Raw genomic sequence first — 144,179 nt, 5'->3', positions numbered from 1 at the left:
ATAAATTTAAACTATATCAGACATTTCTATTCTTCCTAGTAAGATGGCAACACAATCAGAGGAAGTACAACCTTATTTTACATGGTACCAGATTAATATTTATATCCTTCACATATTCCCTAATGGGATCGAGCAAAATGTAACTGTATGTTACATTGTGAACACATTGCATCACTGACATTACAGGGGGTGACGGGAGTGGAGAGACAGTGGAGAGAAAGAGACAGAGACAGAGAAGCGAGCCAAACAAACTAAAGTATTGATATATCTGTCAGGGTCCAAACAGACAAACAGCAATGATTCTGTGTGTTTATAGCAGGAAAAATAAATAGAACCAACTCCCCACAGCGGACAACCTACAAATCAGCAAGAGCGTGTTGGAGAAACAAAGAAAGGGGCCCATGTTGTTGGAGTCCAGGGCTTTGGGTCACCTGGAAGGAGCTGGAGCCATGAAAGTGTTGCCAATGCTCCTGGAAAACCTTGAAGGAAAGGAAGGAAATACCAGATTTCCCCCTTTCTCCTATATTCCAACCTTCACCAGGACCTGTCAAATCCAGACTTAAACAAGCTGACACAGGAGCACAGTGGGAGCAGAATTTAATTTTTCTATAAGACAAAGCAGCATAAGGAGAGGCAGAGAAATGGATCCAGCACAAATGGGCTGAAAAGCAGCTGACCAAGGACCTCTTACAGCAAGATCCTGCCTCTCGTTTTATATGTCCACATACAAGAAAATCCATTTGCTTTATAGTTTAAATGCAACAGAGCTAGGATTAACTTGAAAATTAGTTTTTTTCTTTATCTCCTTGGGAAGGGTAAACTATAATCTAGCAACTCTTAACGATAACATATTGCTAGTATTCAGCCAAGATTTGATCAACAATAACCTGATTCATCAAAGTACACTTTGAATTCTCATGAAAAGAAATAGGTAGTAATAACTGTCAGGAAAACTGATAATTATTGCACTAGATTAGACACTATTACGAATATCTAGAATGGATTTTATGAATAAAAAGATTAATTTTGATATTTACAATATATTTAGTGTATATCCTTAGCTGAGTAAGAGAAGGTTCTGTAGCATTAGGAATAAACTAAAGAGGACAATAAAGTGAGAATATAATCCCTATATTCAATCTCAGATAATACTACTCTAGAACAGGTTCCCTCTCTTAATGCTTATCTGCATTATTTAGTATGAAATGTATAAATTTTTGTTTCAGAATATTTACTTTTTAGAAAAGACTTTATTTATTTAGAGCAGTTGTAGGTTCAGAGCAAAATTGAGAGGAAGTCACAGAGATTCCCAATTTATCCCCTGCCCCCATACATACATAGCCTCCCCCATTATCAACATCCCCTACCAGAGTAGCACATTTGTCACAATTGATGAAACTGCATTGAAACATCATAACCACCCAAAATCCATAGTTTACATTATGATTCACTCTTCGTGTTGTAAGTTGTATGGCTTTGGACAAATGTATAATGACATGAATCTATCATTACGGTATCATAGAATATTTTCACTGCCCTAAAAATTCTCTGTACTCTGCCTATTCATCAATTAATCACCCATTATGCCTGGAAACCACTGATCTTTTTACTATCTCTGTATTTTTGTCTTTTCAAAAATGTCACATAGTTGGAATCATATATTATGTAGCCTTTTCCGATTGGGTTTTTTATTGAGTAATATGCATTTAATGTTCTTTCATGTCTTTTCATTGCTTGATAACTCATTTCCTTTTAGTGCTGAATAATATTCCATTGCCTAGATGTACCACTGTTTATTCACTCACCTACTGAAGGACTTGTTAATTGCCTCTAGGTTTTGACAATTATGAGCTGCTATAAACATCCATGTGCAGGTTTTTGTATGAATATAAGTTTTCAACTCCTTTGGTTAAATATCAAAAAGCACAACTGCTGTGTCATATGGTAAGAGTGTGTTACATTTTTTAAGAAGCCACTGAACTATCTTCCAAAGTGGGCTCTACAATTTTGCATTCTTACCAGCAACGAATGAGAGTTCCTGTTGCTCTGCATCCTTGCTAGTATTTGGTGTTGTCAACAGTGTTCTGGATTTTGGTCATTCTAATAAGTGTGTAGTAGTATCTTCTCGTCATTTTTTTTTTTTTTTTTTTTTTTTTTTTTTTTTTGCGGTACGTGGGCCTCTCACTGTTGTGGCCTCTCCCGTTGCGGAGCACAGGCTCCGGGCGCGCAGGCTCAGCGGCCATGGCTCACGGGCCTAGCCGCTCCGCAGCATGTGGGAACTTCCCGGACCGGGGCACGAACCCGTGTTCCCTGCATTGGCAGGCGGACTCTCAACCACTGCGCCACCAGGGAAGCCCTCTTGTCGTCATTTTAATTTGCATTTCCCCGACATATTATGCGGAGCATCTTTTCATATGTTTATTTGTCATTTGTGTATCTCCTTGATGAAGTGTCTGTTAAGGTCTTTGGCACAATTTATAATCAGGTTGTTTGTTTCCTTACTGTTGAGCTTTAAGAGTTCTTTGTATAGTTGTATAACAGTTCTTCATCAGATGTGACTTTTGTAAATATGTTTTACTAGTCTTCGGCTTTTCTTCTCATTCTCTTGAAATTGTCTTTTGCAGAATAGACATTTAAAAATTTAATCAAGTCCAGCCTATCAGTTCTGTTTTTCATGGATTGTGCCTTTGGTGTTGTATCTAAAAAGTTATCATCAAACTCAAGGTCATCTAGATTTTCTCCTATATTATCTTCTAGGAGTTTTTATAGTTTTACATTTTACACTTAGATCTGTGATCCATTTTGACTTAATAATTGTGAAGAATATAAGATCTGTGTACAGATTTATTTATTTGCATGTTGTTGTCTGTTGTTCTAACACCATTTGTTGAAAAGACTATCTTACACCATTGTGCTGCCTTTGCTCCTTTGTCAAATAATTGTTCACTCTATTTTTAGTCTATTTTTTTGGCTCTCCATTCTTTTACATTAAACTTTTCATCTATTTTTTTAACCAATAAAACACTGCCTTCATTACTGTAGCTTTAGAGTAAATCTTGAGGTCAGGTATTATAAGTCTCCAACTATGTTCTTCTCTTTAATCTATTAGTCAGGTTGGGAAGAACTGATATCTTGACATTACACAGTGTTCCTATAAATGAACAGGAATATCTCTCCATTGATTTGGTTCTTCTTTGATTTTGTTCATTAGAGTTTTGTAGTTTTTCTCATACAGATCTTGTTTGATTTTTACCTAGATATTTCATTTTGTGGGTAATAATGTAAATGACATTGTTTTCAAGTTCCAATACCACATAGTCATTGCTGTAATATACAAAATCTATTGACTTTCATGTATTAACCTTGTACCTCACAAACTTGCTATAATCAATTATTAGTTCCAGGAGTTTTTTGTTGATTCTGTCAGACTTTCTACATAGTCAATCATGTCATCTATGAACAAAGACAGTTGTACGTCTTCCTTCTCAATCTGCATACATTTTATTTCCTTTTCTGGTCTTATTGCATTAACTAGAACTCCCAGAATGGTGTTAAAAAGCAGTGGTGAGAGGAGACATCTTGCCTTGTTCCTGATCTTAGTGGGAAAGCTTCTAGTTTCTCACCATTAAGAATGATGTTGACTGTAGACGTTTTGTAGCTATTCTTTATCAACTTGAGGAAGTTCCCCTCTAGTCCTAGTTTTCTGAGAGATTTTGTCATGAATGGGTGTTGGTTTTTGTCAAGTAATTTTTCTGCATCTATTAATATGATATTTAGACTGTTGATGCAATGGATTACATCAATTGCTTTTCAAATGTTGAACCAGCTTTGCCTACTTAGGATAAATACTACTTGGTTGTGGTGGATAATTCTTTTTATATATTGTTGGAGGATTTGGTTTGCTAATGTTTTGTTGAGAATTTTTACACCTATCTTCATGAGAGAGATTGGTCCAGAATTTTCTTTTCTTGTAATGTCTTTCTCCACTGTTGGTATAAAGGTGATGTTGGCTTCACAGAATGAGCTGGGAAGGATTACTTCTGATGCTATCTTTGGAAGGAGGTTGTACAGAGTTGGTATAATTTTTCCTTATATGTTTGATAGAGTTCACCAATCTGGGATTGGTGCTTTCTTTTTCTTTTTTGTAAGGCTATTAATTATTGATTAACTTTCTTTAATATATATAAGCCTCTTCAGATTGTCTATTTCCTATGTGTGAGTTTGGCAGATTATGTCTTTCAAAGAATTGGTCAGTTACATCAAGGTTATCAAATTTGTAGGCATAGAGTTGTTCACAGTTCTTCTTTGTTATCCTTTTATTTTAAACATCTTTATTGGAGTATAATTGCTTTACAATGTTGTGTAAGTTTCTGCTGTATAACAAAGTGGATCAGCTATATGTATACATATATCCCCATATCCCTTCCCTTTTGCATCTCTCTCCCACACTCCTTATCCCACCTCTCTAGATGGTCACAAAGCACCGAGCTGATCTCCTTGTGCCATGCAGCTGCTTCGCACTAGCTATCTATTTTATAATTGCTAGCGTATATGTGTCAGTGCTACTCTCTCACTTCGTCCCAGCTTACCCTTCCCCCTCCTCGTGTCCTCAAGTCCATTCTCTGTGTATGTGTCTTTATTCCTGTCCTGCCCCTAGGTTCATTAGAACCATTTTTTTTTTTTTTTTAGATTCCATATATATGTATTAGCATACAGTATTTGTTTTTCTCTTTCTGACTAACTTCACTCTGTATGACAGACTCTAGGTCCAACCACCTCACTATAAATAATGCAATTTCGTTTCTTTTTATGGCTGAGTAATATTCCACTGTATATATGTGCCACATCTTCTTTATCCATTCATCTGTCGATGGAAACTTAGGTTGCTTCCATGTCCTGGCTATTGTAGAGAGTGCTGCAATGAACATTGTGGTACATGACTCTTTTTGAATTATGGTTTTCTCTGGGTATGTGCACAGTAGTGGGATTGCTGGGTCGTATGGTAGTCCTATTTTTCATTTTTTAAGGAACCTCCATACTGTTCTCCATAGTGGCTGTATCAATTTACATTCCCACCAACAGCGCAAGAGGGTTCCCTTTTCTCCACACCCTCTCCAGCATTTATTGTTTGTAGATTTTTTGATGGTGGCCATTCTGACTGGTGAGAGTTAATACCTCATTGTATTTTTGATTTGCATTTCTCTAATGATTGGTGATGTTGAGCATCCTTTCATGTGTTTGTTGGCAATCTGTATAGTCTTCTTTGGAGAAATGTCTATTTAGCTCTTCTGCCCATTTTGGGATTGGGTTCTTTGTTTTTTTTTTTTTTTATATATATTTAGGTGCATGAGCTGCTTGTATATTTTGGAGATTAATCCTTTGTCAGTTGCCTTGTTTGTAAATATTTTCTCCCATTCTGAGGGCTGTCTTTGTGTCTTGTTTATGGTTTCCTTTGCTGTGTAAAAGCTTTTAAGTTTCATTAGGTGCCACTTGCTTATTTTTGTTTTAATTCCCATTCCTCTAGGAGGTGGGTCAAAAAGGATCTTGCTGTGATTTATGTCATAGAGTGTTCTGCCTATGTTTTCCTCTAAGAGTTTCATAGTGTTTGGCCTTACATTTAGTTCATTGATCCATTTTGAGTTTATTTTTGTGTATGGTGTTAGGGAGTGTTCTAATTTCATTCTTTTACATGTAGCTGTTCAGTTTTCTCAGCACCACTTATTGAAGAGGCTGTCTTTTCTCCATTGTATATTCTTTCCTCCTTTATCAAAGATAAGGTGACCATATGTGTGTGGGTTTATCTCTGGGCTTTCTATCCTGTTCCATTGATCTATATTTCTGTTTTTGAGCCAGTACCACACTATCTTGATTACTGTAGATTTGTAGTATAGTCTGAAGTCAGGAAGCCTGATTCCTCCAGCTCAACTTTTCTTTCTCAAGATTGTTTTGGCTATTCAGGGGTCTTTTGTGTTTCCATACAAATTGTGTAATTTTTAGTTCTAGTTCTGTGAAAAATGCCATTGGTAGTTTAAGGATTGTATTGAATCTCTAGATTTCTTTGGGTAGTATAGTCATTTTCACAATGTTGATTCTTCCAGTCCAAGAGTATAGTGTATCTCTCCATCTGTTTGTATCATCTTTAATTTCTTTCATCAGTGTCTTATAGCTTTCTGCATACAGGACTTTTGTCTCCTTAGGTAGGTTTATTCCTAGGTATTTTATTCTTTTTGTTGCAATGGTAAATGGGAGTGTTTCCTTAATTTCTCTTTCAGATATTTCATCATTAGTGTATAAGAATGCAAGAGACTTCTGTGCATTAATTTTGCATCCTTCTACTCTACCAAATTCATTGATTAGTGCTAGTAGTTTTCTGGTAGCATCTTTAGGATTCTCTATGTGTAGTATCATGTCATCTGCAGACAGTGACAGTTTTACTCCTTCTTTTTTGATTTGGATTCCTTTTATTTCTTTTTCTTCTCTGATTGCTGTGGCTAGAACTTCCAAAACTATGTTGAATAATAATGGTGAGAATGAGCAGCCTTGTCTCTTTACTGATCCAAGAGGAAATGGTTTCACTTTTTCACCATTGAGAATGATGTTGGCTATTTGTATGTCATATATGGCCTTTATTATGTTGAGGTAGGTTCCCTCTATGCTTACTTTCTGGAGAGATTTTATCATAAATAGGTATTGAATATTGTTGAAAGCTTTTTCTGCATCTATTGAGATTATCATATGATTTTTATCCTTCAGCCTGTTAATATGGTGTATCACATAGATTGATTTGCATATTTTGAAGAATCCTTGAATTCCTGGGATAAACCCCACCTGATCATGGTGTTTGATCCTTTTAATGTGCTGCTAGATTCTGTTTGCTAGTATTTTGTTTGGGGGTTTTTGCATCTATGTTCATCAGAGATATTGGCCTGTAGTTTTCTTTCTTTGTGACGTCCTTGTCTGGTTTTGGTATCAAGGTGATGGTGGCCTGGTAGAATGAGTTTGGGGGTGTTCCTCCCCCTGCTATATTTTGGAGGAGTTTAAGAAGGATAGGTGTTAGCTCTTCTCTAAATGTTTGATAGAATTTTCCTGTGAAGCCATCTGGTCCTGGGCTTTTGTTTGTTGGAAGATTTTAAATCACAGTTTCAATTTCTGGTCTTGTGACTGGTCTGTTTGTATTTTCTATTTCTTCTTGTTTCAGTCACAGAAGGCTGTGCTTTCTTGAGAATTTGCCCATTTTTTCTAGGTTGTCCATTTTATTGGCATAGAGTTGCTTTTAGTAGTCTCTCATGATCCTTTGTATTTCTGCAGTGCCAGTTGTTTGTTACTTCTTTTTCATTTCTAATTCTGTTGACTTGAGTCTTCTCCATTTTTTTCTTAGTGAGTCTGGCTAATGGTTTATCAATTTTGTTTATCTTCTCAAACAGCCAGCTTTTAGTTTTATTGATCTTTGCTATTGTCTCCTTCATTTCTTTTTCATTTATTTCTGATCTGATCTTTATGATTTATTTCCTTCTGCTAACTTTGAGGGGTTTTTTGTTCTTTCTCTAATTGCTTTAGGTGTAAGGTTAGCTTGTATATTTGAGATTTTTCTTGTTTCTTGTGGTTAGATTATATTGCTATAAACTTCCTTCTGAGAACTGCTTTTGCAGCATCCCATAGGTTTTGGGGTCTTGGTGTTTTCACTTCCATTCTTTTCTAGGTATTATTTGATTTCCTCTTTGATTTCTTCAGTGATCTCTTGGTTATTTAGTATTGTATTGGCTAGCCTCCATGCATTTGTACTTTTTATACATTTTTTTCCTGCAACTGATATCTAGTCTCATAGCGTTGTGGTCAGAAAAGATACTTGATACAATTTCAATTTTCTTAAATTTACCAAGGCTTGATTCGTGACTCAAGATATGATCTATTCTGGAGAATGCCCTATGAGTACTTGAGAAGAAAGTGTATTCTGCTGTTTTTGGATGGAATGTCCTATAAATATAAATTAACTTCATCTTGTCTAATGTGTCATTTAAAGCTTGTATTTCCTTATTTATTTTATTTTGGATGATCTGTCTATTGGTGAAAGTGGGGTGTTAAAGTTCCCTACTATTATTGTGTTACTGTTGATTTCCCCTTTTATGGCTGTTAACATTTGCCTTATGTATTGAGGTCCTACTATGTTGAGTGCATAAATATTTACAGTTGTTATATCTTCTTGGTACGATCCCTTGATCATTATGTAGTGTTCTTCTTTGTCTCTTGTAAAAGTCTTTATTTTAAAATCTATTTTGTCTGACATGAGAATTGCTACTCCAGCTTTCTTTTGATTTCCATTTGCATGGACTAACAATTTTCATCCCCTCAGTTTCAGCCTGTATGTGTCCCTAGGTCTGGAGTGGGTCTCTTGTAGACAGCATATATATGGGTCTTGTTTTTGTATCAATTCAGCCAGTCTATGTCTTTTGGTTGGAGCATTTAATCCATTTATGTGTAAGGTAATTATGGATATGTATGTTCCTATTAACATTTTCTCAGTTGTTTTAGGTTTGTTATTGTAGGTCTTTTCCTTCTCTTGTGTTTCCTGCCTAGAGAAGTTCCTTTAGCATTTGTTGTAAAGCTGGTTTTGTGGTGCTGGATTCTCTTAGCTTTCACTTCTCTGTAAAGGTTTTAATTTCTCCATCGAATCTGAATGAGTTCCTTGCTGGGTAGAGTAATCTTGGTTGTAGATTTTTCCCTTTCATCACTTTAAAATGTCCTGCCACTCCCTTCTGGCTTGCAGAGTTTCTGCTGAAAAATCAGCTGTTAACCATGTGGGGATTCCATTGTATGTTATTTGTTGCTTTTCCCTTACTGCTTTTAATATTTTTTCTTTGTATTTAATTTTTGATAGTTTGAGTAATATGTGTCTCGGTGTGTTTCTCTTTGGATTTTTCCTGTATGGAACTCTCTGTTCTTCCTGGACTTGATTGACTAATCCCTTTCCCATATTAGGGAAGTTTATGACTATAATCTCTTCAAATATTTTCTCAGACTCTTTCTTTTTGTCTTCTCTGGGACCCCTATAATTCAAATGTTGGTATGTTTAATGTTGTCCCAGAGGTCTCTAAGATTATCCTCAATTATTTCCATTCTTTTTTCTTTATTCTGCTCCCTGGCAGTTATTTCCAACATTTTATCTTCCAGCTCACTTATCCGTTCTTCTGCCTCAGTTATTCTGTTATTGATTCCTTCTAAAGTATTTTTAATTTCAGTAATTGTGTTGTTCATCACTGTTTTTTTGCTCTTTAGTTCTTCTAGAGCCTTGTTAAATGTTTCTTATATTTTCTCCATTCTGTTTCCCAGATTTTGGATCATCTTTACTATCATTACTCTGAATTATTTTTCAGGTATGTTGCCTATTTCATCTTCATTTATTTGGTCTTGTAGGTTTTAACCTTGCTCCTTCTTCTGTAACATATATTTTGTCGTTTACTTTTGTTTTTTTTCTTATGGGTGGTGCTGTATTCCTGTCTTACTGGTTGTTTGGTCTGAGACGTCCAGCACAGGAGTTTGCAGGCAGTTATATAGAGCTGGGTCTTGGTGCTGAGAAGAGGACCTCTGGGAGGCCTCAGTCCAATTGATAGACCCTGGGTTCTGAGGTTCTCTTTTAGTCCAGTGGTTTGGATTTGGAGCTCCCACCACAGGAATTTGGGCCCAACCTCCAGCCTGGGAACCAAGATCCTGCAAGCTTCATGGCATGGTAGAAAGTAAAAAAAACAACAGTACAATATCAAAAAATAAAAAACAAAATAAAATTAGAACGATAAAAAATATATTAGGAAAAATAAAATTATAATTGAAACAACTGCAAGAGGTAAAATAAAACCACAGCTGAAAAAAGAAACCAAAGAAACGGGGAGGGGAGGCAACAAGCTAAAAGGAGCGATCACTAACAAAGTATAAAGAATAAAATAAAATTAGAAAAAGAAAAGATTTATTAGGAAAAATAAAAATATAAAAGAAATAACAATGAATCAACAAGTTAAAACAGAACCCCAATCTGAAAGAGGAAAAAAGAAAAGAAAACAAAACAAAACTTTGGCTATGGGGGCAGGGTTTAGGTCTTGGGTGGAACTTAAGCAGGGGTGAGTTTTAGGGTGGGGTGGGACCTATGCCAGTAGGGGGGTGACGTTTCAGTGTGGGGTGGGGCCTAGGTGGGGTGATGTAGGTATTTTATTCTTTTTGATGAAATTTTAAACAGGGTTGCTTACTTTTACTGTCTCTTTCTGATAGTTCATTATTAGTGTATAGAAAAGCAACAGATTTCTGTATGTTAATCGAGTATCTGCAACTTTACTGAATTCATTTATCAGTTCTAATAGTTATTTTGGTGGAGACTACGTTCTGTGGTTTTAATTGAGCATTGTGTATGATTACATTTCCTTTCCTTTCTTATCATAGCGATACTTTTTTTTTTAAAGTTTTTTAGTTGCTGCACTGAACTCTAGGGAAATAAACATTTCTAGCTGATCCAAGTTCATTTTCAAATAACATTATTCTGTTTCACAGGTAGTGTGAATAATTTATAATAACAAAATAATCCTATTTTTTCCCTCTTACCCCTTATATCATTGCTATAGTCCATTTCACTTACATATATATAAATAATCACATACATTATTGTTATTATTATTTTGAACAAACCATTATCTCTTAGATCTATTAAGAATAAGTAAAAAAAAAATTACCCTTATTAATTCCTTCCTCTATGCTTTTCTTTTCTTTATATAGACCTGAATTTCTGACCATATCATTTCCTTCTCTCTATGAACTTCTTTTAACATTTCTGGAAAGCGAAGTCTACTGGTTGGCTGACAACCAGTATGTTGTCTACTGACACATTTCCTCAATTTTTCTTTGTTTGTGGAAATCTTTATTTCTTCTTACCCTTTGCAAGCTAGTCTCATAGGGTACATAATACAGTTGGTGGATTTTTTGTCTCAGCACTCTAAATATTTCACTCTACTCTCTTCTTCCTTGTATGGTTTCTGAGGAGAAGTCAGATGTAATTCTTATCTTTTCCCAGCTATAGGTAAGGTTTTTCTTTTCCTTTGGCTTCTTTCAAGATTTTTTCTTTCTCTTTAATTTTCTGTAGTTTGAAAATAATATGCCTAACCATAGTGTTTTTGACATTAATTCTGCTTGGTGTTCTCTGAGTTTCCTGGGTTATGGTTAAGTCTGTTGATAGTTTGGGGACATTCTTAGTCATTATTATTTCAAATATTTCTTCTGTTTCTTTTTCTTCTCCTGCTGGTATTCCTATTATGTGTAAGCTACACCTTTTGTAATTGTCCCACAGTTCTTGGATAGTCTTTCTTTTTTTTTTTCTTTCAGTCTTTGTTCTCTTTGCTTTTCAGTTTTGAAAGTTTCTATTGACATACTCTCAAGCTCAGAGATTCTTTCCTCAGCTATGTCCAGTCTACTAATAAGCCCATCAAAGGCATACTTTATTTCCGTTACAGTATTTATCTCTAGTTCTTCTATCTTTCTGCTTACATTATCCATCTGTTCTTGCATACTATCTACTTTAGCCATTAAAGCCCTTAGCATATTAATCATAATTGCTTTAAACCCCCAGTCTGATCATTCCAACAGCACTGCCAAGTCTGGTTCTGATTCTTGCTCTGTCTCTTCAAAGTGTGTTTTTTGCATTTGGGTATGTCTTTTAATTTTTACTTGATATCTAGACATGATGTACCAGATTCAAGAAAGTGCTGTAAATAGGATTTTAATAATGTGGTGGTGAGAAGGGAAGGGAGTCATCATATAGTCCTATAGTAAGGAGTCAGTCTTTTTAGTGAATCTGTACCTCTGGGCTGTGAACTTCACAAGTGTTTTTAGGTTTTTTTCTCCCCACTTAGGTGGGACAGGGTGGTTAGAGTGGGCTGAAGTTGGGTAATTCCCTCCCCCCCAGTTCTGTTAGCTCTGATAAAATCCCTACAGTTTAGGCTCTATTTACGTAGTTTCTCCCGAGGTCAGACTTGTTAAGGACAAAGTTCTTCTGTGTACAGTCAGCCTTCCATATCTGAGGTTTCCACATGGGCATATTCAACCAACTGCAGATCAAAAATAGATTTTTTTTAATTCCAGAAACTTCCAAAATGCAAAACTTTAATTTGCTGTGGATTGGAAACTATTTATATAGCATTTACAATGTATTAGATTTTATAAGTAAACTAGAGATGATTTAAAGTACATGGGAGGATGTGTGTAAGTTATATGCAAATACTACACCATAAGGAACTTGAGCATCCTAAGACTTTTGGGCATCCGTGGGGGTCCCAGCACCAATCCCTAGTGGATACTGAGGGATGACTGTGTTTCAAAATGATTCCTTAAACTCCCACTGCCAGAATCCCCAGGGATTTTTCTTCTTTATTTACTGTGAGAACTTGGTTAACCTCCTAGAAGTAAAAATTATGAAAGCATGGCAGTCCCCCTATGATAGAATTCCCTTAGAGTTTTTAACTCTCAAACTGTCCACAGTGAGTCTCTAGCGATTCCTTAGTTATATTTCAGATTTTCCTAACCAGACACTGATTCCTGCAGAGTTTTCTTATCACTTAGGAAATTATATATTTTGTATGCCTCAACCAATGAGAGTAGGGGCTTTATATGCTTTGTTTAATTCCTTATGTCAGCTCCCAAAACAGTGTCTGGCATGTAACAGGCTTTCAATACATGTCTGACAAATGAATAAACCTATTAAAAATTCTAGTACTCAACTTCAGATATCCCATCAAGAGGAGAATTTGCTAAAAAGTTAATCTGTAAATCTGAGTATATTATCTGTCCTTTTTACTACTCCCTGATGAATTTTACATTGAGAGAGAAGGAAAACAATTCATCATTATTGTTTAATTTTGGAAAGCCACTAGAATTTACACCAGACTGCTTTGTTGGGGTATAGCTATGATTCAGGGTCACTCTTATTATTTCTATTTGGGTTGGCCAAAAAGTTTGTTCGGGTTTTCCCATGCGATCTTATGGGAAAACCTGAACAAACTTTTTGGCCAATCCAATACTTACTAGGGACAGTATAACAGTAGTCTCTTCTTAATAATATAGTAGGTTCAAACTGGCTCCTCAGCCCTGGAAAGCCAAACCATCTCTGGGAGGGTTGAATAGAGAATCAAGCAACCTATCTCTTTCTCCTCCCATCTCCACAAAATCTAAGGGAACTCTGGATGACACATTCAGGAGTATGTGAAAGAATATATTGCATTACATTAAGATAAAAATACATATTTGTCTAGTTCTCCATGAAGATTCACATGTATGTCACTGTCTCACTCTAATATTTGCCTGTAAAAATTGTTGGAAGCTGATATATATATTTGGTTTCCCAGTTTCCTATATCTTAAAGTACTCAATAATTTATTTCACTCACACAGGAGAATTTGTTTCAAAAGGCTTGCCTACCTCCAAGAGGACTTTAAAGAGCTTGTAATTTAAAGTACTATTCAGAACAAGACAATTAGGAATAAAATAGAGCTCCTCTATTAAAAAAAAAAAAAAAGCAGATTTAGGAACTCCCAGTTTTCTGAGATGAGATTATACTACTGTACTTGGATTCTGAATGTACATTCAGTTTTCTGGCCATGAAGAAAAGCTTTTTGTCTTAACCAAGGAAATATGTTGGCTCACAATGTTTCTCTTTTCTAGAAGAGATAGTCTAAAAATCCACATGCTCAGCAGAACCAATATTTTCTTTTAGCAGCACAATGTAAGAAGGAAATGAGCTCTGCAGTAGATTAAATTATTGGTCTCAATTTTTCATTCCCTATTATAGAATGATACATCTATACAATTTCCATGGCGTCATGGTAGACAAATTATTCTTCTCTTTATCCTTCATTCTGTGTATGTTCTATATACTCGATTTTGGCTGTAGCCTCATAACATGCTTTGTTCAATGGGATGTTAGGACATGAGGGGAAGTAGTTGGATTGCCCTCTTGTGCTTCTGTGCCTATTATGAGAAGAACATAACCCACATAGGAACTACAGCACAAGTCTGGGTCCAAAGACCCATAAAGCAGAGCCACATACCAACCTGCAACCCTGCAGCTTGGAGCAAAGCAGATGCAGCCAATGCACAATGGATATGTGCACGATGATTATGGCAATAGCTAACTAATACAAGTTTCTTCCTCAAGGCACAAATGGAATTTTTTTTTTTTTTTTTGCAGTACGTGGGCCTCTCACTGTTGTGTCCTCTCCCGTTGCGGAGCACAGGCTCCAGACGTGCAGGCTCAGCGGCCATGGCTCACGGACCCAGCCGCTCTGTGGCATGTGGGATCTTCCCAGACTGGGGCATGAACCCATGTCCCCTGCATTGGCAGGCGGACTCTCAACCATTGCGCCACCAGGGGAAGCCCCCACAAATGGAATTTATACAAAGGAAATTGAGTAATAAAAAGAAATCTGTTTCTACATATTTTAAAACTTTAAGCCAGTATCTTTAGATGAGCAAGGAAAAGGTAAATATGAAATAATTATGTGACCACTATGTGACCACTGACTTTAGAGCATATTGATATTATACAACATTTCCACCATTGAAACACTTACGAACAATCAGGGTCAAGTTTGGGTTTAGTGCAGGTTGACTCAGAGAGTGAGGAAGAGATTTGTCCACAGTCCACAAGTTTCTAGGCATAAATATTTTGTATATCAGTAGTAAACATAAGGGCCTAGAAGCTGGAAATTGGGATTATGTGGTGCCCTTTTTTTTGGAGTGTAAGACAAATCTTATTTCTGGAGGAGGACCCTGAATTTTATTTTAACAGGTGAAGTGAGAATACTATAAGAAGAAAACATAGCAAGAATATTTTATACTTTAGTCTGATTTGAGCAAAGGCTTAAAGGTAAGCAAGCATGAAATAATTATTTACAGAAAGAAAAAAGCAAACACAAGCATTTTTCAGCCTCAAAGGTCAAGGCCTAATATGACCAAGAGAAGTAATTTGTTAAGACCTCACACCAAGAGAGGAACGTTGTCCCCTAATCTAAAACAACCAAGGGAGCCATACACAGTGCCACATTTTACATATGTATTGAGTTTTTGTTTTTCTCATCACAAAAAAATACTATCAACCTTATGTTTTCAGGGATTCTTCATGTTGATTCATATAGATCTAGTCATTCAGTAACACTGTAGAGTAGTCCATTCAGTGTTTTCTTCTTTCTATGTCAATGTATGTTAAGGTAGTTTCTAAATTGTTTTTTTGATTACAGATAGTGATGCCATAAAGCTCCTCATATAATTTCCTAGTGCAGAATTATACATGCAATATAAATGATTTTAGGTGAATTTTAAAACATAACATAAAATACAATATTTTACATTGTTTATGGATAATTAAATATTTAGTAGAAATAAAACAATAGGAAAGAAGCACATAAAATTTATTATAGTGTTTGTCGTTTCTGGGGAGAGGGAAGGGGAATAAAACTGCACAAGGGAACAAGATAGATTTCAGAAGTGTCTGTAGTGGTCTAACTATACATGATGAAATGTACAATGAAATGGCTCACTATGAACAATAGCTAATTCAGGGTTAATAAATACATGTGTACTTGTCACATTATGTTATAAAGTTTTTTTGAGTTTTTAAACTTTTGAATTATATTAAAAACAAAAGTGTGTGTATCTTGTTGCTTAAACATTCATTTTTAGTGTGTAGACTGTAAGAAACTCTGGCTCATGGATACAAAAATCTGTACAAGGAATGTCCATCATTTGTAATGCTTATTAAAGGAAAAAAAAATCCAACAGTGAATAAGTAAATAAATTATAGTATGTGAAAGAAATATAAATAAGAAAAAACATAAAAATTGAATCCATACTCATTGAACAAAATTTGGAAAATTCAGAAATCTGAGGAAAAAGAATTGTCTATATTACTATACCCCAGGGGCTATCAGTGTCAACATTCTATTTCCTTTCTGAATTGTGTGTTGGGGAGGGGATGGAGGGCCATTTGGACAGTTAAAGTAAAACAATAAATATAATTTAGCAACTTGATTTTTTACTAAATATTTAAATTTTATCCCATAATTTTTAAATACTATTTTTAGTTGGCAGGGAATGCTAGCATGTTTCTGAGATCACCTTGATCTCTTACTCTTTATAATGATTATTTCAATTTTTTTCGATTTTTTTCAAATGTTAGGGCCTCCCATATTTTCTCTCACTTTCCTGTTTTCTGAAGATCACCTTACCTCAGATAGGAATCTTTCTCTACCTTTGTTCCAAATATACATGGGTGCTCTTATCATTCTTACCTTTTGTTATGGCAAAGGTGCTATTGGTAAGTGTATCCCTCCTAGCTTCAGTAGCATCCAGTAGTAACTATGGTTATCCCTTATGCATTCAACTTTAACTTGGTAGCATCTTTCCAATGGCTGTTTAAAATGCTCAAGTTTCTCACATTAAAAAAAGACACACATACACACACACACACACAAAAACCTTATTATAAACTCCCCATCAATTCTACTGCTGCTTCCTCTCTACTCTCTATACCCTTCATAGCCAAACCTCTCAGATCAATCTATCCATGTTGTTTCCTTTTCCATCACCAACCACTCACTCTTCAAACCACTGCAATCTAACTGGTATCCCTATCACTTCACTGAAATGTCTGACCAACTAGTCTGATTAGCTGAATCAAATATGTTGCATAAGCAACTAAATTGGAAAATATTCATATAGCATCAATTGTTCAAAAATACCCTATGATTAGAAAACTCTTTGGAGCTATTCAGCCAATTAAAGCAATACAGTAAATTGACACTACTAAATTTGCTCTTCTTTCATATAGTTCTGAAATTTTCTTACAGTTATAAAAGGAAACTGTATAGTTCCTTTTATATACAGGGGATTTACACCCTTCAGTCTCTCAACACTAGTTCATTCCATTCTCAGCAGAGAACATCTCTCTGTCCCCTAAGATAGAAAAACAAACAAACAAAAAAACAAAAAACCTCCAAAAAACAAAAAAAAAAGATTCTTTACTGTCAAATAAGACCTTGTATGTCCCAATCATTTTAGGCTTATCTCTCCCTGAAACTGACTACCCTTTAAAAAATTGTTTTGTAACTACTTGTGGTTAGCCACACAGACCATGTTACCATGAAAATAGTCAAATTTATCAAGTCCTATTTTGAGTTTTCATGTGTCTATTTTCTCATGTTTAATATTAGAACTTGGGGACATTGCTTACTCTATATGGATGCTTAATAAATATTTACTATATAAATAAGAAAATAAATAAATATTTCACTAAACTCTGGATAAAAGCAGTTGTATAATTTGCTTAGATTAGTACAATATGAGCAAACACATCTATGAATTAAAAAGGTGATATGAGGATAATCATTAGAGTCTATGGTTACATGGATATTCCCACAATCCTTTCTTATCACTATTTCCTGCCACCTGCCCTTTCCCTTCCCTGCCATATTTTACAGTGTTCATGGCATTTGTTACCCATTTGGGGAATTCTTGGGAGCTGATTTATTAACATTTTATATGATAGTCTTAACCTTCCTCTTTTATGAAACATGAAGACAAGAAACAAGAAGAAATGGAAATATTTTGTAGTCATGAGATATGAATTCCTTAATGGGAAAAGTATAGGTTACTGATTAAGCATAAAATCTGGAATGAAATTGCATGGATTTAAATGCCAACCTAACAAGTGTCTAGCTATGTGATTTTCTGAAATTGATGATCCCATCTCCTCCCTAGTTTCTTCACCTGTAAAATGGGAGACATTTTAGAGTACTTACCCCTCATATAATTAAACAGTGTAAAAACCAACAACAGCAAAGGCAAAAAAAAAAAAATCAGCTAGTGTTATCTGCGTTCCCATTTTTTTGTGAACAATTAATTAAACTGTAATTAATTCTATGCAATTAAAAAAGGGTTTTGGTTGGAGATCTCATTTAATTTTCAGATTACAGTAATTTACAAGTGCTACTTAAATGTGAACTTTATGGAGTAACCTGTAATTCTATTGGGTGTCCAAAATCTGTTTAAGTTGAAAAATTAATATTATAGAAATTATAAATTAAAAAAATGGAAAAATTAATTAAAATAGAAAAACATAGTTTACCCTGAGGGAAAGGGAGACAAGTGAAGCCCCCTTAGGGACAAGATTTCTTTCCAAAGCATCCTTGCTGATACATTCCACAAAGTGCCTTTGGTTTAGCAATATCTTATCTCAAATGAGAGTAACTCACTGAATTTAAGAGTGACCATGTTTCTTGTTAATTTCATGCTACAGGTTGGCCTGCTTTTGCTTTAAATCATCCAGCTGTAGCTTTTGTGAAAAGATACAATCTTTCAATGTATCATAAGAATTTCTTCAATGCAGACAAAACCCAAAAGTGAAGAAATAGCCTTGGCTTTTATGCTGGAGGAAACAATTAATTTGGAGTACCATTGTCCTTAATAAGCAGATTCTTCTTTGTTTTAAATTTTTTTATTAGAATATAGTTGATTTACAATGTTGTGCTAGTTTCAGGTGTACAGTGAAGTATATATTTTTTAGCATCTTTATTGGAGTATAATTTCTTTACAGTGTTGTGTTAGTTTCTGCTGTATAACAAAGTGAATCAGTTATATGTATACATATATCCCCATATCCCCTCCCTCTGCACCTCCCTCTGCACCTCCCTCCCACCCTTCATATCCCACTCCTCTAGGTGTCACAAAGCAACGAGCTGATCTCCCTGTTCTATGCAGCTTCTTCCCACTACCTATCTATCTTATATTTGGTAGTGTATATATGCCAGTGCTACTCTCTAAATTCGTCCTAGCTTACCCTTCCTTCTCCCAGTCCTCAAGTCATTCTCTACGTCTGTGTCTTTATTCCTGTCCTGCCCCTAGGTGCGTCAGAAGCATTTTTTTTTCTTTTTTTTTTAGATTCCATATATATGTGTTAGCATACAGTATTTGTTTTTCTCCTACTGACTTACCTCACTCTGTACTACAGACTCTAGGTCCATCCCCCTCACTACAAATAACTCAATTTCATTTCTTTTTATGGCTGAGTAACATTCCATTGTATGTATGTGCCACATTTTCTTTATCCATTCATCTGTCGATGGACACTTTGCTTCCACATCCTGGCTATTGTAAATAGTGCTGTGATGAACATTGTGGTACATATCTCTTTATGAATTATGATGTTCTCAGGGTATATTTACAGTAATGGGATTGCTGGTTGTATGGTAGTTCTATTTTTAGTTTTTTAAAGAACCCCCATACTGTTTTCCATAGTGGCTGTATCAATTTACATTCCCATCAACAGTGCAAGAGGGTCCCCTTTTCTCCACACCCTCTCCAGCATTTATTGTTTGTAGATTTTTTGATGATACCCATTCTGACAGGTGTGAGGTGATACCACATTGTAGTTTTGATTTTCATTTCTCTAATGATTAGTGATGTTGAGCATCCTTTCATGTGTTTGTTGGCAATCTGTATATCTTCTTTGGAGAAATGTTTATTTAGGTCTTCTGCCATTTTTGGATTGGTTTGTTTGTTTTTTTGACATTTGGCTGCATGAGCTGCTTGCATAGTTTGGAGGTTAATCCTTTGTCAGTTGCTTTGTTTGCATATATTTTCTCCCATTCTAACGGGATCTTGTTTATGGTTTTCTTTGCTGTGCAAAAGCTTTCAAGTTTCATTAGGTCCCATTTGTTTACTTTTGTTTTTATTTCCATTCTCTCAGAGGTGGTTCGAAAAGGATCTTGCTGTGATTTATGTCATAGAGTGTTCTGCCTATGCTTTCCTCTAAGACTTTTATAGTGTCTGGCCTTACATTTAGGTCTTTAATCCATTTTGAGTTTATTTTTGTGTATGGTGCTAAGACGTGTTCTAATTTCATTCTTGTACATGTAGCTGCCCAGTTTTTCCCACACCACCTATTGAAGAGGCTGTCTTTTCTCCATTGTATATTCTTGCCTCCTTTATCAAAGATAAGGTGACCATATGTGCATGGGTTTATCTCTGGGCTTTCTATCCTGTTCCATTGATCTACGTTTCTGTTTTTGTGCCAGTACCATACTGTCTTGATTACTGTAGCTTCGTAGTGTAGTCTGAAGTCAGGGAGCCTTATTCCTCCAGCTCCATTATTCTTCCTCAAGATCGCTTTGCTGTTCGGTGTCTTTTGTGTTTCCATACAAATTGTGAAAAATTTTTGATCTAATTCTGTAAAAAATGCCCTTGGTATTTTGACAGGGACTGCACTGAACCTGTAGATTTCTCTGTGTAGTATAGTCACTTTCACAATGTTGATTCTTCAAATCCAAGAACATAGTATATCCCTCAATCTTTTTTTTTTTTTTTTTTTTTTTTTCTGTACACGGGCCTCTCACTGTTGTGGCCTCTCCCATTGTGGAGCACAGGCTCCAGACACGCAGGCTGGAGACATGCAGCCAAGTGGCCATGGCTCACGGGCCTAGCTACTCTGTGACATATGGAATCTTCCCAGACTGGGGCACAAACCCGTGTCCCCTGCATCAGCAGGCGGACTCTCAACCACTGTGCCACCAGGGAAGCCCCATATCCCTCAATATTTGTATCACGTTTAATTTATTTCATCAGTGTCTTATAGTGTTCTACATACAGGTCTTTTGTCTCCTTACATAGATTTATTCCTAGGTATTTTATTCATTTTGTTGAAATGGTAAATTGGGGGGTTTCCTTAATTTCTCTTTGAGAATTTTTGTCATTAGTGTGTAGGAATGCAAGAGATTTCTGTGCATTAATTTTTTATCCTGTTACTTTACCAAATTCATTGATTAACTCTAGTAGTTTTCTGGTAGCATCTTTAGGAGGCTCTATGTATAGTATCATGTCATCTGCAAACAGTGATGGTCTTACTTCTTCTTTTCTGATTTGGATACATTTTATTTCTTTTCTATTCTGATTGGCATGGCTAAAACTTCCAAAATTATGTTGAATAATAGTGGTGAGAGTGGATAACCTTGTCTTGCTCCTGATCTTAGAGAAAATGGTTTCAGGTTATTATGTTGAGCTAGTTTCCCACTATGTCTACTTTCTGGAGAGTTTTTTTTTTTTTTTTTTTATCATAAATGGGTTTTGAGTTTGTCGAAAGCTTTTTCTGCATCTATTGAAATTATCATATGGTTTTTATTCTTCAACTTGTTAATATGGTGTACACATTGATTGATTTGCATATATTGAAAAATTCTTCCATTCCTGGGATAAACCCCACTTGATCATGGTGTACGATCCTTTTAATGTGTTGTGGTATTCTCTTTGCAAGTATTTTGTTGAGGATTTTTGCATCTATATTCATCAGTGATATTGGCCTGCAGTTTTCTTTTGTTGTGACGTCTTTGTCTGGTTTTGGTATCAGGGTGATGGTGGCCTCGTAGGATGTGTTTGGAAGTGTACCTCCCTCTGGTATATTTTGGAAGAGTTTGAGAAGGATAGGTATTAGCTTTTCTCTAAATGTTTGATAGAATTCGCCTGTGAAGCCATCTGGTCCTGGGGGTTTCTTTCTTGGAAGAGTTTTAATCACAGTTTCAATTACAGTGCTGGTGATTGGTCTGCTTATATTTTCCGTTTTTTTCTGGTTCAGTCTTGGAAGGTTGTGCTTTTCTAAGAATTTGCCCCATTCTTCCAGGTTGTCTATTTGATTGGCATATAGTTGTTTGTAGTAATCTCTCATGATCCTTTGTATTTCTGCGATGTCAGTTGTTACTTCTCCTTTTTCATTTCTAATTCTGTTGATTTGAGTCTTCTCCCTTTTTTATCTTGATGAGTCTGGCTAATCAATTTTGTTTATCTTCTAAAAGAACCAGCCTTTAGTTTTGTTGATTTTTGCTATTGTTTCCTTCATTTCTTTTTCATTTATTTCTGATCTGATCTTTATGATTTCTTTCCTTCTGCTAACTTTTTTTTTTTTCTGTTCTTCTTTCTCTAACTGCTTTAGGTGTAAGGTTAGGTTGTTTATTTGAGATGTTTCTTGTTTCTTGAGGTAGGATTATATTGCTATAAACTTCCCTCATAGTACTGCTTTTGCTGCAGCCCATAGGTTTTGGGTCTTCGTGTTTTCATTGTCACTTTTTTGTAGGTATTTTTTGATTTCTTCAGTGATCTCTTGGTTATTTAGTAGCATATTGTTTAGACTCCATATGTTTGTATTTTTACAGTTTTTTTTTTCCTGTAATTGATACCTAGACTCATAGTGTTGTGGTCAGAAAATATACTTGATACTATTTCAATTTTCTTAAATTTACCAAGGCTTGATTTGTGACCCAAGATATGATATATCATGGAGGGTGTTCCATGAGCACTTGTGAAGAAACTGTATTCTGTTGTTTTTGGATGGAATGTCCTAAATATCAATTAAGTCATTCTTGTCTAATGTGTCATTTAAAGCTTTTGTTTCCTTTCTTATTTTATTTTTGATGATCTGTCCATTGGTGAAAGTGGGGTGTTAAAGTCCCCTACTATGATTGTGTTACTGTCAATTTCCCCTTTTGTGACTGTTAGCTTTTGCCTTATGTATTGAGGTGCTCCTATGTTGGGTGCATAAATATTTACAATTGTTATATCTTCTTCTTGAATTTATCACTTGATCATTATGTAGTGTCCTTCTTTGTCTCTTGTAATAGTCTTTATTTTAAAGTCTATTTTGCTGATATGAGAATTGTTACTCCAGCTTTCTTTTGATTTCCATTTGCATGGAATATCTTTTTCCATCCTCCTACTTTCAGTCTGTGTGTACCTAGGTCTGAACTGGGTCTCTTATAGACAGCACATATACAGGTCTTGTTTTTGTATCCATTCAAGCAGTCTGTGTCTTTTGGTTGGAGTATTTAATCCATTTACCTTTGAGGTAATTATCAATATGTATGTTCCTATTACCATTTTCTTAATTGTTTTGGGTTTGTTTTTGTAGGTCTTTTCCTTCTCTTGAGAATTTCCTTTAGAGAATTTCCTTTAGCATTTGTTGTAAAGCTAGTTTTGTGTTGCTGATTTCTCTTAACTTTTGCTTGTCTGTAAAAATTTTTATTTCTCTGTCAAATCTGAATGATATTCTTGCTGGCTAGAGTAATCTTGGTTGTAGGTTTCTCCCTTTCATCACTTTAAATATGTCTTCCCACTTCCTTCTGGCTTGCAGAGTTTCTGCTGAAACTTCACCTGTTAACCTTGTGGGGATTCCCTTGTATGTTATTTGTTGCTTTCCCCTTACTACTTTTAATATTTTTTCATTGTATTTAATTTTTGATAGTTTGATAAATATGTGTCTTGGCATGCTTCTCCTTGGATTTACCCTTTATGGGACTCTCTGCACTTCCTGGACTTGATTGACTATTTCCTTTCCCATGTGAGGGAAGTTTTCAACAGTAATCTCTTCAATATTTTCTCAGACCCTTTCTTTTTTGCTTCCTCTTCTGGAACCCCTATAGTTCGAATGTTGGTGCATTTAATGGTGTCCCAGAGGTCTCTGAGACTGTCCTCAATTCTTTTCTTTCTTTTCTCTTTATTCCGCTCTGTTGTAATTATTTCCACTATTTTATCTTCCATGTCAATTCTCCATTCTTCTGCCTCAGTATGCTGCTATTGATTCCTTCCAGAGAATTTTAAATTTCATTTATTGTGTTGTTCATCATTGTTTGTTTGCTTTTTAGTTCTTCTAGGTCTGTGTTAAACGTTTCTCATATTTTCTCCATTCTATTTCCAAGATTTTGGACCACCTTTACTATCATTATTCTGAATTATTTTTCAGGTAGACTGCCTATTTTCTCCTTATTTGTTTGCTCTGGTGGGTTTTTACCTTGCTCCTTCATCTGCTGCATATTTCTTTGTCTTCTCATTTTGTTTAACTTACTTTGTTTGGGGCCTCCTTTTCGCCGGTTGCAGGTTCGTAGTTCCCATTGTTCTTGGTGTCTACCCCCAGTGGTGACATTTGTTCAGTGGGTTGTGTAGGTTTCCTGGTGGAGGGGACTGGTGTCTCTGTTCTGGTGGATGGGGCTGGATATTGTCTTTCTGGTGGGCAGGGCTGCATCCCACAGTGTGATTTGGGGTGTCTGTGAATTTAGTGTGTGATTTTAACCAGCCTCTCTGCTAATGGTTGGGGTTGTGTCCCTGTCTTGGTAGTTGTTTGGCATGAGGTGTCCAGCACTGCAGCTTGTTGGCTGTTGGGTGGTGATGGGTCTTAGAGTTGAGATGGAGAGCTCTGGGAGAGCTCTCACCAATAGATATTATGTTGGCTGGGAGGTCTCTGGTGGTCCAATCTCCTGAACTCAGGTCTCCCACTGCATAGGCTCAGGCCTGACATCAGGCTGGAATACCAAGACCCTGTCAGCCACACAGCTCAGAAAAAAAGGTAGGAAAAAGAAAGAAAAATAAAAATAAATGAATAAAATAAAACAAATTATTAAAATTAAAAAGTAATTTAAAAAAAGAAGAAAGGAACCAAACCAATAAATAAATCCACCAATGATAATAGGTGCTAAAGACTAAACTCTGGGGCTTCCCTGGTGGTGCAGTGGTTGAGAGTCCGCCTGCCGATGCAGGGGACACGGGTTCATGCCCTGGTCTGGGAAGATCCCACATGCCGTGGAGCAGCTGGGCCCATGAGCCATGGCCGCTGGGCCTGCGCGTCTGGAGCCTGTGCTCCGCAACGGGAGAGGCCACGACAGTAAGAGGCCTGCATACCGCAAAAAAAAAGACTAAACTCAGATAAACATAAAAATCAGAATCTAATCAGTCGCAGAGAGCAAACCCCAAATCTGCAGTTGCTCCTAAATCCACCACCTCAATTTTGTGACGTATCGTTGTCTATTCATGTACTCCACAGATGCAGGGTACACCAAGTTGATTGTGGGGATTTAATCTGCTGCCTCTGATGCTGCACAGAAAAATTTCCCTTTCTTATCTTTGTTCACACAGCTCCTGGGGTTCAGCTTTGGTTTTGGCCCTGCCTCTGCTTGTAGGTCACCCTCAGGTGTCTGTTCCCCACCCAGACAGGAGGGGTTTAAAGCAGCAGCTGCTTAGGGCTGTCTTGCTCACTGAGGCCAGGGAAGAGGGGTATGGTAGTCATAATTGGAATGTGAGGTGATCCTACGGTGGCAGAGGTTGGCATGATGTTGCAACCACCTGAGGCTCGTTGTGTGTTCTTCTGGGAAAGTTTTCCCTAGATCACGGGACCCTGGCAGTGGCAGGCTACACAGGCTCCAGAGGGGAGTATGGATAGTGACCTGCAATTGGACACAGGATTCTTGGTGGCAGCAGCAGCAGTTTTAACGTTTCATGCTCATCTCTGGTGTCTGAGCTGATGGCCACAGCTCACACCCATCCCTGGAGCTTGCTTAAGCGGTGCTCTGCCTTCTGTAGGCACACAGACAAGGAATCCCCTCTCCTTGTGCACCCTGAAACAATGGTCTCTTGCCTTTTCTGCAGGTCCAGACTTTTTCTCGGACTTCCTCCTGGCTAGCTGTGGTGCTCTAGCCCCCTCAGGTTGTCTTCATGTAGCCAACCCCAGTCCTCTCTGTGGGATCTGACCTCCGAAGCCCAAGCCTCAGCTCCTAACCCCCACCTTCCCTGGCAGGTGAGCAGACAAGCCTCTCAGGCTGATGAGTGCTGGTCCGCACTGATCCTCTGTGCAGGAATCTCTCCACCTTGCCCTCTGCATCCCTGTTGCTGTGCTCTCCTCCGTGGCTCCGAAGCTTCACCCCCACCCACCCCCTATGCCTGCCAGTGAAGGGGCTCCCTAGTGTGTGGAAACATTTCCTCTTTCACAGCTCCCTGCCAGAGGTGCAGGTCCCATCCCTATTCTTTTGTCTCTGTTTTTTCTTTTTTCTTTTGCCCTACCCAGGTACATGGGAAGTGTCTTGCCTTTTGGGAAGTCTGAGGTCTTCTGCCAGTGTTCAGTAGGTGTTCTGTAGGAGTCGTTCCACACGTAGATGTATTTTTGATGTATTTGTGGGGAGGAAGTTAATCTCAACATCTTACTCCTCTGCCATCTTGAAGGTCCCCCCCACCCTGATTCTTCTTTTATGACATTAAAACAAAACAAACAGGCAACAAACAAATGAGGTGGAAATTGTAACAGTTGTACCATTATGAGACTCAAAGTTACACATGTTGCAAAATTTAAATTAACATGTTATCTAAACTATGATGGGAAGCAGCTTTGTTACATTAAATTGTTTTAATGCTGCCAAGGTGGCTTACCATACATTAACGATAGAGGTATTTCTGTCAAATAAATAAGGGTACCTCTGTAGCTCAGACACCTGCCTTTATTTTGTTGAAAATGCTATAGCTTCTTACTCAGCTTAGATCTACTTCCATAGATATTACCATCGAGTAGATGATAAAAAGGAATATATACATTTTCAGGAAGATGGTTGATATGTTACATTCAATCAGTATATTGCTCTCAATTATTTTTTTATTTATTATTATAACATATGTAATTTTACAAAATTAATTTTTTATCAGCTGAGGAAGTAGGGGAGGGAATGTTTGTTTTACTTGTATATCTACTGCTCACATATGATTCCTCAAATAGTGTTAAAAAAAAACAAAAAAAAGAAAACAAAATGTTGCCAACTAATAGGAGTGGAGACATAACACAGTGGTCAAGAGCATGGGCATAAAACCCACTAGATTAGTTTGAAAGCCCAAACTAGCTGTATGATTTTGGGCAAATAATTCAGTTTCTTCATGGGTAAAATGAGAAAGATAATAATAGGCCTCATTTCATAGATTATCCATTATGAACTTAAAACATACATTTATAATATTTGGAATTATTCCTGAAATACATTTTTGCTCCTACAAAACTCAGTAGAGAAAGGACACCCCAGAGACTGTTCTCTCTCTGGCACAACTGCCAACCGCTGTCTATTAATGATAACAGCAATGAAAACAACAAACTCAATATTAGTTGAAATCTCACAATTTACTGGGCACTTTTTTTAGTGCTATATAAATATTCATTCATTAATTAACATAAAACATGTCTTTATATTTCTATCCCCATTTTGTCAAGGATAAACACTTAGAATATTTAGATAAATTGACAACTGCCCTCTACTAAATTAATGGTAGAAATAGAACTAGTATCCTTTTCCAAATGCTCTAACCCACTCTGGATATTTGTAATAAATTCATTCATATAAGTCCTGAATACAGCTGATAGTTGACCTTAACTAGGTTGTCCATTTGTTATGTTCTTGCATCTGGGACCTCTTGTAGGAGAAGCAGAGAAGGCCAAGGCAATTATTTTGATATTATGGGGTAGAGGATAAACTTGCCATCCTTCTAGACAACCCACATTTGCTTTGTTCACTGAGCAGGAGAGTACAGTGAAAAGTGAAACCGTAAGCAGATGCATCTCTACCTTGGATGTTAATATCACATCATTGACTTTATTATTGTAATAAACATTTTCTAAGCATATTCTTTGTGTTTTAAACTGTGCTTGGCAGGAATGTGAATTATAACAATCTGACTCATGGGTCTTATAATTAACATGAATTGTGATAAGGCAATGATAAGACCTGAACTCTATGTTATGGAAGCACAGAAAAAAAATCTGTCAATATAATGATTAAAGGAGAATGACATTTGAGGTCAATCTTGTTAAATAAAGAGTTTCTTAATATAAGGTGAGAGAAACAGCAAGGAGAGTAGTACACTCAAGACCATGAGACACAATGAAATGTAAGTAATTTAGCATAGCTAAAGGATCATTGACATTATGGGGAAGAAAGTAAAACAAGACATACCTATGGTAGAGAGATGGACTATAGACATAGGCAAAGAAAAGTGATGCATAGCCATGATAGCACACAAATGATTTTCTTGTTTGTTCCTTTTGGTTATGGGAAGTGAATGAAGAATGTGAGGTAGGGAATAAAGTGATCAGTTTGAATTTTAGAAATATAGTTCTGGTGGGAGGGTTTAATGATGAATACCTGGAGATAGTAAAGTGTTGGGAGCCTTTTAAACTAGCTTTTAAAAATAGTCTATTTAAAATGTAGTAAAACATAAGGTGGCCAAAAACTTTGGCTGGAAACAGAATATGTCTGCAGATTATTGTGGTTCATCTATGTGACCAGTCAGGGTACCTCTGATGTGGAATGTCTTTGGTTAATCATGAACTACAGCAAAGCAGGAAATTTTTCAATTTTGTCTACAGGTACGTGGGAAGAGAATTAATTATGAATTATTTTGAACATATAAATGATATAATAAATAATTATTGGACACCTTTAAGCTTAGAAAGCAAATTTGTACAAATACATGTAACATCCCACGTATCAGTTGCTGATATGTGTAACCCTTCCTAACTGGCGTGAACACTGTAGTGATTTTCATTCCCATGCATGCCATTATACTTTCAGAGCATATGTATGAATCCACAGAAAATAACGTTTTTTTATTTATCATTATACATTTATGATATATATACATGTTGTTAAATGTAGCTCTGACATTCATTTGAACTTCTGTATATTATTTTCCATTTCATAAATATATAATATATATTTATTATTCTCCTGTTTTTAGGCATTCAAGTTATTTACAAGTTTTCACTTTTACAAATAGTTTTGCTATGAACAATCATGTACATGTTAATTGGTGCAATATTCCAGAATGCTTTAAATTTATATGCCAGTGAGTAATATTTCTAAACCATAGGGCATGCTTATTTTGCAATTTACTAGGTATGACCAAACTGCTTTCTAAAATAGTTATGCAAATTTACTCCTCTTTGGGTAATGTATAAATTTATGATGTTCTGTATTTTTGTCAGAATTGGTGTCATCACACTTTTATGTGCTCATCAACTTATGTGTAAAAGAGAGAGTATGCCTTTTCATTATTGATCTTATAAAAACTTTAATTTTACTCAGCTCCCATAAAAATGAACAGTTCCCATTGGAATGAACATATCCACTAAAATCTGATGGAGATTTACCAATTCATCAATGAATCCAGCAAAACACCTTTCACATTCCTTTTTCATTTTTTGTGAAAGGAAAAGTCCAGAGACTGCTGAATGTAGAATTTATTCAGGCTGTTACTCTACGATTCATATAATAGAAATTTAGATTCATTTTTTATTAAGAAAAAATAAGAGTAAGGTAGTGGCCTGTGAACTCTGGGATGTATTTAATGGAAATGTTTATTTTTCAAATATCCACTTTAATCCATTAGACAAAAGTCAATCTATCCTACTGTAAAAAGTGATATATGTTTTTATTGTGGGCTTCAGATTAATATTTTATGACAGAAACATCAATGTTAAACAATATGATTAAACTCTAAATGAAAAAGTGATGGTGCAAAAGCAGCAAATTTCTGCATACAGATCATGCATTAGCTTGAAACTAGGATAATAATGGTGATGATTGTGTTTATTGTTATATAAGATTTGCTGCTACCCTTATGAATGTCAACATTTGTCTACTCTGTGTTATACTCTCAAGGTTTTGTTTTTGTTTTTAATGATTCAATGACTACTTGGACCATATTGTTCTACTGTTATCCTAGCATGTTGTTACTGACAGTGCAGTTAATTTGGGGGCTGTGTGTGTATATGCTGTCTTATTTTAGGTAATGTATTGTGATGATTTTAGGATCTGTAACATCCCATGTTTATGCAGAAGATATAAAAATATGCCAGTCAGCATTGGTTGAAAATCAGCACTCATTTTTTTTGTTTGTTTTTTGGGGAAGTTTTGTGGGAGGTTTTTCCTAGTAAGAAGAATTTCCCGAGAAACAAGGCATAGAGAAAGAGGAGAAAGAGACTGCATAGGAAAGTCAATGACTTACCATCCGAGTTACCTATGGCAAATAATTCAATATCTCAACTATTACTGCTTTTCTGAAAATGAGGATGATGCTCACTTCACAAAGTTTTTCGATGAATCTCTTCAGTGCCATGTTGATGAGTGCTCTATTCAAACTATTAATCCAATGTGAACTAAAATTGTTAATAACAAACAACAAGAAAGAACAAAATTGCAACACGTCACATTATGCCACATAATGCTTTTGAATGGGAAGTGTTTCTGTACAACAGAAGTTTATAAATTACTACTTCTTAAACAGTTTTCTCGACCCCAAGGATCTGGCAATGTTTTATACCTTCATTTCCATACAGTTTAGACTAAAATTTAATAATAATAGAAGTGAATTCTGGATCATCTGAATAAGCTGCACACATGCTCATATACTTATGCTGGTTACATGTATATTTTTTATTTTGCTTGTGTTAGATATAAGTAGTACGAATTTTATTGGCAGAGGTTAATAATAGAACAGAAGAGTAAATTCATGCTGAGGGTTAGCTAAGTGATTTCACAAAGTTTGATTTGAATAAAGGTACTTTTTTCAGGAGCTTCAAAAAAGTATACATGGTAGAAAAACAGTTTCATATAGTATAAGCCAAAATAGACATACTTAATTCAAACAACCATGAATTATCTAAGCCATTGTCATAATCACATAGATGTATCAACTTAGATTCAACAGCTGAACTGTCTCATTAAACATGTTGTCTTGCAGGAGCCAGTTTGAAGGGATCTCTATGTTCAAATTTGGAAAAGTTTGAGCATCAAAATAATTTAGGACCATAGTGAATTATGTCTATAGAAAAATTATGAAGTTATAAATCTATACAAATAATAAGTTAATAAACAGAAAAGAAGGAAAAGCTCTTACTACAGTAGAATGCTGAGTACTGGAGTTGGCGCCTCATCAGTTTGTATGTTTATCAAATTTAACATTTGTATTCCAGTTTTTTTTCAATTGAACTATTACAATCATCATAGTAAAGATTGGATAGCAAAAAAGAAAAAGAAAATCAAAACCGGGTGCTTCATCTAAGGGAAATTTTTGGTAAGGAGCAGACTATTTTTGCATTGCTCAAATCCCTTTGAATTTGGACTTGAATAGCTTGGTGGGATTTGAGCATAGTTTAGACAGTATAAAACAGACTGTGTTAGTTAAACCTCGCTTAATTAAGTCACTTTCATTCACTCATCTATAAATATTTACTGAGTACTTAGATGTACCATGAGCTATTCTTGCCACCGGATACCAGGATTTTGTGCTCTTAACACTTTTTATTTTGTAGCAAAGTCCTGGCTCATGATCAAGAAGGACCTTCTCTTCACCTCTTTCACCAAATGCTTGAGAATATATTCTTTGGAAGAGGCATTGCGTTGTTAAGGGTGCCTGTTTGTTTTAAGTGTGTATTCCATAATTCATTAATTGGAGGGACAAGACATAAACTTGATATGTGCCAATAAATTGTAAAGACAAAACAAAACAAAAATCTGACAACATTCATAAAATAAGGTGATCCTTGTTGACTCTAGTAGTGCCAGCCTTGAATACTTGCATGAAAACTGAGCATGAATATGTCTGGATGGAATTTGACTTGAAAGCATCTGCATTGTACGCAGCGATGAACAGAGTGGATGGATTCAGCTTATACAAAGTGGCCACTATCAAAGGCATCCACAAATGTTTGCAGTTCTAATTATCGTCCCCGTACAACACATTTATTTTTGAGGAGACAGAAATCATTAGTCATTCTGATTGCAAACTAATGTATTGGATTTAGGTGGAAATTACCATAATGCAAAGTTCTAAAAAGCAATATTCTTCCAATCAGTCTTTATGTAAATATGAGTGATGCTGGTTAAACACTGAGTGTAAAAGCTGCTGCTGCCTGAGTGTAAAATTCGTAGAGAGGTTGGTGAGACTGTCATCAACCATCTAATATAATTAAGCAGTATAAAAAATGCAAAAGAAGACACACCATGAAAACCATAATTACATTTTGCTTTTAATTTAGTTAATAAGATGAAGCATATAGTTTCCTGATTTTCTAGGAAGGAAAGAAGTTGAGTTTTCGACTATGTTTGTGTTCTGCTGACGACCTTTTAATTTACACACTTAGTTCACCACCTCCATGCTCTCCTCCCTTCGTTTCTCTTCACTGATAATCCACTAGAATACATTTGTTGTCTTACAGAGTACACAAAATCATAGCATGATGTCTTTAACATTTTTGTAGTGGTATTAAATGTTAATGCATCATATTATTTTCTGGACTACGTGTAATGAGTAATGAAATATTCTAATATTTTTTGTACGTACAGGTTTAGTGGACAAAATTTACAGACTTTTTTTTTTTTTTTTTGTGGTACGCGGGCCTCTCACTGCTGTGGCCTCTGCCGTTGCGGAGCACAGGCTCCGGACGCGCAGGCTCAGCGGCCATGGCTCATGGGCCCAGCTGCTCCGTGGCATGTGGGATCCTCCCGGACCGGGGCACAAACCCGTGTCCCCTGCATCGGCAGGCGGACTTTTCACCACTACGCCACCAGGGAAGCCTCCAGACTTTTTTTTAATAGGACTAATAAATTATTAACATTACTTATAGCTATATCATAACCCAAATAATGCAATCGTATATAGATGTGTGTGTTTTGTGTGCACGCACACACACACACACACACACATATATATGTATCTCCATATCTATTTTATATAAATATAATTTAAATTACTTCAAATATTTAAAGAGTTATTCAATTATGCAGCATTCTTTCTTGTCGTCCTCTATCCTCTAATCTACTCCAGGCCTCTGCCTTACCCTAAAACCAAGAGAAAATCTTTCCAGTGTTCTGCTGAATATTTATTTTTCAATCCAGTATTACATATAATTCACAGAGAATATGATTCTCCTGTAAAAATATTTTTCTATTCCATATTCATACTCCATAGCAAATCCCATCCTGTTTCAGTTATATCTTCAAATGGAAAAAAAATAAACAAAAAACTGAGTTAAATAATAATAAAGCAAAAATGTTCTTTCTCATTCAATAGAAATTGGATTCTAGATCATAGCTTCTGGAATGGGAAGAAGTTCAATGACAGATTTTGGTGAATATGACCCTATATATTTATTATAAAGTAAGATTCAAGTGGTTTTATATAACTCCACATGGATGACAAATCTGAATCCCCGGAAATATCAGCTAAATACATAATATTAGCAGGATTATCATTTTTTTAGCTGTAAATATTTTTTAAAAAGACATAAACAGAAATATTAAAGCAAATTCATTAGCTTCAGTGAATCCTTGATCAAGTGCCTCAGCACTACTGAAATCCTGCTTTGATTCTGCCGAATGTGCATCCTTATGGCTATTCCAGGTGCCTTTTATTAAATACAGCGGTACATACTTCCTTGTTCATGTCCAGAGAGACAGAGCAAGAATATTTGTCTTCCTGTTGCCTTCAACAATCCTTTGACTAGATGGTCCAGAGTAGGCTTGTTCTGTGTATTAGCAAAGTAACCATTAACTAGTGCAATGGAGTGTGTTGATTTATTTTGTCCTAAATTCCTACTGGGATGCGCGGGTGAGAATTGTCTTCTCTAGAACCTCATGAGGCCTGAAATGGAAATCGGAGTTGTTAGGAAGGGCAAGGGGAGCGTGAATGCAAAATATTTCTACAGGAGGCACTATTTCACAAGACATGCTATATGGGCATGCTCACCTGTAGAAACAAAAGCACCTTTTATTCATGAAAATGACACTCAATTCACAAATTCTTTGTGTGTTCTATAGTACAATGTAGTCCAGGTTACGGGGATAGATAAGACCTCAGAGATCTTCTAAACATGTCTTATTATGGATGAGAAAAGGAATCAGGAGTCCAGAGAGATAAAATGAATTGTCTAAAGCCCAAATATCTAGATGGTGGCAGATTGAAACCTAGGTAAGTTCATTCCCAGTCTGATATTCCTTATATTAACTAGTAAGTGTCTCTTGAGAATTATGTGGAAGGAATGAATCCAAGACAGAAAATTTCTCCTGCTGTAATTGATGAGAATAAAAACACCTATATCTTCCCTTTGTCACTGGGAACTGGAATTTCAAAGGTTGAGCCTCATGCATAATGGTTTCCTAGTTTGGAAATAGCTCTAAGTATAGCTTTCCAAGTTAAGAGCACCCCATTTAAAATAATGAAACGATATGCACTTTTTAAAGAAATATAAGCAATCATTATGAAAATACATTGCTCTGTACTTAGGAATTAACTTCTGTTAGTAAGAGATCCATTATAAAAGCACATAATTCTTTACTGGAGGATTAACTAGTGTAAGGATGAAAATATTTTTCCATTACATTTCTTTCTTTGGTAACTGAGTATAAGTACATCACTTTGGGAAAGACATGTACTGTTTCAAAGCACAAAAGAACAGTTAGTTAATAAATGATTCTCTTGAGCAGTGATCCCCAACCTTTATGGAGTTGCCTAGAGATAATTTATCATAATTTGTTTGATTTTGTGATTTCCTCCAGTCTTTCTCTTGGGTCCAGCTGAAATTCTACTTCCCCATGAAGAGTTTAAAAAAAAATTTATTTAAACTGACAATTCCCAAATTCTCTTTTCTCCCCCATATCTAAACTTTACTACACTTGAAAATTCAGTACCACACAGCTTGACATTTAATTGTTCTTTACTGACCTCATGTGACAAAATCTCGGTTCCAAAACATGATCATAATCTACTCCATTTTCTAGAAACTGAAAGTATTTCTTTCCAACCTGACAGCTCTTAGATTTGCACAATATTTAGAACTTAATATATAATGAATAAATGGTGGATGACTAATTGAATCCAGAGAAAGATAAGGGGTTTATTTATAAAAAGATAATCATTATTTTGTGATATTTGTTAAGATCTTTGTGACCTGAGAGAAATGAATAAATCCAATAAGTGTCACAAAAATGCATGAGGCTCTCTTAACTAAAAAAACTTAAAATTATATTTATGCATGCAAATATTTAAAGTATTTTTCAAAATTGGGAAATATAACGCACATGTAGAAATGTGCATAAAATATAAATATAGATTTTAATGAATCATTTAAAGCTGAACACTTGAATAACAGCCTCCCTTGAAAAGAAACAGAATACTATTAGCATCACCGAAGCCTTATGTGTCCCTTCACATCACAACCCCTCTCTCCCTAATGACTTTTAAAGTCTACTTCTTCCCATCCTTATTTTTCTCATTATTTTTGCCACATAAATATGCATGACTGAACACTACCAGCATGCATTGTTCTCCGCCTCTTTTCTTTTGATCAACCTTATGCTTGTGAAATAAAAGCATGAGTTGTATGTAGCTAAAGTTTGTTCGTTTTTGTGGTTGTATAGAGTACCATAAGTATGAATGTACCACAATTTATTTACCTCTTCTACAGTCATTAGACATTACACTGTTTCCAAATTTAGACTATCATAAGCATTCAACATTCTTCTACATGTCTCCTGGAGCATGGATATGTCCAGTGTTGTAGGTTTTCTACTTAGGACAAGTTTTCTCAACAGAGGCATATTTGGATATTTGGGGCCCGATCATTCTTTTTTCTAATGAGCTATCCTATGAATTATAGAATGTTTAGCTACATTCCCTGGCCCCTACCCATTGGATCCCAGTGTCACTACCACAGCCACCATCACCCCCAGATGTGAACTATCAAAAATGTCTCCAGATATTGGCAGTTGTCTTGGGGGGTGGAGTAGGGAGGGACAATTGCCTCAGTTGAGAAACACTGACCTAGGAGAAAATCCAATTTCTGTAAATAATAGCAAATATTTTTTTCTAAGAGGAATTTCCAATTTTCACTTCAACCTGAGATTTCCCATTACTCACCATTCTCACCAATACTTGGTGTGTTTGTTTCTAAGGCTGGCATAACACAGCTATAAACTGTGTGGCTTACATGACAGAAATTTATTTTCTCAGGTTCTGGGGACCGAAAGTCTAAGACCAAAGTGTTGAGAGGATTGGTTCTCCTGAGGCCTCTGTCTTTGGCATTCAGATGTTCACTGCCTCACTGTGTTCTCACATGTGCTTTTATCTATGCATGAGAACCCCTGGTGTCTCTTCCTCTGATGTCCAAAAGAACACCAGGCTTATTGGATTAGAGCCCCACACTTAAGACCTCATATAATCTTCATTACCTCTTTAAAGACCCTGTCTCCAAATACAGACACATTGGGGGTCAGGGCTTAAACACAGGAATTTTAAGGAGAGACAATATACAGTCCATAACACTTTATATTATCAGTTTTTCAATCTTTGCAATTCTGGAGATGTGTCTTCTATCCTTCATAGTTTTGATTTTCATTTTCTTGAAAATTAATGAGCTTGACAGTTTTTCAAATGCCAATTGGTTACACAGATCCTTAAGTTGGTGAAGTTTCTGTCTGAATCTTTTAGCCACTTTTTCTTTTAAATAGTTTTTTCTTGTTGATTTGTTAAAGTTCTTTAAACCTTCCCTTTGTCAGTTATTATCATAACAGGTATCTCCTCTCACTTTGAGGCTTTGCTTTTTATTCTTTTAATGGTGTTGCTGATGAAGTAAAAGTTTAATTTTACTGTAGTTTAGTTCATCAACATTTTTCATTCTGAACTGTGATTTATGGTTTATACTAACCACATAGTATGAGGTTACGGTCAAGTTTTAATTTTTCTTTATGGATGTCAAATTGACCAATATTATTTAATGAAAGATCATCCCAACATATTTTTCTGTTGTGCTAACTTTGTCATACATCAAATTGAAATAACTGAAATTACTCTGTGTCCTATTTTAAAAACATTCATAAAATTATAATCCCTTAGAGTGTGAAACCTCTCTTTAACCTCTTTAACTTGGCAACACAGTTAGGTGGAAAAATTTGATAAATTAACAAGAGATTGTCCCTCCTTCTTTTACATGCTTAGTCTCTGAGCTCAGTGTTCTGTTTAATTTCAACAGCGTTGGACAGAAGTTAAATTCCTAATAATTGGAAACTGTATGGAAATTTCATCCCCAGAGGTTGGACCAAATTATTAGAGGTCAACTTACTTACATGTCACAAAAGGGCTTATTTGAGAGGATTCATATCATGTCAGATATTAACAAAGTTAAGAAGATTTTTGAAAATTTTAAGATTTAATAGGCACCTACTATGTCTCATTTTTTTGTAATCCTCAAAGCAGCCCAGTAAATTAGGTCATGTTATTAGCCCTACTATCTGGTAGGAAATTCTGTGCCACACGTTTCTCAGCCAGTAGTGTAAAGTCCAGATTTGAATTCTTTCCACCTTAATCCAGAGCCTGCACTCTTGAACAGTTAGTTACAATGTATCTGGGCTGATAGAAAAAAGACTAGAGGAAGCCTCATTAAGTATTTTGAAATATTTGACGTTTCACCTCTTAGAAATATTGTGGTGCTCCAAGAGTTGAGGACCAACTATTAAGAGTTAAGTGCTAGATTTTGTCTCTACGTTAGAGAAAAAAAAATCACACATAATTGAATCATCATTCTTCTGAAAAATAAAACAGCTCCCTTAGGACTCGGGGGGTTTTCTAAGTACCGGTGGCATTTTAGTTAAAAAGTTAGAAGATTAAAAAAAAAAAAAGCTAGATAGAAGAGATTTCTGCGTTGGATGGGATGTCTTACTAGAAGATTTCTAAATGCTCCTCTAGATAAAAGATGTTGCAATTTTATATTATTAAATACTATATATGTATAATACTTTACTTGGTTGATTTTTGTGCATGGGATGAAGATTGTGAAAGAGAAAGATAGAAGATTCTACCTTCTGTTGGTTTATGATAAAGAATTCACAAATATAATCAGTAGGTGATAGATTTAAACTGAGATAATTAAAAAAAATACCTGCTACACTTGACTTATCAAAGATAACTTTTAAACCTGTATCTCTTTATGTGAATGAGAGATAGTGGAGTCTCATTTCTTCCGTTTGTGCAGCTTACAAAAAGTTTACTTTGTTTAAAATATAAACCAAAACCCCATGCCATACCATGCTTATAAAGCTAGAAAGTTTATTTCAATTAAGGCACTGATCATCTGGAAATATTACATAAAATAGAATTAGTTAAACTGAGATAATTTTAAAAAAATACCTGCTACACTTGACTTATCAAAGATAACTTTTAAAACTGTATCTCTTTATGTGAATGAGAGATAATGGAGTCTCGTTTCTTCCATTTGTGCAGCTTTACAAAAAGTTTAAAATAGAAACCAAAACCCCATGGCATACCATGCTTATAAAGCTGGAAAGTTTGTTTCAATTAAGGCACTGATCATCTGGAAATATTACATAAAATAGAATTCGAATTCAAAAAGAGTACAACAGTAGCAACAAAGACAGCCCCAAACAAACAGGTTTTCTTTAATCCCTAAGTCCATAAAGATGACCAATGTGACACTAATAAACATTTCTGAAAATTGACAATACTGTATCACATTAAAATAATTACTATCTATACATTTATCCCATATTGGTTAATCCATTAGCTGTTGAAACTGTACAGAAGGACATGATAGGATTAGGATAAACTATACTGTTATAAAAAAAAACCTCTTGAATCTAAGTATCTTTATAAAAATGTATCACAAAGTGCCTACTATAGATTGGGACTTCTCTATGGGACAGCTCTCCTCTTTTCAGGAACTAGACAATTGATTCAGCGTCACATTTTTGGTTCCATTATATGAACACATAGCTATAGCAGGTAAAATAATAGATTTCCATCAATTACAATTACATAAGCAATTCAATAATTAATTCCAGATCACTATAATAAAAAAAGTTTATAAAGGAAGATGCATCTATTCTATATTAAATTGCTAAAAATGTGGTCAAAATCAAGGACTTTGATTGCTTTAAATAAGACAATAAAATTTCATCTGTATTTTGTTTATTGTGCTTGAATATTAAAGGAAAATAGAATTAAGAATTAAGCATTCTTAATTCATTAAGAATTAAGAATGCTTAATTCTTTAAGAATTAAGTTCTGTGCATTAAGAAGAAAATGATCAAATTAGTACCTATAAGCACCATGCATGGAATATATTCATAAATTCTTGACAGCCATACTGTTTAGGGTTATGGTCATGGAAATGTATTTATCCTAAATAATAATGACATCCATTAAGGTCAGAATTGTTAGACTAAATCTCTGTATGCTGGTTACACAACGAATTTAATTGTTTCATCTGGCAAAGTTCAGTTAAACTGTCATTCAGTATTTTTTTTCTCAAATATTCTCACATAGTACTACTTAGGTAATAAAATATAAATGCAATTTAGGTACACTTTATTTTTATTCCATAAGACACAACTTATTAGATTTAAGGAAGACATAAAAGTGGAATGTGCCACCATATGAGGTAGTGATTTGAGACATTATTTTGATAAAGTATCACTTCAGTAAAGTCTAACAGAAGAGAGAATCAATAAAATACCAGTCCACATTCCCACTCTAGAAATCAGACCTGATGTGTTTCAGAATTCAGAGTTTCTTAACTTGAGAAAGATGATATAGAATTCCACAACCAAACACTGAAATTTCTCCAGCAAAAATAAGAAGATTCAATACAAATGTCATGACATTTGAATGACAAATGTCATTCAGTACAAATAAAAAATACACATTTCCATATCTGTGTGGGACAGTTTTTTTTTACCATGAGTTCAGGTCTGGTCAGGATTGCCAACAAATGAATGTCAAAAAAACCTGAATTTTCTGAGATTTTTGGATTTTAGAGTGGTACATAAAAACTGTAGATGTGTATTAATTTGTAATTGCTATTATTTACACAAGTAAATGCATGTGTATTCTTGTTGCCTTCATAGACAGTAGTGATCGATTCATGCATTTGGTCAGTGAGCTGGATTCTCCTTGGTGACAGTCAGCATCATTTTCACTTCTACCTTGTAAAGCTCAGGTTTACTAGCTTCTTCCAGAGGAGAACTTGGGACTACATTTCCCAGAACCCCTTTCTTCTGCCACTGAGAAGCAGTCATACAACATTTAAAAGTTGGAATAGAGAGGTATTATTCTTTTTACAACTGCAGGTAACTGAGTGGGTGAATGAATGGCAGAGGTAATGTTCAGAGTGGTTTGTTGATGAGCACCTGAGAATCATGCATCCAGGTACTGCATGCCAAGACAGGATAAGACTCTTCCTAGAGGTTCTAGGCATTCTGAGGAGTTTCTGTGTGAGCTCTGGAGAACAACTCCCCCCATCCCTCTGGGGCTGCAGGTTGAGACCCTTGCAATAGCATCCCTATAAATCTAATTGAAATACATAAAACCAAATTACGTAGAGTGACTTCTGTTTTTCTGAGCGAATCCTAAGTCAAGTACACTCAATGAATAACCAGTTTCAAATGGTCTAAAGTGCTACAGTTTGTTAGAATTGCTTTTGAAATTTATTTAAAAGCAAAGAGAATGTTAATGTAATGAAATACACCAATAACAAATTTCTAATTTTCTATATTTACCTTATCTAGCCTATTTAAACAAGGCTATTTTCATTGAGCATCCTTTCATAAATACAATGATCTTCACTGTAGGCCAATGCCTCCTGTTTTCTAAAAATAAATTTAGTATATTGTGGTATCTCAAACAAATAAACAAGAAATTGTTAGAATTATAAATATTCTGCTCTCCCAAGACATCTATTATTATTACTATTATTTAGTAACAAATCTACCCTCTTGTCATTGATCTTTACCAATAAACCTTCTGATGAATCCCAAATCAAAGTCCTCAATATTATTTTTAGGTTCTTTAGGGTTAACTTAGTCATTCAAAAGAGTGTTGCTGAATGTCATGATTTTATTAGATATCTGAAAGAGCTAACACATACATTCTCTGAATTTCTCTGTAATTTTTTTAGTTTAGGCATTTATATTCATCTGAACCTGTATTTACTATGTACTTTTGTCATTTGGGAGGACATTTATGAAAGTGTATTTCTTTATTTCCAAAATGAGGGTCTGTAAAATGGAGTCTTAATCATTCCGAGTTAAATGCTTCCAAAGGCCTCCATGATTTTGCTGCTAATTTCAAGATTTATGTTACTAAATATATGCTGACTAATAAATCCATTCTGGAATGATAACTCGACAGACTATTTGGTATAGGGACAATTATTCACAGCTGCATGCAAGATGCCACTAAATGCAAAATGGCATAACTACTTATGTTTGGCATACTGCTAACCATCTCCCCTCAAAAAAAAAAAATAATAAAACAAATTTACTGTAACATCTTTTGTCAATGAATTGAGGAGAGGACAAGAATAGGAGAATGAACCACAGCCGAAGAAAAAAATAAAATGAAAAAGATAAACTACAGACATATTGAGGAGAATGATACAACTGGGTGTCCACAGAGCTCACGGACACCATCTCATTTTTGTTTCATAATATATACTGGATTCATACCACAGGAGTGAAGTTGTAACCTGAGATTAGAGACTAGCAGAGGCAGGTGAACAAGTCTACTCTGGTGTAAGGGTCACCTTGTTTCAAGTAAATGAACTCATTGATTATTTCATGCAATCTTCAAACCCTGTTGAGCTGTACTCAATGTATATAATCTTAATGTATTTCTAGAGATTATCTGTTATTTTCATTTGTTGCCAGATTTATTCTCTCACATCATTTTTGCATTCCTTTACTCATCTGCAAATTTCACTGTGATCTTTTAAAAAACATGGAGGGGGGCTTCCCTGGTGGCACAGTGGTTGAGAGTCCGCCTGCCGATGCAGAGGACACGGGTTCGTGCCCCGGGAAGATCCCACATGCCGCGTAGCGGCTGGGCCCATGAGCCATGGCTGCTGAGCCTGCGCGTCCAGAGCCTGTGCTCCACAACGGGAGAGGCCACAACAGTGAGAGGCCCGCATACCGCAAAAAAATATGGAGGGGTTTCCCTGAGGAAATATCTGGGCTGTGGTTTTGTTTTGTTTTGTTTTTATTTGAGGTTAGGAAATAAATTACAAATTATATTGCAATAATGTTTTAGTAGTGATTTAAACTAGCAAACACCTTTTGAAATAAACACTGAACAAGCAACTAGATGCCAAATGCCTAGCTGTCAACTTCAAACGATGACCTTATTCCAAGCACTAAGATGACCTTTGGAACTTAAGTCTTTTAAACATCTCACACCTATTGCATGACTATTAAGTCTTCTAAGACAAATCAGTAGCTTTTCAAACATCTTATCACCCTGAAAACTTTAAATAAATGATATAGTTTCCAATTTAAAAAGTACTTAACAATTATGACTTTAAATTATGTTCTATATTCCAAGCACCTGCTTTTTCTTATTCTGATGAGCTGATCTCCTGTTTGAAGAAAAGGAAAGGAAGAAAGGAAGGAAGGAAGGAAGGAAGGAAGGAAGGAAGGAAGGAAGGAAGGAAGAGAAAGCGAGAAAGAGAGAGAAAGGAAGAGAGAAAGGAAGAGAGAAAGGAAGAATGAAAGAAAAACATTTATCTGAATATTTTGGGGCTAAAGAGTGAAAACAAAATAAGGCCTATTAAAATGAACTTCTTTCAAATGCATTGAATTTCCAGAACAGGATAAAGGAAATTTGGCAGTCAACAAGCTGTTAAGAGTTTATTGCATGCTGAATTTCACATTATCACTTTCCTGAGATGACCTTAATGGAAACTACAGCTTGAAAAACTTAGAGTAGTTAAACAGAAATAATAACATCTCCAAATTAGTTTCTATATTTTTATATGGTGGTATCAAATACCAAAAAAAATAAAACAATAATAATAAAGAGTGATTTATTTTTGCCAATAGCAAATGGTTTTCATGAGAAGTTTTGCAAAGGAGCTGCCTTGTGCAGAAAGTATCATTTCTGAGGATTTGGCTTATGCACTGGAGAGCAGCAGGAAGGGAAAGACAGGATATTAGTAAAATATAGATTTTGTCAAGTGTTTCTAGCTGAAAATCACATTTTTCTCAAGATTCAAGATAATACATTTAGTGTTGAGTATAGGATGAGAATAATGCATGAATATAAATTTCTGTTGCAGGCTGGGCATTGTGGCTACTGTGAATTGACCTTTGATGATGGCATTTCACTTTCAAGAAAATGAGCTTTCTCTCAGTTGACTCGAACTTAGTATATATCTTTTTATTCCTCTGCGAAAGAAAGTTCTTAGCTCTCTGCTTTACACACACTGAGTTGACATCCTCCCCGTGACTCTTTTAAGGAAACATTTTTAAAAATTGTGGCAGTGTCAGTAGTAAAAACAGAGACAGATTGCACTGACCTGGTCTACTTTTATAAAAGTTACTGATTTTTCTCTTAAATTTTTATAATAAAGTTGAATACACAAAGCAGTAGACAATTATTTAAACTGCTCTTTTGAAAACAAATCATGACTAGCTCTAATGCCAAATATAATGTGTTTTGATATCACCATGTATGATAAAACTGAACTTTATGCTCATGACCTCCTACCAGTAGGATAGGTATTATTTTTTCCAGTTTTTGTAACATCGCTGGAAGGATCAATATTTGATCCTTGAGTCTTGAGTGAAGACTAAATTCATGGAAAATTTCCCTGGACTTTCTAGATGTTAAGTTGCCCCATTTCCAATATATTCTAATCAACTGAACTATTCAGGCATAATTTAAAGTTTAAAATGAACATGGATTTATATATTTCCTTCTGATAAATATTTATTGAGTCCCTGACTCTGTGCTTAGCACTAAAAGATGAAAGCCATAATGTCTTAGTTAAAGGGACCTTAGAACATATCTAGCTAGATGGGCTTCTGTCACCGGAAGTTCTTTCTACACTATCCCTGATGGATAGTTTCTTTTAAAAATATATAGTTCCAAGATACTGGCTACCCCTCAAAGCAGTATGTTCTCCTTTTATTGCAATTATAATGTTGATATTTTATTTTTGAATGTTGTGGTGATATATGCCTATTGGTAACCTTTGACCATTGACTTCAGTCCTCTCAACTGAGTGTAAATTATAATTCTATCACAGGCAATGGTCTCTCACATATTTGATAAATTGGTATATCTCTGTGTATCAAAGTTAACTGTGTAACAAATTTGGGCAAAAAAAAAAAAAAAGGAAGACAAAAGAAAAAAATAGAGAGAGAGAAAGAAAATGAGGATAGACTGGCTTACACAGCCAAACGCAGGCAAGGCAGGAATGCCACTGTTAGGGAACTATGGGAATAAGAATTGGGTACCACCAGGGTTCTTTCTCTGACCTCTGCTTCTCCATGTGGATGACTGAAAACCTAGTCTTCTTCACTTACATTGTTATGGATTTTAACCTATGTGATTATTTAACCTAGAAGTAGGAATTTGCATTCATCCATTATCACAATTTAGCTGTCTTTATAGGAAAAAAAATCAAACTAAATTAAAAATGGCTGAAATGAGAAAAATTTATTTATTTCCCTAGTAAAAGAAATTCAGAAGTCTCTGATATGGGGATGGTGTGATCAATCCACATTCATTAGAACCATAGGCTTCTACTCCAAGAAGGCTGCTGGGTCCCCAGCTATTTTTGCCAGCAGAATGGAAGCGCCAGGAGAATAACATGGTCCTTTTTGACAGAGAATTCAGAGAAGCTCCATAGATCATATCTACCAGCTCTTTTAGCTACAAGGGAGCCTGGAGAATGTCACCTTTTAGGTGGAGAGCAATGTACTGGTTATAAATTTGTGTTCTGTTGCTAAGGAAGAAAAGGAGAGTAGATGTGATAGCAATGAGTGGTCTCTGTACTGAGAAAATATGAATGTGTGTGCTTATGTGCCCGTAATTTTTTTGATGCAGTTATTTAAAAGTTGTAGTGAAAATGTATAATTGAATTGTCAGTGGCACTTAACTGAGAAATTTTAAGTAGAGGAACTCTAAGGAGTTTTTGAGAAAGCAAAGCCCTGAGTTTTTTTACCAGTTTTGCTTAGATAGAAAAATAGTCTAGAAAATATTTACACTTCACTTACCATAAAATTTAAGTCTATACTGATTTTGTATTCTTTATCATGACTTTGATTTTCTGGATGTTTTCTTTAATGTGCAATTAATTTTCTGTAAAAATAAAAAAGTATATAAATAATTCCAAGGATTATTAATTTGTTAACTTGATACTATAATATTTTAGGGTATTAAATTTATTAGAATACACCCATAGAAAACTGTATATTCATTTAAAGTTAGGACCATATTTGTAATAGGATGTTTATTTTACTTGCCCATTTTGTGATAATTAACAAGCTGACTACAAACACATTAATCCTGTTATAAGTGGCAACTGTTATATAGTATCAGAAAATTTTTGCAGAATTACTTTTATATATGTATATTTACAATGCATATGTATGCATAATATATAGATATACATTTTTCAAGTAAAATAAACATAATTTTTAATATATTAATTTTAAAACACAGCACAGAATCTTGATTTCCCACAAAATTAATTGTTAGTTTGGCAAGCAAAGATTTTCATTCTGTTGTCAAATATACTAAGTATCTCTTGTCATGAGAAAGGTAGAGAATCCAGGTTTCTGGGATTCATTTGTTAACATGTGTTGAGTATAATCAGTCAACTAGCTCTGACTCTTTGCAGCTGTACTATCATTCATGTTAGATCACTCCTCTTATTCAAAAGCTTATCATGATTTGGTTTATAAAATGCCTTGCTGAAATGAAGATGAGCTGTAGATTCCATTTTTTTAGAAATATATTACATTTTTCTAAAATAAACAAGGTTAATTTGAATTATTCTTAATGAATCAATCACAACTCCTAGAAATTGAACGTTAAATTCAAACCCTCATAAAATATCAGTTCAGGGTCCATTTCATAATCTTGTCACGATTTATGTCCACTGAATTACAATGGTTTGCATTTTTTTTTGATCCTTATTGGAGTAAAATTGCTTTACAATGTTGTGTTAGCTTCTGCTGTATAACAAAGTGAATCAGCTATATGAATACTTATATACCCATACACCCTCCCTCTTGACTCTCCCTCCCACCCTCCTTATCCTTCCTCTCTAGGTAGTCACAAGGCACTGAGCCGATGTGCCTATGCTATGCAGCTGCTTCCCACTAGCAATCTATTTTACATTTGGTAGTGTATATATGTCAGTGACACTCTCTCACTTCATCCCAGCTTCCCCTTCCCCTTCCCCATGTCCTCAAGTACATTCTCTATGTCTGCATATTTATTCCTGTACTTCCCCTAGGTTCTTCGGAACCATTATTTTTTTTAGCTCCCATATATATGTGTTAGCATATGGTATTTGTTTTTCTCTTTCTGACGTACCTCACTCTGTATGACAGACTCTAGGGCCATCCACCTCACTACAAATAATTCAATTTCATTTTGTTTTATGGCTGAGTAATATTCCATTGTATATATGTGCCACCTCTTCTTTATCCATTCATCTGTTGATGGACCCTTAGGTTGCTTCCATGTCCTGGCTATTGTAAATAGAGTTGCAATGAACATTGTGGCACATGACTCTTTTTAAATTATGGTTTTCTCAGGGTATATGCCCAGGAGTGGGATTGCTGGGTCGTATGGTAGGTATACTTTTACTTTTTTAAGGAACCTCCATACTGTTCTCCATAGTGGCTGTATCAATTTACATTCCCACCAACAGTGCAAGAGGGTTCCCTTTTCTCCACACCCACTACAGCATTTATTGTTTGTAGATATTTTGATGATGGCCATTCTGACAGATGTGAGATTATGTCTCATTGTAGTTTTGATTTGCATTTCTCTAATGATTAGTGATGTTGAGCATTCTTTCATGTGTTTGTTAGCAATCTGTATATCTTCTTTGGAGAAATGTCTATGTAGGTCTTCTGCCCATTCTTGGATTGGGTTGTTTTTTATTTTGATATTGAGCTACATGAGCTGCTTGTAAATTTTGGAGATGAATCCTTTGTCAGTTGCTTCACTGGCAAATATTTTATCCCATTCTGAGGGTTGTCTTTTCGTCTTGTTTATGGTTTCCTTTACTGTGCAAAAGCTTTTAAGTTTCATTAGGTCTCATTCGTTTATTTTTGTTTTTATTTCTATTTCTCTAGGAGGTGGGTCAAAAAGGATCTTGCTGTGATTTATGTCATAGAGTGTTCTCCCTGTGTTTTACTCTAAGACTTTTATAGTGTCTGGCCTTACCTTTAGGTCTTTAATCCATTTTGAGTTTATTTTTGTGTATGGTGTTAGGGAGTGTTCTAATTTCATTCTTTTACATGTAGCTGTCCAGTTTTCCCAGCACCACTTATTGAAGAGGTGGTCTTTTCTCCATTGTATATCCTTGTCTTCTTTATCAAAGATAAGGTGACCATATGTGTGTGGGTTTATCTCTGGGCTTTCTATCCTGTTCCATTGATCTATCTTTCTGTTTTTGTGCCAGTACCATATTCTCTCGATTAGGGTAGCTTTGTGATATAGTCTGAAGTCAGGGAGCCTGATTCCTCCAGCTCTCTTGTAGTTTCTCAATTTTGTTTTGGCTATTTGGGGTCTTTTGTATTTCCATATAAATTTTACAATATTTTGTTCTAGTTCTGTGAAAATGTCATTGGTATTTTGAAAGGAATTGCATTGAACCTGTAGATTGCTTTGGGTAGTATAGTAATTTTCACAATGTTGATTCTTCCATTCCAAGAACATAGTATATCTCTCCATCTGTTTGTAGCATCTTTAATTTCTTTCATCAGTGTCTTATAGTTTTTTACATACAGGTCTTTTGTGTCCTTAGGTAGGTTTATGCTTAGGTATTTTATTCTTTTTGTTGCAATGGTAAATGGGAGTGTTTCCTTAATTTCTCTTTCAGACTTTTCATCATTAGAGTATAGGAATGAAAGTGATTTCTGTGCATTAATTTTGTATCCTGCTACTTTACCAAATTCATTGATTAGCTCTAGCAGTTTTCTGGTAGCATCTTTAGGATTCTCTATGCATAGTATCATGTCATCTGCAAACAGTGACAGTTTTACTTCTTCTTTCCCAAGTTGGATTCTTTTTATTTCTTTTTCTTCTCTGATTGCTGTGGCTAAAACTTCCAAAACTATGTTGAATAAGAGTGGTGAGAGTGGGCAAACTTGTCTTGTTCTTGATCTTAGTGGGAATGGTTTCAGTTTTTTTACCATTGAGAATGATGTTGGCTGTGGGTTTGTCATATATGGTCTTTATTATGTTGAGGTAAATTCCCTTCTATGCCCACTTTCTGCAGGGTTTTTATCTTAAATATGTGTTGAATTTTGTCAAAAGCTTTTTCTGCATCTATTGAGATGATCATATGTTTTTTCTCCTTCAATTTGTTAATATGGTGTATCACACTGATTTGTGTATATTGAAGAATCCTGCATTCTTGGGATACACCCAACTTGATCATGGTGTATGATCCTTTTAATGTGCTGTTGGATTCTGTTTGCTAGTATTTTGTTGAGGATTTTTGCATCTATGTTCATCAGTGATATTGGCCTGTAGTTTTCTTTTTTGGTGACATCTTTGTCTGGTCTTGGGATCAGATACTCCTTCTGCCCAATTATGCTTCCTCCTCTTCCTCAACAGGTAGTAATCTTAAGAGCACCCCTTATTATATCCCTGCATGTTAATCTCAGTTTCAGTGTCTGCTTCCAAGATCAACCTCTGATTTTCTATGATTGCAACTTAAGTGCCCTTTATTACTCAGGATTTAATTTTCTTGGAATGGCAAACTAAAATTCAGTTAATATAGTAACAACTAGACATTATTTTCTCATAATTATGTCTGTTCTTAAATATATAATCCAGTTAATTTTGCTTTATCTTGAATACAAAAGAAAAAAGTTGGTTAAACTATTCTGCTTTATTCTAATAAGAAATATCTATCTTCTTTCCTCTATGCTTTATATAAGGAGTTCTCCAAAATGTGAAAAGTTGGCTTGATATTTGAAAATCAAGCAATTCAGTTTAGCATATCAACAGAAAAAAAAAAAGAATAAAAAAGCATTTATTAAGAGCCCTCCCTCTCCCCACCACACACACAAAGAAAAAGAAGAGAAAAATAAATTCTCAGTAAATAAAGAATAAAAGGGAACTTTGCAAATGTGAAGTTTACCTACAAAAAAACTACATCTACACAAACTTTGTAGCTAATATGATATTTAACAGTAAAAGGCTGAAAGCTTTCCCCTTAAGGTCGGGAACAGGGTTAGGGTGTCTATTCTCACTATAGCTACTTATGGTGGTTCTAGGCATCACAAAAAGGCATGAAAAAGAAATAAAGAGCGTCCTGTTTGTAAACGAAGAAAGAGCACTTTCCTTAATTGTTTATTTAGAAAATTTCATGAAATCAGTAGAAAAGCAACTAGAGCTAATAATAGAGTTTGTCACAATATAAGATCAATGTACAAAAAACCAATTATATAGCTATAGATTTGCAACAGACCAAATTAAAAAAAAATAAATTGAATTTTAAAAATTCCATGTAAAACAGAACCAGACTCTGAAATTCTAAGACATTAATCTGACAATGGATGTGCAAGGGCAGTGCATTGAAAACTAAAATTTGCTGAGAGAGTTTAAGAAGACTTAAATAAGTGGAAAGAAGTACTGTGTTCTTGGGTCAAAAGAATCAATGTTGTTAAGATGAAAATTCTCAAATTGATCAGCAGATTCAATAGAATTTCAGTAAAAATCCTAGCAGGATATTTTGCTAAAGATGACAAGCTGGTTCTAAAATTCAGATAGAAATTCACACTGAAAAAGAAAGACAACTTTTCAGAACTTATACTACCTGAATGCAAGTCTTTTTGCAAGCCTACAGTATTCAAGAGGGTGTGTATCAGTGTCAATTTAGATAAATAGATAAATGAAATGCAACACCAAAATAAAATCCAGAAATAGACCTACACACATATGGTTAATTGATCAACTCAGCTGGAACAACTGACTATCAATATGTAAAAATATAAACATTAATCCATGCTTCACACCATTTTAAAAAATGAATTCAGGGCTTCCCTAGTGGTGCAGTGGTTGAGAGTCCGCCTGCCGATGCAGGGGACGCGGGTTCGTGTCCCGGTCCAGGAGGATCCCATGTGCCGCGGAGCGGCTGGGCCCATGAGCCATGGCCGCTGAGCCTGCGCATCCGGAGGCTGTGCTCTGCAACGGGAGAGACCACAGCAGTGAGAGGCCTGCGTACCACAAAAAAAAAAAAAAAAAAAAAAAAAGAGAGAATTCAAATAGATCATAGATCTTTACATAAAATATATAATTATAAAACTTCTACAAGATACTGGTAACCATATAAAATGACCATCCTCATACTTGGGGAAAATATGTGTAAATCACATATTTGATAAAGGATATGTGATTCAGAATACATAAAGTCAAAATTCAAAAATAAGAAAACAAAGCACTTAATAATAAATTTCCAGTAGATCTGAACGATTAACTAAGGAAGATATAGGAAAGGCAAATAAGCACTCTAGAAATTGACATCATTAGACAGTAGAGAAATGCCAAAGAAAATTACAAAGAAATATTACTATATACTTATTAAAATATCTACATTTGAGGGCTTCCCTGGTGGTGCAGTGGTTGAGAGTCCGCCTGCTGATGCAGGGGACACAGGTTCGTGCCCCGGTCCGGGAAGATCCCACATGCCGCGGAGCGGCTGGGCCCGTGAGCCATGGCCGCTGAGCCTGCACGTCTGGAGCCTGTGCTCCGCAACGGGAGAGGCCACAGCGGTGAGAGGCCCACATACTGCAAAAATAAAAAAATGTCTACATTTGAAAAGACTAAACATAACAAGTGTTGGCAAGGAGATGGAAGAACACAGCATCCATGCTGCTACTGGGAGCATAAAAGAGTAAAGCCACTTTGGAAAACAGTTTGGCAGTGTAAAAAAGGCAGACTCCATTTTTGATGTTTGATCCTTGACAGCTTTCAAGTACTCCTTCTCTTCACCTTTTGTCCCACCTTTTGGGCAAATCAGTGAGAAAGCCTACTTGCTCCCTTTTTTGGAGCACTAAAAGAGTTCAAACTATGCCACTGGAGACCCTCACTCCAGCCCCACCTCCTAGATGCAATAAAAGCCAAGGTCACCTACCTGGTTTCACTACAGATTGAACTGGAGCCCTTCTTCTTGGGGGAACATTTTGTTCACTATTTAAGTAATAAATTGTTTTTCATATCAGTTGGTACCTATGTGTCATTTACCCCAACAGCTGAATAAATTCCTGAGGTGGGGAAGCGGTGTCCAGTAAGGGTACAATAGTTGACAAATTAAAAAATGAAGAGACATTTTCTTTCAAAGGTAAACACATACTTACCATCTCATTCATTCCACTCCTAGGTGTTTACCCAAGAAAATGACAGCTTATATTCATACGAAAACTTGTGAATAAATGTTTATAGCAGCTTAATTTGTAATAGCCTCAAACTGGAAATAACCATCAAAAGATGAATGGATAAACAAATGTTAGAACTACATTATGATAATTATGCTGAGTGAAAGAAGTTGTACAAGAGAAGGGTACATACTGTATAATGCCATGCAAACTAATCTGTGGTGTCAAAAAGAGATCAGCGGTTGCCTGGATATGAGGAATGTGTGGTGCCAGCAGTAGAAAGGGAGGAATTAAACAGGGACACATGAAAACTTTGGTGATAGTTATATTCATTATCTTGATTTTGGTGATGGTTTCATGAATGATACATATGTCAAAACTTATCAAACTGCAGAATTTAAACATGCAAAATTTATTATATTCAATTGTGTCTCAAAAGTGTTTTTTTTGTAATTGATTTCTATTTTCATACCATTTTAGTTGGAAAGGATACTTGATATGACTTCAGTCTTCTTAAATTTTTTTTCTACATCTTTATTGGAGTATAATTGCTTTACAATGGTGTGTTATTTTCTGCTTTATAACAAAGTGAATCAGTTATACATATACATATGTTCCCATATCTCTTCCCTCTTGCGTCTCCCTCCCTCCCACCCTCCCTATCCCACCCCTCCAGGCGGTCACAAAGCACCGAGCTGATCTCCCTGTGCTATGATGTGGCTGCTTCCCACTAGGTATCTACCTTACGTTTGGTAGTGTATATATGTCCATGCCTCTCTCTCACTTTGTCACAGCTTACCCTTCCCCCTCCCCATATCCTCAAATCCATTCTCTAGTAAGTCTGTGTCTTTATTCCGTACTCAGTTTCTGCCTGCGTCAACCATTTTGTTTTTCATTTCTTCTCCCTGAAGTTATTTATATTTCATATTACATAAATGGTAAAAAATACTCATCACTCCATACTCATAGTCTTCTACTTCCTTTTCCTCTCTTTATGGTATATGAACACCAAACTGCTTTGATTTCGTATATCATAAACTCTTGGGGGTTTTATCTTAGCTCTGGTGTTTCTTCTGTTAGTAATGCTCATCCATCCCTATTCTTCCTTTAGCTAGTATACATTTTCTCTTCAAGTGCCTATCCATTTATCTCTGACTCCTTCACCCAAGCTTTTGTTTTAGGTAATCCTCTTCTGTGCTCTAATAATATTCTCTGCATATTTCTAGCAAAATTCTTAAAGGCTATGTGTGCCTCCTTCACTGCACTCTTGGCTTCTCCAAGTAGCGACCCTGAATTCCATAGCCCCAGCAGAGGGAAAAATGCAAAGGGGGCATCATCTGCGTGTTTGTTCAGCTGAACTGAATTCCACTTCCTCCATGCATTTCTCTGTTCCTCAGGAGAGCCACTAAAATTGATGTGAATTATTTCCAATGTATTGCATCACTAAATATTCAAGTATTATGTACATCTGCAGGGTCTTGTTTTCAAAAAAACCAAGAATTGGGATAAAAGTAAAAATCATAGAAGATACGTAGAGCAAAACCAGACCATGTGAAAGAAGCAGAAAAAGAAGCATTTTGATCACTTGGGTTAAGTCACACACAAGTCAGGAAATACATTTTATTCTCAAATGGAGTGAGGAAAGAAACAAGTTAGATTTAATTGTATTTTGATGATGGCAAGTATCAAATATTCATGTGCAAATATTTTAATAAGTAATACATTATAAGCAATATAAGCATAAGTAATATAAGTAATACAATAATTAATATTTAATTAAAATTATAAATATTTTACAATTTACTGAAAATAATTCAACCTATATTCATTACTTTTGCTTTTGAAATATGTCACATAGTAAAAAATGTAGTGAACCAAAACATCCTTTTAATTGGATCATTTTTATATTAACTACACTAATAGAAAATTAGATATTGGGTCATAATTCTGGGAAGGCATTTCTTGCAGCTCCTGTAATCACAGCTACAGCTCTTGTATTTCTGATAATAAAGTACAAAGGAGAAAGGGAATTGCTGGAGACTGCCAAAGTCACATGCTTGTATTTTTAAATACCTCAAATCTTAGAAATGTGTTTGTGTTGTTTTTGAATTCCCTTGTTTTGTACTAGACAATCCCAGTTTCATACGATAAAAACAAAATTTAAAGGTCTCTTGAAATGTGATTTATTTGACAGAAAAAAAATGGTAAAGAAAACTGGTATCCTGGTATTTCTGGGAGCTTCCATTGGAGATGCCTCTGTGGTCCCATTGGGAAGTTCGCACAAGTTTCAGGAACATCCTTGAAAGTCTCTTCTATGTCTTAGTAACTGGTAAATACAAACACATTAACACAAATAATGTATTGTTATGGTCATTTATTTAAAAACCATTCCTCTTGGGCAAATGTTCTGGAGTCTTTATTATGTTTTTGCTGCTGTGATATGCTCACCTGCATGTCCTCTGATGGTCAATTTGAACACCCTTCTCATGAAGACTCCCTTTTCTTACTACACTACCACTGAAGCACAGGTGTAGCTGAATTTCCATCAGGTAGGATGAAAAGTTAATATTGGCATGATATTGTTAGGGAAACACTGACCAAAACAGCCTGCCTTGACCAGCCATGATAGTAACCACTTGAAGAAGTTATCTTACAACAGGAGGTCCTGGTAAGGAACACGGAACTAACAAGCTACCACCAACTCAAGAATTTGGGAAAGGTCAAAAGGAGAGAGGAGATGTCAATCCATATGTCCTACCAACCTCCCAGAATCCTTCCTGCTGGAGTCCATCTTGGCTGAGCTATGTGCGTGCCACCAGGAAACACCCTGAGTCAGAATGATTGGCCAGAGACAATCTGGAAACTAACCCCATTACCATAAAACATGAGACTGCAAGCCACGTGGCAGAGCAGTTCTCCTAGGTTCCCTTACCCTGGTGCTCTCCACCCGGTTGCCCTTTCCAATAAAATCTCTTGCTTTGTCAGCAGGTGTGTCTCCTCAGACAATTCATTTCTGAGTGTTAGACAAGAGCCCACTCCTGCGCCCTGGAAGGTGTCCCCCTTCCTGCAACAATATGCTATTCTAATGAGGAAGCGGCTTTTTAACAATTGTGCTTAAAGTGTGGGGATATGAAAGGATGACCTATAGAGTTTAATATTGTCTACTGACACACCTTCCTCACTTTAAATATGAAATATAAATTCAGTATAGATGGTAATGATGAATGTATACCTACTTCAGGTTTATAGTTTGTACAACATTGTTTCTCAGTTCTATGGAATACTCTTTGAGGAAAAGCCAGTTCAATAATATTGCATTATTTTAAATCTATCTCCAATTCCCTTGAGGAATAATCACATTACATTTTAGAAGCAAATTCTCTAAGAGACACAGATGAAAATGTCTTTAATTTTGAAAAATTGAATAAATGTAGCAGAGAGTGCCTTATCATTTTCCTTGTATTTGGCCTTAACTGCAAATCAGTGTGGTACAAGTCAAATTGAATACCAAACAAGTGTTTTATTTGTGTTTGTCTATAATAAAAAGCAATTACATTTCTGCCAAAGACATTGCAGGAACCAGCTGCTTATCTCAAATGACTAAGGAAGAAAAAATTTTGAGGTTTTGAGTTTCTTAATTTTATATTACAAGGGGAAAAAGTCTAAGTGGAAAACTCTTTGTGAATCATGTGCAAAGGCCACATCTAAAAAAGACAAATACATCCAATTGAGAATATTAATTCCTCCAATTGTTTGTCTGTTTATCAGGAAATAAAGTAGCACAGATATAATTCAGATCTAAATAATTCAATGTGATGTTAGTGTACATGACATTGTCAGGTTAATATGGACAATATGAGAGATACTTCCATAAAACTCAAAAATGGGCAGGGAAAAAAAGTAGGTCTAGCCTTCTCTCTTGCCATCCATTAGTAAATGAACTACAGCTAACTTTGGAAACATAGCAGCAATATTCAGTTTACTTTTAAAAGAGATGGTATAACAAAAAGTAACCATAGAACCCAGGTTCGTATACTTGATTATAAAAGGCAATTGCAGGAAAACTCTAAGGTCTCTTTCTCATAAGTTCTATAGCTAGTGACAAATAGTAAAAAGCGTTCAGCCAAACAAAACTCCTTAGTCACACAATCCAAAGGGTAGGACCTTTGTATTGAAACCGAGAGCAGGACCCTGTGGGGTTCCTGGGCACAAAAGCCTTTCTGTGTCCCTTTTCCTGAGTTCCAAAAGGCAGGTTCAAACTCTTGCTAATCAGGGAAGGGGATGCAGAGATAAGGGAGGAGCAGTCAAGAAACAGTGGTGCAGCCTTGGAGGCAGGGTCCTGGTTCCGCCTCAAGGGATGCACATTACAGTATCTTTGAGCTCCTCTGCAGAACTAAAACCCCACCAAATAGAAGATGCTAACTACTTGAAGCACTCTTAATTCCAGAGAAAGTCACAGTTCACCCATCATCACCTGATGCCAGATGATCACTGAATTAAAGGAATATGAACCCTGCATGGCACCCTGATCTTTATCAGCAACCCCACCCCCAATGGGGACACACAGTTTTGAGGGTGTTAGCCCACTGTGGTCCCCCTTGCCTGACAAAACAAGAAAGCTATTCTTTACTACTTCACCCTCAACTCTGTCTCCGAGATTGAATCCGGTGTTGGGGCTGTCGATGTCAGCTTCAGTATCATAGTTAGATCTCAGTGCAGATCTTTGGGTTGGAAATAAAAACATTGCTATTCCTTGATGATGTATCATGTAGACTCTTACTCAACTGAGATGAGCAGAAAAATATGTCTCTTACTTTTGTACAATTTTCACTCATATAATATATGGATTTTTAGATCCTAAACTGAGATACCTTCCTAGTAAAAACAACAACAACAAAGAAACATTAAAAATGGAGAATAATAAAAGATGTTTTTCTTGACAGTTTCACATCCTGTGCAAAGATCATCTGCTTATTTTGTAGACTATAGTTTTTCAAAACCTCTTTTAAAATAATTTTTCTACCTAATAGAAGATCAAAAGTAAATTCCTTCGTCTATACTGGGTAGTTACTAAGGTTAAATATGCCTATTTGGTAGCAAGGTCATTCAAATCAATTGGCAAACTTCTTTGAAAGAAGATTAGCTATAATGCAGGTGTCATTTACTCTAGTTCAAGCCAAACTGCTCTTAGGCAAGTACACATTAGGATGTGCCTACTGAAGATTAGAATTTGATAACTTTGTCTGGTAAGACTAAGTATTGGTTAAATTTATTTTCAACTGGGTGGAATCCTGTCACTTTATATTTACTTTAGTCATAACTAAACTCTTATTACTTTAAGTTGCATTAAAAGGTGAGCTGGACAGGGATGAACTAGACAGAGCCAACTAGAAATAAGTAAGTGAGTAAAAGTACAGTTGTTTTTCCTCCAAAAGTAATTACTCTTTTAACTTTAAGCAAAAAACAAAATTTGTTTTCATAATCTATCCATATGAAATACTAGTTTCAGTTCTTCCAAACTTGTTTTTTTTAAAAAGCATAATACTATAGAAATAATACTATCCTATAATACTATAGAAATACTATAGAAAATTTCAATACTATAATACTATAGAAAATTACAACAGTTTTATAAAGATAATAAATGGAATCTTTATTAGAGTCAATAAATGTAATTTTATTAGAGTAGCCAAATAGTTTCTTATTATTTAAAGTATGCCACCTTAATCTGCCATGCTTATTATCCAAGGTCATCAGTGATTTGCTGAAAGAGCACTGTGTACAGAGAACAGTAACAGGGAAGGACAGCCTGAACAGCAGCTGTTTCACTTTGTCTTGGCCTTTTAGTACTTAAATCTCTAACTCCCTCCAGAAAAAAAAAAAAAAAGCCAAAATCATGGTCATATTTGGTTACCGATCCAATCCTATTTCCCACAAAGTGAATAGTTTATCATAAATGTGAATGGAATACATCTCTTTTAGATAAGCATATTTCCTTATTGTTGATTCATATTAATATTCCTGCCTATGGGTCCACCTGAGAGTTCAAAGTCATTGTGAAAAGCTTATTTGTCTGGGAAGAAACAAGCAAAATTTAACAAACATCTGGACAAGAAATCAGTTAGAAATTAATGGGATGTTAGATGATGTTAGATTAATTACTCTGTATAAATACTAAAGAAATAATATGCATATTTTCCCAAGGGCATGAGTCATTTTTTACCTGGGACTGAAGAGAGGGTGGAAAAAAAAAAATGAAACACCTATCAGAAGGCTGGACTGAGACTAAAATATAAGATTTACTTCTTTTTTATTTTGTAGAAATAATTATATCTTTCTTAATATCTTCATGTATTTTATCTTTCTAAATAAGAAGTTAGGAGTAATAAGAATAAATGTAATTAACATTGAAACTCATGTGTCACTCATGTGTCACTTTCATATAAGTTCCCTAAAAATATACATTTATGATTGATCAATTTATCCCACTGAAGAAGAATATTAACTGCTATATGTGTTATTTCTTTTTGATTCCACAATCAGTCATTTTCAATGGATTATTTCAACCAAAGAAATTTGGACCACCCTGGAGGTCAGAGGAAATTGCAGTTGCTTCTACTTCCCCAGAGTAATTTTAGAAGCTAAGTTGCCACCCACGGAATGACATTTTTATGTTCCATTAGTGATAAGTGTTATTTCTATACAGCTCATGACCATTTCTCACTCTACTTATATATGTGCATTTATCTACCCTCCCCTCCCCTCATACCAATTGTTTCCAATTGCAAAAACTATGTAGTACATCTCAGAAGTTCAAAGGTGGTAGAGAAATTAACAGGACAATGTTAAAGTTATGAATTCACAAGTGAACTAATGTATAATTATTGGCATTTACTATCATCCAGTACCTTTTGTGTGCAGAGCTTTAGTAGAGAAGACAGTTTCTATCTTCAACACATCTTAGACTCTCATTATTTTCCTGAAAATCAGTTGCAAATATAGGATTATCCAAGCATGTAAATAATGGCTTTTTTTGATTCAAGTGTATTTTAAAATATGGATGCATATAGACAGAATAAGATCAATGATGTTAGATTAAATACTCTGTATAAATACTAAAGAAATAATATGCATATTTTCCCAAGGGCATGAGTCATTTTTTACCTGGGACTGAAGAGAGGGTGGGAAAAAAAAAAAAATGAAACACATATCAGAAGGCTGGATTGAGACTAAAATATAAGAGTTACTTCTTTTTTATTTTGTAGAAATAATTATATCTTTCTTAATATCTGCCTTAGGTGGAATTTAAGTAAAATTAAAGTAACTGCAATTTTTAAGCACCTACAGTCGTCCAGGCTTTCTGCAGTGGGAATGATCCTTCTTGAGTTTATGCAACAGGATAGCCTTGCATACATGTAACAGTTTATGGGACGTCTACACCTACATATATCAGATGCAACTCAGCTCAGCATGCTCCATATTATCCTCAAATTTATCCTTCTTCTCATGATGCTTAACTTGCTAAATAGTTACCACCAATCATCCACTTGCCTAAGGCAGAGACTTGCCAAAGGCAGAAGTGTCTGTGAACACATTTTCCCTCATCCCCATTGTCATTCTCTAATCAATTCCTATTGACTCTGCCTTACTTTAAAAAATTGTGGCTTAATGATCAGAAGTTCTGCTAAACACAAGTATTATTCCATTCAATTCTTATAACAATTATATGAGGTAGACATTACTGTTAATTTCATTTTAGATGGAGAAAGTGATATATAGAAAAGTCAATTACCTGACCAAATGTCATGTAACTAACACTGGTGAAGTCTAATTTTGAACTGAGTCAACCTGACTGAAGACTGCATGTATTTTCTTACTAAATACAAAACTTTCAGGACTGGCTGATGGGTTATAAGTGGAGGCTATGGTTCAGACGGGACTCAAAGGTATCCTTTTGATTTTTGCTTGAATAACTGGATAGACTTACTGAGATGGAGACAACTGTAAGAGTAAGTTTGGGGGCATCAAGAGAAATTAAGTGTAAAATTTGACATCTTTATTGGAAAACCATATGACAATTGGATGTGAGTCTGATGTCAGTGAAAAAGTCAGGGCTGGAGGTAGACATCTGGGAGCAATTGATATATAAACTGTATTTAAAACTATGGAACTAGATGAAAACTTTTAGAGTTAGTGTAGAAGGAAATAAATTTTTTCCTCTTCGTATTTATTCAATTCCTAAACCATAAGAGGTGCTTCATAATATTTGTTGAATAAATGTATATATAAATAAAATCTCATTATGTGCCAGGTACTAGGCCCACAATGAGACATGAGGAGCTCATATCTTTAGCTATTTCCATTTCTGTTTATGACCTAAATGGGTGAAATAAAATGTCATAAAGTAAAAAAAAAAGAGCCAAGCCACAGCATTATAAAATTCCAATTTAGGAATCAGATACAATAGTTTGATTTTAGACAAGTCACTTACTTACCAACATCCTGGTTTTGGACCAATAAGCTGATCTGGATGGCTTTTCTAACTTTAAAATTTTAGGAAACAAGGATTAAAAAATATAAATAATCTAAGGTGAAATAATAAAAATACATTTAAGTAATCAATGACACAATAAAGGAGGTGAACGGGGCTCAGATGAGATTTCAGAGAAATTAATTTAATTAAGAAACATAAATTTTGTTTTATATAAAATAAAAGAAGTATTTCATATAAACAAACAAACAAACAAAACAACTAATAGTAAACTTTCTTTGGGTTATTTGTATGGAAATATGTTAATATAAATGTTTCAGACATTACATGAAATTTCTAAAAATCTTATATGTTCTGGTATAATGTTATAAGTCAGAATTCTAGTTATTACTTTAAAATGTATATCTCAGAAATAACTAAATTTCCTTGTCCATTGCATTATTATGAACTTTCATCAAATCTTTAACCATGGTCATTTTTAAGCCTTTTGTCATTTACAGACAGTTCTGGGTGTACTCTGATGCTTTTACAAATGTGTTCTTATAAAAGGGTTTCATCTTCAAGGAATTCATGGAAAAGACTCTGACAAGTACAGGTTTCTGGTAAATGACTATACTGCTGAACTGAATGAATAAGCATTTTCAGAACTCTAATGGAAAACTGATGAACTCATAAAAGTGCTAACAAAAGATGAAGATTAAAAAAAATTAATTACATGGGACTGAGTGAACTGATGAGGACGATTATGGATGATTATAATTTTTGTAACTTTCTGTTTGAATAAAAAAAAAACGAAAGTATTTCATAAGAGTAAAAGAAGTCTTTTGTTACAATCTGATGACCTTTCCAGTTTATCAGTCTTATTTCTTGGGATACATGCCAATAAACAAACTTTTTAGCATTAATCATTGGGAAGAAACATTATTATCATAGAGATATGTATGCATCCCCTGGTAAAAGTTTTCTGACTTGACAGCCGCCATTTTTGCCTTCATGGTTCTTATATTTATGCACTAAGACAGTTCTTAGGATGAATTAAGATCCATCATGGCTAATGACATTGCTCTCAATTTCTTTTCTGTATTATTAGAAGAAGAAAAGTTCTCATGGGTTTACATTTCAAATTCCTTTTGTTGATAAAACCCAGCAATTAGTAACACGTGAGATATGATCATTGTTTTTATCTGCTAGTGAACAGTATTTGCCTGTTCTTAAAATTAGCTCACATTTACAATTAGCAGAATTACATAGCTATCGGGAAAAGGAATCCCATCCCACTCCTGCAGACATCCTACCCAAACTGGAAATTTCCCACAAAGGATTTAGAAGAATAGAAAGAATGGGAAGTTGCAGGTGTTCTTTTCCAGCTATGTCTTTTATCTATTCAGATATTTTTAAACAACTCATACTTATTGATAACATAGAAGAGTTACTTAAGGAACAATAAACTGTCAATTCAAAAAATGTTTACCATACACCAACTCTGAGAGGGGATCTGTGATAGGTCTCTACTCCTTTTATTTGGACCATAAGCTAATAATGATTTTAAATGAGGAAAATTCCACCCAGATACAAAATTTGAGTTCAAACTATTCCCTTGTCCAGCCCAACTACCAAATTTGTCATAAATTAAAAATATATTACTTCTAATAATGCAATTGTCATTTTAGTGTTTTTCTTTCAGCATTATCAAATGGTTAGGTCTGTACTACAATCTATGATTTTTATTAATTTTGCTTAGGTATAATTAGATGTTTATGCTGTGACCCCCAGTGACTATATCTTAAATGTAGTGTAAGTCTTCAAAAATTGAATGGAAAGGGGAGAATAAACAAAGCTCCAAGGATCAGTTATGTATTGAAGATTCCCTTCTGCTCTTCTCTGGGTTCTCCAATGACTGTGGGAATCAGTGAATCACACAGATATAGCTGGGTTGTATCATTCTGCATTTAATTATCACCGACACCCATTCCTCAAATGGGAGCCTGTCAGGCTAGGGAGTAATTCAAATATAATTTTTTTTAGACAGAGTTCAAAAACTCCTTGGATTTTGGAAAACTGGATTTCAATTGTTTTAGTATTTCAAACTTCTCTTTCAAAACACTTTGTTTTTCTCTTAACACTACCTTACATCATTAATGAATAAAATATTACTCTGATACAATGTTGCGAGACTGATCTACCAAATAGGAAGTTCCAATGCAAATGAAGCGTCGTATAGCCATACCTGTGTCTGCTCAGATTTTGGGGGCGATTATAATATTTAAATATATGATGTGGAGAAAAGAAAACATACCACACAGGGAAAGAGAAAGTCCACTGCAGGGGATGTATGTTGCTATTCAGTAGAGGAAATCTATTTACCTGGTTATATTTATTTAAAAGTGCATTTATTGTTCTAACTGTTTATATCATCTGTATATTGTTTTTGATTTAAACATAATCATCATAAAACTCCAGTATTGAACATGATGTTTTATGTAGGTTCTTCCAAGTTAAGGAAACCACTTCTATTCCCATTACATTATCAGATTTTACCTTATATAATTATTTAAAATTGTGCCGAATGCCCTAATCTGAATTTTTTGAGATCCTATTTTTCTTCTTTTTTCTATTTAAGTAGTAAAATTCATTATTTATTTTTCTAATATTGAAACAACTTAACATTGTTGGAATAAACCAACTTGGTCATGATATTTTATTTTGCTTATACATTGCTGGATTTGGTTTCTCATTATAATCCCTTCTATTAACATTTTACTGATGAAATATATACATCGAGTTTTATTGTCAAGTTATAACTAACCTTATAAGATAAATTGGAGAGCATTCAAACTTCTTTTTTTCTACACTTGTAAATTATTTTTTAAACCAACATTTTAGGTGTGTTGCATTTACTAGGAGTTTTTCTGAAAATCTACTTAACTGTATTGTGTGGAAAAATAATTTTCTCATTTGTCATTTCTATATTTAAAATTTAATTATTTGGCTGCTTAATCTTTGATGATCAACTTTCTGAATAGTTGAGATAGCTGTTGCAGTACAATTCTAGAGAAGAGAAGTGTTATTTTAATAAAACATTTAAGGTATTTTCATATGTTTAGTTTCTTCTCTCAAAAGATTGACTTACTAATAAAACTTATGCTGTCTCCAAGGTAATTTGAAAGATGTCCAATGAATTCTTCCTCAAATGTTACAAATCAACCCAATTTGCTTTTTCTGCCATTAAATTCTCCAGTCTTGTAAAATTATTCATGTGTATTTTCACTGGGATATCTGGTTATACTTCATATCAGAGAAAAAAAATAGCTAGGAGAGAGAAATCAGAACTTAGGCTTGAATGGGAAGAACAGGCTAGAGAGTGTTACAGTGAAGGCAAGTGTGTGTCTGTGTCTGGGTGAATGCTACGTGTGTCTACACCAGCTGTAACATTCTAATAATAACTAGATAGATGATTGATAAGTAGATAGATAAAAATAATATTTATGTTGAGCCAAGCACAATATAAATATTCTCATTCACTTGGAACAACCCTAAAAGGCAGTGTTATTATCATCATTTTAAAAATGAATAAACTGAGGTTTGAGGCCATTAGGTAAAGCCACACTTAATAAGAAAAGGAAGCAACCAATGTCTCAACAGTCCTGTGATGCATCTCGCACTCTTAAACTTAAGCTCTTGACTTCCTCCCTGAAAGAAATAGTAGGAAGAGATGAAATGCCTACTTCACTGAAGAACAGATAAGTCCCTCTATCTATTAAAATATTATTGATTTCTTCAAGTCAGGTTATTGTTTGATCAACAAAACTCAAACAATTATTGTCCAGTTATGATTATTCCATGGAAAAATTGACTTATAAGTCCACTTAGCTTTACATAGTATCATAGAAGTCCAGAGAAAGAGTCCATAGTGTTGCAACTCATTTCTGCATAACATATTTTGTCTGCAAAAGTAGAGAGACACATCAGGCAAGGCATAGCCAGGTAATTTACATGGACAGATTATACACAGTAGGATTGATTGTATGAGCACTCTTAACCAGGGTTGAAGACATCGTTTGTGAGGCCCGGTGCAAAGAGAAAATGTCCTTTGTTCAAAAAGCAGTCAACATTGTGTCATTAAAAGTGCTGGAATATAATATATCTCTTTTTCTCTCAACTTGGCATGGTGCTTTGTACTTGCTCTTTAATGTCATTCTCAATTTTAAAAAATTAGCACAAATTATTTTAATATTGCATAATGCCTGGTATAAATACAAATATAAAAACTTCTAAGTTGTAGGCAGTATTACTGAAATTATACAATTCATATTTCATAGCTCATGCACACATATACCAGAACAGTGGAAACACTGCAAAAAACTAGTTCAACATTTGTCTTAATTTAGATATAACTGACATATTATATTAATTTCAGGTATACTACATAATAATTTGATAATTATATATATATAACATATATATAGCTCAGGTTTTTTTTTATTTCACTTCATGATATACATATATTCTATCACCACTCTCCATCCTAGGCTTATTAATGAGTAAGTAATGAACCAGTCCTCCCAACCCATAAACCTTTAAAAAGAAAAATGGTTTGATATATACCTCAAGGTGTCACTGCTTAGGGGGAAAAAAAAAAAATCCTATTTTTAATACCAGATCTATCTTCCAAATCCAGAAAAACAGGAAATACAGACTAGAGTCTGGATTCCCTTCTTAGCTAGGAAGAATGTTGTGATTTAATGAAACAACAAAGAACTGTTTATACTAACATAATGATAAGTCATCATAATTTTTCAGATTATCAATGAGACAATCCAAAAAATCATTACAAATTAATATAAATCAAAACAAATCTCTGATCAAAAATATTTATAAAGTATGATTATAATAGTAGTTGCTTTTTTTCAAAAGACTTTTCTTTTCATACTGAATGGAATAAAATAAGATGATTTAATATGAACCTAGACAAGCCTACAGCCTGACAGTAGGACAAAAGGAAAAGCAAGAAAATAATAGACAACGGGAATATCCCTAGGTGATTCAGATATCTGAGTTACATAACCAGGACTTTAAACATGATTAATAATCCAAAAGTAAAGAGACTTATTTTTTTTTAAAATTTATGAGTGGAATTGCATGAATAAAAGAGAATAAAATGGTGTTCTAGAACTGAAAAAAATAAGTGTTAAATAGATGGATTTAGAATCATTTTAAAAACAGCAAAAGGTAGGGTTAATGAACTAGAAGACAGGTTAGTAGAATATTCCTGACTGGGAAAAATAATTTTAAAAGTCTATAAAAACTTAAACATATCAACATAAAATATGTAGAAGACATAAGGAATATATATTTTCTCCTTTTAGCAGATAATATAAAATTAAGGTTTGAAACACTTTACTATTACCTCCTCATGATACCATAAAAGTCAAATAGAAACTTCATAAATAAAGGTATTCCTTTAATTACAATTGTAAAGTTTTTTTTTGTTGTAGTTATAAACACTGTGAGGATTAATTATACTTTGCCCCAAAATTAACTGACTTTACATAGCCTTGTATATAGCATAGAAAGTAATCATGGAGTTTAAAAATTTGTATGAGAAACATCTTCTAACATTAGAATCACTAACAATTAAGTAAGTAATGGAGTGTTGTGGTTTGTGCTCATCTTCTGTGTAGGGAAAAAGAGAGACTATATTATTAAAGGATGGACAGTTTTTACTATTAATTCCTTTTTTGTTTACTACACTAAAATATAATTGATTTTATATTCAAAAATATAGGTAAGGACTATTATATTGTAATTAGTTCCCTTTAGGTTTTTAAAATTATCTTACTATATAATAACAGGAACAAAGGAAAAAATAGTCTTTTAATAAAAGGGTAATAAAGCTTTTACTATTAAAAAGAGTAATTAGTCTTTTACTAATAATTTTACTTCATTTCTTACTTTACTCAACAGGCTAGGTCAATTTTTAATATAAGTGATGATCACTGCATAACTGCTTTATCCTTTTTTTTTCTTTTTGCGATACGCAGGTCTCTCACTGTTGTGACCTGACCTGTTGTGGAGTACAGGCTCCGGACGCGCAGGCTCAGCAGCCATGGCTCATTGGCCCAGCTGCTCTGTGGCATGTGGGATCCTTCCGGACCAGGGCACGAACCTATGTCCCCTGTGTCGGCAGGCAGACTCTCAACCACTGCGCCATCAGGGAAGCCCTCTGCTTTATTCTTGATTTAAAAAGTAGAGATGATGATATTTCATCATCAAACATAATACTTACTCTATTTTGTGAAAAACTTTTTTTGAGAAGTTGTTGAATTTATCAAATGATTCTTCTGCCTCTGGTAAAGTGATCAGATGACTTTTCTTCTTTAATACATTAATGTGTTGATTTACTTCCTAAGGTTCAAACTTGGCCATAAAGTGCTATTTTTTTAAAAATATGACACTAGATTTAGTTTCACTATGTGTTGTTAATCCATTTTCATCTACTTTTATAATGGAATTTGCTCTATACGTTTCATTTATTTTATTGTTGTCGTTAAATTTTGTTATCAAATTTATACAAGTCATGAAATGAGATGGTGAACAAATTTGTCTTGTCTATTCTCCGGGAAGAGCTGATATAAGACTGGAAGAGTTGATACAAGATTTACTCCTTGTATGTTTGGTAAAACTCTATGTTGAAGGCATTGGGACATAGAAAGCTCTGTGGAAAATTTTAAGTTACTGATTCAAATTCTTATTCTGTGTTTCTACATTTATCTATTTTTATAAATTGTTTATTTCTAAGATCACATCCATTTCAACAAAGTTCAAAAAATCTGTAATTCAGTTGTTGATAATTTACTCATTTTTAAAATCACTTCAGCATTTGTGTTAAGTGATATCCCTTTTTTAATTCCTCATGTGCTTTCTGTGCTGTTTTTTTTTTTTTTTTTTTTTTAACATCTTTATTGGGGTATAATTGCTTTACAATGGTGTGTTAGTTTCTGCTTTATAACAAAGTGAATCAGTCATACATAAACATATGTTCCCATATGTCTTCCCTGTTGCGTCTCCCTCCCTCCCACCCTCCCCATCCCACCCCTCCAGGCTGTCACAAAGCACCGAGCCAATATCCCCGTGCCATGCGGCTGCTTCCCACTAGCTATCTACCTTACTGCGTTTGTTAGTGTGTATATGCCCATGACTCTCTCTCGCCCTGTCACAGCTCACCCTTCCCCCTCCCCATAACCTCAAGTCCGTTCTCTAAGAGGTCTGCGTCTTTATTCCTGCTTTACCCCTAGGTTCTTCATGACATTTTTTTCTTAAATTCCATATATATGTGTTAGCATACGGTATTTGTCTTTTTCTTTCTGACTTACTTCACTCTGTATGACAGACTCTAGGTCTATCCACCTCATTACAAATAGCTCAATTTCATTTCTTTTTATGGCTGAGTAATATTCCATTGTATATATGTGCCACATCTTCTTTATCCATTCATCCGATGACGGGCACTTAGGTTGTTTCCATCTCCGGGCTATTGTAAATAGAGCTGCAATGAACATTTTGGTACATGACTCTTTTTGAATTTTGGTTTTCTCAGGGTATATGCCCAGTAGTGGGATTGCTGGGTCATATGGTAGTTCTATTTGTAGTTTTTTAAGGAACCTCCATACTGTTCTCCATAGTGGCTGAACCAATTCACATTCCCACCAGCAGTGCAAGAGTGTTCCCTTTTCTCCACACCCTCTCCAGCATTTATTGTTTCTAGATTTTTTGATGATGGCCATTCTGACTGGTGTGAGATGATATCTCATTGTAGTTTTGATTTGCATTTCTCTAATGATTAATGATGTTGAGCATTCTTTCAGGTGTTTGTTGGCAGTCTGTATATCTTCTTTGGAGAAATGTCTATTTAGGTCTTCTGCCCATTTTTGGATTGGGTTGTTTGTTTTCTTGTTATTGAGCTGCATGAGCTGCTTGTAAATTTTGGAGATTAATCCTTTGTCGGTTGCTTCATTTGCAAATATTTTCTCCCATTCTGAGGGTTGTCTTTTGGTCTTGTTTATGGTTTCCTTTGCTGTGCAAAAGCTTTGAAGTTTCATTAGGTCCCATTTGTTTATTTTTCTTTTTATTTCCATTACTCTAGGAGGTGGGTCAGAAAGGATCTTGCTTTGATTTATGTCATAGAGTGTTCTGCCTATGTTTTCCTCTAAGAGTTTGATAGTTTCTGGCCTTACATTTAGGTCTTTAATCCATTTTGAGCTTATTTTTGTGTATGGTGTTAGGGAGTGATCTAATCTCATACTTTTACATGTACCTGTCCAGTTTTCCCAGCACCACTTATTGAAGAGGCTGTCCTTTCTCCATTGTACATTACTGCCACCTTTATCAAAGATAAGGTGTCCATATGTGCATGGGTTTATCTCTGGGCTTTCTATCCTGTTCCATTGATCTATCTTTCTGTTTTTGTGCCAGTACCATACCGTCTTGATGACTGTAGCTTTGTAGTATAGTCTGAAGTCAGGGAGCCTGATTCCTCCAGTTCCTTCTTTCGTTCTCAAGATTGCTTTGGCTATTCGGGGTCTTTTGTGTTTCCATACAAATTGTGAAATTTTTTGTTCTAGTTCTGTGAAAAATGCCAGTGGTAGTTTGATAGGGATTGCATTGAATCTATAGATTGCTTTGGGTAGTAGAGTCATTTTCACAATGTTGATTCTTCCAATCCAAGAACATGGTATATCTCTCCATCTATTTATATCATCTTTAATTTCTTTCATCAGTGTCTTATAATTTTCTGCATACAGGTCTTTTGTCTCCTTAGGTAGGTTTATTCCTAGATATTTTATTCTTTTTGTTGCAATGGTAAATGGGAGTGTTTTCTTGATTTCACTTTCAGATTTTTCATCATTAGTATATAGGAATGCCAGAGATTTCTGTGCATTAATTTTGTATCCTGCCACTTTACCAAATTCATTGATTAGCTCTAGTAGTTTTCTGGTAGCATCTTTAGGGTTCTCTATGTATAGGATCATGTCATCTGCAAACAGTGACAGCTTTACTTCTTCTTTTCCGATTTGGATTCCTTTTATTTCCTTTTCTTCTCTGATTGCTGTGGCTAAAACTTCCAAAACAATGTTGAATAATAGTGGTGAGAGTGGGCAACCTTGTCTTGTTCCTGATCTTAGTGGAAATGCTTTCAGTTTTTCACCATTGAGGATGATGTTTGCTGTGGGCTTGTCATATATGGCCTTTATTATGTTGAGGAAAGTTCCCTCTATGCCTACTTTCTGCAGGGTTTTTATCATAAATGGGTGTTGAATTTTGTCAAAAGCTTTCTCTGCATCTATTGAGATGATCATATGGTTTTTCTCCTTCAATTTGTTAATATGGTTTATCACGTTGATAGATTTGCGTATATTGAAGAATCCTTGCATTCCTGGAATAAACCCCACTTGATCATGGTGTATGATCCTTTTAATGTGCTGTTGGATTCTGTTTGCTAGTATTTTGTTGAGGATTTTTGCATCTATGTTCATCAGTGATATTGGCCTGTAGTTTTCTTTCTTTGTGACATCCTTGTCTGGTTTTGGTATCAAGGTGATGGTGGCCTCATAGAAGGAGTTAGGGAGTGGTCCTCCCTCTGCTATATTTTGCAAGAGTTTGAGAAGGATAGGTGTTAGCTCTTCTCTAAATGTTTGATAGAATTCGCCTGTGAAGCCATCTGGTCCTGGGCTTTTCTTTGTTGGAAGATTTTTAATCACAGTTTCAATTTCAGTGCTTGTGATTGGTCTGTTCATATTTTCTATTTCTTCCTGATTCAGTCTTGGCAGGTTGTGCATTTCTAAGAATTTGTCCATTTCTTCCAGATTGTCCATTTTATTGGCATAGAGTTGCTTGTAGTAATCTCTCATGATCTCTTTTATCTCTGCAGTGTCAGTTGTTACCTCTCCTTTTGCATTTCTAATTCTATTGATTTGAGTCTTCTCCCTTTTTTTCTTGATGAGTCTGGCTAGTGGTTTATCTATTTTGTTTATCTTCTCAAAGAACCAGCTTTTAGTTTTATTGATCTTTGCTATTGTTTCCTTCATTTCTTTTTCATTTATTTCTGATCTGATTTTTATGATTTCTTTCCTTCTGCTAGCTTTGGGGTTTTTTTGTTCTTCTTTCTCTAATTGCTTTAGGTGCAAGGTTAGGTTGTTTATTCGAGATGTTTCCTGCTTCTTAAGGTGGGCTTGTATTGCTATAAACTTCCCCCTTAGAACTGCTTTTGCTGCATCCCACAGGTTTTGGGTCGTTGTGTCTCCATTGTCATTTGTTTCTAGGTATTTTTTGATTTCCTCTTTGATTTCTTCAGTGATCTCTTCATTATTAAGTAGTGTATTGTTTAGCCTCCATGTGTTTGTATTTTTTACAGATCTTTTCCTGTAATTGATGTCTAGTCTCATGGCGTTGTGGTCAGAAAAGATACTTGATACAATTTCAATTTTCTTAAATTTACCAAGGCTTGATTTGTGACCTAAGATATGATCTATCCTGGAGAATGTTCCATGAGCACTTGAGAAAAATGTGTATTCTGTTGTTTTTGGATGGAGTGTCCTATAAATATCAATTAAGTCCATCTTGTTTAATGTATCATTTAAAGCTTGTGTTTCCTTATTTATTTTCATTTTGGATGATCTGTCCATGGGTGAAAGTGGGGTGTTTAAGTCCCCTACTATGAATGTGTTACTGTCGATTTCCCCTTTTATGGCTGTTAGTATTTGCCTTATGTATTGAGGTGCTCCTATGTTGGGTGCATAAATATTTACGATTGTTATATCTTCTTCTTGGATCGATCCCTTGATCATTATGTAGTGTCCTTCTTTGTCTCTTTTAATACTCCTTATTTTAAAGTCTATTTTGTCTGATATGAGAATTGCTACTCCAGCTTTCTTTTGGCTTCCATTTGCATGGAATATCTTTTTCCATCCCCTTACTTTCAGTCTGTATGTGTCTCTAGGTCTGAAGTGGGTCTCTTGTAGACAGCATATATAAGGGTCTTGTTTTTGTATCCATTCAGCTAATCTGTGTCTTTTGGTGGGAGCATTTAGTCCATTTACATTTAAGGTAATTATCGATATGTATGTTCCTATTCCCATTTTCTAAATTGTTTTGGGTTCGTTATTATAGGTCTTTTCCTTCTCTTGTGTTTCTTGCCTAGAGAAGATCCTTTAGCATTTGTTGTAAAGCTGGTTTGGTGGTGCTGAACTCTCTCAGCTTTTGCTTGTCTGTAAAGGTTTTAATTTCTCCATCAAATCTGAATGAGATCCTTGCTGGGTAGAGTAGTCTTGGCTGCATGTTTTTCTCCTTCATCACTTTCAGTATGTCCTGCCACTCCCTTCTGGCTTGTAGGGTTTCTGCTGAGAGATCAGCTGTTAACCTTATGGGGATTCCCTTATGTGTTATTTGTTGTTTTTCCCTTGCTGCTTTTAATATGCTTTCTTTGTATTTAACTTTTGACAGTTTGATTAATATGTGTCTTGGTGTATTTCTCCTTGTATTTATCTTGTATGGGACTCTCTGTGCTTCCTGGACTTGATTAACTATTTCCTTTCCCATATTAGGGAAGTTTTCAACTATAATCTCTTCAAATATTTTCTCAGTCCCTTTCTTTTTCTCTTCTTCTTCTGGAACCCCTATAATTCGAATGTTGGTGCGTTTAATGTTGTCCCAGAGGTCTCTGAGACTGTCCTCAGTTCTTTTCATTCTTTTTTCTTTATTCTGCTCTGCAGTAGTTATTTCCACTATTTTATCTTCCAGGTCACTTATCCGTTCTTCTGCCTCAGTTATTCTGCTATTGATCCCATCTAGAGTACTTTTAATTTCATTTATTGTGTTGTTCATCGTTGCTTGTTTCATCTTTAGTTCTTCTAGGTCCTTGTTAACTGATTCTTGCATTTTGTCCAATCTATTGTCCATTCTATCTCCAAGATTTCGGATCAACCTTACTATCATTATTCTGAATTCTCTTTCAGGTAGACTGCCTATTTCCTCTTCATTTGTTAGGTCTGGTGCATTTTTATCTTGCTCCTTTATCTGCTGTGTGTTTTTCTGTCTTCTCATTTTGCTTATCTTACTGTGTTTGGGGTCTCCTTTTTGCAGGCTGCAGGTTTGTAGTTCCTCCTGTTTTTGATGTCTGTCTCCAGTGGCTAAGGTTGGTTCAGTGGGTTGTGTAGGCTTCCTGGTGGAGGGGGCTAGTGCCTGTGTTGTGGTGGATGAGGCTGGATCTTGTCTCTCTAGTGGGCAGGTTCACGTCTGGTGGTGTGTTTGGGGGTGTCTGTGGCCTTATTATGATTTTAGGCAGCCTCTCTGCTAATGGGTGGGGTTGTGTTCCTGTTTTGCTAGTTGTTTGGCATAGGTTTTCCAGCACTGTGGCTTGCTGGTCGTTGAGTGAAGCTGGGTGCTGGTGTTAAAATGGAGGTCTCTGGGAGATTTTTGCCGTTTGATATTATGTGGAGCTGGGAGGTCTCTTGTTGATCAGTGTCCTGAAGTTGGCTGTCCTACCTCAGAGGCAGAGACCTGCCTCCTGGCTGGAGCACCAAAAGCTTTTCATCCACAGGCTCAGGATAAAAGGGAGAAAAAGTAGAGGGAATTAGTAGAAGTATGAGGAAAGAAAGAAGGAAAGGAGGGTAGGAAGGAAGGAAGAAAGAAAGAAAGAAGCAAAGAAGGAAAGAAGGCAAGAAGGAAAGAAAGGAGGGAGGGAGGGAGGGAGGAAGGAAGGAAGGAGGGAAAGAAGGAAAAAAGACAGAAAGAAAGAAGATACAGTAAAAATAAAATAAAGTATAATAAAGTTATTGAATTAAAAACTTCTTATTTAGGAAAAAAAAAAAAAAAGGGACGGAAAGAACCTTAGGACAAATGTTGGAAGCAAAGCTATACCGACAAAATCTTACACAGAAGCATACACATACACCCTCACTAAAAGAGGTAAATGGGGAAAAATCCTAAATCTTGCTGTCAGAGACCACCTCCTCAATTTGGGATGATTCGTTGTCTAAAGGAGGGAAGGAAGGACGGAAAGAAAGAAAGAAAGAACGAAGGTAAAGTATAATAAGGTTATTAAAATTAATTATTAAGAAAAAAAATTTAAAAAAAAACATGGACGGATAGAACCCTAGGACAAATGGTGGAAGCAAGACTATACAGACAAGATCTCACACAGAAGCATACACATACACATTCACAAAAAGAGGAAAGGGGAAAAAATCATAGATCTTGCTCCTAAAGTCCACTTCCTTAATTTGGGATGATTGGTTGTCTATTCAGGTATTCCACAGATGCAGGGTACATCAAGTTGATTGTGGAGCTTTAATCCGCTGCTTCTGAGGCTGCTGGGAGAGATTTCCCTTTCTCTTCTTTGTTCTCACAGCTCCCAGGGCTAAGCTTTGGATTTGGCCCTGCCACTGCGTGTAGATCGCTGGAGGGCGTCTGTTTTTTGCTCAGACAGGATGGGGTTAAAAGAGCCGCTGATTGGGGGCTCTGGCGCACTAAGGCCGGCGGGGACGGAGGGGCACAGAGTGCGGGGCGGGCCTGCGGTGGCAAAGGCCGGCGTGACTTTGCACCAGCCTGAGGCGCGCTGTGCGCTCTCCCGGGGAAGTTGTCCCTGGATCCCGGGAACCCGGCAGTGGCGGGCTGCACAGGCTCCGCGGAAGAGGGGTGTGGAGAGTGACCTGTGCTCGCACACAGGCCCCTCGGTGGCGGCAGCAGCAGCCTTAACGTCTCCCGCCCGCCTCTGGGGTCCGCGCTTTTAGCCGCGGCTTGCGCCCATCTCTGGATTCCGCGCTTTCATCCGCGGCTCGCGCCCGTCTCTGGATTCCGCGCTTTCAGCCGCGGCTCGCGCCCGTCTCTGGGGTCCGCGCTTTCAGCCGCGGCTCGCGCCCGTCTCTGGGGTTCGCGCTTTTAGCCGCGGCTCACGCGCGTCTCTGGAGTTCCTTTAAGCAGCGTTCTTAAACCCCTCTCCTCACGCCCCAGGAAACAAAGAGGGAAGGAAAAGTCTCCTGCCTCTTCTGCAGGTGCAGGCTTTTCCCCGGACTCCCTCCCGGCTAGCTGTGGTGCACTAACCCCTTCAGGCTATGTTCAAGCCGCCAACCCCAGTCCTCTCCCTGCGCTCCGGCCTCAGCTCGCAGCCCCGCCCGCCCCGGCAGGTGAGCAGACAAGCCTCTCGGGCTGGTGAGTGCCGGTCGGCACCGATCCTCTGTGCGGGAATCTCCCCGCTTTGCCCTCCGCACCCGTTGCTGTGCACTCCTCCGCAGCCTCGAAGCTCCCCCCTCCGCCTCCCGCAGTCTCCGCCCACGAAGGGACTTCCTAGAGTGTGGAAACTTTTCCTCCTTCACAGCTCCCTCCCACTGGTGCAGGTGCCGTCCCTATTCTTTTGTCTCTGTTTTTTCTTTTGCCCTACCCAGGTACGTGGGGAGTTTCTTGCCTTTTGGGAGGTCTGAGGTCTTCTGCCAGCCTTCAGTAGGTGTTCTGTAGGAGTTGTTCCACGTGTAGATGTATTTCTGGTGTATCTGTGGGGAGGAAGGTGATCTCCGCGTCTTACTCTTCCGCCATCTTCCGCCTTCCCCTCTGTGCTGTTTTTTTTTTTTTCTCTGTTTTCTTGATTAGTCTTACCAAAGATTCTCTCTTTGAAGAACAAACTTTTTGTTTGTGACCCTCTCTACTTTGCATATTTATAGTCCATCCTGGTAATTTCTGCTCTAGTAGTTATTATTTCTTATATTTTAACTTAAAGTTTATTTTAGTGTTATATTCCTATTAGCTTAAAAAATATTTAGTCTAAGTTGTTGAAATTCATCTCTTTTAATATATACTTTGAATGTTTAAATTTTTCTTTAGGTCCCATTTTAACTGTATGTTATACATATTGTTAGGTGGTAATTTTGTCATCTTTCAGTTCAAAAGTTTTGACAAATTATATTTTTCAAGTAATTCACCCATTTATCTAAGTTATCAAATAAAGTTGTTCTTATTATCTTTATATTATCTTTTTGGTATGTGTAGGATTGGTAATTATGTCCTTTCCATTATTTCTCATATTGATAATTTGAATAAGCACTTCATAGAAAGGGAAACTTGAAAAGCTAATAAACATCTGTAAAGATGATAAGCATCATTATAATAAACAGAAATAACACTGAAATATTATTTAAAAGCAATAGGATGGGAGACTTAAAACATCTAGCATTGTTAAGACTTAATAAGGATATTGAGCAACTAAATCTTTCAAACACTCAGAGTGGCACAGTCATTTTAGAAAAAAAAAAAAAAGCAGGCCTAATTTTTGTAGATGTGCCTATGTATGATTCAGCCATTCTACTACCAGAAATTTCTCTTAGAGAAAAACTTGAACATGTGATGCAGTAAACAAGTATAAGATATGAATACTTAAGAATATCAATTACAAATATTGTTGGAAATAGAAAACATCTGGCAGAAACAATATATCAATCAACAATTCAATGGATTTAAAAATATGATGTACTCATATAATGAAATTACATACAGCAATGGCTTAAAAGAATTACAGCTAGATACAATCACATGGGTGAATTTTGGTATTACAATATTGAGCAAAAAAGCTCTGGACATAAGAAAATATACTCTATTATTACTTTTATATGTAACAAAAAATCTGTGCAAAACTAAATAATATACTACTTATAGATACAAACATGTGGTAAAACTATAGAGGAAATCCAAGATTTAAATAAAACCACATTCAGGATAGTAGTCACCTAATGAGAGAGGAAGAAGAGATGGGATTTGGGAAGTTCACACATGGGAATTTATACACAGGAATTGTATTTTTTTTCTTGTATCTATACCTGGTAAGTGTTTCTTGAATCATTATCCATGTAACTTACACACAATTTGTAAGCATTTATAATCAATCAGTATGAATTAAAAATAATTGTTAAAAGAGGCTAAAGGTAAATTCTGATCATTTATCTTATTGGCAGAAATGACCAGAGATTGAGGCAGGTTCAAGGTTCTGGTGATATGGAAGAGATGCTTAAGTACATTATAAGGCCCTGAGAATGGCTCTACTTTAAGTGATTAGATGAAGATTAACTTTTCTAAAAGGAGAAAATGAAGTGAACTGTTTTTAAAATCAGTAGCTAGGGCTTCCCTGGTGGCGCAGTGGTTGAGAATCTGCCTGCCAATGCAGGGGACACAGGTTCAAGCCCTGGTCTGGGAAGATCCCACATGCCGCAGAGCAACTAGGCTCGTGAACCACAACTACTGAGCCTGTGTGTCTGGAGCCTGTGCTCAGCAGCAAGAGAGGCCACGACAGTGAGAGGCCAGCACACCACGATGAAGAGTGGCCCCCGCTCGCCGCAACTAGAGAAAGCCCTCGCACAGAAACGAAGACCCAACACAGCCGAAAAATAAATAAATAAAAATAAATAAATAAATAAATATAACTTGTACTACATGCCAGATGCAGGACAAATTCAAAGGAGAAAAAGATTAAAAAATAATAATAATAAAATAAAATCAGTAGCTAGTGGGAAGCAGCCGCATAGCACAGGGAGATCAGCTCGGTGCTTTGTGTCCACCTAGAGGGGTGGGATAGGGAGGGGGGGAGGGAGAGAGATGCAAGAGGGAAGAGATGTGGGAATATATGTATATGTATAACTGATTCACTTTGTTATAAAGCAGAAACTAACACACCATTGTAAAGCAATTATACTCCAATAAAAATGTTAAAAAAGAAATTTCAGTAAGATATGGTTATGTAGTCTACATGTAATATTAAGAGAGGGTGTGTTTCTTTTGAGTTTGAGAAGAGTAATTTTGGGGCAACTTAAAAAAAATGACTCTGTGGTGGCAGCTGAAGAGTATTGACCTAAGACCAAGGGACCTGCGCTGGGTTTAAGTCTTAGCTCTAACGTGCACCGGGAGATGATAAATTGGTGGCGTTTTGAAGCAGGAAGATTGGCCCTTGTTGCTCTCTATGATTCATTCCTCTTAATACGTGGTAATATTTACAAGTTACAGGCTGTGATTTTGCAACTGCAAAGCAACTGGTAAAAGATTCACAATATACCAACAAAAACCCTCCCATAATTTCAAATTAAAACCATTTGTTTAGGCTCACTCATTAATTAAATATATGTGCAAACATAATCCTAGATGTATTTAGCAGAATGGGTGGTACTGTCTGCCCATTCTGTCAACTGTCAGTGTCCACCAGTTTTCTTTGAAAATTCAGAAGTGATGTCAAGTAAAAACAAATGCAGATAAAAGCCATGCATTCTTGGACTTCAATAATTTGTTTGATATTACTAAGAAAATATATTTATAAGACCTTCAAGGGTGTGCATTTAGGCATGTGTCTGCTCATAAAATGTACAACTAGAAAGCTTTATATTTATTTCCCATGGGCAGAAACAAGAAAAGAATTTGAAATTCAACTCTGAACAGAAGGTCAGTTGTGTGCTTCTGGTTGTACCATGTGCTTCCAATGGTTGTTTTGAGTTTAAAACAGCAGACAAAAAAGGAAATAAATACCAAGTATAAAACAAGATATTCAAGAAAGATTCAGTATCCCTAAATGGATCAGAACCCAGAAAAAAATGCAGCCTTAAAGTGAGCCGAATTTTGTTATCAAATTTTCTAAATTCTATGATACCAACAATTTTGAGATGCACTAACGATTTAACGGCAGGTTTTTAGAAAAAAAAGAATAAAGCAGAACATAATATTAAATAAGCACAATGATGTTAAAATGTCTTTCATTTCAAATGCTGAAATATGACGTTGCATGTTATAATAAGGAAAACATACAATTGTCATCCAACAAAAGTCAGAAATTATTATTATGCTGAGTCATAAGCATGAAAATAGAAAACACAAAACTCTTAGATATACATTAAAAAAAAGAAAGTATGCAAGTTTAGTGGGAAATCGAATACCTGTCTCACAACAAATCATAAAGATAAAATTCGGGAATCACAAATTCATGTGCATTGAAGAGACATAGAGACAGCAGATGAATGAGTGGAAAAAATATTTAAAGTTTGAAGAAAGGGAATTTTGTAACCTGGATGCTATATGCCCTGTTTGTGGGGCAGCCACTAATAAATGTTAGCACTGTTTTCTTAATAGAGTGCTGACCTATTCTGGGCACCAAACAAAACATGCAAATGAGCAAAAAAGAAATGTCATTGCTCCAATACTCAGGTCACTTTCTGTGATCATTAATTTTATGTGTCAACTTGAGTGGCCACGGAGTGCCCAGATTAAACATTATTTCTGGGTGTGAGGGTGTATGCGTGTTTCTAGATGAGATTAGTATTTGAATTGGTAGACTCAGAAAAGTAGGTGGCCTCTCTTCCCAGTGTGGGTTGGCATTATTCAATCTGTTGAGAATCTGAATAGCACCACAGGCAGAAGAAGGAAGACTTTGCCCTTTTTTCTGCCTGACTGGATGAGCTGAGACATCTCATATTATCTTCTACCCTCCACCAGAATTTACACCATCAGCTCTCCTGGTTCACAGACATTTGGACTCAGATTTCCCCTAGTCTCTAGCTTACAGACAGCAGTCTGTGGGACTTCTCAGCTTCCATAATAATGAGAGCAAATTCCTCATAATAAATTTCCTTTTACAGTTGTTCTGCTTCTCTGGAGAACCTAATCCAACCTGGAACACACATTGGATGCTTTGATAAAGTTTCCTACCAGGAGACATACTACTTATAGTAATCATCATCGTCCTTGATAGGCATTGGATTGACACCAATTTCCTAGAATTTCATGATCTTTGGAGAGGTTGTAAATATTTCCCTTATATTTGCCCTACATAACAGAGGTCCTAAGTCTGAGTTCTTTGTCCACCAGTACCGACTAGAGTTTCCAGTGAGACAATCTTTCCCATTTTTGACTATCCCTCGATCTCTATCTGACATATACCTAGAGAGCTAGGCAAATGATTCAAGATACAAGGATTTTCCCATATCTAAGTTTCTATTTAGCCTCACTAATGTTCCTAATTTAGCCTTATATCAGAATGACTATTGTTCTGTTGCTCTTATTAATACCCAAATTTGTTTGATATTCTGGATCCTTTGAATATTTTTCATATGTTCCTTCAATCATAAAACCAAAGTTGTGCTCCACTTGAGAGATTAGTGGGAGCAAGTGATGTGGGTGTTTTCTCTTTTTCAATTTCATGGAACTCATTTTAAACTTCAGTTCCTGAGAAAATTATTACCAACATGCACATCTGAACTTTTTGAGAAACTAGAAGGTGATGAGCAGTTCCTCAAAACTATTGCTGACTGCTTTGATTATAGATTTACATTTGATAGAGGATTGTGCCATATCACTGCTATGTTTAAAGTTTGGCAGTATACCTAGGATTGTTCTCATGTTCCCAAACAGAACATACTGGAACTATTCAATATGGTGGCATAAAATATAAATGACGTTATTTATTAGGTACTGTAAGTCAAACTTTACCTCAGGTCACTAATATAAATGAGATCTATGCTTTGCAGACCTTCATATATCAGCAAAATGAAAATAACTGGACCATCCTTTATCTGTAAACTATGCTAAATTCCTTTTATCAAACCTTAAAGATTATCATTTGCTCATAGAAAAAATACATTCTAAATATATAATTATCTGTATGCTATGGAAGAAACGGTATAAAGGTTAAAAAATAAAAAAATTTTCATTTAATGGAAAATATACTACCCAAAGATGCTTATGATAAAATTAGGTTTTGAACTGATCTTTGAAAGCAGTTTTTTGTCTCTACCCCACAGCTTATTCTTTTTTATTTTTGTGAAAAATGAGATCCATGTAGAGAATCCAAATAAGGTTTTTATCAAGGTCATGGAGCAAATGATATGAGTTTAGAAATGAAACATAAGAATGGCTACATACAATGCTCAGTCAAAATCTGTGTTACCCATCAGAAGACAATGCATCTCAACGTATTTATATTCAAGCTGAATTGGAACTACTTTCATATAAGAATTGCCTATTGACTTTGATGAAAACCAGGACAAAAAAATAAAATCATACATGCTGACACTTTTTGTTTTGTTCAGTGTTTGCAGATTCATTTGTACATAGTTGTAAAATGGTACGTTAAACCACTTTAATTTTATAAATATTTGCTATATACCACAATATGTATGTTTAAAACAATTTACCTCTGTTTACATTTACCAACCTGCGTACATTATATTTGAGAAGTGTTCCACTGAAAATTTGAGTCAAATCAAAGCACGGGAAAGTAGAGTTAGACTTTTTGTTTCATTCAGCCATTATGTTGGCAAGTATAAAATGCTTGCCGTGTGCCGGGCACAGTGCTAGATGCCAGGGATTTGATGGTGAATGAGACATAGTTTCTAGAGTTCATAGTAGTATATGGTTGCAAAAACATCAGCAAATGGAAAAACTACAGATTGCACTACATGCTAAATTAAAAATAAGTTTTCATTCAGTAGAGCCAGGCAGTGGAGACTGGGAGAATGCAGTCCCAGGGAGCTCTATGATTTATTGGAATGTAAGGTCCTGAAGGTAGGAATTCAGTATGTCTCATGTATCATCATATCTTTAGTATCTCACAGAGTATCTGGCCCATAGTAACACTTAGTTGATATTTGTGAACTGAATGAATGAATGGTGTATTTTTCTAGAATGGTAATGAATATCCTTTCTAAGGACGTCACCTAAGTGTAGACTTGAAGTGGGAGGGGAAGTCTACCATGAGAAGAATGGGAGAAATTTTTCAGAAAGAAGAGAAAGTAGGTAAAATGGTCAAAGCTAGGAAAGACTGTCTGCACATCTGAAAGGCTAGTGTGGCTTGAGTAGAATTATCAGTGGGGGGATATGGCAGAAGTTAAGCTGGAGTTGTTTTCAGAGCCTCCTGTAGGTCATGGCAAATTTAGATGTTTTTTCAAAGTCATCAAATGGGAGTAAGTTGCTATTAAAGGGCTTCTGACAATTATTAACTTATGAGATGGCCCTAATGGGTTATAAAAGAGAGTTCCACTGCCTGCCTTGAGTTACCATACACTTTAAGTATTCCCTACTACCCACATCTATTGACTTTCTTATTTGAGCAGCACAAGTTTAGCATGTGAGTTTGGATAAAGAAATATGACATCATTTAATTTTTCTAATTTTTTTCTTGAGTTTGAGAGAGCAGGTAGTGAGATGTCAGATAGTAAAGATTTCATTTAAAAATATATCGAGGGACTTCCCTAGTGGCACAATGGTTAAGAATCTGCCTGCCAATGTAGGGGACACAGGTTCGAGCCCTGGTCTGGGAAGATCCCATGTGCCGCAGAGCAACTAAAACCATGCTCCACAAGTACTGAGCCTGCACTCTAGAGCCCATGAGCCACAGCTACTGAAGCCTGCACGCCTACAGCCCGTGCTCCGCAACAAATAAGCCACCACAGTAAAAAGCTTGCAAGCTGCAAGGAAGAGTAGCCTCCGCTCGCCGCAACTAGAGAGCCCGCGTGCAGCAACAGACCCAACACAGCCAAAAATAAATAAATAAATTTATTAAAAAGCAATATCAAAATTTGTTGATTCCTGATTTCTGATAGTGAGAGTTTAAATAACAACATTTGGGATGACAACGATTATCTGAATACACATAAGACATTTCATGCAGGAAGAAGATATACCCTTTGAAAAAAGTTGGATTTTCATTGAATCAGATACCATGTGAATGAATATATTTCATAATTCAGGATGACAGTCTAGTGGGGAGAAACAACTGCATCCCAAGGAAATTCAAAAGTATCTTTACATTTTAAGAGAGAAGAACAGTACATTTTACACACCAATACTAGTGGAGAGGCAATGAGTAGATGGGAGATTGAAGGGATGAGAACTTCTTCAAGGAGATCTTCAGAACCATCACATGGGCATAACAAGCAGAGGGAAATTCAAACTGCTATATAGAGCAGAAATTGCAAATTGGGCCCAATCTTACTCCATTCTTTTTTTTTTTTTTTTTTTTAAGAATTAGAGCACATAGCCTCAAGTTAATCACAAGGCTCACCACACTTTATGATATTATACCATTTCAGTTTTATATATTTAAGTTATTTCCTGGCCATTGTAAGCACCTGAGTTTATAACCCTGGAAGAAGAACCAAAAGGAAGAAAAGGAAAGTTTTCAGATGCACTCTAGGTAGTAAACTAACTAAAAGGTGGAGTTACTAAACATCTTATTTATTGTACTCTTAGAAATAATCTAAATCAGTGTTCAGCAAACTCTAGCCCAAGAGCCTTTTTGCATCTTCTATGTATTTTTTAAAGAAAGCTTTATTGAGACGCAGCCATGCACATTCAATTGCATAATATCAATGGTTGTTTCACACTACAATGGCAAAGACCACATTGCCTGTAAAGCTGAAAATATTTATTATTTCATCTTTTTGAAGACTAAGTTTGCCAATCACTGGTTTAAATGAGAATGATCTAGAGTAAATTTATTTAATTATGTGTTAATATTGATCCTTTCACATCAGTATACACAATATGCAGGGAACTTCCTATGTAGTTTGTCTGATTTACACCTGTATAGATCCTTTATGCTCTAATTTATCCAAAGATGTCCTGCATAAATCTAGAGACAGAAATGGAACTCATTTGCTGAGTTAACAACAACAACTCTATTAGCATAATTCTCCAATCCACTTACGTGCTGTTTAGTGAAATCTGAAGGGATCATTACACAGATGATCAAACTCTCCACGTGTCATCTTAAAATAACACCACTTGCACAAAAGATAAATGAGGTAAATACTTTAAGCTCAGTATAAATAAGAACGCTGAATTTTAAATTAATTTAAAAAAATAATAGTAAAAAAGTATGGCTTGAAAATAAAATAGATTTAAAAAATATAACTAAATGTACATCCTGACCTTAGTAATATCTCCTGCAGATACTGGCAAGTAGAAAGAGAGATGGATAAATCATAGCACCATCATTCCAACTTCATTTTTAGTGTCTGTCTGTCTATCCATTTGGCTTTTAAAATAAAGTGCAGGTACATATTTTAAAGCAGCTCACAACATGATTAATAAGGGCAGCACAGCAAAGAAACATAAAATTGCCCTGTCTCCTTCATCTATTCTTCTGGTGCAGTGATTAACCTTTGAGTTTATGAGTATTTTTACACTTGCTTCAGATAAAGTATTTTATGAGTTCTTCCCTCCCAGGCAACTTGGATTAAACTTATCAGGCCCAGGAAGATAGTGACCCATAATGGCTGTTCCCTTTGAAATCATAATTGTCCCCTTTGCTGCATTACCTGAACATTCCTTGCACACACCAGATGGAAACATCAAGGCAGAGATAAGACAACTTGTTAAGGTCACATTCTATACCATATACATCATTCATGCTTAATTGATTTGCAGCCCCACCAAAAGACAGATTGTCATACATCATGAAGCCTGAGAATATGAAAAGATCATTTTTGCTCCCCATTAATTCCCATTTGGAATGGCTCCTGACTTTACAAAACTTTTCGGCAGCACACTCACTGATGACTGATCACTCCTTTTCAGTGTAGAAATAGGGCAGAAGCAGGAAGATTTATCTTTCAGTAAATTTCTAATGAAATAACAAAGTGTTTAGGGCAACTCCAGTACTGTACCAACCTCCGAAAATAGCAAGTCAAAAATGACTGACTTCACCAATAGTTTGAGATTCTACAGACTCTCATTTAAAGGGGTACTCGCCTCAGCTTTGGAACTAGCACCCTGTCATGATAAAGGAATTAGGTTAACTTCTGTTTCCACATCCTGACAGTTTGCATCTTCATGTGTGTCATGCAGATCCATCATCCTGTCATCTCTGTCACCAAACCTGGGCTTTCACACCAGGATCAGTGTGAATCTGATCTGAGGTAACTCAGGACGTCCTTCTCATTAAATGTACCCTGTTAACTGTCCCTGTTTCTCCACAATTTGGATAAAGAACACCAAGAAGAAAAACAAAAATGAGAAAAGAGTGTTTTCTGTCCGTGGACCTCTATTATAGTCCGTGCTTTCTAGTGAAGCAGTGTTCCAGGAAAAAAAAAAAAAAGAGAGAGAGAGAGACTGGTAGACAAATGGGATGAGTGAAGTAAAGATGGGACTTAAGAAACAGTATTTCAGAAAATGCTATAGCATTAGAAAAAATTAAATAAAACAGAGAGGATTTCCTGGTAACATATATTGGTGTCTTCAGGAAGAGTTTCTGTTGAGAAAACAAAACTCTACACATACTGAAAATAATAATAGTAATTTTTATAAGCAATATATCATAATAATGGGAGTATGTGTAAATGAGCCAAGAGATGGTTCTAAGCCAGAAATTCAGAAACTGAGTATATAACAGAGGACAGCATGAGTAGCATCATATGCTAGTTTATAAGATACTGACTTGACCTGTTTCCAGGGTGATTGTGAGTGATACTAATTATCGTGCTTGTATTCACCATATGGAATCATGCAGTTCATTTTCATTTGATGATATTCTCTGATAATTCAACCTCTTTTAAAACACTGTTTTAAGAAATTTTATGTATAAGGAAAACACATCTCTAACAAGAAGATGTACAAGCTTAGGTTTTTGATAGAATTTCTAATTGATTGTTGGTCTGTCCATGGTGAAAAAAAATCTGGACTCTTCTATCCAAATCATGAATCACACAAGGAAACTTTGAAAAAAGTTTTGGGGCTAATTTTAAATACTTGGAGAATAGATATGTACACATTTCTCAAAATTGCAGTATTTGTTTTCCTGAAAATGATATCAAGCCAGTGGTTCCAGAAAGAAGTCTATAGTGCCAAAATCTATTCTGCTAGTATAAACACCACATACACCTACCTGTTTCCATGAAGCTTGGTTTATTGTCTGAATGAGAATCATACTGGCAGGTATGATATGGGAAATTAAAAGGATTCTGTTGACCTGTGAGCCTACACGGGCAGAAAATGTTAGGCCGTTAGTCAAACACTGGCAGCAAGGAGGTGACAGTGGAGAAAAGACAAGAGGGGAATAATCAAGTCACACTCCAACCATCTGGGGACACTCACCGACTGAACCCAGAACTGGCAAAACTATGGTCAGGTGATGGGAAACTTTTCCTGATAAAGAGGGAGCACAGTAACAGGAGACAATGCCCCCGGAATGCACATGCCCAGACCAGACAGGCGTATAACCTATAGTAAACCCAAACTCATTATACCATCATTATAATAAAATCTGCATGTGGTTTTGCCCCGCCCTGGGTGGGCATGTCTTAGAGAATCAAGGAGCATGCGCAATAATGAACCTGTTACATAACTCGGGACTGTCAATCAAATAATGATCCCCTGTCACTCACTCCACCCCCATCCCCGCCTCCTTGCAGAACGCTCCTTATAAACACCCTTAAGCCTGTACAGGAGCGCTGGTTTCACTTTGCAGAAATAGCTCACACTCTCTCTGAGAGTGCAATATGCTTACACGCTGGTTTCAGTTCGCAGAAACAGCCCGCTCTCCCTCTGAGAGTATAGATATGCTTTAATAAACTTTGCTTTGCGCTTAAGCCTGAAGTGGTAGTCTGCAATTCTTTGCTTGCTATCACAAGGAACGAGATTGCTGGTCCAGGTCTTCCATTGACCAGCTCAGTTGAAGTCATTTGACACAACACACGCCAACCCAATAACAGAAATGAGACTGTGTCTGTGCTCTCTGGGGAAAACTCCCCTCTGGAGCTGCTATACTTCTATCAGCTGAGTCACGTAGGCCCACAGAATTATATACCCTGACAGGGCAACTTCCATAAACCGACATCAGAGTCACCAGTACTCTCTGCCTTAGAATCAGCAGGACAGTTATTTCTTTCCTTTATCAATGTTCACACCACTCACCATAAAAAAAACAGGTCATTCAGATAATGATGTCAACCACTGGACTCTATAATTTCATCTCTTCCTAACTCTGGAATTCCTCCCTCTGTGCTCTCTGATAGTCATTTTCAGTCATCAGCAAAATCCTTTACATCCTAGAAAATTTAACTGAATGTTTTCTTTATCATCTGTCTCTAATGGAAAATTGATTCTCCGAGGTTCATCTTCCCTTGGAGTTCTCTATATAAAGTTGACTTTTCTTCTTGCTTTACCCCCACTACTTCACCTGAAGGAAAAAGAGCAACCTTTCTTACCTCCTCCATAAAAATACCAACCTTTGAATTTCATGGCATCAGGCTACAACATACACCACCACTGCTTATAGAATTCATCCACCAATTCCCAGGACACTTCTCTCTTGCTGTTGGAATATTTTAGCTCCAAGATCACTGTCCCTTTTTTCCACACTGTTTCTTCCAGAATACTTGGTGATTTCAGCATCCACATTGATGAAACTTCCAACAAACTGGACCCTCAAATTAATGATTTTCTTGTCTTGCATCCCACCAAAACTACTCAATCTCATGATGATACTCTGGTAGAAATTGTCCCTACCCATAACTTCAGTCCCTCCTTAAACTGAATTTCAGAAACTCCACTCTCTGACAAAAAATTTCTGTCTAGCTAGTTTACTCGGTATATTTCCTTGCATCTAACAATCTTTGCAGCAATCAACACATATAACACTTAAATTCATTTACCCTTCCAATATTTAACTCTCCCTGGTTCCAATAATTATCCTCTCTTTTCTCCTTATTCAGCATAAATTCAATATTCAATTACACTAAGCATTTGTTCTCTGACATTTTCAAATTCCTTGCTTTCTTCTAATTTTTTACTTTACCAAAACCACAACCCCAATTTTAATCAGTTTTTCTCTTGCACTGTTCCTGTATTAGTGGCAAGCAATTGAGAGTGGTGAAAAACACAACTATGCTGACTGCTCTCACTTTAAATTCATAATCACTCATTGCAAATAAGTCATATTGGTGCCTCTAACTACTATACTTATCTATTCAATTTCTAAGTCATCTAAATGATTATTCCATCTTACATCAAACTCCTTAAACTATTTTATTTAAGACCTTTCCCCTATTCATACTCTTAGTTGACTACCTTGTTTCCTATTTCACTGAACAAATGGCAAACAATCTTTATAAACATCCACCACACATCTAGCCATCTATATGTGTCCACATCCTCATGCTGTGCCTTTTCTCCTGTTCTTATCGAGAAATATCTGTGCTCCTGGTAAAAGTAAAACTTAATACTTGTGTATTAGATTCCATCTCTTTTTCAACACTCAGACATCACACCAGCAATTATTTTTCTCATCTGTTTTATCAATTTGTTCCCTTTAAACTGGATCTTTCTATTATTATAAAATCACTTGTATTTATCTTATTTAAAAATAAAAATTCTTAAACTTACCTTCCTTTTCAGCTTTTGATCAATTTTCTTCTTCCCTTTGTGAAAACATTTCGAGAGAGGAAATCCTTTACTTAGTCCCTCCTCAGGTTCCTAAACGTTCACCATTGCTATGCCCCAGGGCTCAGTCCTTGTGCTTCTGTGCTTTTCTGTCTTCATACACTCCCCTGGCAAGCTCATCTAACTTTTTTGTTTTAGATACCATCTATATGCTGATAAAAAAATATATAGCCAAGAAGAGTTTCCCCTTGAAATACAGACTTTTAAATCCACCTTCTACTTAATGGTAGTCTCCACTTAATTGTCTAATGGTCACCTTGACCTTCATAAATTCAAAGTTCAAATCTGTTCCTCTCCTCCAAAACTATTCCTTCCATGCCTTTTACGTCTCAGTTTGCAGCTAACTTCTTTCTTCTAGTGGCTCAAGTCAAAAACTGTGAAGTAACTCCTCCTTCTTTTTCCTTTATATACCACATCCAATCAATTAGCATATCATGTGGGAGTTTTTATTCAAAATACACCCAAACTTCTACCACTTTTTACCATCTTTAGGACTATTGTCCTGTTCGCATGAACCATGGTCTTTTGCTCCATTATTTGCTCCAACCTCCAAATTGAATTTGTGCTTCTACCCTTGAGCATATTTACTCTAGTCTCAATATTGCATAATCCTATTAAGACTAGATCAGATCCTATTGCCTCTCTGCTCAGTGCCTTCCAATGGTTCTTCACCTTACCCAGAGGCAAAGTGAAAGTCCTTACCATGGCACATAAAGCCTTCCAGGGTTTGAGCCCTGTCCCAGTTGGACTCATATTCACTACCGACTGCATTCCACTCTTGTTTGAACATGCAAGGCAAGTTTCAGCCTCAAGGTCATAGCACCTGCTGTCCTCTCCGCATGGAATGATCTTCTCCTAGACATCCACTTCACTCACTTCCTCACCATCTCCAAGTCTACACCAATAGTATTTGCTCTTAAAGTCTTCCTTTATTCCCTACATAAAACGGGACCTAGCATAGCACCTGGTTTGTCTCCCTAATAACTCATATTAATATAATGTACTTTACATTTTATTAATTTATTATAGAATTTTCATCTGTCTCCTCCACTAATGTGAATTTCATGAGGGTAGGGATTTTAGTCTCTTGTATTTGCTTCTGTACCTTGCTCCCCACACACAGCCCACCTAGAACAGTGCCCAGTTCACAGTATATTCTCAATAAATGGGATCTGAATGAATAAATGAATGAATGAATAAAAATACTATTTCAGTCCATGTCCAATTTTGAGTTTCATGGAAAGAAGTAAAAGAAACAGAACTTTCCAACTTAGCAGAGACTTTGTGAAACCTTGACTACAGAAGACTCAAGGTGTTACACAACCCAAGAACCAATATATGACACACACATGAAGAGAAAGCCCTTCTCCCCACTTCCCTCCAGATCCCCCAGTTTATCTGGCAATCCTAAAGACCAGTATTACTTTGAAAATGACATTTTTGATAAAGGCTGATTATAACGAGCTTTTCTATTTTACATTTAAGCAGACAATATGACTCTAAGGAAAAGAAAAAAATATGAAGAAACAGTATGTGGAGCCTGAGAATGATAAGCTCTATGTTAGCACACACGAAACCAGAATTTTGAAGTCTCAGAAACAACTGGCAACTTTCTGAGGGATAGCCATTTAGGAATAGCAGTAAATGTGCTCTTATAGACGTGGGAAAATAAGGCCAGTGATAATTGTTTTACACATTATAATAACTCACTGAAATTTCAGTAATCTATAAGTAATGTTAAAGATCTTAGTTGGGATAGGGAGGGTGGGAGGGAGACACAAGAGGGAGGGGATATGGAGATATATATATACATACTGCTGATTCACTTTGTTATACAGCAGAAGCTAACACAACATTGTAAAGCAATTTTACTCCAATAAAGATGTTAAAAAAAAAAAAGATCTTAATTGAGAACACAAGTGATATTGTCACCTAGACTACTTACAGAAGCTACTTCCCAGAGGCAGGAACGCTGCAGATGAGCTGACACTGTGCTTTCATGGGTGTTGGTCCCATCAAAGTCTAGTGAATTTTCCAAATGCCTGATTTAATTGGAAAAATCACCCTCTTCCTCAACAACACATATTTAGTTCATGATTTAAATAATATAGAATTTTATAGGAGTTTGTTTTAAAATTATAACCCATAACTACAGGACATTTACTTTACAGGCTTTAAAAAAAAAATCTGTGAATAATTTCTTCCTTAACAAAAGTATTAGAACAAATACTAAATCATGACTCATGAGGTTACCTCCAGGCATGATATTTTTTACTCTTTGAGGTAGGTTCTGATCCCTTGTATAGCATTTGTTCTCTTACTGGACTTAACAGGCATCAAAAATATTATTATGTGTACGTGGCTGTGTTTATATATAGCTCTCTCTATAAGGGGGAAAACAAGGACTTTAGGGAAGAAAACCACTCCCATTTTTGAATACCAAATACATTGACACTTAGGAGATTTTCGTTGGAAAGTTATAGACTGTTTGAAAGAAGCATTTTACTTGCCCCTTACTGAAAATGCTTATTGCACAGTATGGTAATATGAGGAAAACATAGTTTCTAGAGTTCTGATTATGAATTTTGTTCATTTGAAAGAGCATCCCCATTGAAAATAGGATTGTTACTATTTCAGTTTGTAAATTTCATCTTAACAGCAATTTTACATTTACTTGGTGTTGATTAAAATGATAATTCTGTGGCAGGGGTAATTTCTGAAATAGTCAAAGATCGTATTTAGTAAATAAACGACTTAAGAGCGTAAAGAAGATCCAGCTACCCTCCTTAGGAGAAAACACTTTTAAATCCAGGCTTACCTCCATTAGTAAACAAAAAAAGACATCTTCATAACTGTTTCTTTTCTTTTAAGTATATTTTTAAAAATATACATTTTGTTAGACAACAGGCCTCATGAGACCAGGGACTGTGTTTTATTCATCATGGTTCACCCTGGTGACCAAGAGAGACCTTTACTAAGAGTATGCATCAAGGAAGGAAATTGCTTTCTCAGTGTCATGTATCTGAATGGAATGGCACAGTTCACACAATCAGGCTAGGAGAGAGAGGGGTCCAAGTTAACACGCCTATGTCACCGGGGCAACTTGTTCGATTACATCCATCCCTTTCTGAAAATGTGAACCAGATGGTCTCTGACCTTGTAAGACCAGGACTCCGCGTACAGGAGAAATTCTTCCTTTTGTTTGTATCTGCTGCTAACACCTGCCTCATTACCTTTAACTCCCCCAAGAGCCGTTTGCGTGGCATTCAGGGATAAAAAGCAGAAAAACTGATTAGGAATTGGTAAGAAGGGAACCTGCCATTCTGCAGCATTTCTGACAACTACAGAAATTAGACGCTCAGTTCCACTGAGGCGAGGCAAGTGTAGACCTTAGAATGCAAAATAGAGTTTATTTATTGAGCTCCACCATTTAGATATAAGCTGTCACTGCTTCATGGCAAGATGTCCTTTCTATCTCTCTACTTTGCTCAAAGGAGCTGTCAGGTCAGGAAAGGGGAAAAATGAAACAAATGCTTTTTCTCTTTCAATTTCCCAGCGGGGGAAGCCCTGTTGAAATGCCAGGCATACCCTGCTGCTTTCTGCATCAACAGATGGCAGACGGCTCCATTCCTTGTGTTTGTTTCCCATTCAGCAAACTGCAGGTCACATCTGGTCTAGCCTCTGCTTGGTTTGAGCAGATGGGAGTTCACATTCTTTATAGGTGGCTGGTTTAAAAAAATAAGGTAAAAAAGGAGTGCAAGAGCATAGAAATAAAAGAAAAAGACAAAGAATCCTTTAAAATGGTGACAAGGAAATCTGAACAGTTGGTATGATTTCAGTATCAGCAAACCATTTAGCCAGACCCCAGCCAACAATGAATGGAACAGAATCACACTTCGAGACAGCCAAGCAGTCCAGAACAGTAAAGAGCAAGCTTCCAGATGTAGGAAAGGAGATACACACAATTCAATTTACCCTCCAGAGATGCTATGCTTTCTTCTACCCTGATTTTTACAAGTAAGTTTTAGGAAAATCGTTTATGCTTTGGGTTGTTAAAATACACTTCTACTATATTGTTCTAATTGACTCTAGCTCTCACTGGAAAAGTGTTAAAATTGAGCATTCTGCTAAATGATCATCTGGGCAAAACAGTGGACCAGAGAAATCATAGTTATAGGCTTCAGGGACGTAAGATTTTTCCTGAGCTAAGTTTGTGATGTAAAAAAACACTTCTCAAATTTGGATGTTCATGATAATCATCAGTTGTGGTTATTACACATGCAGACATAGGAACACCAGCCCAGCTATTCTGATTCAGTGGGTCTAGACCAATGTTTCTAAAATTTACTTTGCATAAAAATCACCTTATGTGTTTGTTAAATACATAGGTTCTGGAACTCACATATATCTCCTAAGATTCTACTTCAACAGTTCTGGGAAAAAGATAATGTACATTTTTAATAAATATTCCAAAATAGCTTTATGCCAATGAAGTTTGAAGAACATTGGTTTCGAGAAGGGCTTGGAGGCCTTTCTATTTAAAAAGCCACACAGGTAGTTCAGGTGTTAAGAAAGGCTCATCAGTATCTAACTTATATGTTAATGTTTAGCAATACTGTTTAGATTGTACAGTGTCAAACCTAATACAGGTATTTATCATTGAAATATCACTTTTTAACCCTCGTCATCCTTAGACATCTTGAATGCTCCCAAACAAAAAGCAAGAAGCGGAAGAGTATAATCAGTAAGTAAGTTACTTTTGTGTAACAAAGGACATAAGAATGTATATTTGTATTCATATTTCCTTGTACAGCCAGCTTGTTTTGAAAATGTGAATTTGTTCCAATGCTTTTAATATATTAGAAAGCAATTTGAGCATAGCTTGAATTTCACATTTGCTTAGGCATGATTTGTCTGCAAGAAACATTAGAAAAATGCAGAAAACGGCATCCAGCTGAACTAAGTAGGCATGTATAAGATGTGATGTACAGGTGCAGGCAGGCACAGAAACACGTATGTGTGCACACACGCCTCCAACATCTCCCAGTTATGGCCACACCAGTTCACCTCTTCAGTTATGTGACACATGCATCTGCATCTGGCGTTAAAACATTCAATCCAATTTCACTTAACCCACCTTCCAGGAAATCACAATAGCTCACAAGATACAACCCTTTGTATAGAGCCTGAGCCCTCCTCTCCTTTTAATTTATCTCACTTTTTAATCAGCTTACATTTTTTCTCTCTTTTCATCTGTATTTTACTCTCTTTTCTCTCTATTTCTATTTCTCTTTTATTTAGCACACAAGGTGGCAGATATGGGAGTCCAGCAGGTAGGCCATGAGAGAATGGGTGCTCCTTTCCCCCAGGGAACTTTAGGTCCTTTTTGAGGTCAAGAGCAATTTATTGTGGTATTTAGGCATTTCTTAGCCATTTGAGATATGACAAATTGTACTGCTGTTCCTAGAAGTTGCCTAAGTTTTTTAATTTTTAATTTTAATGTGTTACTGTAAAAGTTTTTGAATGCTGCACCCATAATTCCATATTTTACTTAAGCCCCATGTATTTTTTTGATAAACTTTCTTTTTTAGAACAGTTTTTAAAATAGTCTGCTTTTATTTACTTTTTAATTGTTTTTGGAGTATAGTTGAGTTTTAGAGTAACAGAAATTGTGAAGAAAGTAGGGAGAGTTCCCAGATATGCCAAACGCAGTTTCCCTTATAATTAATATCTTAACATTAGAATGGTGCGTTTGTCCCATATATGAACCAGTATTGATACATTATCATCAATAAAGTTGGTACTTTTTCATTTCCTTAGTTCTTCTTTAATATGTTTTTTGCTGTTGCTGTGTTCCAAGATCCCTTCCAGAACACCACATTACATTTATTCCCCATGTCTCCTTAAGTCTCTTGGCTTTGACAGTTTCTTAGACTTTCCTTGTGTTTTACAACTTTTATGCTTTTGAAAAGTATTGGTCAAGTGTTTTGTAAAACATCCCTCAAATGCGATATATCTGATGTTCTCCCATGATAAGACTGGAGATATGTGTTTCTGGGAGGAAAACCACAGAGGCCAGGAAGGTGAAGTGCCCTCCATCAACTTACGTCAAGGATATGTATCATCAATGCAATTTATGACTATGTTAACCTTGATCTCCTGGATGAGGTTTGACAGGTTTTTCCATCGTAAGGTCTCTTTTTTTAATCCCTCTTTCTGTGCTGTACTCATTGGAAGGAGGTTACTATGTGCTTCTCACACTTAAGGAGTGAAAATCTCCACCTCCTTAAGGGCAAAGTAACTACATGAATTATTTGGAATTTTTCTGAATAATTACAGTATCACACTTAGTTTCACCACCTTAACGAATCCTCTGTGTGTGTTCACCCATTCAACACCCCTCTGTCCCCCTCAAACTCCTAGTAACTGCTAATATTTTTATTGTAGCTATAGGCTCTGCCTTTCCCGAATGCTATGTAATTGGAACCATATATTATGTAACATTTCAGATGGACTTCTAACATGTAGCAATATGCCTTTAAATGCAGCTATGTATTTATGTGGCTTGACAGCTCACATATTAAAATAGCTGAATGATATTATCCACAGGTATATACCAGTTGATTATCCATTTATTGAAGGGCAACTTGGTTGCTTCCATTTTTTTGGCAATTATGAATTAAGCTGCTTTAAACATTCACATGCAGGAACACACATTTCCAAATCAATTTGGTAAATACCTAGGAGCATAATTACTCGATCATAAGGTAAGACTTTGTAAGAAGCTATGATAGTCTTGCAAAGTGAGTTTATAAATCTGAATTAAATTTTTTTTAATTAATTTATTTTATTTATTTACTTTTGGCTGCGTTGGTTCTTCGATGCTGCACGTGGGCTTTCTCTACTTGCGGTGAGCGGGGGCTACTCTTCGTTGTGGTGCGCAGGCTTCTCATTGCCGTGTCTTCTCTTGTTGCAGAGCATGGGCTATAGGTGCATGGGCTTCAGTAGTTGTGGCACATGGGCTCAGTAGTTGTGGCTTACGGGCTCTAGAGCACAGGCTCAGTAGTTGTGGCGCATGGGCTTAGTTGCTCCGCAGCATGTGGGATCTTCCCAGACCAGTGGTTCAACCCGTGTTCCCTGCATTGGCAGGCAGATTCTTAACCATTGCGCCACCAGGGAAGCCCCAGTTCTGAATTTTCAAAAGTAATAGATGAGAGTTCCAGCTGTTCTTCATCTTTGCCAGGAATTGGTACTCTCAGGTTTTTTCTATTTTAGGCATTCTAATAAATGTGTAGTCATATCTCATAGCTGTTTTAATTTGCCATTCTATAATGAAAAGGCATGTTAAGCATCTTTTCCTATACTTATTTGCCATCTGAATGTCTTCTTTGGTGAAGTGTCTGTTCATATAATTTTCTCATTTTTAAAATGAGTTATTTTCTTGTGATGATTTATAGGAGTTATTTGTATATTTTGGGTATTGGAACCTTATCAGATATTTGTTTTGAAAATTCTTCCCTAGTCTATGACTTTTTTTCCAATTTTTAAACAATGTCTTTCACATAGTCAAAATTTTTAATTTTAATAAAATCCAACTTGGCAATACTTACTTCATGGAATGTGTTATTGATATTGTATCTAAAAACTCTTTGCAAGACTTAGTGTTATTAACATTTTACCTTTAACTTCTAGAAGTGTTATAGTTTTGCATTTTACATTTGAGTCAATAATTAATTTTGAGTATATATATATATATATATATATATATATTTGTGTGTGTGTGTGTGTGTGTGTGGTACGCAGGCCTCTCACTGTTGTGGCCTCTCCCGTTGAGGAGCACAGGCTCCAGACGCGCAGGCTCAGCAGCCATGTCTCACGGGCCCAGCCACTCCACCGGCATGTGGGATCTTCCCGGACCGGGGCACGAACCCGTGTCCTCTGCATCGGCAAGCGGACTCTCAACCGCTGCGCCACCAGGGAAGGCCACATCACTATACTTTTTAAACCAAATAATTCTATCCCTAGAACATGCAATATACATTTTTAACTAATCTAAGTCCACTTTGAAATAACACTATACCACTTTATGTGTAGTACAAAGCCTTAGAGTATTCCTAATTTCTCTCTCCTGTTATGAGATGATTGTGATTCATTTTGCTTATCCTTATGCTAAAATTGTAACAAACTTAAGTAGATAGCTCTACTACTAAAGTATAAGGTATAAAAATTTTCTTTTCTTTAATCAATTTTATACATTGATATATAAAATCTTCAGAGGAGCAATGTAAATAGGCAGCCAGAAAGGCAACAGATGATAGAAGATAGTGTAAACCCAAAAGGTCTAAAGTACCATTCTGCCCCTCAGGTGCTACATGTCCTCTCTTAAAATCACTAGTCTTCAGTTTTCTATTCAATAAAGTGTGAGTAATAAGAGCACCGAATATTTTTGTAAGAATAAAATATTCTTACGATATAGTGCCTGATGGTATAGTACCTCATGGTATAGTGCCTGACAAAAAAATAAATACATGATGATTATAACTATTTTACTACAATTTATCATAACTCTATCAATGGGGACATTTCCCCCCTCATATAGTTCCTTCCTTCAAGGTTATGCCTGAGGGTTAGACTTTCCTTATTGTTCTTCAACATGCTCAAACTCTTTCTGCTTCCTCACCTTTTCTCCTCCTTCTATTTTCGAAGACTCAACATTCTTCAAACTATCTAACTGAGGTATTTATATTCTGGACTACTTGTTTACCATTTGTTGTATGGCACTTAACTATTCCATGACTAGCTTTCACATCAGGAAAATGGGGAAGATTATAGAAGTTTTCTCAGAAAATTTTTGTAAGGGTTAAACGGAAAGTCTGTATATGATACACTTCGTACAGTGTTTGGCATATAGTAAGTTCTTAATAAATGTTAACTATTATTATATATAGTGTGATTTGGCATTTTAATTTCCCTGTGTGTTGTTTTATATATGTGTATTTGTGCATTTGTGTCCCCATTTCCTTTAAGTTTTTACCTTGTGTGAGATTTTTAGCAATATTTTACCCATACTCTTCATTCCTGTCGTACTGGGCTGTTACAAGGTGACATTGTGTTCAGTTGACTCTTCCCAAAAGAAAACCTTTAGATAAAGATTTAAGAACAAGTGACTTATTTGAAAATGTATCCCAGGAAGCATATGAAGGGAAGTACATAAGTGAAATAAGGAAGGAAAGGAAGGCAGTATAGATTGTATAAAAGAGCAGGTTACCATGACAGGCTATACTCTTGGGGAAGTATGAGAGACATACAAAAAATCACACCTCAGAGTTGTCCCACCAAAACTGCAAGGAAGGTGGGAGATGTGGTCAGGATGGGAGAGTAGGAAGACTCTGAACTCATCTCCCCCCAGAAACACATCAGAATTAAAACTACTTACTGAGAAAGTATATGAGAATGACTTGAAGATTAGCAGAAAAGATTTTCCACAACTAAATACATAAAGAAAGAACCCACAATGAGACAGATAGGAGGGACCCACCTCTCCAGGTCAGTGATCCCAAAACAGGAGGAATATCATAATCATAGAGGTCCTCCCCAAGAAGTGAATTGTCTGAGACCCATGTTGGACACCCCAACATGGCAGTCCTGCACCAGAAAGTTGAGTCCCTACAATTGCCTGTAATTAAATTGTATCAGTAAGAAAAATAAAAGAGAAAAACTCTGAACAAAAGAAGTTCAGAACCAGACAGCTTCACAGGTGAATTCTACCAAACATTTAAAGAAGAGTTAACACTTATCCTTCTCAAATTATTCCAAAAAATAAAAGAGGAAGTAATGCTTCCAAACTCATTCTACAAGGCCAGCATCACTCTGATAGCAAAAATAAAGACACTGCCAAAAAAATAGAAAAAAAGAATATAGGCCAATATCACTGATAAATATATATATATATATAATCAGCAAAATATTAGCAAATCAAATTTAACAATACATTGAAGAGATCATACACGATGGTCAAGTGGGATTTATTTCAGGGATGGAAATATAGTTCAATATCTGTGAAAAAATCAACTTGATATTCCACATTAACAAATTGAAGAAGAAAAATAAGATCATCTCAATAGAGGCGGAAAAAGCTTTTGACAAAATTCAACATCCATATATGATTAAAAACTCTTAGTGGTATAGAGGGAACATACTTCAAGATAATAAAAACCATATATGAAAAACCTACAGCACCATCATGCTCCATGGTGAAAAGCTAAAAACATTTTCTCTAACATCAAGAGCAAGACAAGGATGCCCACTCTCATCACGTTTATTCAACATAGTATTGGAAGTCCTAGACATAGTAGACAAGAAAAATAAATAAAAATAAAAAAAAATAAAAAAAATAAATAAAAGACATAGTAGACAAGAAAAATAAATAAAAAAATAAATAAAAAAAAATAAACAAAAAAATTCAACATAGTATTGGAAGTCCTAGACATAGTAGACAAGAAAAATAAATAAATAAAAAATAAATTAAAAAAAGAAAAATAAATAAATAAATAAAAATAAATAAAAGAAAAAATAAATAAAAAAAATAAATAAAAGACAAAAAAATAAATAAAATAAATAAAAGAAAAAGAAATAAAAAATAAATAAAAAATAAAAAATAAAAAATAAATAAAAAAATAAATAAATAAAAATAAATAAAATATGTCTTTTATTTATTTTTCTTGTCTACTATAAAAGACATAGTAGACAAGAAAAATAAATAAAAGTCCTAGACATAGTAGACAAGAAAAATAAATAAAAGACATAGTAGACAAGAAAAAAAAATAAAAATAAAAAAAGAAAGAAGTAAAACCATCATTGTTTGTAGATGACATGATTCTATATAAAGAAAATCCTGAAGATGCCACCAAACTTTATTAGAACTCATCAATGAATTTAGGAAAGTTCAGGATACAAATTAATATACAATATTAATTTTCAATTAATATTAATAGACAGAAGTCTGTAGCATTTATATACACTATCAACAAACTATAAAAAAGAGAAATTAAGAAAATGATCTCATTTACAATTGCATTAAGAAGAATTAAGAATCTAAAATAAATCTAACCAAGGAAGTAAGGGACCTGGACTAAGAAGATTGTAACATATTGATGAAAGAAATTGAAGACAACTCAAGGAAATAGAAAGATATATCCTGCTCATGAATTGGAAGAATTAATATTGTTAAAATGACCATACTACCCAAAGCAATTGACAGATTCAATGCAGTCTCTATCAAAATGCCAATGGCGTTTTTCACAGAACTAGAGCAAATAATTCAAAAATTTGTATAGAAACACAAAAGACCTCAAGAACCAAAGCAATTTTGAGAAACAAGAACAAAGCTGGAGGTTCATGCTCCCTGATCTCAAACTATACTACAAAGCTGCAGTAACAAAACATTATGGTACTAGCACAAAAACAATCATATACATCAATGGAACATAGTAGAGAGCCCAGAAATAAATCCACACATACATGATCAATTAATCTACAAAAAGGCAAGTATATGCAATGGGAAAAAGATAGCCTCTTCAATAAAAGGCACTAGGAAAACTGGACAACAACAAGCAAAAGAATCAAACTGGACTATTTTTTCACACCATATAAAAATAAACTCAAAATGGATTAAAGACTTAACTGTATAATCTGAAACCATAAAACTCTTAGAAGAAAACATAGGCAGTATTGGTGTGCTCTTGGACAATGTTCCTAGCAATATACTTTTTGTTCTGTCTCCTTAGTCAAGGGCTAAATAAATAAATAAACAAATGGAACTTCATCAAAATAAAAACATTTGGCACAGTGAAAGAAACCACCAATAAAATGAAAAGGCAACCTATTGAATGGGAGAAGATATGTGCAAATGATATATCTCATAAGAGGTTAATAACCAAAATATATAATGAACTCACACAACTCAGTATCAGGAAAACACTACCTGATTAAAAAATATGCAGAGAACATGAATAGACATTTTCTTAAGGAATACATACAGATGGCCAACAGGCATGTGAAAAGATGCTTAACATCACTAATCATCAGGGAGATGCAAGTTAAAACCATAATGAAATATCACTTTACACCTGTCAGAATGGCGATTATCAAAATGATAAGAAATAAAAAGTGTTGGGGAGGATGTGAAGAAAAGAGAACCCTTGTGAACTGTAGGTGGGAATGTAAATTGGTACAGCAACTAGGGAAAATAATAAGGATGTTCCTCAAAAAGTTAAAAATATAACTACCATATGACTCAGGAATTCCACTTCTGGGTATTTACCAGAAGAAAACAAAAACACTAATTTGAAAAGATATATGCAACCCCATGTTTCTAGAAGCATTCTTTAAAGTAGTCAATTTGGAAGCAACCCAAATGTGTCTATCAGTAGATGAATGGATAAAAAATGTGATATATATATATATATATATATATATATATGGAATATTATTCAGCCATAAAAAATGAAATCTTGCTATTTGTGAAAACATGGATGGATCTAGAGGGTATTATGTTAAGTGAAGTATGTCGGACAGAGAAAGGCAGATATTGTATCATCTCACTTATATGGAGAGTCTAAAAAACAAAACAAAAGAAAAAAACAAAGCCAGACTCATAGATACAGTGAACAAATGGGCAGTTGTGAAAAAGAGGTGTGGAGTGGGACTGAAACAGGTGAAGGGGACTAGTTTGTACAAAACTCCAGTTATAAAGTAAATGAGTCACAGGGATGTAATATACAGTATAAGGAATTTTATCAATAACATTTTAGTAACTTTGTATGGGGACGAATGGTTACTGGACTTATTGTGGTGATAATTTTGTAATGTATGTGGTGATCATTTCACTATGCAGTACACCTGAAACTAACATAATATTGTACATCAATTATATTTCAATTAAAAAATGAAAGGATGTTATGCTTTTGGTCACTCAATTCCAATTCATCATTGCCTGGGGGCTGTTCTCTGGTGCACTAATTCCCTGGCACTTCTGCCTACCACATGGTGCACATGTGACGAGAGAGCCCTCAAAAACAAAACAAAATCACAGAGGCTTGCCCTAAGATACAATCTGCACAGACTGGAGTTGAGCTTGGACTGGATATGGGTGGGGCACTAACAGCATCTCATATAGTGTTTTATGCTGTGCATGAAAGTCCATACTATTCTTTCCAACAAGAATATTCTGCTTATTTCTTATTTAATTATTAAATTTCAACTTATCCACCATAACTCATCTCAAGAGCCACCTCTTCTAGAAGTCTTCATGATATAAGATCTGATGGAGTTGTCCTATCCTTCACGACAAGATGTAATGTGGGTGTCATGACACCCCATGCTTTCTTCTATAACACCATTTAAATGACTGGATTTTAATGATCAATTAACTTTCCTCCTAAGAAATTTGACTTTATTTTTTTTGAATGACCAATATATATATATATATATATATATATATATATATATATGCTTTTTTCTTATTATCTATTTTATACATATTAGTGTATAATGTTAATCCCAATCTCTCAATTAACGCCCCCCCCCACCGCTTTCCCCCCTTGGTGTCCATACATTTTTCTCTACATCTATGCCTCTATTTCTGCCTTGCAAACTGGTTCATCTGTACCATTTTTCTAGATTCCACATATATGCGTTAATATATGATATTTCCAAACTTGAGTTTAAACTCCTTAAAGGCAGAAATTATATACCTGGAGTCTTGCATGGTATTTAGCACATAGCTCTTTCTCAACAACTATTGGTTAAAGAGATGTTTATTTCTAACTGCCAAATCTTTAAAACCTTTGAGCACAATCAAGGCTGATTAAAATGATATTCACTGAATGCCAATTAGAAATACACATCTGAGGTAAGAATGTTTACCTTTGTTCACAAATGAACATATTTGTACTGCAATAAAATGTTGTCTCTTTTGTGATCATTTATAACAATCATAAAAATGACTCTTTTAATGGAAAAAAAAAGGTAACTTTCTAAGCAATATAACAGGGATAATTGTGTTTTTTTTCTCCTATGTCATTCTCTATTCCAAGAGTATACTTCCCTTTGTGTCACTTTATTCTATGTTATGCCATTAATATTGCCTGCAAGGACTGAGATTAGCTCATGGTAAGTAATTTAAAGTTATTCAAGCAGTCTTCCTTTTTGTGCACAAGAGTGAAAAGCAGCATGGAAGCTCCAACCCAGCCATCATAGATTCTGAGTATAGGAGCTCGTTACATTCCATCAATGCAAATAATGTATCAAAACATGCAGTTCCTAGAACGCTGGCATTTACTATTTTTCCACACATATCACTATAAATTAAAATAACATAATATTTTATAAGAAAAAAGGAAGCTATGGGTGATACACAGTCCCTACCTGTTTAACAATAAATGTGTTCAGAGAATCTCCTAACCATCATAAGGAGTGAAAACAATAAACTATAGATGATAAACAGATAGATAGATATTAACTTACAGTGTTGAAATTCTGTACTATCATTGCCTTCTTCATTAAATGTATTAATGCTAGAGTAACATTTTTATAGCTCTTGAAGGGCTCTTAAATATACATGTCAGATTAATAAAAAGAACAATCTCAGTAACTGTGACCATCAATAGATACCTTTAAGTCAAGTTTTATTTTCATGGTTTCTTTTCAATACACGATCAAAATTCTCCTTCCTTGGGAAGAGCCATGGGAATGGAATTTTTAAAGTATTGAGAAGGGATTGCAAAATTTTGATGAGAAATGGACTTAGATATTTTCTTCTTGGGGGTCTTACTTTATCCATGATCAGGATTATTTATTCCCCATAATGTTTTTCCTCTCTATATATTTAAAAATATCTAACAAAGCTTATATCTAATACTATACATTGACATTTGTTGTTAAATACACTGCTGCAAAGTCCTTTAAAATTAGTGAATAAATGAAGTAGAGCATTAATTAGATATTCAATTTATACATCCTTTTTCAAAATAGGAAAAGATATTTTTCTGAAAATTTTAGCACCCATTTCTGACCTCCTATACTCTCCAAAACACAGACTTCCAAAATTAACTATGAATTCTACTAAAATTCAAGTGTTACTCAACAGGCATATGTTAAATTCTGTCCAGTAGTTTTTGCCCAGTGAGAGATTAGTAGATTTACTTATAATGATCAATTTTCTAATACATAAAAATGCTTTATGTAAATTCACTCAAGTTTGGGTAGACTGTCTACAAAAATGGCCACCAAAATTCTCTCCATCTTTGTGTTTTTATACCTTGTCTTTAATCAGCAGTTGGAAACTATTTCTGTGTCAATTGAACCAGGGTTGCCTTTCTTTATTTTGACCATCAGAATATGGCAGAAGTGATGAAGTGTGAGTTCTAGAGACTAGATCTTAAGAGAGCTGGTAGCTTCCCTTTTGCTCTCTGGAACCCAAAGAGCATCCTGTAAGTAAACTTGTCTACATCTCTGCAGGAAGAAAAACCACATGGAAGAAAATTGAGATACCTCAGCCAATAGCCAGTGTCAATGCCAGGCATGTAAATAAAGCTATTTTGAGATTGTTAGGACCAGCTGCTCCCATCTGCAAGTGAGCAAAAGAGAGACCAATAAAAGAATTGCCCTGCTGAGACCAGTAACCATTAGCCTCATGAAAAATCATAAATTGATTTTACTTTAAGCCACTTTAATTTGTGATAACTTGTTTAAGACAACACATAACCAATATAAAGATGAAGGGGAAACACAATGTATAATCTAAAATTCACTCATTTTACTTGATAAGAAGCATCACAGATTTTAGAAGATCTTTTTTTTTTGTCACTTGTTTTTCTATTTACATCCTTTCCATGATTAAGTTTAAACTTTTTTTTTTTTGGCAAATTAAAGCTAGCTCTGAAACTAAACCGAAAGATCAATGTATATCAAAGGATTTTGAAAATGTACAGCAACGTATGATACAAAAATTAAAGTACATTAATAAAGCCTATAGAAAATTTTCTTCCCTGTGTTTCTTGAACAAAACCCTGTTTAGCACTGACCTTAGGGCTAAACATCGGATTGAATGCCTCCTGATCATGAAGGTACTCCTGGAATCATATTTCTATTTGAGAAATTTTTATTAGAGGAGAATTGCCATATTATTAAAACTTCACTGAGAGTTAGTACAACATTGAAGTGTTACCCCTATCAAATATCAAAATTAAGTAAATTTTACAGTAAAATTTTGTCCCTACTCAATTCATCCCACCCCCCCTTCCCCCTTGGTATCCATACGTTTGTTCTCTACATCTGTGTCTCTATTTCTGCTTTGTAAATAAGATTGTCTATACCAATTTTTTCAGTTTCCACTTATATACATTAATATACAATATTTGTTTTTCTCTTTCTGACTTACTTCGTTCTGTTGGGAGATTGGGATTGACATATACACACTATCGATACTACGTATAAAATAGATAACTAATGAGAACCTACTGTATAACACAGGAAACTCTACTCAATGTTCTGTGGTGACCTAAATAGGAAGGAAATCCAAAAAAGAGGAGATATATGTATATGTATAGTGGTCTCACTTTGCTGTAAAGTAGAAACTAACACAACATTGTAAAGCAACTGTACTCCAATAAAAATTTTAAAAAAATAAAATTTTGCCCCTACCGATCTGTCACAGTAATTAGTGACTTGTGCTATTACATTAGTCAACATGAACAGTTTGACTAAAAGTGGTTTCATTCTATAGTATTTTTCAGTATATTCATAATGAATAGAGACTTCCATTGATTTATAATTTAAATTGTAAACAAAAAAATTTAGACTTGTTTTGATTGTTGGACACACGCCACCTGTCCTTCTCAAATCAGGAAGCTCATTAGAGCCTACTACAGCAGAATAATTTGTACAAAGTATTCTGATATGCTGTCAGGGTTGTAATCCATTGCCTTTATAAAGGACATCCCTTCACTGCAAAAATCATTCCTGATGAATCCTGAGTAAAACCATGAAATCTTCCCTTTATGCCTTGGCAGCCACATGCTCCTTCTAGGCTTTCACCCTGATATTTTCATGTGATGCCTCCTTCCTCCTCTGGAGTATCTCAGTGTGCTCCCTGGACCAAATGTGTCAGATCATCTGGAGTGATTGTAAAATTTAAATTCTCAAGCCACTTCCACGACCTACTAAATCCAAATGATTAGAAAGAGCCTAGGGATTTGTATTTTAAACCAACACAGCTGTTTGTCATTTTCTTTTTCTTCAGTGAAATCATGGGCAATAGCTACCGTCTGAGCCATGCATTTTATCAGATAAAATTTGTGCATTACAGTTAAACTAAAGGATGAATGCCTAATAGGAAAAACTTCCAAAATATTATTCATCTTTTAATGTTACCCTACAGTGACTCTCCCTTCCAATGCTGGATTTTCACACTCAAAATGAGAGAAATTTGAAGCTGGTTGCTGATTTTAGGTTTCCCTTCTATTTTCATATTATAGTATGCAAATCGCTCCTAGAGAATCTACCTACCATGTCAGTAAGGAAGGAGTTATCCACCAATGATTCCTAACTGCAGGGGACAACAATTTGTATTAGAGATAACACTTCTGGTGTACAAAACTGCACTTAATGTACTCTGAAATATGACATGTTGTAGATCCACCCCCTATGTGGACTAGTGCCTATTGCAGAAACAAGGATGCAGCTGGTTTCATTAAGCTGACAGCACCAAGATATGTGCAAATATATGATGTGATGATTTTTTTTTATATACTTCATCAGCCAAAGATGAAGATAAATTGTATTGAACCAGCAGCTTTCCAGCTGAAGAGTGTTTAAATTGTTAGTGTGAAGCTGAAACAATAATGCCAGGATAAGAGCCAGGTTTTATTATTGGTGATAGAGCTTAGGTGGATAAATTCTAACCATTTCATTTAAACTTTCCAACTTTATATTATGTATGAGATACAATGAAATGGAAAAAATATAGCAATAGGGGAATGTGAAAATAAAAGCAACTTCATAAAATCAAGGCATTACAAAGGTCAGCTTCTCTAGGAGAAGGTAAATATTTCTGTATTTTAAATTCAATCATGGAGTTTGAAATATATTTCGTATATCATCTTGTCCTATGCTCAATCTATAGAAGGGAGTAGATCAATTGGAAAAACTGATTTGTTTTCTGACTTCATCATTACTTTTCTATGAGATCTTGGGCAAATCATGCATCCCTCTAGACTGCAGTTTCCTTTTATGTAAATTTAGATCATTAAGTAAGATGAGTTGAAAGCCTTAATTTTGGAGAATTTTATTGATAATCCATGGAGATTTAGTGTATATAAACAAGTTATTTTAAAAATAAATAAATTCTATCCTTACAACATTTAAGATAGAACAACATTTTGTGCCAGATCAATAAATTATGAATTTTATTGAGAATTTTTAATTTGCCAATCACTATGTTAAGCTATTAATATAAATTTTCTATTTCTAACATTCACTGCAACATTAAGTCATAGTATTGTTATTTTCCCCTTTTAACATAGTGAAATTGAGGCTTAGAGAGTGTAACCTGCCCAAGATCTCACAGTCGGTAATAGTTACAGCTTGATACCCCAAGGATTGTGACTATGGATTTTGTGGTCTTAAAGATGGTTCCGTTATAAATAAGTTAGCACCTTATTATATGCGTAGTGTGTTCTTGTGTCAGAATAATAAAGCCTGTTATTTGTGTCAGAATATTAAGCCTGTTATTTTTTAATTAAAATCTGTTAATTCTCTAGCAAATGCTTGTTGGAATAGATTCCAAATCCCAACAATTTTTCCTTCTTTTTCACCTGTACTTATTCAAAGGACAGTGTCTGTCAAGCATGTCTTGAAAAATAAAGTAATGTAGGTGGATTAACTCTACCAGATACGTGAACATTCTGTAAAGCCTCTAAAATTAAAATAGTATAGAACCATATGAATAGACAGACCAACTGCATGGAACAAAAAACTCAGAAAGAGGTCCAAGAACATTTGAAAATTTTATATAGGATAAGATTAGCATTTCAAATACTGCAAAATAGAGTAACTTTTCAATAAATGTTATTGGAAAAACTGTATAGTCATTTGGGCAAAGAAAAAATTGGATCCATAACACACATTATACAGCAGAATAACCCCCAACAATTTCGGAGATCTAAATGTAAAAATAAAATCATACAAGCAGGAGAAATAAGCATGAGAAAAATTTATTTGTTACCTGAGATTGGAGTCAGCTTTTCTAAATTTGTCTGAAAAATCCAGAAAAAAGTAAAAGATTGATAACCTGTCCCATTAAAGAAAAAAGAAAAATTGCATGACAGGAACACCAGAGTCAAAATTAAAAGACCATGACAAACTGGAAGAAAAAGTCTGTAACTTTTTATTTTTATCTCAAACAAGGAACTCATAAAATCAAGAAGAAAAAAACTAAAAGCCACTTAGAAATATTTTTTCACAATAATACAAAGGTTACAAAGATTTAAAAATGTTAAAAGCACCTGTGAGCATCTGAGAAGATATTCAGATCCAAATTTAATCTTTACAGAGATATAATTGTTTATATTTCAGACTGGCAAGCTCCAAAATATTGTCAACACCCTCTCTTTAGAGAGATGATAAAAAATCTGACATTTTCAAAATTGCTCAAGGGAATGCAAAATGAAGTGAATCTTATGGAAATTATCTGGAAATATTTAATAAACATCCATAACATTTTATTATTTTATCCAGGAACCCCATTTCTAAAATTTTGTCATGAACATTTATGCCAAGAGAAAACTTATATAGAAAGTTATTTGTAAAAGAATATACTAAAATCAACACAAACATCCTTCCATAAGAGGTTAATTGAATATACTCCAGTATATTTACAAAATTATATACTAACAAATCATTTATAAAGAACAAATGAAGAGCATCTATAATTTTTTTTTAATTTGTGCTTAACCATTTTTTTCTCACTATCCAACAAAATGTATTTTTGAATCGTTATACAAGTAAAAAGAAGTAAATCTTACAATTCTCTAAATTTATACCTTTCTTTTATTTCTTGATGTATTCCCTTTATATTTGACAACATCCAGGAGAAAAAAATGGGTGAAATGACAGAAAAAGCTACTCCCTAGATATTTATAGGTGATGTTGAAAAACCAATTATATACAATAAATCTTAAGAGAAAATAAAATTACAATAGCTATTGACACATACATGTAGAAAAATTGCAAGCAAATTTCTAAAATAGTGATTGGTGGCTCTTCCTATTAACTGAATCAGTTCCACCAATGTCCAGAAATTTAGAATATTTCCAAAAACTCTCCACTATCTCTATCAAGGCTTTTTAAATTTTGTATTTATGTAAATCAGTATGAGATTAAATACACCATAATTATTTAGTTTATGTCATAGATATAATTAAAATAAAGCCAAAAATAAGGTTATATTGCAAATATTTAAAAACTATGGGAAGAAATAAAAAACAATTCTAGTTGATAAAAAGTAGTTTTTGCTTGTTTTAAAGGTCACTGAAAGAGGATAAAGTCTAGAGTTAATAAAATATTATAGAGTGATATCAGTAAAATCATTAAGTAAAGAACTCCAAATTCCATTCCTGGATAAAGGCAATCTACAGACTCAATGCAATCCCTATCAAATTACCAATGGCATTTTTCACAGAACTAAAACAAAAATTTTAAAATTTGTATGGAAACACAAAAGACCCCAAATAGCTGAAGCAAACCTGAGAAAGAAAACAGTGCTGAAGGAATCAGGCTCCGTGACTTCACACTATACTACGAAGATACAGTCATCAAAACCGTATGGTAGTGCTCACTTTGGCAGCACACATACTAAAATTGGAATGATACAGAGAAGATTAGCATGGCCCTTGCACAAGGATGACACGCAAATTCGTAAAGCATTCCATATTTTGTGCCCTTCCTCACCGTCTGCACACCCTTTGCTCTTCAGCTCCAAAGGAAAAGCTATGGGTCAAAAGCACAACATCTGGCACTCAATGCTGACATTGTGATTTTTCACTATAAAAAAAAAAAAAGGTATGGTACTGGTACAAAAATATAGATCAAAAGTCTTTTGACTTTTGAAATATAGACCAATGCAATAGGATAGAAAGCCCAGAAACAAACCCACACACGTGTGGTCAATTAATCTATGACAAAGGAGGCAAGAATATACAGTGCAGAAAAGCCAGTCTCTTCAATAAGTGGTACTGGGAAAACTGGACAGGTACATGTAAAAGAATGAAGTTAGAACATTCTTTAACACCATATACCAAAATAAACTCAAAATGGGTTAAAGACGTAAATGTAAGATCTAATACTATAAAACTCTTAGAGAAAACAATAAGCAGAACACTCCCTGACATAAATCGCAGCAATATATTTTTGGATCCACCTCCTAGAGTAATGAAAATAAAAACAAAAATAAATAAATGGGACCTAATTAAACTTAAAAGCTTTTGCACAGCAAAGAAGAGCATAAACAAAATGAAAAGACAACTCACAGAATGGGAAAAAAATATTTGCAAATGAAGTGACTGACAAGGGATTGATCTCTAAAATATACAAACAGCTCATGCAGCTCAGTATCAAAAGCACAAACAACCCAATCAAAAAAATGGGCAGATATAAATAGGCATTTTACCAAAAAAGACATACAGATGGCCAAAAAGCACATGAAAAGATGCTCAACATCTCTAATTATTAAAGACATGCAAATCAAAACTGCAATGAGGTACCACCTCACATCATTTGAATGGGCATCATCAAAAATTCTACAAACAATAAATGCTGGAGAGGGTGTGGAAAAAAGGGAACCCTCTTGCACTGTTAGTGGGAATGTAAATTGGTACAACCACTGTGGAGAACAGCATGGAGTTTCCTTAAAAAAGTAAAAATAGAACTACCATACGATCCAGCAATCCCACTACTGGGCATACACCTTGAGAAAACCATAATTCAAAATGTTCATTGCAGCACTGTTTACAATAGCCAGGACACGGAAGCAACCTAAGTATCCATCGACAGGTGAATGAATAAAGAAGATGTGGCACATATATACAATGGAATATTACTCAGCCATAAAAAGAAATGAAATTGAGTTATTTGTAGTGAGGTGGATGGACCTAGAGTTTGTCATACAGAGTGAAGTAAGTCAGACAGAGAAGGACAAATATCACATGATATCACTTATATGTGGAATCTAAACAAAAGTGATACAAATGAACTTATTTACAAAACAGAAACAGACTCACAGACTTGGAAAACAAACTTATGGTTACCAAAGGGGAAAGGTCAGTGGGAGGGGTAAATTAGGACTCTGGGATTAATATATACACACTACTATATACAAAATAGATAATCAACAAAGACCTACTGTATAGCACAGGAAACTCTACTCAATATTCTGTAATAAGCTATATGGGAAAAGAATCTGAAAAAGAATAGCTATATGTACATGTGTAATTGAATCACTTTGCTGTACACCTGAAACTAACACAATATTGTAATTCAACTATACTCCAAAATAGAGTAAAAATTAAATTAAAAAAGCATTAGTCTTTTGGAAGTACAAATCAAATCACAAGATACCACTTCATACCCACTAGGATGGCTGTAATATGTAAATGACAAATAACAATTGTTGTTGAGGATGCAGAGAAACTGGAACCCTCATACATTGTGGGAGATGTAAAATGATACAGCCACTTCAGAAAATAAAGAAATAGTATCAAATAACCCAGCAATTCTATTTCTAGATATCCATAAATATCAAGGAGAATCAAAAACATACATTCAAGCAAAATTTGTACAGGAATGTTCATAGGAACATTATTCATGGCAGCCTACAAACAGAAACAACCTCAAATGGCCATCAACTTATGAATAGACAAATAAAATGTAATAAATCCATACAATATTTTATTTAATATTTAGCCATAAAAAGTGCTGATTTAGCCAAAAAGTATTTAGCAAAAAATGAAGTGCTGATACATGCTATGATGTATCTTGAAAACATTATGCTAAGTGAAAGAAGTCATGTATAAAAGGTCACATAATGTATGATTCTCTTCATATGAAATATCCAGAATAGACAATACCATAGAAATAGAAAGTAGATTAGGGAGGGGTGAATTGGGAGGTACCAGGTTTCTATTTACAAATATTTATAAAAATATTCAGTGATGCAAATACTCTGGAATTAGACACTAATGATGGCTGTACAACATTGTGAATATTAAAAAAACACTGAATTTACACCTTAAATGATTTAAACTGTGAATTTTACGTTATATAGATTTTGCATCGATTAAAAATGGTATTATTTTATAGGAAACATAGTTAAATTTAAAATATAAATATGTGTAAATGGTATATTTCATTATTTTATTAATTTATTAAAATTTAAACCATGGAACAGAATGAACAAAATATGTTTAAGGTTCAATATTACCCTTTATACAGAAAATATATATATTAAATAATTATGGACAATGCTTTGTATATGTTGATTTACTATCTACAGTCTATCACTTTTATGAAGTTGAGCACTTTTACACTTGAATAATGCTTTCACATATTCCATTTATTGGGCTGAGAAAGATCTAATTCCCATTGCTAATTCACTTCAAAATAAGTAACTGAATAAGGATAGATCTTCTGAAGTGATAGTATACGGCAATGCAGGAAAATAAGCAGATATTCTCTCTTTCCTTCCCATACACACTTTTACAGATTATCTCTCCCGAAAACATCTGCTGTCACTGCTTCTTATTTGATTCTCCTTCTCACACCAACATCAATTTTTCAGTCCATAGGCTTCTGCCAGAACTGAATTCACCCAGCCCTGGGGTTGGGCAGGTAATTATGGTCTGGGAAATCAGAGCCATACAATATGCTGGTCCCTGTGATTAAGTCATGGGTGTCTCAGTTAGAGGAACTAATTGCAGTTAACATTTTGCTTAGAATGTGACCCTACTGTGCTTTCTAATACTATAGATACTAGCCTTATGTAATAATTGAAATTAATTACATTTAAATAAATAAATTTATTTATTTATATAAATAAAATTAGCAGTTTAGTTTCTTAGTCACACTAGCTACACTAGTCAGGTGTTTAATAGCCACAGTTGTTGGATAATGCAGATAAAAGAACATTTCCATCATTGCAGTAATTTCTATTGGACAGTACTACTATATAGTATTTCTATTGGATATATAGTATGGTATTTCTATAGGATAGTACTACTATAGTTTATCTAGGCCAGCAGTATCCAGTGTTAGTATAATGGTAGTTTTTGTCTAGTAACCACATTTTTAAAAGAAGAAAAAAATATAAAATATGTTTTAATAAAATATTTTATTTGACACAGTCAATCCAAAATAGTATCATTTTAAACAGATTATCAATGTAAAATTGTTAATGAGAGATTTTTGTATTCATTTTTCATAGTATCTTCAAAATATGGTGTGTATTTTACACCTAAAGCATATCTCAATTTGTATCACTCACATTCCAGTTGTTCAATAGCCTCTTGTGACTAGTGGCTAGTATTGGACAGTGTAGATCTAGATGTTATTGCTGGATTTCTCAACATTAGCATTATTGATATTTGGGGATGGATAATTCTTTTTCTTGGAGGGCTATACTGTATGTTGTAAGATGGTTAGTAGCACCTCTGGCCTCTACCCGCTAGATGCCAGTAGCCTCCCGACTCAGTTGTGACAAACACAATATATACAGTCATTGCCAACTGTCTCCTGAGGAGCAAAATTATCCCCAGGCAAGTACCACTACTCTAGGGGAAAAGCTGATCTTTCTTCTGGGAATGCTGGCCCAAAGAATGAAATAAGCCTAGAGCCATCAGGGCTACCAAGTGGAAGCTGAGTATGAAGCCAACAGGGCAGGAGCCAGAGTACAAAAATGGGAAGATAGGAGTACCAGTGACATTTTTTAGTCACTTGATCAAGACTCACCTGAATGCTATTGTTCCTCTGGATCTTTCAGTGACATAAACAAATACATTTCTTTCCTTGACCTAAGCCACTTTGTTTTTTCTTTATTTGGCAACTGAAATAGTTATAAACAATCTGTCATTACAATCTAAATATGCAAAATGAAATGAACCCACAAATATTTCTACTTCAAAAACTGAAGATGATTAATCCTTCCTCCCATATGATTTATGATAGATTTCAGTATCCTTCCAAGAGTTACCACATACAGAATGGAAGTTATTTTGCCTGCTTGACAGCAAATCCACAGCTTGACACTTTTTCCAGCCGTCTGGTGAGGACAACTAGAGTTATTAAGATCACGTGTAAATCTAAGGTACCACAGGATTGTCAAAGGGAAAAAATAAATAAAAATAAAACTTTAGCAATTTCATCATCAACAAAACTTTTGTGGTCACAAATTTTGTACACAATTCAATTCTGGGGATATAAAACAATATAAGAAAAAGTAAGAAAGGAACTGCTATTTGTCCAAAGTCTTTGTATGTTAGCAAACTTTCTGAAAACGTTGCATATTTACTACTTAATTTTAAAACAATGAAACACAGGAACCTAAGGTTCAGAGAAATACAAATGTCACTGTATAAACATTTAACAATTTGAACTGATATACATAATTTCTAAGTATTGATAGAACAACAAACTAAATTTATCATTTTACTCCTTTAGAAGAATTTAAGAGAAAAACTATCCTATGATTTTGCCCCATACACTATTTTCACTGAAGAAAAAAGTATTTAAAAATAACTCTTTTGTCTTATATGAGATCTAATTGGAAAAATATTTTAAAACCAAAGGAAAATGTCACCAAGTGACTTGAACACCTGTACTAAGATGAAAACTTAATTAGCATCAATAATTGTAAACCAATTCCTCATAAAGATTAAACATTCTGGGTTCTTCTCTCAAGATTTTCTGGGGTATGCAAAAAAATGAGGGCAGTGAGGTAGTTATTTTCATTCGATTTTGTTTTTTAACCAAAAGTTTTCTAGTTATATTACTTAGAAAACTGATGCTGCTGTGTTTCTTAGGTCTGCCATTTATATTAAATAATCTCGTCAGAATAAAATATTTCACAAATTTTAATAAAACTGATAATCAGGTATAGAAATCTACAGATTTTATCTTTTAAGAATATGTTATATTTATATTACCTTAATCTTATATCTTTTAAGAATATCTGTCTATGTACATATGTATGTATGAATGTAACTCTCTACTTACATTTAAATCTGTCTATATCTTTATTAGGGTGTTGCTGACCTCCTAATAATATTTTTGCATAAAAAGTTTACATTATTCCCCATCAGACTGTCCATAGCACAGCTTACATTGTGATAAAAGTGTTAACAAACATTCTGGTTTTCCCCTATGAAATATCTATATCTAATAAAAATTTAGAAGAATAAACAAACTCAAATAATGGATTTTCAAAAACCAAGAGCTGGAAAAAATGTACTTCTTCTTGTGAAGACATTTTATTATTTTTTTGAAAGTGACATTTTGAATCCAGCTTATTGTTTGACCCATTCTTCTCCCTCCTTCTCACTATTTGAGCCTAGAAAAAGAAAAAGGAACATGACAGAAATGTTCCAAGTAATGAACTTTCAAAGCAACAACTGTGGAATGGTAAATAGCAGAGTCAAAGTTGGAGATTTGGCTCCTTGTTTGGAACACAATTTTCTAAAAGGAAGCTGCTAGATGTCCTTCCATTTCCAAAAGAAGGCGGAATATTGGCACCTCCAGCACAGTTCATTGCTGCTGTTACCTGGAGAATTTTGAATGGGTTTTGAGATTCTCTGAGAAGACAAAAAGTAAATAACAAACAAACAAAACACTTGACTTTGTCTAATTCATAACAATCTCACTAAGACAGGAAAAAATTTTGCATTAAATGTAATGGGTGTTAAACCAGAACATATTTTTAATTACTAAAATAACAGCTATAGCTATAGTAATTCACATTAAGTATGTACATGAGTTGGATGAAAGTGAGAATTATACAATTGAAAAGCATTTTATTTTTAAAAATTTAAATGATTTAGAAATATAAAGCAGAAAAATCTGCTATTCTTATTCTTAGTGGATGTGTATATGTTGATGGTGTTGCATCCTCATGTATATTTGTAGGAGGAGGGAGAAAGAGGAGGAGGTACAAATTTATCTCACCTTCTAGTTTTTCATGCATGTTTCTAGTTGAGGAAACAAAATGGTTCTGACACATACAGAATTATATTTACGATATGTCAGCTATCATATTCACAATATAGAAAATCAAATATGTCAAATAGCTAAAAAGTTCTATGATTCAGAATGGTAAGTTTTATATGCATTCAACAGTTTTTGGTAAAACTTTATGATTAAAAATAATAAACAAATTGGCTTCCCAATAATTCTAGAAATGTAATAGATTTAGCTTATTATCTATGTATGGTTGTTAATTTTTGGCATCAATGTTTTTAACAAACAGGTTGGAATGATTGGTGTTACATCCATTGAACATTTAAGTGATTACTAGGTTTCTATTTCAGTGAAGAACAAATGCGATGATTATTAAGGTCAGTAAGCTATGGTTATTGGCTCTCATAGCATGCCATCTAACAGATGAGACAGTCACATAAATTGATAATTATAATAGATTGTAATACGTGCTATATAAATATACATACACAAAAACTTTCCAAGCACAAAGAAGGCAGTGAATGAGGAGTATTCAGTTCACTGGAAGCTTTGCTAAGGAGGCACTTCTTGAACTAGGCTTGGAAGAAATGATGCTTATTTAACCCACTTCTTTCTCTAAAACTCTCTTACTCTACTCCTTCCTACAGCCTATGTTTTAGTTGCTTCCCTAAATGTGGCTTCTCAGATCCTCCAGAAGGACCACAGATCATACTTGACACTTTTACAGCACATCTGCACATATGACAGTATATTTGAGTTATAATGTCAACCTGCCTCATCACACTGACCTTCTTGATGACCACAGTAAACTTATGCAGCAACAGCATATGAAACAACGTCTGCGCTAATGTTAAAAAGAATGGATGAATTAATTAATATATTATTGGGTTGGCCAAAAAGTTCATTCGGGTTTTCCATAACATTTTATGGAAAACCCCGAATGAACTTTTTGGCCAACACAATATTTTCCCAGATAAGAGCATTGGGGGAAAGGTCATTCCTGAAAGCTGTAATTGCACCTACAAAATGCAATGAAGAATATACCAAGAATTATTTTGTGACCCTAGAACTTAGTATGGTTGGAAGTTCCTTACTTTATTCTACTTCTTTATATTCCAGAATATTTAACAGCTTCTAATATTGTATATAATTTATATATTTGTTGTATGTATTTTTTTTAACCCTGCTACAATACAAGATAGTCAAAGTAAGGATCTAACTCTCTTTTGTTTTCTCATGTCCCACCAGAGCCAAGAATAATGCCGAAGGTGATTTCAGTTGGACAATATTAGAACTGAAATTCAAACTCAGGTCTCAGCTATTCATAAAGTAACTTTCCAAAACCGACATTCAAAAATAGACATAACAACTAATGATATTCTTCATAATTTATTTCAACTAAACACTTGTACATTAATAATTTGCCATCTTCAAAATAAATTATAAGTAATAATAAAGCATACAAAACTGAACAAAGTAGAATATATTCTCTTGAGTTAATCATGTTCTACCATGTAATTCAGACAATTATGGATCCAGTTATAAGGTGGAGAGATATTAGTTATGACCGATCTAAGAAAACACTATGGAAGCACAGGATTCTATTCTGTTTGGGATGATTGAAAAAAGCTTTGTGGATGAGATAGCATTTGAGCTGCAATTTTGAAAATCTGCTTTCTTTATAAAAGAAAATTATAATAACAAATAAATCTATGCTCTCTAAGGTTAGCACTGAAACAATTTATACATGATAAGAGATAGTTGTAGATACATTTGCAGCTCACATGTTTATCATCTGAGGTTCAACATTCAGTTATTTATTACCTGACAACATTATTCTTGTCTCAGGAGTGAAAAATAACAAGTACCCTATGGAAAGACAAATCATGAGAAATAGAGTCTTGCCTAAAATTTTTAACTTCCCATGCCTCAGTGGATATACTCCCTGCAATGAAAACTTTGTAAGGCATGGGTTTTACTTTTTTTTTTTTTCTAAAGAAAGATGATAGTTTCTTTACAAAGAGTAAATTTTTTAAAACAGAGACATGGCATAGATATTTCAGCCTAAAGAACATTAGACTCAAATGCACAACTGTGCAAAGAAAATATTGGCAAATGGAGGATGATTCAAAAGTTACAGTGTGGGATAACTGTGATATTGTGTAATGGGAAGACTGAAAAAGTAGACAAAAGAGTGGATCTTTAGTGACACTGATATGTTGAATTTGATTAAACTAGCAATGGAGAGTTAGGAATATGTGTCAATTTATCTGCAGGATGAATCAGAGAGATCAGAAAATAGAAGCACAGATCCTCAGGATAATATTTCAGCAGGAAATTATTGCCCTAACTAGGGCAACAGAAAAGAATAATGGATGTAAGAGTTCTGAATGGGTTCTATAAAACTTAAAAACGATAAAGTCACAGAAACACTGAAGAATAGAACGAGGTGTGGCTTGGCTTCTTCTGCATTATGCTAGTAAACTCCAGAGAGACAACATGAACATAGAAAAGATGCCAAGGCTAAATGCTATCATAAAATAATCTCAAACTATCTCAAAAGTTTATATAATAATCAGATGAAGTTCTGAAGATCCATTTGAAATAACCAAATCCCAATGTAACATGGCCAATCAAAATCACAGACACTGTGAATCTGGTAAAGAATTTTCTTTCTAAAATCTACCCAGAAGATTTACAGTTAAGAATAGCAAAATTAACTTGAAAAGAAAGAGGGTACATGGCTTAAAACCCCAAATATGTAAATCCATTCCATATCTTAATGAAAATCTTAGTAATGGAATAGGAATACATATAATGATGGACTACAATAAGATGACCGCTCAGGTATATATCTATATATCTCATGTTTGATATTTAACTTCACTTATTTTTTGACATGCAAACATTTCATGGGTAATTAACTGTTGTTCTGTTGTTTGTAAAGTTTTATGTACACTGAGCCATCTATATTTCTTCTTTTCCTTTTATAAACAGAAGAGCAATCATCAACCTGAGGTGAAAATAATTATTCACAGATAGTTTTTCTAGTCATTTTATTGTAGATTTATGTATTTACCCTTTCTAAGTGACAAACTATTTTGCAATATGTTGCAAGATAGGAATCCAGCACTATATTTTCAAACTGGTTAGCTTTAGCTTCAACAACATTTATCCAATATTCTATACCTCCCTCGTTGAATTCAAGTGCATTTTTGTTATATAATAGCTAATTATAAAAACACTACCAAATAATGTTATTAACTGATAAATTAAAAAGACCATTCAAATGAATATGTTGAGCATATAGGCAAGACCTTACAAGAAAAAAATGTGAAAGGCTATCAATCTTTTAAAAATATTCAACTTCATTATGCTAATGGAGAGTCTATTTAATCTCCCAGAATGTATTTATAGCCATTGAAATGCTTTCAATCTTTGTGCCCTTTTTTGTGGGAGGAGGGGTGTTTGTTTTTAATTGGAGAAAGAAGGGGTCACTTGTCTTTAGAAGAAGACAAGAAGTAGACAAGCTGAGGAAGATGGAATTTAAGTAATGCTGTCTCATTTTCTGATCCTAGATATTTCTTTGGTCTCCTATGGATATAAGAGAAAGGACTTCAAATGGACAGAACTATTCATGATGGACTTTGGAGCCTATTGACATAGCAAAGCAGCTTTGAGGTGCAGATGACAGAGTGGGGTAAGGGACCCACTCTGACTGCCTTTTAGGAATCTAGCAGCCTCCAGAGGATTGGGAGATTTAGGCAAAGCCAAAGACCACCCTTGGTAGACCCTCATTTCTCACTCTGCCCAGTGGAAGCAGAGATTTTATATCAAGCGCCTTAGTAGGAATAGGAATAGGAAAGTGAGAATAAAAGGTTACTTGGTAGACACATATGAGGCCAACCCTTGAGAACTTGAGCAAATAAGTGGGTTCACTTTCTCAGAAGCCAACCTTCTCTTTTAGCATATTGGCTAGTCGGGGCTAGAGCCACCACAGTTTTGTCTATGAAGTCAAATATTATTTTATTTTGTAGAAACAGGCTATTAGGTGTTAGATATCAAGGTTAATTTGAAATCAAAGAAATAAAAATGAAATAATGGGTAATCATAATGGCTAATATGGTTTGAGCTTTTATTATTTTGCTAGACATTGTTCTATGCACTGTGACTATAATTCACTCTTCTCATATCCTTATATGGAAATGACCTTCTTAAAATATGTGACTACTGTAGGTTTGTAGGTTTGTGGTGGATAAATTCCAACCAGTTATCCTTTAAATATCTGTAGTAACCCTAATATACAGAAAATTTAAGAGCATAATTTAGGATCACATGAAGCAGTAAATAGACTAGTTGAATCCATCGAATAGTAGAGCTACCTAGGTTGGTGATACTCATTTAAATCTGACCTGAAAATTAGGTAATAAGATGGCTTTTATTCTCAAGCATGTGGGTTTCTACCTTAACTTTTAGAATTTAAGAACATAGTAACTGTATACAAAAGCTTCATTTGATACATTTATAAGAAAAACATCTCTTTAAACAGGGTAGTTTTATGAAAAACTGAAAGTTTCTTATAATGTGAAACCTGCATTTCTCCTATGTTGGAGCAATTCCACTGCTGGATATCTACCTTAGATAAGTAAATACTTATGTTCACATGAATTCCATACATAGATTTTTAGAATGGCTTTATTCATAATCATCCCAAACTGAAAACAACCCAATGTCCTTCAGTGGGTGAAGGGATAAACACACTGTGTTCATCCATGTGATGGAATAGTAACAGTGAAAAGGAAAGAATGATTGATAAACAAAACAACATAGATGAATCTCAAAGGCGTTACGCTAAGCAAGTAAACCTGTCTCAAAAAGTTACATACTTTATGATTTCTTTTACATGACTTTCTAGAAAAGCAAAACTATGGTGAGAGAGAACAGTTTGGTGGTTTCTAGGGGTAAAGACTGGAGGGAATGTGTGACTAAAAAGGGCAACACAAGAGAATTTTGGAGAGTGTGATAATGGAAATCTTCTGTATCCTAATTGTGGTAGGGTTACACAAATCTATACATGTGTTAAAATTCTTAGAACTATAGATTGCAAAAGAGTCAATTTTATTTTACATTAACTTTAAATAAAGTGTGTTTTTTTAAAGAACTAAAAACATTGTACTGATAAGATATGCCCTCAAACACAAGTATTTACTTATGAATGAGCAAATTTTCAACCAGGAAAATTTAGAATTGAATGAAGAAATATTTGAGAAAAACAAATACTTTATTACTTTTCTGGAGAATAGGAATCTATTCATCTGAGATAAATTAAGTACAAGTAGTTACTTTAAGAAAATCTGGCCTATATTTAATGTAATATCTTCATAACTATAATTTCAAATATGTTGTTTAGTAATCTATTAAGAATTTTTATTCTAATTTGAAATCTTATTATGTTTATACACAGTAGTAGAATGTTCCTAATAATTTATTTTATCATATTTATAAATTTATTGTACTTTTATTAATCTTAAGTGCCTATAAGTCAAACTATTGAATGATTTTAAATGAAATCATATGGTATAAATTTAACTTGAAATATTCTACCTTTAATTATGTATGTTAATGATGCCAAGCATTATTCAAAGGCCATTTAAAATGTTTTTCAAATTTCTTAGCCTTGTAAATACAATGACAAAAATCATAAGTTGACTATAAAAGCTTAAGGAGGATCTAGGCAATTAGAAAATTTGTTTACTATTTCTAAGATCAAAATAATGCCTAAATGACACTTCCCTAACATAAATTTACCCTCAAGAACATCAAAGATCTGAAACAAACAGGTACTATTATTTTCCCCATTTTACAGATGAAGAACAGGTTACAGGGAGGCTAATTTACATACCTCATGTCAAACAGAAAGACTATCCAATATTCCTGCAAGTAAAAAATAATAGCCCTTCTATGGTTCTGATATAGTTGTAAATTATAAAATCCTGGAGAGCAAATGAACAACATAAATTTAAAAAAATATGTCCTTATATCTGGTAATTCCCTTACTAGCCATATTTTTATATTAAAATTAACTTTCATTATAATGAAAATTAGGGAAATAATATCCTCTGTTAAAGAATTGGATAAGTCTACACAATGTAAATGGCTCTTCAGCTATTTGATATAATACAATCTAGCACTTAAAATTTTCTTCTAGGAGGATATTTAAATATTGGTAAAATAATTAAGTGAAAAATGTTTAGGGGCTTCCCTGGTGGAACAGTGGTTAAGAATCTGCCTGCCAATTCAGGGGATACGGGTTCGAGCCCTGGTCCGGAAAGATCCCACATGCCGCAGAGCAACTAAGCCCATGCGCCACAACTACTGAAGCCCGGGTGCCTAGAGACCGTGCTCCGTAAAGAGAAGCCACCGCAGTGAGAAGCCACGCACCGCAACGAAGAGTAGCCCCCGCTCGCTGCAACTAGAGAAAGCTGGTGTGCAGCAACGAAGACCCAATGCAGCCAAAAATAAATGAATAATAAATTTATTTTTTAAAAAAGTTTAAAGTAGTAAGGGCATATGATTTTAAGTACACTGAGTATGTACTTTATGTACTGGGTATGTACATGTAATAAATGAAATACAAGGAAAGAAAAAAAGAATTGAACACATATTCTAAAATGGTTCCATTGTTTTTTCCTAAGTGGTGAGCTGATTTTTGCTTTATTCTTTTCCTAAATTTCCTGACTTAATGAAAATATACTGGAAGCAGAAAAATATTTCCCATTAAAAAACAGACAAGTAGTGCTTATGTGCAATATTGTGTGTACTGATTCATTCGCTGATAAAGAAAACCTATAAGCTTGTCATGAAGGCAGTTAGTGCTTTCTGTTATGCAGTTGTATTAACTAATACTATCCTCAGGGTCAGCATCTTTTCTCATAGGACTTCATGGATCAGTTTCACACACAAGGTGCCTATTGGTTGTTTGGGTAATTGAACACATAAAACATATTTTTTCGGGTAGGTGTCTTATTTCACTTGTAATTTTTCTTCTAAGATGACACCCTGTGTCTGTAATACACATAGTCATAGGTATTCTCCAAACTCTAAAGAGCAAAAAATGTACAGATGTTCAACCTCTAAAACTCAGAGCAAAATGGAAGGCTAGAGAAGGCACAAAAACTTAGCCAAATTCCTGGTTCACACTCTGTATTTTTCTTAAGATACCATAACTCTAATTGGATTTCTCTCTGGCCTGATTGCTACAGACTTCCTCCAAAGGGCTGGAGGCACCCTTGTTTCACTCCTTGTTGTTTTCATTCAGTCAGCGTGATTTTTGAACAGGGTTATGTGCAATGTACAAGATTAATCTTCTTCTGAAAATAGCATTTCCCTAGCAGTGGTTAATCCATGAAAGGCTCAAAATTAAACAAAATCTTTTGACCTCAAGTAACATAAAGCAGGGATTTGGAATAGCGTGCCGATCTCTTGTTTTGCCTTTGATATTCAGATTGCTTCCTGAGCCCTCTTAGACATTTGCTAGACCTCCAGGTATAAGGGATGCGGCTTTGTTTTGACATCAAAGTTCAAGGGGAGAGTGTAGAATGCTAACGAGCAGTCTGAGCTCCAAAGGACATGATTAAGCTGTAACTGGTAAGCAGATGCACCTCAGGGAATTAGCAGTAGGAGAGAACACACAAGCTAATAAAATAAAATAAAAATAATGTCATCTGATTTGTCCTTTCTTTTTCTTTTTTTTGGACAATAGTGGACAGCTAATAACAGGAGGTACTGAATCATTAATGATTCTGCAGAGGTGGCTGATTAAGGTAATAACCAATGACAAGAAGAGCAGATGTATTTGTCACAGGAAATTGTATTAAAAGATCACAGACCCTGAAATAGGAATATTTCCAGTTTGGTTACAGCAAAGTAGAATATGCCATCACCCATTATCTACAGCACCCCGCTTAAGAAATTCTTTCCCCTACTGCTGATACAGCAACGTATGGTGGTCCATTGGAGTCTGTGGTTATCTTCCTAGGTCAAGCAAAGCAGATCCTGGAATCCATCCTGCTGGAGTGTGGCTACAAGAAGTGAAGCCATTTATCTGGGCTGTAGCACAACAGGGACTTAATAGGAAGAGAATCTGATTGCCAGCAGTGAATTTGCTTCATAACTAGCCAGCAACTATTTGTAAGGGGTTGAGAAAAGATTGGCCCTCAGGTAACGGGATAGAATGAAGTGTCATACTGAACTGCCGTATCATGGAAGGATCTACTGAAGAGCTCTAAGTCCAGAAAGCCACATTCATTTTTGGCAACTAAAATTATTCTTTTTTATAAAAACACCTGATTTTTCACTGTTAGAACAAGGGCCCTCACCATTAAAAAATACAAATAAAAAAATACAACAAACTATTCTAATCTAACTCCACCTCCCATTTTAAATATTGGAGAGTAACATATGTGGGTTTTGCTACTGTTTTAAACAATTTTCTGAACTGAAATTTTCTTCTGAACAAGTTGTGTGTGTGTGTATGAGTTTGTGTGGTGTCTGTTGTACTGCTGTTACTTTACGTCTTTATGGTCCAAATTACCACATGTAAAATGAGTTTAATGGACTAAGTAGTGTGTAAGGTCCTTTCCAGCTCATTGGTAATATCAATTTCCCCAGTACCTTAGTTAAAAACATATAATGGGTTACATCAGCTGAAGTTTGTCAGGGAAACATAATTTTTATTTGATTTTCATATACATTAATAAAGAGTTTTCAGTCTCTTAAAGTTAAAAATAATTTACGCATGAAAGTCAAATAAGAATTTTTTTCTTGACAAACTAAGGATATATATGAAAGTTTATTTAATAAAGATGTTTACAAGAGATTTTGTCAATAATAAAATACTGTCTTAAGTCCTGCAATATATACCTTCTCGGAGTCCTTTAAACAATTATAGCAATTGGCTGTTATTAGCAGTGACTGTTCCATTTCACCAAATCCTCATCAACATTAACCTTCCTCGTTTACAAAGTTTATAACCTGTTTGGTTAAAAAGAAATCTCTTTTTTTTTTTTTTTTTATTAAGTGGGAGTTTGTTTTTCCTGTTTTATATTTTTCTTCTCCCTAAATAAAAGCCAACATGAAGATTATGAATAAGGGCTTCCCTGATGGCGCAGTGGTTGAGAGTCTGCCTGCCGATGCAGCGGACACGGGTTCGTGCCCCGGTCCGGGAAGATCCCACATGCCGTGGAGCAGCTAGGCCCATGAGCCATGGCCACTGAGCCTGCGCGTCTGGAGTCTGTGTTCCGCAACGGGAGAGGCCACAACAGTGAGAGGCCCGAGTACCGCCAAAAAAAAAAAGATTATGAATAAGAATGGCATCTGCTTGTGAATCACCTTTACCTTTCATTAAATCAACACTTCTGAGGGTCAGAATACTAGTTAAGAGCATTGGCTCCAGAAGCAGATGCCTGAGTTTGAATCCCTGATGAGCCAAACACTAGCATGTGACCTTGCGCAAATTATTTAACTTCTCTGTACCTCAGCTTCCTCATTTATAAAAATGAGAACAAATTTACCACATACAGCAGCTGCTGAACGTAAACAAAACAATATGTGCAAAATGGTTAACACAGTGCCTGGTATATAGTAAATGCTTAATAAATATTAGCTATTATTTTAACAAATTCATCTGCACACAATATTTTAACAGGTCTCCACGATATCTTGGTAAAACATTCAATCTTGATGAGACAATTTTAAAATAAAATATATTGTATTTAATTTCCATTACCATTTATGAAAGTACACTCTCACTTCCACACTGAGGTACCATAGTGAAAATTTTTACCCCCCCTCCTTTCTTTTTAAAGGCAGGGAGATCCCAGCATGAGAACTTCGGAACTAAGATCCCAATTTGTACCAGTTTGTAAGAAAGGTTTCCAGGCATTTCTACAGTCTAATACTTTCCTTCACACATCCTCTGACTTACTGTGCTCCCTCTGTTCAGATTTTCCCGCAGTTTCTTTATCCATAATGAGAGAGCAGTTGGGAAGAGAACATCAGCCTGTGAGTCAGAAGCTCTGGGTTCTATGCTAGGTTCTGTCATCTGTAAAATCTAAACCTCCAACTATCTCTGATAACAAAGAAGGCAAGAAGCCTGGGAGAACTCGAGGTGCCTTCAGGCCTCGAGGTGCCCTTGGGGCCTCTGGTCCTATTTCACCTGTCTAGTAGTTACGTACTAGTAGTTAATCTGTCTAATACGAGGCCAGTAGTTAAGAATTCAATCATGTAAGGCTGTAAAAACGCTGCCATGAATGAACAAAGGTGGCAAGTCGGGGCCAGGTGTCCAGTCCCACCCCCCAAAGCAACTCTGGCGTGTGGTGTGGTCCGAGCTGGGTGAGTGAGGCCTCCGAACCTCAGCCTCTCATCAGGCAGCTGCTCTGGTACCTGACCCAGGAATCCCCTCCACACCCCGGTTAACCCGCGGGCCGGATACGGCTTTCCCTCGCTCCCACTTTGCACCGGATGGCCCCGACTTCCCCCCAGGTCACCCGCCCCTGCTTTCTGCTCGCCCTCCCCAGCACGGGCGTGGTCCTCCTGGGCTGGCATCCGGGCTCAAACCTGGGCGTCCGCTGACTTTTGGCAAACACTTGAGCTGCCTGAGCCTCGGTTTTCTCGGCTGTTAGGTGGGGGCGACACCAGCGCTCAGAGGACGGCCATGCCACCCACTGACTAAATTCTCCTCACTGAGCACCCCGCGGGCTTTACTGCCCAGATGCTCCCACGCCCCACTTCTCCTCTGCTCCTCACAACCCCATGAGGCACACACTGACTTTCACCGGATCCTATCATTCCCGAACCTTCCTTCACCCCCTCAGGCAAAGCCAGACCCCTCTGCCCAAACTTCGCGGCCTCCTCACAAGGCCCGTCTCCTCAGAGTGTCCTCCTCCACTTTCACTCCCTTCCTGGCATCACCTCGCAGACGGCCACGGCCGTCCTCTCCTTTCCTCGCGGCAAGCGGTAGCAACACCCAATTGCTAGGCGCCCGCCAGGGATTCCAAAAAATCTCACTTTAACACGTTTGATTAGTACTGAGCCTAATTTAATACTTGCTTATTTGTATTTCTTCATTTTTTCCCCTATTTTTTGTCTATTATTACTCTGGTATTCATATATCATTTATTTATGAGTTTATTAGAATATCAGCTCAAACAATTGTTGCTATTTATCCAGATTTTTCAAAGAACTTTGACGTGTGATTATACATAATTAATGTATGCAACTTGATGAATTTGGAGACAGCCATTACCACAATCTATGCCATAAACATATCCATCACTTCTAAAAATTTCCTACCATCTTCTTTATTTATTGTTATTGTTATTTTTGTGATAAAAACAACATAAAATTGGGAATTCCTTGGTGGTCCAGTGGTCAGGACTCCTTGCTTTCACTGACAAGGATGCAGGTTCAATCCCTGGTCAGGGAACTAAGATCCCGCAAGCTGCATGGCACGGTCAAAAAACAACAACAGCATAAGATCTACTCTGTTAGCAATTTTTAAAGTATACAATACAGTACTGTAAACCATAGACACTGCTGTACAGTAGCTCTCTAAAACTTTATTAATGTTGAATAACCAAAACTTTGTACCCTTGGCTAATACCTCCCCATATACCCCTACCCTCAGTCCCTGACAACCACCATTTAATTCTCTGCTCATCTAGATTTTTCATCTTTAATATGTGTTGATTTTTTTTTTTTTTTTTTTTTTTCAGTACGCGGGCCTCTCACTGTTGTGGCTTATCCCGTTGCGGAGCACAGGCTCCGGACGCGCAGGCTCAGCGGCCATGGCTCACGGGCCTAGCCGCTCCGCGGCATGTGGGATCCTCCCGGACCGGGGCACGAACCCACATCCCCTGAATCGGTAGGCGGACTCTCAACCACTGTGCCACCAGGGAAGCCCTAATATGGATTGATTTTTTTTTTTTTTTTTACTTTATAGATATTGCCTTAGTTCATGATGGTTTATTTTAATATGTTTGTGAATTACTTATTTTCTAGTTTTTCATGGACTCATATATTTAACTTTTTTAAACATTTTCTTCTAATTAGAAAACATTATTTTCTTCTGATTAGAAAAAAACATACATGATCTAAAAGTAAGAAAATATAAAGAAGAAAATAAATATTATCCATCATTTCACCAGAAGAAAAGGCAATTCATTTACTTCTGGCTATTGCTTGTGTCACTACCATTGTGTACAGTCATACTGCATTTCATCAGTGTCTTTGAGGTTAGAGGCTATGAGAGATTGATGCAGGCTCCAGTTTGTTTTCACAGGTTCCAGTTTGTTCTCTTAAGTTCCAATTTATCCCTTTGGACTTCATTTGTCCTTATTTTTCCTCACTATATGTCCAGCTTTCCTTTCTACCCCTAGTCCTGCTGACCTATAATGACTTCAGGCTCCCATAATTGTGTAAGAATTGATCCCTAGGGCAGATTCCTTGTGGTTCTGTTTTTCTGATCAAACTCTCTCAATAAGATATATGTTATAGACTTAAAAAAAAAAGATTTGGGATCTGACTGCATAGTTTACACATATTGGCATCTTGTACTTTAATATTGTAGAATAGATATTTTGAATACCATTCTTTGAAAAAAATAATTTACTAATAATTTATTTTCTGCAACATTTTCTGTCCTGTAAATGAATGGTAATTAATTTAACTATATCTATATATTGAATAGTATACTGTTTCCATAATGAACAATCTTATACATAAATATTTATAGGATTTCTGATTATGTCCTTACCTTGAATCTCTAGAGGTAGATTACTAGGTTAAATGTAATGACTTTAATAGTTATGTACAAATTGCTTTCCAGAAATGCTAATATTTGCACCTAGAGTACAAGACAGAGCTCATCCTATATGAACATTTTTATTCTAGTTTCTTAGGTAGTCTTTTCCTCTCAAGACCCAAAGTATATTTATCTGCATTTTACTTTATTTTATTTTTCAATCTTTATCCTGCTATCTAGCTTACTTTTAATTATTTAAAATATTTGGAATTCCCTCTTATTTAAAGTGAAAATCTAATTTTATTTTAATTCAAGTACTTTATCAAATATTCCAAAAAACCTGAAATGGTGTTGTGAAATCATCAGAACATTTTAGAATATAAACTATGTGCATAAAGAAAGAAAAATAGTCTATGATTCCAATTATTACCACTCTGATTATTATGGTCTTTTCAGACATATGGAAAATAAATTCTGTAGAAAGTGGTGAGTGCTATGTGTACATGCATATGTGTGTGTACATGCATTTTTTAATAGTATGTGATAATCATGTTGTATTTATGTTTTCTACTGTGGTCCTTTTAGTTACTTCTTATTTTAATTATTATACAAATTCTGAGATGAGCCATACTTATTCAATATATGCAAAGTTCTGAACAGATCCTCTAATATTTCTTCGGGTTAACCTTGAGAACTAAAATAATCAGGACAAATAATTTTTCTTTTCCTTGAAACTCAAACATTTCACAGCACTGTTATTTAAGAGTTCAGATTTTCAAATTTTCCTAGGTTTGATAAACCTATCGATTTGCAGATATAAGTCTCAAGCTCTGGATAATTTTCTCCTATTTTATTATGCATTGCACATATTTTCTTTTATTCTGTTCTAATGTCCATAAATATTATGTGTATGTATATATATAAATGTTATATACAACATATATATACACATATACATATGTACACATACATACAGCATATGGATAAATTCTTCATAGATGACATTTTTGCTCTCATTTATTTAAACTCTTTGGCTTTTTCCTTGGGAATCCTCTCCTTCACACCTCACTCCCAATTGTTTTCTGTTCGAAGGACTTCTAATTACTGATTCACCTCTCAAGTTGCAATACACTGTAACTGGTCTATTTCTGCCCCTGGATATGTTGCACTACCAGAGGTGTGGCCTTTAAATGCATATTGACGTATGAAATACACCACAGGGCAGTGAGGTGAGTAGGGATCTGCAATGCTCATGCCATCTTAGAAATTAGTTGTTTGAGGGTAGTAAAGTACATTTCAATTGTAAAGTGGCAGAAAATAAATCAGAAGCAGTAGCTGACCACATTAATCTGAAAGTCTTTTAACAAATAGTTGGATCCTCTCAAATATCCTGTGAGATACCAAGGACTTAAGGCCTTATTTTCAGGTATCAATGATGAAAACAGCAGCCCAAAGACTTTAGTGATGTATCCAAAGTCACACAAAGTGGGTGACCCAAATGGGACTGAATGTAAGTTCACAGATTTGGTAATTTCTGCTGGCCTTATTGTAGCATATGCCAATTTTGTAGGAAATAAAATGAGCCTCATCCTCATAATTTTTATGGGCTTTATTTCTGATTGGCAAATCATTTCACACCATGCTGTCTACCATCATGTTGCATATTTATTTATTTATTTATTTATTTATTTATTTATTTATTGCGGTACACGGGCCTCTCACTGCTGTGGTCTCTCCCATTGCGGAGCACAGGCTCCAGACGCGCAGGCTCAGTGGCCATGGCTCACGAGCCCAGACGCTTGAGGCATGTGGGATCTTCCCGGACCGGGGCACGAACCCGTGTCCCCTGCAACGGCAGGTGGACTCTCAACCACTGCGCCACCAGGGAAGCCCTCATATTTATTTTTAACATGAAACCAAAACCAAATTGTTGGCATAGTTGTCAAAATATTCATTTGATTATACTCATAGCTACAACTTTTGAAGACCTTTAAGGTAAACAAAATGGAACACTTCGTTTTTAATTTGTTACTAACAATCTTGTGGCAGCTAGTCTAGGTTCCTTTGGCTGGTTGTTAATAACACTGAATTAAGAAACTTGATTCCTTTATGAAATGAGTAACATTCATGATCACAACTGCACTTCCAATTCTGGACAGAGGTCCCGTGACTCCAAGCTCAGAAATGTATTCTGTTAATTGCAGAGAGCAAAAAAGAGACCTGGCTGTTGATTGAAAGCCAGCTCTTGATATTTGTTGCTTAGCTACAGCTATTTCTCATGCTGGTTCCTTATATATACTTACATAAAAAGCCACTTATTATACAGGCTTGATTATATCACTTTTGTCCAAGGCTATGACCTTAGTACCTTTAAATGAAACATTTTAAAGGATTTGCTATCTCGGCAAATGCATATTTTTTTCATTCTGATATTGTATTTTTGTTATTGTTTGCTTTAAATTTAGTTATATGTACTGTTGTAAAGGGCTTAATTACAATCAACTTTTGTCCTTCACAGGAACTTATAATTACACTTTAAATATAATTTTGGTAAGAGGTACATTACTCATTCATTCTTTCATTAAATAAATATGAATATAGATATTCACAGCAATATAGGTATATACATAGAGAGAGAGAGATTAGATATAGATTATGCCTACAATGTGCCAGACACCATTAGGAAATTTTAAATAAAAATGGTTGTATAGGGCTTCCCTGGTGGCGCAGTGGTTGAGAGTCCGCCTGCCGATGCAGGGGACACGGGTTCATGCCCCGGTCCGGGAAGATCCCACATGGCACGGAGCGGCTAGGCTCGTGAGCCATGGCTCCTGGGCCTGCGCGTCCAGAGCCTGTGCTCTGCAAAGGGAGAAGCCACAACAGTGAGAGGCCTGTGTACCGAAAAAAAAAAAAAAAAAGTTGTATATATAGTCTTCTTGGTATACCACAGCTTCTCTTCGTAGTGCAAGTGAAAACTTATTTCTAGCTAAATAGTGATTTGTACAAAAACATTTTCCCTGTCAACCAAGACTGAAGATGTACAAGGGGATTTCTAATATTCATACAAAGAGCTGAGCAGACATGTGCACTTATCTTTTAATAAATAAGATTCCCTTTGCATGCAACTAAGCTTTTATTACAAATATAAAAATCTATACATTTTGCATCTGTTTGTGTGTCATTGAGCTGAATAGAAGTGAAAGGTTTCAATCCTATTGAGAAGAAATGTTCTCTAATAGCTGACACTACTTAGATGGATTCAGACCTATTTCACCAGAGTTGCCCAAGTAAAACTTCAATAAGCTGAGAACTTGTGGTGGCAGATTATGTACAACACTAAAATGTAATTCTTGGTCCACACTGATTTACAATTATTTAGGAGTCTAGTTACAGGATGCTAATAAAGAAGCTGCTAGTTATCCCATGTAATGTATTTCCTGACTTTATCACTTGGTAAACAAGGTGTCAACTTGAAATTGGTGGGTATTTTTCTTCAAATATTTAAGTAAAGTAGAAAGTTATGATGTCCAGGTTGATGTTTGAAAACAAAACAAAATGACACTTCAATCATCATCAGAAATTAAGGATAGATTTACAGAGTCTTTGTAACTTTATTTCTTTGGGAAATGAAAGATCAAGTATTAAAGTAAATTACTTCCACAGGTTTCTTTTTTTCATGAAAGCATTACTTATATTAAAGAGATTAAATATTTTTATTACTGTTCCACACATTGGGACACTGATTTGATAAGACATAAATAAATGTATTAGAATATACTAACATTAAACTACCTGATAAGTAAATGGTATTTGTTCAAAATTTGTAAAAATATAACAACTTTGCTAGTTTTATGTTTGAACTGAGTGATGTGAAAATATCTTCTTGCTTCTATTGTTTTGACTTATGCTATTAATTTAGTTTGGAAAATTACTACCGTGATTGGGCACAGATTTATACACATATATTTTTTCAAATTTGTATTAAGGACCCCTTCTCATAGTTAGAATTGATCTCTCTTTTTGTACACCAGTCTCATTCTTATACTCACTTCAGTTTGATGTGCATGATGATTGTGGATGCATATGTCTTCTCCTATACATTTGTATATTCCATATAAAAATGGGTTATTCTTTCTAGTTACCCAGAATCAAATATGCTGCCTTGTAAATAATAGGCATCTAAACTTTGTTGAAATTCCCTGAATGTTTTGTTCATTAAAGCAAATGGATAACTAGATCATATGCCACCAATTAATACTTATTAAATACAATGAATATTATTAAAACATTTAGGCAGAGAGAAACAGCGTGAATTCTTGACACCTAGTTTAATCCTGACACTTCCTAAATTTTTCATGAAATTTCCATAATCCTAGGGGGGCAATAATCTAGCAGTTAAACACAAGTGATAATAAACACTGTATATATTCTTTGTTACAAGGTTTTATTTGCTCAAAATACTATGATTCTTCACTACCTGCCCTTTGACATCAAAAGATGCAATGAAGATTTCCAAGAATGAAAGTTCATTCTGCTAAAATCCAAGCTGTTAAGCAAATGGTTAAAATTGTACTAGTTGATGTTTCCGTTTGAATTACAATTTACCTGCAATGCTATTTAGGGTTTTATGAACTTTGAGTAACATGGAGAAGGGAAAAACTTGATAGAAATGTAGCCAACCTCCTTAACTTTACTAATTAAGACAGTGCTATATTAAAAATAATCATAGAGAATGTGCCATATGAAATAATCAGGTCAGAAATTGGGCATATATTTTTATGACCTATATTGCTTAAAAATACTATTCATTCATTCTTTCATTTATGAATTTATCCATAATGTATCTATTAAATGTCTGTAATTTGAAAGCCAATATGCACTGTGTCTAAACACTACTGTCTGTTCTACATCAAAATATTTGAAATATCAGTTTTATTTGTCTAATTGGTTTATTTCTCTACATAACTAGAGAAGAAATGAACTCATTAAACTAAATATGTTTATTAGTGATCAAAGTAAACATAGTTGTATTTCCAAAAGAAAGAAAAAATAGCCACAAAACATACTGAGAATATTTGGCTGTGATTATGAGTCAAAAAGTATGATCCTCAAAAGAGTCACATAATTCTAAAAAAGATTTGAGACAATATTTTATAAAATATTTAATTTTACTCATATGTTTTGTTAATTCACTGAAAAGCATGTATTTAGCACCTATTATATGCCAGAACTGCATTATATATAGGGGTTATAACAGTGAGCAAAACAAATACAGTCTATGACTTCACAGAAAATTCAGCCTACTAGAGGAGTTTCATAATGATTACATAATCATGCAAATATACAATTAGTTATATTATATTTAAAATTTTATGTATGATAGGTATAGAGAGCTATGGAAATATATGATACAGTGGCAGAACTCAATGACTAATTGGATGTGGGAGAAAAAAGGTCAAGGATTAAATTTTGGTTCTTGACTGCATACATAGCTGGAGACATTCACAGATATAGGAATCTTAAATGATCATTACATTGCACAATTTCACAGGGTATCATTCACAGGTTTGCAGTGAAAATCATTAACTTCTTTGGCTTTGTACATAAGCTTGATATTCATCTGAAAGATCTAAGAAAATTTGGCATGTAGGCAATTGGATGTATGCATGGTAAACTCAGGGAAACTGAGGTGGAGAAATAAATGAAGCCACAGAGAATAAATGAAGCCATGAGACTGTAGAGAAAAGATATAGGATGAGAAGAAAATAGCATCTGTGAAGCTAAAATATTTTAGGGCCTAATAGTGGTCCTGAGCAAAGAATACAGTCTAAGAATAGACAATAGATAAATAGAATGAAAATAAAAAAGCACATGCTAATTAGCTTAATGGTGGTAATTATTTCATGATGTATACATATATCAAAGCATCACGTTGTGCACCTTAAATATGTACAATTTTTATTTGTCAATGATACTTCAATAAAGTTCTTCTTAATTAATCTTGGATAGCTGAGATTTATTTGCTAAGGTCAAGTTTTCACTATGACGAATATAAGATACTGTACACTTAATGAATTAGTCTCGTATACCCCATTGCCTCTTTCTGGACTTCACTTGGGTGAACTACATTTCAAATTTACAGTGTTCAAACCAAACTCTTGATGTCTAAACATCACTCTCACAAACCTATTCTTTCTACACTCCTCCTTTTTAACTATATTTCACTCTTATTTTTTTAGCTCTTCCCTAAGTCCTGCCTCAAAACATTCTGGATATTTCTATTACAGTGTTTTTACTGAGCCATCTCTTTTTGCCTTGGCAACTACAATTGCTCATCTGGTCTTCCCCAAAGCAACCCTTGCCACAAACACTCAACACCCACCCTACATTGATAACAATCTACAGGTTACCCAGCTTCCATTTGACCAAGTCATTCTTTCCTAGCCCATCTCCAAGTTACAGCATCTTGAATGACTTCCCATCACAATTGAAATAAAATCTAAGTGCAAACTCCAAACTTTAATGCCACTTCATTGCATTAAAATATCCCACATGTTGCATCTCAGTGGATTGTGCTGTTTGTTGAAAATGCCAAGCTCTTCACTGCCTGAAATGCTCTCCTTTCTGTTCATTGGTGGATTTACCTGTTCTTTTATGGGTCTTAAAGTCACCTTCCCAACTCCCACTCAAATGGAGCCCTGCTTTTGTCCTTTTATTATAATGTGATTATTAACTCCATTTGTATCATGATTTCTAATTGTTTTCTTTCTTTCTTTAGTTTTTTTGTTTTCTTTTTTATCAGACACCTCTCAAAACTTTAAGCTGCATGAACAAGGGAAGAGGTCTCTTATTCTCTCTTTCATCTTTTGCATTTAGCTACATGCCTGCACATTGCAGAGGCTCAATAAATATAAGTTAAAAGACTGAATGACAATGAATCCCTAGACCTCAGTTTATTAATCTATAAAATAAAGGCAAAGGGCTGGATAATCCATATTGTTTCTTCTCACATCAATAAAAGTAATATTGTACACTTGAATAAAATAATTTGATGTCTAATTATTTTACCCAAATTCATTGTCAAAATTATCCTATCTGAATCATATTTAACTAATATATTTGTTGGGTTAGTGGGGTGGGTTAGGGCAAAGGTTATAATTCCAGACCAAATCAATTACTATATTGCTTTTACCAAAAGGAGAACTAGTTCAAGGAGCACTGTGTTCTCGCCATTTTTCATTTCACAAACTTTACACTGACAGTTTTGAAACTAAAGTGCTGATACACTGTTTCCAGGTCATTCAAAAGCAGGAAACAATAAAAAATGTTGCAAGATGAGGGTGAGGGGTACACTCTTTTATGAGGTCCTGGTTTACTTTTGCTGACTCCAAATTTTAGATGTTTCAGATTGGAAGTAATATATGATTTTATCCATGTAATCTACAACAGAAGTATAAACTTCAGTACCTGAATCCTAGAGAAATGGAACTAATTCAAAATATCAAATAGACAATTTTTGGTGAATTGGGTCATGCACTCTAAATTCCTTCGCTCAGTGTAAGGCACTTCATGTCCTAAGTTGCCAGAAGTATTTCTCAGGGCTCAGGGCTGAGTCCTTCTCCACGAATTCCTCTATGTCCTCCCTGAAGGATATCACTTCACCCAATATTAGTCCCTTCTCAGAGTAGATCCACATCAAATTACTGGTTGATGTGAGGGTGAAAAGGCCTGACACTCTTACCTTGAATGGGAACAGCTCTGAGAAGCTAGAGCAGCTGTTGAGGTCTCTGTAGAATTGTCTCTGTCTTTTGTAGCAACTCCATCACAGTTCAATATTCTTGCTATGTCTGTTTTTCTCATTCCCTTAAAGGTGTCATTCATAAGCATACACTCCGTTAATATTCCTTTATGCAAATCTCTTCCTCAGAGTTTGATTCCTAAGAAATCCTACACACCATGCATTCTAAAATATATTTTTGCCTATATCCGTGCTAAAAAAAAAATGTTCTCTTCGAAATTTTCAAAATCTTATTAAAAACATTGCATTACCCATTTGAAATATCTTTCTTTGCTGTTAATTAGGGAGGAAATCACCTACAGTGGTTCTTGTTCACTATCACGCTGTAGAAAAGAGCTTAGTGGGCCAGCATCATCAGCATCATCTAGGAGCCTGTTAGAAAATAGAAAACTCTGGCCCCATCCCAGCTCTATTGAATCAAAATCTCTAGAATGGGGACCCAGGAATCCGTGTTGTAAACATCTCTCCAGGTGACTTTTACATGTGTTGAAGTTTGACAAGCATTGCAAATATTGAATGTTAATGGAGAAAGAATGGGCAATACTATTGCATAATTATATTCAAAAAATAAGAAATTATCTTTTAATTAAATTACTTATACCAACAGGAGAGGCATCAATATTAGGGATATATATTAATTGTTTACAGGTGAAATATGAAGTTACAGAGTAACATAAGTAGTTAGACTCCCATTCTGATTGTGGTTCATACATTAGATTATTCCAGCCCTTTCCTTTAGTCAAAACCTAATACTTTGACTTTTCTATTTTTTCTATCAAACTGCTCTAATCTTTCTAAAAATCAGGTCATCAAAAGTCTTTTACCAAGCCTAACAATTGAGAGTACTAACCCTGTCAGTATTGGGCTACTCCTTCACAGTTTACAAATCGCTTTCACAGGTCACATGTCTTTTGATGCCAGTGAAAGTCACATGCCAGATTTTATTTTAATTACCACATGATAATGTGTGTGTTTATTGAGGCCAAGTGGCTTGCACAAGATCAAGCTTGGAACTGATAAAATAAGATTAAGATTCAGGTTGTCTGAGTCTACATCTTGTTCTCTGTTAAATGGAGTTCAGACACTACCATTGGAAGGATCTATCATCATCACTCTATCAATCTCTGGTGATTTCTACTGGATGCTGAGAGAATCACCTCAATGTGTAGTCTCCTTAAATTAAGAGAACACTTCAAACAAATTCAGATCTTCAGTATACTCTCCACGAAAGCTACGTCCCCATTGCTTTCTTTTCTAGTCGAGTCTGTGAGTCTATGTGTAAATATGCATGATAAGGTCTTGTGCTCAGGGAGGAACTAAAGGGGCAACTAGAATATCTGAAAATCTGTAATCATTTTCCTGTTGATATTCAGTTTAGTATGTGATATTTGGTAACATTTTAGACAATATAACTGGTCTTTATTAATTTTTAATATATCCTACACTATTTATTGTGTCTATGGTTTGTTAGTTGTTTTGCTGAGTACCTTGTAAAAATAAATGAGAAAAGTAAAATCCCTGCTATCCTGGAGAATGCTGTCTAATGAAGTGAAAAGCTGATAACAAAGTGTAAAAGCATACAAAGAAAATTTCCTCCAAAATGGGGATGCTATACTACAGAATAGTAGAAAGCAGAGGAGCTGCCTAACCTGAATGCATCGTTGCTATTAATACTACTCTCAGTATTAATAATACTACTCTTAGTATTACATATTCAAGCTGTAAGATTCTATTTTTCTGAAGATATTAAACTTGCAGCTAAGAGCCTAGATGAAGAAAAAGATTATGTGATCCATACCGTGTTGCAAACTTGCCTTCAGGTTTCTAAAGTTGAAAATATAAATGTGCTCTCATTTGTGTTTATGATTATCTAGATTGATATGTCTCTCAATTAAATCATAAACTATTTCCCATAGACTTATATCCAATCATAATTAGCAAACAGATTGCCTTGACCTTCATTTATTCACTTCGAAAGCCTTTGCTACAAGAAAAGTTTCTGGTCACCTTTTAATTTTCCTGTGGGTTTGAATGGCGACCGCTGCTGATACCAGGTGCACTGGGTGATTTTTACACATTTCAAGAGCAGGCAGACAGTAGCGGCAGAGGCAACATATTTATAATCCTGAACATCCCCATTGAGCAGTCATTTAAACATCTGGGTGTGAGAAAGGGTCACCACTGCTAGAATGAGTTCAAATGTTATATAACCTGCTTCACCCACCCCATCATGGACATAATGATGGTTAGCAATTCTCAAAAGCAACGGGATGCTTCTTCTTCCGTTCTGATTTTTATTTTTTCCTGAAGCAAGATATTCTCACTGAATTAAAAACAACAGCAACAGGATTGTATAGTTAGCACATCCATAAAAGCAATGCATAGCCTTAGGGACAATTAGTATATGCCAGACTTTGTGATATTACTGCATTTAATCCACTAAACCACCCCTTGAGGTAAACACTATCATTATCCCATTCCTGAAATTCTTCAGAGTAAAAAAAGTATGAAAAGGGATCCAATAACCTTGCAGTAAGATGAATTCAAGTTTTCTCTCGGCTCTGCTTCTCCTCCCCTGGGATACTGTGACAATTTTCAAGTTACTTAATCAGTGTTACCCCTGGGGCAGTGGAAGCACCAGGGAAGGAATTTCACCGTGGAAGAAATTTCCTACCTGAAAATGATTCCTCTCCATCACCATAAAAATAAGTTGCTTAGATACCAAGATAATGATATTTACAAAGATTATCATCATAGATTCTAATAGTAAATATCCCTTCAGTTTTCATCCATTTCTTTCCCAATTCCATAAAACTCCAGCAGCATGTATAAACCCCTGGGGGTAGGGAGAGGGGACAATAAATCACTCACCTTTTAGAGTTTTAAGAAGACTATTTGACTCATCATGCCATTAAGCAAAACCAAAGCAAAACCAACTTCTCTGGAATGTTTAAACCTCTTAAAACATGATATAGTAACATGTACTATATTAGGTCTAGCTACATATCTTCACTCATGTTGCAGGCCTTCTTTCTAAATAAATAAATAAATAAATAAATAAATAAATAAATAAATATATATATATATATATATATACATACATATATTATGTATACAGGCATACCTCAGAGATACTGCAGGTTTGGTTCCAGACCACCTCAATAAAGCTAATATCACAATAAAGTGAGTCACACAAAAATTTTGGTTTCTCAGCACATGTAAAAGTTATGTGTACACTATACTGTAGTCCAGTAAGTGTGCAATATTATCTCTAAAAAATAATGTACCTACATTAATTAAAAAATATTTTATTGCTAAAAAATGCTAATCATCTTTCGAGGCTTCAGTGAATCCTAATCTTTTGGCTGGTGTAGGACTGGGACTATTTCAAGAATTACCAAAATATGAAAGAGAGACCTGAAGTGAGCAAACACTGTTGGAAAAAGGGCACGATGGACTTGCTTGACTCACAGTTGCCACAGACCTTCAATTTTTAAAAAACACAATAAAGTGAAACACAATAAAAAGAGGTATGCCTGTATAGACATCTATCTCTTTCTCTTTATATATGTATGTATGTATGTATGTATTTATAATGGATTTAGGGTTAGGATTGCTATATCAGAGGAGTGAGGGAAACAAAACAATTAATATATTTAAACATTTATAACTAAATGTTTGTATAGCTATCTGCTTCATAAAATATCACTGCTTAAGCTGGAAACTGGGTGGGTTCCACAAGACAATGGCTAAGCAGTAAGAGGACAGAAACATCCCCTATAGACAGACACCACAGCCCTAACTGCTCTTTCCTCCAAATACCTCCATCTCATTTGGTGTCAGCTTAGAGGCTTTTGACTCTTACCCTCTTTTGCTTGGATTGGCTGCTTCTCACATGACATCTCTTTGCTAACTTCTATAATAGGAACTCAACACAGTGCATAGTATGAATACAACATTGCCAGCAGGTGAATTATCCATCTCTTCCAATATCAGAAGGCTTTTTGTTTTCTATAATGTATATTCTGATCGCCATTCATCTAATTTTTCTCAGTTGAGTTCTGGTTTCCTTCATATGAGCTACAGAGACCTTAACAGTTTTCTAGAAATTGGTCTAATATACCAATTTAACAATAAATTTAACCAACAGTTATTTTTGCCTCTGAGTTGTCTGCTAGGTTATGTGCTATTATGATACAATGATAAAAATTGAACACAGTCTACTGAGACACACACAAACAGATATTGAAAAGTATCACATAAAGGATTTTTAAAATACTTTAAAAAGTATTTTTTAAAAAAACTGTTAAAAAAAAACAATCTGAAGTGAAGAACTAATGAGGTAAAATTAATTCCAAGAGTTTGCAAAAGAAATAGGAGTGTGTCAAAGTACATTTTAGGAAATAGAGATAACCTTTGAAGGAAACCTAATAGAAAGAACTTTCCTAACATGTGACAGGCAAGGAGAGTGTTGTAGGAGAGAAAACAGAGTGAATAAGGGAATGGTGGAGGGCAAAGGTAGGAATTTGTGAGACCTATGCAAGAATAAACAGCTCATCAAAATAATTTAACCCCTTTGACGTTAACCAAAATTAATTCAGGCTAAATCAGTAGAGAATGTAAAATTATAAATAAATATTTCAAATATAATAATCATTCATTTTATCTTTTATTGATTTTTGGCTGTAACTAAAGGATATTTATAGGTTATTAATGCCTTATACTTGCTTTCTCCAATGTGTGATTTTATTTTAAAATCAATACCAAGAGAGTTTTGGGGAGAAAAACTTCTCTTGCAGAATATTGGAGGATTAAGTTTGACTTCCAAAGTTTTATTACCTCACTAAATAAGCCTCTACAAAGTAGATTCTGTCAGTCTTATAGATTACTTTATCTTTTATGATACAGAGCAAATGATACATTTGTCAATATACACCATACTTAATTTTCCATTGCCGTATATTTCCACTCTCAAAAGATTAATTTTGATTTTATCATCACTTAACTTTAAGATTTGACAATGACCAGGAATTAGTTAGTGCTCAGTCACTAGTCTCTATTCTCTGCTCATCACTAGGGAAGAATGGTTATTTCTTCCCAAAAAAGAATCGTATACCCTGAAAGTGGTCAGTAACAATTCTTGTGACAATTCTCTCTGACTGATATGAAAGGGGAGAAGATGGGAGAGTTACTTATATCAAGCTCCAACAAAACCTCAGCATACTAACTCTGCTCATTTAGGACAATATTTGTTGCCTTAACAAGATAATTTCCCAAGCAATGTGGATTGTTGCTGTGACTTTTAACTTTTCTCAGATAACTTCATTTGCCCATCAAAACAATGTAATACACATACTTTAGCTATAAATTAATTGCACATGGATTAGTTTTTTTTTGGCGATAATCAAAGTGTTTCTCGTAGCAGGGCTTGGCTCTTCTCACCCCATGCTCTCCACAACAGGACATATATCTGTAATCCCTTATCTGAAATTTGGTAATCCACAGACTTTTAAAAGCCACAATTTACATAATTTGGAACAAATTCATTTTAAGGTTAAACATGATTTGAGCTGCTGTGAGCCTATTTGTGATTTACCTACTTAATGTGAAAATGTACACATTTCACTGCAAAAATATTAAATCTTTGGTATGCCTTCAGATTATTTCTGAAATATATTAGAACCATTGGATAAGTGAATGAGGCCCTTTACTCTTGGAGCAAAAAGAGGAGTATATTTCCCTTTCAACCAAAGCCTTATTATTTGTAATTTGAGGGTCCCCTTTGTCTCAATATATTCAGTTAATTCATATTCTCTTGAACTCTAAGGGTTATCTATTTGTGAACTTACTATGAGAAAGGAAAATTTATTATTATTTTTTCTAGATGAGAAAACAGAGCCTTCAGAGGCAAAATAACAGAACCACAGCAACATGGCTAGAAACTAGTGGAGGCAAAATACAAATTCCAGCAATTGGACTCAAGAGCTCTCCCTCTTCACTTTCTGACCTTTACCATGCTTTCTAACTTTAGAAGGTAACTTAGAGGAAGAAAGAATATCTCAACTTTGATTCTAGAGAAGGTTTTTTTAATCTAATTAGATAGCTCAGTTCCTTAAATAGACAGTACCTTAAAATATCAATATATCTACCTTATTTTGAAGAGGCATTGGGACTTTATCCTGTGTAGGAACCAATGTGAGTATTTCAATGACACATTTATCAAAGACTTATATGGACAACATTGTCTAGCATGTATTTCCCTCCTCTCTGCTATTAGCACTCCCTTCTTATTACGTACTACTTTACAGCTCTGAAGCACTTTCAGACATAAATCATTCTCACTGGGGACTAACTTCTCAGATAAACAATATTTTAATCATGTTTCCTTTGTTATTTAGGTGAGATAAATGTCATACCTGGCATGTCGAGATCTTTCACATCAATAGTCATTAACTAGCTTTTACAGGTTGCATTCTAATATTCTTAGCTTCATGCAATTATCAAGCAGTGTTCTCAGAAGACAGCCCTGATTTCTCTTAATAACTATTTTTTTAATGAAATGATGGAATGTCTTCTTGACAAAAGTACATACATAAAATTTCCATATAGAAATGCAAATTATAGTTGTCCCTATATTTTTTTTAAGTTTCTAAGTATTATCAAAAAGGCCAATCTTTAGTATTTGAGAGAAAAACTTGTGTGAAAGAAAAAAATACTTTAACTTAGACATCTGGCCTCTTGACAAATGGGACACTGAGCTAAAAATTATTTTGTCATGATTTCACCAGATATTGATTTACAGATATTTTAATGTCAGTGACATATAGTCAGAATTTTTAATACTTATTTTCTAAGGTGAGTATAGATTATTTATTCTGGAGGCTAAGGGCACAAAGGGAAAGCATGGAATGGATCAGTTCTATCCTTTAGCAACAAAGTGAGTTCTAGGGCCACATTTTAATGATATATGAACCTTGAGCAATAAAATGAGGCCATCTGGACTTGATTAGCTCAAAGTAAACTAATATCAGAATAATCTTTAATGTACCTTTTGATCCCAGCCTCCAATCACCCGGGTTTCTTCCTCCACTCTTAGAGAAATAGCTGTTAGCATTTAGTCAATCTAAGCAGCATTCAAAAGAGTTTCTTCCTCTGGAAGCTCTATATGATTTTGGCTAAAGCACTTCTGTTAATATTGTGACCTGAAGAAAAAGAATACTTGATTAAGTGCTTATTATTAATAATTTTATTCACAACTGAAACGGGTATATGTCAGGGAAAAGATATTCTACAGCAGAAGCAGGACCACAAGGAGTTAATACATCAACCTCTCATTTTGTTAGACTTGTGAGAAATTCCGGAACATGTTAAAATCTGACATGAACTTGCTGAACTTCACCTCTTGTTTTAAACCTCTGTCCTTAGCACAATGGATTCAAGATATCCTTGCTAATAGCTAACTTCAAAAAGGAACCCTGAGTGATTTAAGGTCTCTCTGGAATGAAGTATAACTGACAAGGGAATCAACATGAATCAGGCCTAAACACAAACAATTCATTGCCAAGCAAAAGCCATGAAAACTGAGGGCATCCCCTATAATTATTAGTCATCTGGGAGACTTGAGGATAAAACTTTATGGGGCTCAAAGGTCAACATTAAATTGATCATCAGCTTTCACCACCATGTCATTCACAAGTTGGGATCAAATTAATTTTGCTTATTTAACTTCTAATGCTGAGAGTTTTTCACATCTCTGTGAATGAAAGATTGTGAAATGGAATGGCATATTTTTACTTTAGTGTTGGATGAACTCATTAGACTACTAGAGACTATTCATTTCTACAGTCTCCAATTTGATGTTCTGAACCTATTCCATGGCAAAACATAACCATCCCATGTATTTTTAAAGAAAAATTTTCTCTTAAAAATGTCTATTATTAGTTTCCAAATATCAAAAAACATTTTTAGATGCTAATAAATAAGCAATAAAAAAATGCTGAAGTGTGAATACAAGTGGATAGCAAGAAGACAGTAAAACCATTATTGTCTTTTGATTTGCAATTGACAAAACTAATTTTAGAAAGTAAATTTATTGTTTGTCAATAACCATCAAAACAATTTTTTTAACCTTTGTTTCAGTAATCATATATTTTAGAATTTATCCTAGGTAAATAATCTTAAATACATGAAATTACACATTATATACTATTTATAATTATAAAGTTTAGAAATACTTGATATATCTTATAATAAAGGAAATAGGCAAATCATTTGTACATCTATATGATGAATTATATTGCCACTGTAAAAATAATGAACTATATGCTCTATAGAAACATAATATTCTGTAATGGAACATTGTAACATTTCCATAATAATTATTTTGATCAAACTTACATGGAAAATGATATAAAGAAAAAATATAGAACAGAAACAAAATAAACATATCGATAACACTATATAAGCATAGAATTACACATAAAGACCAAAAAAATACATTAGTGATCATGGAATTATATTTTTTTGATATGTTTGTATGAATCCTAATGTGATAAAGTAAGTATTTTCATGCCCAACATTCATTGTATCTACATACATTATTTTTCTTTGTGTTGTGTACATATACATTATTAAATGCAAAAGAACACACCTTCAAGTCAAAGAAATATTTAGTATAATCAAATATAACACAGAGATCCTCAATAAATGTTAGTTGGCAACAATAATAGAGATTATAAATCATTACACATCTAAGTTTTCTAAGAAACAAAATATTGCCCTAAGCCTTGGTATCTTACTTTGTGCAAAAACAAAGTCCTTTGAAAATAAGAAACAGATAATCACAGCAGTTCTATAAAACCAGAACCCAACTAACAGAAAGCCTTAATTAAGTGAGATTTGGGCGTGGCTGTAATTCAAATTTAATGCAATGTACAAGATGATAAGGAAACAAGTGTGATCAATGTTTCAATCCAGAAAGAACCTGGAGGCTGTGCTTATGGATTAGTGGGAATTCCTAAACTCTTACTCCCACAACCAAAAATCTACATAATTTTGACCCATAGTCAAGACAAAGGC

At 35.1% G+C, this 144,179-nt stretch overlaps 1 non-coding gene across 1 annotated transcript; it reads left to right on the top strand.

Moving 5' to 3' along the window:
* The first annotated feature begins 108,111 nt into the window (after window positions 1–108,111).
* Window positions 108,112–108,218, top strand: LOC117200299 (U6 spliceosomal RNA). Its single transcript, XR_004481775.1, has one exon. It is a non-coding gene; the product is annotated as a U6 spliceosomal RNA (small nuclear RNA).
* The last annotated feature ends 35,961 nt before the right edge of the window (window positions 108,219–144,179 follow it).

The sequence above is a fragment of the Orcinus orca genome, chromosome 2, assembly GCF_937001465.1.
Source record: "Orcinus orca chromosome 2, mOrcOrc1.1, whole genome shotgun sequence".
Lineage (NCBI taxonomy): Eukaryota > Metazoa > Chordata > Mammalia > Artiodactyla > Delphinidae > Orcinus > Orcinus orca.
Note: the sequence above shows the minus strand (reverse complement) of the source record. Positions and strands in the feature narration are given on the sequence as shown.